The 101,255-nt window shown below is 30.0% G+C and overlaps 8 protein-coding genes, 2 long non-coding RNA genes and 5 pseudogenes across 24 annotated transcripts; 7 read left to right on the forward strand and 8 right to left on the reverse strand.

The window, feature by feature from the left end:
* Nucleotides 1-5,450: 5,450 nt before the first annotated feature.
* LOC149890887 (uncharacterized) lies at nt 5,451-7,967 on the forward strand. 3 transcript variants are annotated; one of them, XR_016450428.1, is made up of 6 exons: nt 5,451-5,809; nt 7,149-7,172; nt 7,293-7,363; nt 7,438-7,479; nt 7,551-7,636; nt 7,730-7,967. It is a non-coding gene; the product is annotated as an uncharacterized LOC149890887 (long non-coding RNA). The 3 variants fall into 3 exon arrangements; XR_016450427.1 differs by having other exon boundaries at nt 7,293-7,479; XR_016450429.1 differs by lacking the exon at nt 7,551-7,636.
* A 1,720-nt stretch (nt 7,968-9,687) lies between these two features.
* Nucleotides 9,688-18,906, reverse strand: LOC145200571 (ceramide synthase 1-like). The gene is made up of 6 exons (XM_090080824.1): nt 18,750-18,906; nt 13,965-14,184; nt 11,289-11,448; nt 10,990-11,170; nt 10,719-10,874; nt 9,688-10,637 (listed from the first exon to the last, which is right to left on the reverse strand). Exons 2-6 carry the CDS (start codon nt 14,172-14,174, stop codon nt 10,391-10,393), a joined length of 954 nt encoding a protein of 317 aa, XP_089936950.1. The 5' UTR covers nt 14,175-14,184; nt 18,750-18,906; the 3' UTR covers nt 9,688-10,390.
* A 1,623-nt stretch (nt 18,907-20,529) lies between these two features.
* Nucleotides 20,530-22,707, reverse strand: LOC149890888 (uncharacterized; annotated as a pseudogene). The gene is made up of 4 exons (XR_016450769.1): nt 22,326-22,707; nt 21,868-22,031; nt 21,474-21,644; nt 20,530-21,310 (listed from the first exon to the last, which is right to left on the reverse strand). The product of XR_016450769.1 is annotated as an uncharacterized LOC149890888 (transcript).
* A 1,099-nt stretch (nt 22,708-23,806) lies between these two features.
* LOC149890889 (uncharacterized) lies at nt 23,807-26,148 on the reverse strand (annotated as a pseudogene).
* Nucleotides 26,149-32,606: 6,458 nt separating this feature from the next.
* On the reverse strand, nt 32,607-33,863 carry LOC149890890 (zinc finger MYM-type protein 1-like). Its single transcript, XM_090081987.1, has one exon. It carries the CDS (start codon nt 33,861-33,863, stop codon nt 32,607-32,609), a length of 1,257 nt encoding a protein of 418 aa, XP_089938113.1.
* Nucleotides 33,864-35,676: 1,813 nt separating this feature from the next.
* On the reverse strand, nt 35,677-37,753 carry LOC149890891 (zinc finger BED domain-containing protein 4-like). Its single transcript, XM_090081988.1, has 2 exons — nt 37,657-37,753; nt 35,677-37,138 (listed from the first exon to the last, which is right to left on the reverse strand). The coding sequence occupies exons 1-2, from the start codon at nt 37,674-37,676 to the stop codon at nt 35,677-35,679; spliced, it is 1,482 nt and encodes a 493-aa protein (XP_089938114.1). The 5' UTR covers nt 37,677-37,753.
* A 5,683-nt stretch (nt 37,754-43,436) lies between these two features.
* LOC145183440 (uncharacterized) lies at nt 43,437-47,526 on the forward strand (annotated as a pseudogene). Its single transcript, XR_016450419.1, has 6 exons — nt 43,437-43,528; nt 43,947-44,151; nt 44,411-44,504; nt 45,105-45,769; nt 46,344-46,519; nt 47,149-47,526. The product of XR_016450419.1 is annotated as an uncharacterized LOC145183440 (transcript).
* Nucleotides 47,527-48,691: 1,165 nt separating this feature from the next.
* Nucleotides 48,692-52,793, reverse strand: LOC145183355 (uncharacterized; annotated as a pseudogene). Its single transcript, XR_016450418.1, has 6 exons — nt 52,690-52,793; nt 52,067-52,271; nt 51,714-51,807; nt 50,446-51,113; nt 49,696-49,871; nt 48,692-49,066 (listed from the first exon to the last, which is right to left on the reverse strand). The product of XR_016450418.1 is annotated as an uncharacterized LOC145183355 (transcript).
* Nucleotides 52,794-56,697: 3,904 nt separating this feature from the next.
* Nucleotides 56,698-58,074, forward strand: LOC149890892 (uncharacterized). Its single transcript, XM_090080819.1, has one exon. The coding sequence runs from the start codon at nt 56,698-56,700 to the stop codon at nt 58,072-58,074; it is 1,377 nt and encodes a 458-aa protein (XP_089936945.1).
* A 1,012-nt stretch (nt 58,075-59,086) lies between these two features.
* On the forward strand, nt 59,087-61,385 carry LOC145192495 (uncharacterized). Of its 2 annotated transcripts, none has more exons than XM_090080821.1 (8): nt 59,087-59,331; nt 59,420-59,584; nt 59,714-59,887; nt 60,002-60,076; nt 60,196-60,246; nt 60,503-60,738; nt 60,905-61,082; nt 61,166-61,385. In XM_090080821.1, the coding sequence occupies exons 1-8, from the start codon at nt 59,088-59,090 to the stop codon at nt 61,342-61,344; spliced, it is 1,302 nt and encodes a 433-aa protein (XP_089936947.1). In that variant the 5' UTR covers nt 59,087; the 3' UTR covers nt 61,345-61,385. The 2 variants fall into 2 exon arrangements, with proteins under 2 accessions (XP_089936947.1, XP_089936948.1); XM_090080822.1 differs by having other exon boundaries at nt 61,184-61,385.
* Nucleotides 61,386-67,787: 6,402 nt separating this feature from the next.
* On the reverse strand, nt 67,788-80,822 carry LOC145180210 (palmitoyltransferase ZDHHC14-like). 3 transcript variants are annotated; one of them, XR_016450749.1, is made up of 11 exons: nt 80,323-80,822; nt 79,469-79,629; nt 78,076-78,231; nt 77,781-77,806; nt 72,155-72,266; nt 70,038-70,086; nt 69,501-69,603; nt 69,316-69,425; nt 68,941-69,210; nt 68,744-68,810; nt 67,788-68,429 (listed from the first exon to the last, which is right to left on the reverse strand). XR_016450749.1 is itself a non-coding variant. In XM_090081879.1 (11 exons), the coding sequence occupies exons 1-10, from the start codon at nt 80,490-80,492 to the stop codon at nt 68,748-68,750; spliced, it is 1,035 nt and encodes a 344-aa protein (XP_089938005.1). In that variant the 5' UTR covers nt 80,493-80,822; the 3' UTR covers nt 67,788-68,429; nt 68,744-68,747. The 3 variants fall into 3 exon arrangements, 2 of the variants coding, with proteins under 2 accessions (XP_089938005.1, XP_089938004.1); XM_090081879.1 differs by having other exon boundaries at nt 69,126-69,210; XM_090081878.1 differs by lacking the exon at nt 68,744-68,810 and having other exon boundaries at nt 69,126-69,210.
* LOC149890893 (uncharacterized) lies at nt 74,574-76,254 on the forward strand (annotated as a pseudogene).
* A 3,208-nt stretch (nt 80,823-84,030) lies between the features above and the next one.
* Nucleotides 84,031-85,377, forward strand: LOC149890894 (uncharacterized). Its single transcript, XM_090081989.1, has one exon. It carries the CDS (start codon nt 84,031-84,033, stop codon nt 85,375-85,377), a length of 1,347 nt encoding a protein of 448 aa, XP_089938115.1.
* Nucleotides 85,378-88,514: 3,137 nt separating this feature from the next.
* On the reverse strand, nt 88,515-92,427 carry LOC149890895 (uncharacterized). The gene is made up of 3 exons (XR_016451265.1): nt 91,948-92,427; nt 88,775-88,842; nt 88,515-88,692 (listed from the first exon to the last, which is right to left on the reverse strand). It is a non-coding gene; the product is annotated as an uncharacterized LOC149890895 (long non-coding RNA).
* LOC149890896 (uncharacterized) lies at nt 90,620-93,074 on the forward strand. Of its 7 annotated transcripts, none has more exons than XR_016451263.1 (4): nt 90,620-90,849; nt 91,069-91,179; nt 91,285-91,353; nt 92,621-93,074. XR_016451263.1 is itself a non-coding variant. In XM_090083421.1 (3 exons), the coding sequence occupies exons 1-3, from the start codon at nt 90,788-90,790 to the stop codon at nt 92,956-92,958; spliced, it is 459 nt and encodes a 152-aa protein (XP_089939547.1). In that variant the 5' UTR covers nt 90,620-90,787; the 3' UTR covers nt 92,959-93,074. The 7 variants fall into 7 exon arrangements, 2 of the variants coding, with proteins under 2 accessions (XP_089939547.1, XP_089939548.1); XR_016451262.1 differs by lacking the exon at nt 92,621-93,074 and adding an exon at nt 91,444-92,174; XR_016451261.1 differs by having other exon boundaries at nt 90,621-90,849; nt 91,069-91,127.
* Nucleotides 93,075-101,255: the final 8,181 nt, after the last annotated feature.

The following is a 101,255-nucleotide window of genomic DNA, read 5'->3' on the forward strand; positions in this document are numbered from 1 at the left end:
CTAAACGTTAAACCAACATCTCCGTGCCCACTGGGAGTGGGCATCTGTGACTACGTCTGTGCGATGTCTTATTCAAATTAAAAATCAACGTTAGATAAAACCACTAGTTTTACGTCGTTTTGACGTTGATTTAACATCTCAACTCGATGTTGATTTTCGACGTCATTCTCACGTTGTTGCGACGTTGACTTTACGTTGGCGACGTCGCTAACCTAAAACTAACATCGAACCGACGTGAGAATGACGTCAGTGCCCACTGGGAATTATTTCTTGCGTTCAAGAAGCGGCTCTGGCAGATGCTAAAGTGTGAGTTTTTCTTGTGGAAATTTCTTTAGACCATCGGTTTTTAAATGCATAAAATCAGTCTTTGCCAGGCCTGCCGTTTTTAAATAGGCCTGATTGATTTGTACGAAGAAGGTAACCGCATACGATGTCCATGACATAATTTCGTGTTAAACCATAATTCCAATCACATAGGAACTTAAATGTATGTTCCATAATTGACTCTGTTTGCTGTGAGAGTGCGGTTGTTAATCTTGATCCCTTGAAGCTAGCATTGTTGTTTTTCTTGCGACCTATTAGAGTTGAGAATGGAATGCCATATTTGAATGCAGCTTTTCTGATTGAAGTATTTTTTTCTTTTATATCAATTAACGCAGCTTTTATATCTTCTTCATTGTATGACTTTTTACTTGTTGTGATCTTGAAAGTGAATAATTGATAAATATCATTGAGTCATTTTTGTAAAATAACTTTATATAGGAAGAACCCGGAATTAACCCTTTGTGGTCCGACGGGACATAAATGTCCCAGTTTACTTAAGGCTCTATGGCGATTCACTTGAAGTTAAGAAAGTCAAATATTTTGATTATGTCATTTCTATAATTGTTTGGCTATATCTCAAACCAACTTTTTGCGGCATATATAGTACTTTTATGGCATAAATACTAGTTTTTAAAAAGGTAAACTGATATGCGCATGTTTTTGATTTTAGTACGAAGAAAAAACTTTATTATTCATTATCAAATTATTACAGAATTCCCAAACTTTTTTGTTGTGTTCTTTAATAGTAATATGATCAATATATATTAAATTTTATAGGTGAAAGTTTGTTCTAGGTTGTTTATTTTCACTACTTTGTTGTGGGACATATATGTCCCTTCAGGTTTTATGGAACTCTGTTTTGGATGTATTTTATTTAATTTGGTATTATTAATTTGATTTTATTTACTTCAAGAGATAATAATAATGAAACATAAAAAGTATTATACTGCTGCCGAAGCTACAAAAATAATCTTAGAAGATATTCCCCTAGGAGACAGCAGTGATTTATCTGACTATTCAGATGATGATGAGAATTTTGAACTAGATAAACTGCAAGCTGAACAACAGTGTAATGATGACTTATCCAATCAAGTTGAAGTAGATGTTTCTGAATATGAGTCATCTGAGTATTCATATGATGGCAATATCTGTGATACTTATAATAGTTTTTCAGGTAAAAATGACTATAATGTAGAGCAAGATAGAAAGTGGAGCAAGATTGAAAAGAATGAATTTGTTTCAAGCTTCAATCAACCGGAAGGTACCTTTCTATTTATTAATTCAAAATGCTTTTTTGTTTTGCTTATTTTTCATCCAGAAAAAGCTCATTGAGAATATATACATATATTCTCTATGAGTTTTTTCTGAATGTGAATGTACACATACATTCACTAATCAAATAACATTTATAATTTGTTTCTTATTATTCTTTGTAATAGTTAAGCACATGATTTCACTTTATTTTACATTAATATTTTAGGACCTGTCAAAGTGCATTTTGCTGACTGCCAAAAACCAGTTGATTACTTTTTAAAATATTTTGATAATGAAATAATGGATTCCATCTTGTTCCAAAGTAATTTGTATATCAATCAGACACAAAAAAGAGTTTCTGCATTGTCAAAAGCTGAATTATTCGCATTTATGGGGATTAACATGGTGATGGGGTATCACGAGTTACCATCATGGAAACATTATTGGAATGGCGAGCAAGATTTGTCTGTACCGTTTATTTCAAATGCATTATCTAGAAATAGATTTTTGCAGATACTATCTAATATCCATGTCAATGACAATAACGCAGTTCCAGATACCAATACTGATAAACTTTATAAAATGCGACCACTAATTGACAGCTTGAATAAAAAGTTTACTGAACTGTACAGTGTATTACGTTCCGTTAGTATTGATGAAAGCATGATTCTTTTCAAAGGGCGCAGCTCATTAAAGCAATACAATCCTGTGAAACCAACAAAAAGAGGTTATAAACTTTGGTCCTTAGCAGATATGGATGGCTACCTTTACAAATTTGAGGTTTATCAAGGAAAAGATAATTGTAGAATTGATCCTGCTATGCCTAAATATTTTGGTTTAGGAGAAAAAGTCATTTATGAAATGACAAAATCATTGCAAGGAAAGTTTCATGAAGTTTTTATTGACAATTACTTCACATCTGTTCCGCTCATGGAATACTTACTCTCTAATCAGGTTCTAAGTTGTGGAACTTTGCGTACAAAAAGAAAGTACCTGCCACAAGACTTTATAAAAGATAGGTGCCTAAAGCGAGGCGACTTTGATTATCGAATATCCAAAGATGGAATTGTAGTTTTTAAATGGAAGGATAACAAACCTGTTCATGTCATTTCAAACTATCATGGAACGGATACATCAGAAATAAAGAGAAAGAACAAGGATGGAACCATATCAATGATTTGCGGTCCAAAAGCAGTAAAAGATTATAACGCCTTTATGGGAGGGGTTGATAAAGCTGACATGCTTTGTTCGCTATATGGCACTTCTAGAAAATCCAAAAAGTGGTGGCATCGCATTTTTTTTGGTCTTGTTGAGCGAACAATCTGCAATGCTTATGTTGTTTATAAAAAAATGTCCAATGAAAATATAAATCTTCTTGACTTTCGAAGATCAGTTGCACAATCCATGGTTATGAAAGGGAAGCCACCAAATCTTGGCAGACCAATAACATCATCTCCTTCCAACAGACTTACTACTAACAAAAGAAGAAAGTCAAATTATTCAGTAGTGCCATCAATTCGTAAAGAACATCTTGGAATTCATTGGCCACATCATGATGGAAAACGAGGACGGTGCGAAGTTTGTTCAAAAAAGAAGATTGAAGCAAGGCCATTTTTCAAGTGTAGCACTTGTAAAATTTTCTTATGTATAAATGATAAAAGAAACTGCTTTAAAGAGTTTCATGAATGAACAACTTTATCTGTACATTGTAAATAATATACACTTTTTGTTGGTTTAGATAATGCCTGTCGGGACTTATTTGTCCCATAGTAATTTTTAAGACAGCTAAAATAAAAAAATTAAATCTTTTTTTTTTTTTGTATGTAGATTTATCACAAATTAAAAAAAAAATAAAACAATTTAAAAAAAAAAATCATTGTCACACCTTGGACCACAAAGGGTTAACACATGAGAAAATTCAATAATCTAATTCACCTAAGTGCCTAATTTAAAAATTCACATTCTACTTAATAAAGGAATTTAAAGTAAATATCGTGAGGTTAGAATTATTTTGTTCTATCTCCAAGTTTAAACGTTGGGAGAAAGTTTTTGATTTTTTCTAAAAGTAAAAATTGTTTAGAGCTTTAGCTTTTATTTTTAAAGAAATAATAACTTATTATTTAAATAAGTTTATATTTAAAGAAACTATTTAGAAAAAAATTTATAAAATAATGCGTATTTCAAAAGTTATTATTACTAACTAAAATTAATAACTCATTTTCTCCCAACTTTCAAAATTGGAGATAATTCTAACCTCGCGATATGTGAATGATCGGTTTTACCAGAAAAAATTTAATATTAATTTTTCTTACTTTTTTGTCTAGTTTTTAATTATAAAACGAAAAAAAATTATGTAATCGGTATTAAAATTAAATTTTCTACAAGATAGAGGTAAAATTATTTTTAAACGAATTATGGTTCCCGAATTATTATGATAGCAAATAAAAGAAAAAAGCAAATTTTTACGACTCTCTTTTAAACTTTTATAAAAATAAAATGACTGAAAAATTACTTGGATTTTGTTTTGACACATTTGAATAGAGGAGATGATTCTCTTTCTTCTGGTGTTTTTATTTTTTAAATATTCCTATCAGTTTCGGTTTTATTTAAATTTTTCGATCAGTGATCGAAAAAATAGTATGATCGGTTTGACCCGATTTTACTCTAAATTGTTAATTAAAACTTTTATTAATAAATTCTTATATTATGAAAAAAGCAGATAGAACTCTTTAATTCTGCGACGATTTGGAATAAAAATGAAGCCGAAAATTCGAAATTAAATTAAATCATTACAAAGAGAATACAGCTATGAAACAAATATTTTACCAAAGATTATATTTACTAGACACTTTATAACGTACAAATAAGTTAATAACTTAATCCCTATTTATCTTTATTTTTCTTTTAATACTTTCCCGAAATCCCGGGAAATTTTTGTGAAAAATCCCGGGATTACGGGATCAAAAATTTGCACGGGAGCCCAGGATTTCGTGATCACAAGATTCCGTGCAAATTTCCCGTAATCCCGGATTTTTCTAGATTTATTTTCACTAGATTTATCTAAAATTGTAAAAGATTAATAGTTCTGCAATCGGTTTCTAAAAATTTACAATTTTGATTGTTATTTGGCACATAATTTTATAAAAATTGTTTTTATTAGTGTTGCACATATATCATGTTTTTATTAATATTTTGCAAATCTTGTTTAAAGAAATAAAAAATCTTAAAAAGCGAATGCAAGAACATCCAAAAATGCGAATTCCAAAACGAATAAAAATGTTTCATGTCAATCCAAGACTAAAAAGATTTTTAAACAAATTTAAAAATGTCTTGATATTTTTTGACAAAAGAATGTTGACACAGTTAAAATAATTTACTTGTTACCAACTGAACAAGTGAAAGTACTCAATCTTTTATTTAAAATTTTTTGATTTGAGAAGTCCTATTTAACATAATATTTAAATCTATATTTATTTACTGCGATAAATAATGAGGCGGATAAGAAATTGCTTTCTTATGCCAGATTATATTGGATCTTGAAGACGTATGCTGCTTATCACAACACCCTTTAAAGAATTAAGTTCTTAATCAAAGAATCTCAGTGCTGTAACCTTAAGAAATAAGAATCATAACCACTCAGCAAGATTCTGTGACATAACTTTTGATGACATAACTTTTTTCTTTAGGAATTTTTGAACTGTATGTGTAAGTCACAATACAATACAATAATTCTCAAACAAGGTCATCTTTTAAAGAATTTAAAACATAAAGGAAAAATTGAAAGAGAAACCTCAACTTAATTGGGAATGCATAAGGATGGACAATTACACTCTAAAAACAATCCGTTAGAAAAAGTAACGGATTGCGTGTCTCCGTTAAATTAACGAAGTAATTCGTTTCCAAAAACAACAAAATTAACGAAATAAAGTTAACAAATTACGTAGTCTTCGAAATTCCATTAATTCAACGAATTAAATAATAAAATCCGTTGAAAAAAAAAAATTTTTTAAAATGGTTTCCGAAAAAAGTTATGAAGTGCTTCCTCTGTAGATTATATTTTTCATCATTACATATCCTTTTTTCTCATTTTCGAAATTTACATGAAGTCAAATGCACTTTTTATAAATGCAATAGAGTTTTCATTAGTTTCATAAAGTTAAGAAAACATTATGAAAGCCAGCAGTCAACAATAATTCCTGATGAGATCAAGCTGCAAGTTCAACTACCACTAGTTAGTTTCATTTTATTTTGTTCAAGTGTATGTATGTATATATATTTTTGTGTGTGTGTGTCTATATATATATATATGTGTGAGTGTGTGTGTGTGTGTGTGTGTGTGTGTGTGTGTGTGTGTGTGTGTGTATATATATATATGTATGTGTGTATATATATATATATATATGTATATATATATATATATATATATATATATATATATATAAAACAGACAACTAAACATGGAATAAATTCCATTACATATCAGGGTATCCTTTCTTGGAACACCCTTTCGTACACCCTAAAAACAGATTTTATCCTTAGATCCAAGAATCTGTTCTTAACGTCACTCCATCATTTTTACCAAAAAAGTTACGCTTAACTTCATTCTTTACCTCTACAACTTTTTTCTTTATGTTTATGTACATATTATAATTTCTTATTTGTGTATATGTGTATATATGTATGTATATGTGAATACATTATAATAGCTATTTGACCTATATTTTAACTCTTTTAAAAGTCTGTTTTATAAGTGTTACTTATAAATTTTTGCTATGTGACTAGTTTCTTTCTTTTGTTTTTCTCTTCTCTTTTCTTTATATTATTTAGGTCATTGCGTTTTATTAGTGAATTACTATTTGCAATGACCTGTGCTTTTTGTAATATCCTTAACACAAAATATATTGATATATATATATATATATATATATATATATATACATATGTATATATATATATATATATATATATATATATATATATATATATATATATATATATATATATATATATATATATAAATTTTTAAAAATAAAAAGTAAAAAGATATTCTTTTGATAAATTATTTTTTAAATCTTGTTTGTTAGAGTTTTATTTGTCAGCATATTGAAGTACTTTACATAAAAAATAATAAAGTTTTGAATTGTTTTTTTTATAATCATTTAACTATAAAAAAATATATAGATGTGTTATAATTTTTAATATTTGTATTATTATCTTATATGTTTTTAGCTTTAATATTTAGTTTAAGCAAGTTAAGGACTTACATGGACATCAGCTTACAATGGCTTAATCATGTTCAAGTATTACAGTTATCTGTTCCTTGTTATTGTATTTTTTTAAAAATAAATTTGTCAGTTACATCAGACAAATATTGTAAAAAATGAGTTGTTAACAATATTTTTTGTTTACAGGATCTTTAAATCACATTTACATTGTAGATAAAAGGTTTGTTGCAATAAGTTTAATTTGCCAGCTTTTTTGTAGTTACACAGTTTTAGTGTAAACTAAATGGTGAGTTACACAATTATCTTTATATGGCTTGTTTATATCCTTACAATTTGCTATTTTAGACACATGGTATGCAATATCACGCTGTAAGTTTAAATTAGTTGTAAAATTAAAAATTAGATTTTGATTTGCATTTCTTTTGATGGGGATATTTATTTCGGTTAGGTACAACTAAGTTTATGTATGCCTTGTTTATATTCGTTTAGAATTTACTACTTAGACACGAGGGATGTGGTATCAAATTGAAATTCTGATATTGTTATTTGCATCTCTTTTGGTGAGGTTATTTATTTTTGTTTTAATTTATCGTTATTTAAGTTGAAGACCTTTTTTTTACTTTTTTCCTGACAGGTTTTGAAGTATGTGGAAATTATAGAACATTTCAGTTATCAGGTAAGATTATCTTTTTTTACACATTTTTATTAAAGATATTATTTAGTTGTTGCATCGAACTTTTTCTTTAGAAAATGGTATCGGAAATAAAAAAAATAAAAAAATTTCTATTATCAGTTTATAAATCAGGAATTAGCAATAGCAATATTTGTTAAAGGTACTTTGTAAAATTTTATTTTCATTTCATACTATTTATATAATTTAGGTTCCATATTTTCTTTATTGTATTTTATGTTATATTTACCTTTAGGAATTGACAACACGTTGCTGTAATTGAAGCGTGAAACATGTACTAAGAACAGCAGCGTTAAAACCTAAAACCTAGTTTGTTAACAATTGGTTTAGTTTAAACATCTATTGTGTATATGGGTGTGTGTGTTTTATACAGATGTTTTATAACCTCAAATATAATGACTATTAAAAATATATTTAAAAACTATTTTGATTGTAATTAAAAGTTTGTGTACTGAATTACATTATTACAAATATTTGATTAGTTTTCAATGTCCAGTTAAAGAGTTTTTGAAGCTTGCTAACAAATTGAGCACTATATTTCTCCCAACCATGGTAGTTTGTATAGTTAGTACTGCTTGTATCAGATGGGTGGTAATTATTACATTTATAATGGTAAGAACCAATATGTATTAAGAATATCATAATGAAATAATCCATATTTTAAAAAATGTAAGGATTACTTTGTTATCAAGTTACAATACTATGTGGCTTAATTCTTCTTTAATTATAATGGAGTGATTTTAACTGATTATTCCCTACAATAACGTTATTTTAACTAAATAAAAACAGCGGATAATTTGATGCACTAAAGTAATAACTCCTTTATTTAAAAGGATTGTTTAATCGGAAAAATATCAACGGACTTCAATCCGTTAAAACTTTAATCCGTTAACTTAACGGAAAAGCCGTTGGTGCAATAGCGACGGATTGATCTGTTACCCAATTCGTTGTATACAACGGATTTTTTTTTAGAGTGTACTGAAGGACAAATTAAGGTGAAAAGTATGCAAACCTTCCGTTCATATAGAACATTTGAATACTTTTTACTTCCACATCCGCTTTCGCGGAATTGAAATGAAGCTAGAGCAGAAGTGATTGATTATTCCGCTAATAATAAACTTTTGTAAATGTTTAAAATGTGTTTTGTTTGGGAAGATATGTTTTTAACTTTGCTTTAAATAAAAACCGAAAATAGGCGATCAAACGGTGTGGCCAGAGTGGCTCTCTTAGCCACTCTGGCCACACCGTTTGATCAGCAGCATTTATAAAAGCTCTAGAAGTTGCCACGAGTACAAAGAAAAAACTGCATGCAGAAATGTAACAATTTGTATACAGGGCATTCTTAGTAAATTATTCATATATTTTATCATGCTGTTCTAAAATCTTTGTTCATTTTAAGATATCATAAATAAGAAATAAAAAAAAATCAGCATAAGGACTGACTTGTCAGATGTCAAAAGAGGACAATAGTTAATGCTCAAACGGCAGGCGCTGATGTTGCAGAAACGGCAGAATGTTTTGGAGTTTCAAGAAAGAGTGTCTCGAGAGCAATGTCATCTGAACAGGAGAACAGGAGCAACATCATCTGAACAGGAGAACAAACATGTTTTTCTTAGCAAAACCCTGGAAGAAAGAAAATGCTTTCAGAAAAGGACCGTCGAACACGCATTGTGAAACGAAATTATCGAACTACAGCTCCTAAAAATGCAGCAGAACTCAATGACCATCTAAACTGCGTGCTGTGAATTATTTAAGGCCGGTTTTCACCAAAAAGCTACAAATAGAAAACCTTTGCTTTCAAAAACAAACGTTACAAAGCGAGTGGAGTGGTGCAAAAAGTTTCAAAATACGTAATTAATGCAATAAGTGTCATTTTCTCTGATGAAACAACTAAGAAGTCGATTTTCACTACCATCGTCACCAAAGGAACTAAGAGCAGTTTTACTGGAAGAATGGACAAAAATCCCCTTGAAAACAATTCAAAAAACTTGTATCAAAGCATACCAAGAAGAATTAAAGCTGTAATTATTACCAATGGCGAAACAACGCCCTATTAAAATTAATTTATTGAAAATTTTCAGTTCCAATCATTTTGTCCAAACCCTGTATATCTTCCTCAATAAGTTAAATTAAATTAGCAATCATTTAAATCTTGTTTGGCATTAAAATTAAAAAGCAAAAAGTAAACCACAATAAGTGTAAAAGAAACCATCAAATTCTTGCATGTTATACTTTAACAGCATCATCTTCAGCTCTTTTTGAATTAATATATTAGTACAAATATTACACAAGGTCGTAAATCAAATGTTTTGTGAATCCCTGCTATAATATATATCTGCTAAAAAGCAAAATAATGCGTCCCTAATAAAAATTGCACAAAAATAGACTCACGACAAAATGCTTTATCTGCAAAAACTTGTTGTAAAAAGACAAAATTGAGAAGCGAATTTAAAAAACACCATTTCATTGAGCTTTTCGTGCATAACTCATATAACATAAAAATAAGTAAAAATAAGACAACAGTAAGCTATAAAAAGCAAAAATGGTCAACAAAAAATCTTCATTTTTCAATCAACAAACTTTAACTACTTAAAAAGTACTCGAGGTTTAAAAACTTCAGCAAAAAATAAATGGCAAATAACAAAAAACAGTTGGTTAACCAAAATTTACCCATAAGACCTTCACAGCACCCACCTTTACATGCCAGCTGGCTGCTTTTCTCCATTTTCTTATTAAAAGGAAACTTTTGAAGGAAAAAAGCAGCACAAAATGCTTTGCAATCTTATGGGTGTTACTTTGAATAAACCAACCAATAAAGTTAAAATTTTCTCAGTTGTATAATTGTTGTTAAGCATATCTTCCTATAAAATAAACAATATGAAAACTTAATAGAATATTAATTTTTCTTCTTTAAAGATCCATCTTCTTCATACTCACGAACATCGTCAACGCTGTCACTTTTACCCAGTGCAATTCGAATGATCAATGCAATAATAAAGTGAAACCAATACACATTTAACAAGAAAAGCATTAAAAGCATGACGTTAAATGGAAAATAAAAAGGTCGAGCTGTGCCAACAAAACCAGTGTAAAAACTCGAAAAGAGCACTAGTTGTGGAAACACCCACAAACGAAAGTAGAACCTGCGATAAAGATAAAAAGTAATCATAAATTTGCATTAGAAAAAGAAAAGTAAATAAAAATAAAAACAAGTTTTTTTTTACCAAGTCCATGTAAAAATGAGAAACCCAATGCTTGAAATGATTTCTAATATTGTTGATGGCTTTCTGCTTTTGAAACAAATAACAAGTTTGGATCCTTCAAGTGCAATGTCTGCAGGATCATGCAAGTACATCACAACTAAACCTATGCAATGGTATCTAAAGAAAACCAATATAAATAAAAAACTCTACAAAAATACAACGCAGAAAATATTAAACGTTTTTGTTTAATTCAGTTTAATTCGTTCAGTTATGTCCAAAATCAAATAACTACCTTGCAGACATGGAAAAAATAATCAATGTATTTGCAAGAATGTGATGAATAATCATAGCAATTGAGTCTTTCTTCCACACATCCATAAAGATGGTGGCAAAGATCGAATGAAAATAAAAACCAGCTTCAAAAAAATACAAATATTTTATTGTTTCAGGAATATCCATGTCTTTATGCCAACCTAAAAAGTTTAAATTAAAAAGCACTTTAGTTTTTTTTAAAAAAGTTCTTTAGTTTTAGTTCAAATTTTACCTAATATTAATGACGATAACAAAAACCTGCATCTTTTAGAATATTACCTTCCCAATGGGCTTTTGTACTGTAACGAAGATCAGGATATAAAACATTCACCACATAATACTCCCATGTAAAAAAGCAAGTATAATAGAATAGCTTGCAACAACTCTCACAGAACTTCAGTTCATTTTTAGCATTAAAACCAAAAAATCTAGATAAAGGCTGAAAAAAAAAAAAAATTGCAAAACAGAAGAAATAAAATAAATATTCTAGAAATGTAAGAAATATTTGATAAATAAATGTAACAAATATTAGGGTTTCAAAACCACTCAAACTTTTTCCATTCTAGTGTTAGGGTAAAATATGATACTTTTTACAGCATTTTAGTAACATTCTTAGAAACCCCACCGAGCCCCTCAAATCAGGCCCCAATTTACTGTTTAAAACAAATAAAATCTGTGAAATAAAAATTAAAAATCTGTCAGCCTACATACAACAAGATTTATCTGCTTTGAGACTAAGAAAGTAGTGTTTTTTTGTTTTTTAATTTGGTTTTATTATTTTAGTTTATTGCAATAGTAAACTCATAAGAAATGAAGCTCTAAATTATCTTGTAGAACACAGAAAGATAGGCAGTAGCTACAACTAGTCTATTTTAAAAGCTTACACTAACATTGTAATTCAAGCTGGATCTCTATTAGGTACACAGAGAAAAGAGGTAGTTATAGGGGTGATCAGAAACATTGGAAACGACTAGTGCGCTTTAAGAAATTTTAGGAACCATACACTAGTGCTATCAACTAAAGGAAAAAAAATAAAAGTAACCAATAATCTATCAGATTCTCTACCCAAGTGATAACACATGACAATCTTAACATTTTACAAGCAAATATAAATGCTTTTAATTCACCAACTCAGATATTAACTTCCTGGATAATGCGTGGAAGGTAGAAGTTCTATTGAACCCTTTTACACAACTCATGTAGTTAAAAGGGAACATAGTTATAGTACCCTTTATATAATAGAATGTCAGTTTAGTGCAGATAAACAAAGTAAACAAAAAAAATTATTTAAGATAGGATGTTGCTTTTGCCAGTGCTAGTGCTATTTCAGATTCAGTTATAGAATCTAGAGGAACAAAATGTGGAGAATACTTGGTTAAGGTTTATCCTGATTGAGGGCAAGAATTCTTTTAAGATTTCATTTAAGACCATGAAGAAATAAAAGTACTAGGCAATACAAAAAGTTTTGATATTGCCTACATCAAGGGTTGTACCTGGAGACATTAGCCTATTAACTGTTTCACCATTCATTAGGATGATCAAAGCAAGGAGCAAATATGTCTAAATCTCCTTTTCCATGAGTACAATGAAATCTTGAGGACTTACAAAAGGATTTGGAGTTTTCATTAACATGATTCCAGCCCTCAAATTAATACAAGACAAAGGGCTGTGATATTTATCTAAACAGCTAGAAGAGTCTGTTCAGGGGTTTTTTTGAAAAAAAACTTTTGGTCTGGAAATAGTCAAGAGTATTTAAAGGCAAATCAACTATAGTGCCATCCTTTCATATTTATTAGACTTTATTTTCTTTACTTTTTAATTTTCTCCTAGAGAGGAGATTAAAAATAATGTACTTATATATTAAAATATTCTAAAATTCTTATTTATAGAGAGATTTTGGAAATTCAATTATCTATTTAACTTTTAATTATTCTTTATAAATTTTAGAACCATTTTTAGATGATCTGAGATCAGAAAAAAAAAAGTTGTTATTAACTGCACAAATTAATATAAAATAAATAAAAAATACTTAATTTTTAGAAATTTAGTTGAGGTGGGAAGGACCTTTTAAGACTTAACTAAACACTGATTTAGAACATATATATAATTTAATAGTACAGCACCATATTTTGCTATCCTCTTTGAAACCTCATTTATGTTCAATTGAGGTGGGAATGTTCAGTATACTATTCTATTTTATTTTAGCATGGTTTTCTATGGAAATTTTTTCTGATTATATTCAACAACTTGCAATCTTTATTTTTTTAACTAACTGATTTGTGCGGTGGGTTGTTGTACAACAACAAAATTAAAACTTTCTTCTTCTGATGAAATGTTTTATATTAGCTGATTTTGAATATCTTTATAGAAAGAAGAACAAACGATTGGTGTGTAAGATCCATTGGATTTCTTATTTTAATGATTCTGGTTTGTTAAAACAAATAATCAAGTAAATTTTTACACACCCGCCATGTGAATTTAATGTCATTAAATTGGTGTATGAAAGGTTTAACACATTAAACAAAGTATATTAAAAAATTTATCTAGATATTTTATCTATATAGCTAAATAAATAAAATATGCTAGTAATTGAATGAATCATTGTAACTTAATGTAGCATGTTGAAACAACAGGTTGGTAATAAATATTAATGCAAGTTTGTTTTAATTTAATTACTATATATGCTGGTGTACGGTGTACATACAGTGTTTAAATTAAGTTTTAAAGTCATTTAAAAGTGATTTAAAAAAAAAAAAAACTGACCTTGATTTATAGACCAAGTCAACTTTTATACTGAGTTAAGATTCCTTTTTTTTAACTAAACTTTTTAAAACTAAAACTAAATAAGGATATGATTTAGTTTCATTTTATGCCAGGTTGGCATTAAGGTGACCTGGGTTATAAATAATTTCTATTTAGTAAAATTCTACTGTAACAAAAATAAATTAAAAATACCTTCAAGAAAAGAATAGTTAAAAAATATCTGTGAAATGTAAATGCAAACGTAATAGCAGCAACAATCACAACTTCCCCATATACAATATGATTCCATTCTACTACTTCTGCAAGGAAAGTGGAAAACAGCTCATGGAATGGACCAATCTCTACCCATCGCTTGTGGAACTCTTGCATAGAGAGCGCAAACATTTCACTGGAATCAGCCATATTTATGATTCTAATGTACAATTAGAAATAGAAATGTTACTTTTATAAAATGGTAAACTTCTAAAGATTTTCTAAAAAAAACTTTTACTAAATTATGAAAAATCTGTAAATACTGTGTACAAAAACCATTATATACAGTTGCATTTAAAAGTATTTTTGCTACTAGTTTTTGTTTAAAAAATGATTATTTACAACACATGGAGATCATTTACTTTATATTAAGTGTACATTAGTGTTTTTCTAGTAAAGTATAAAATTTTTATTAGACTTTCCATTATTACATTTTAATATTTTTTTGATTTTGTTTTGGTCAAGAGTATTTTTACTTTCAATTTGAAAAAAAAGTGAAGATGTCAAAGTTCATGAAATTTATGATCATGTCAATCACTTATATAGTGATATTGCCATTTGAAACAATCAAAGAACAACTTAACGGAATTGAGTCAACAAGTTTACTTTGTCAATAAGGATATTTTTCCACTTTAGGTGTAAAGCTGCAAAAAAATCCTGAATAAAAGCTGCAAAACTTTCTTTTCCATTTTGATGTTCAAGCTCTTTCTATAAGTGTTCACTTAGATTTAGATCAGGACTTCGGCAAGGCCAGTCAAAAACACATGCTATATTAGATGTGAACCAGTTTTTGGCAGCCCATAAAGTGTGTTTAGGCTCATTATCCTGTTGGAAACACATTCCTAATGAATTTTTTGATTTGATATGTAACATGATTTTTCATCAAATCAGTAAGTATTTGGAATCATTGATGCCATCGATTTAAACAAATGTTCCTACACAATCATGAGAAAAACATTACCATAACATGACACTAGCACCTCTGTGTTTTACAGTTGATATGGAGTCTTGTTTAATAAACTTAATAAGATCAGATAAAGATAAACTACATTTACTTTTATCATTCCACAATACTTTACTCTAGTTTTGCTTAGTTCAGTGTAAATGCTCTTTGCCAAATTTCACTAAAGCTATCTGGGTTTTTTTTTCATCAATTATTTTTGACTAGGATGTCTTCCAAATAAATTGTTGTAACATAATCTTTTCACAATTGAATCAAAAATATTTTTACTTCAGAAAACTTATTGCAATCAGAAGTAATCTGTGGTGAAATCACAAAAGTGAAAGGGATGTAAAAGGTGAATACCACCTTTTAAAAAGTGAATATCACCTTTTACATCCCTTTCAGTAGTTTTTCTCAGTCAATCAGATCTGGGATAAGTTTCTAAAGTTCTTCTATGGCTTTTATCTTGTTCCATGCCCATACAAGCCATTGGGTAAACTGATGAGCAGCTTTCTCTTGTGATTCCATGATTATTAACTGCATTTACTACTTAATTACAAATATCTTTACTATATGCTTTCCTATTTTTTAACATAATTTTACTGATTTTTAATGAAACATGCTGAAAAACGTTTATGTATACATAAGAATTAAAAAACAACAACTTAAAAGTAAAAACTTAAGAAACACTCTTTTTAACTCATCTTTTCTAAAAAACATTAGAAATATTTTAAACATTAGAAATATTTATTAAAACAAAAGAACTTCTACCAATTAGAACGTCTCCAAATTATATTTGTATGAATGTACATTTTACAGACAAAGAATGTTTTAAACATTATCTATTAAAAAGTTATTGCTATTATATTCATAAAAACATATTAGAAATCTTATAAAAGTTAAACATGCATACAACCCTTCAGCTAGAGAAAATTTGCTGATCTGTATAACAATTTTATCAAAAATGTTATTAAATATACCATAAAACTACAACTACATATACTAGGGTGGGTCAAATCTTTATATCAAGAAGCAACATAGTGTAGGATTCCTACATACTTCAAGCAGTTGCATACCACTTTTAAGGTCTGTTGGTTTTTTGAGCTTTTTAGAACAAAAAAAAAAAGGCATATCAACCATAATTAGTTATAATATATTTTGAATATTACTGCTTAATTAATGTGCTACCTACAACAGCAGATATGACTTAAGAAATATTTTTCAACATATCATTGATATTTGGCAATAAAAGTTGTGATTCCCAAAAAGTTGACCACAAAAAACAAGAACATTTATATTCTTAGGCAAACAAAAAACTATTTAAAAAATTAATTAACAGAAATATTGGTTACATCTAGACTAAAAAAAAAAAGAATTGTTTCAATTCCAACTTTTCACTTTCATGTTTTTTCATGAATTTCAATAAGTTTATCATAAGTTTGTGATGTTTTTTATATTCATACCTTTCCTCCAATGCTTTTGTGAATGTTCCAACAACACTTTCAGTATTGACTGTGTCAAGTATAAATTGGCATGCTCAAAAGATTGTTATCAGCCCTCAAAAGATTATTATCAGCCCTCAAAAGATAAATACCTGAATAGTCATTTAGTAAAGGAGTTGAACAAACTTTCAATGCCAGAGATTAGTCAATTTATAGTTCTTTGGTTCCAAAATTGAGTGCTATAGAGATATATAACATTTCTGCCTTACTTGTTATTATCACTTAATTTTACAATCCCTTAGATCGTTTTTATTCCTCACATGCTTTCTTTCATCAATCATAATCTCTATTAGAATATCTAAAACTTTAAAACTTGTTCCATGATCTCTATGTTTTACAACAATTGTATTCTATTTATTTGATCAAGATACAAAGAATTTTGGCACTGTTTACTCTATAAGAATAAGATTTTATGTAGAACCATCAAGGAGCATATAATTTGACAGTTTTTGTGATCAAGTTAATTATTGTAAACAAATTAAAAAAAGACTTATATAAGACTACTTTTATCTTGTTTGTCTTTTAAATGTAGGACCAGAGGTTTTTCCATCAATGATAAAATGTAAGAGAGGTTCTTTATATAGAGCTAACAAATTAGCCACTTCATTAGTCTTCAAGTTCTTTGATAATAGTTCCCTCACATAGAAGAAATTTGAAAAATTTATTGCTACTAGCTTTGAAAATCAAGTAGAGAAATTTACTAAATATGCATCAAGAAGCCCCATTATCCAGTGTTAGATGATTTTTACAGTTACTTCCAGGTCTGTAACTTGGAATTTGTTCTTTTTTAGTTATCCCCATTTTGTTGTTCTATTGTCTTTTCATCCATTTAAATCAGTACATTGTAATTTTTTTTTCTGATTATATTTTATTGCCCTATATGCCCTATATGTTGCTCATTTTACTTTCTTTCTGTCAAATGTTTAATTTAATATTACTATATCTTTTAAAGCTGCATTGACAACAGCTCCTCCACAACTGATCTTCCAAAAGTTTCCTCTGACACCTTATAAAATTCATATAATTTGACATCTTCACCCTCACTAATGCATTATATGTCTTCCTCAAAGTTTTTAAGTTCAGACTCAATTTAAATTTGAGTATGAATAATACCTAAAATATAGAAAAAAAGATGCTTTAAATAAAAAGGTGAGATGTATTACAAGTTATGAAAACAAAAAGTATAAACCACCACTTTATTCAAAAAAACTGTCTAACTAAAACTTAACTATCAAACCCTTTTTTTAGTTAACAATCCCCATAATTCTTTATAAAGAATCACTTCAAAAAGTGATTCTTATTTAGTGATATTAGAATTTGGGACTAGATTAGTTTAATTTTTAGAGAACTTACTGTTCATCATATCAATTCATAAACCTCAGTGTCACTTCTCAAAAAAAAAAAAAAAAAAAAAATATCATGTCCTGCCCTAATATATGTAGATGTATATGTATGTATGTATGTATGTATGTATGTATGTATGTATGTATGTATGTATGTATGTATGTATGTATGTATGTATGTATGTATGTATGTATGTATGTGTATATGAATATATATATGTAAACAGATAGCTAACAGACATCTTTTATATAATAACTATCATTGTCAATCCTTAAATACATTTCATTAACTTATTAGGAGGAACCTCAAGTGACTGAAATTAGAATTGAGCTTCACTTTAAATTTTATGTAATAATTGCTTAAATCATCTTTTATTATGTGTCGGTAATCTTGTAGTTTAATATCATTAACTCAATTAACACCTCATATTTATTTTACATATTACATAAAAATTTTGGTTTGAATTAGACAAAGCAATTAAATGTTAGTACACTTTAGCGTAAAATATTTTCTTCATTAGGTTAAATGAAGCTAATCTTGTATACAATATTGCCTTCAGTTACTATGTAAAACGACTAATGAAGTACTATGTAAATATCATATCTTTTTAAATTAATGTCGACAGTAGAATAGTAAGCTAGTAAATTTTAACATTATTTGCTTATTTTCGCATTTAATTTTTTCTTTTTAAATAAAAACACAATCAGTACTATGAGTTCAAAGAACCACTGAAAAAATAAAAGAAAGTTTAATTTTGAAAATAGAAGCCTAAAACAGCAAGGCATTTTAACCTGGTATTTTAACTTAAAAGAAGGCTGGAGAAAACCACTATTAAAATCACTAGTTGTTCGTTTTGCCATTGTTACTTGCTGTAACATTAATTGCGATGACACTTTGCTGAAAGAAATGGCAGTTTCAAACTTGTTAGAAAATTACCAGTTGTTGATGAAGCCGCTGAACTCCTTTAGCTTGACCCAAACCTTGGCGTATGGCGTGATTAAAGTTTCTTTCAGATGACTTTGTTCAAGAGAAAAGATTTTTTTTTTTTTTTTTTTTTTTTTCAGAAAAAATGGCGCTTTAAATTAATTTCCGATGTGTGAGTTAGAAGCAATGATATATTATATATACTAGATGTCTAACTTGCGGGATTTTATTGAACAAAAAGTGAAGCCGCTTTTTTTGTTTACAAATTGAATCCGCCATTTGTAATAAGGGCAAAAACTATATCCGACGTGCGAAATAAAAGTTAAAAATGCACGTTTTTGCCCGAATTAGAAATGGCTCCCACGGCTTCACATTTCGGATCGAAGTTAGACATCTAGTATATATATAATATATCATTGTTATCGTAACGACTTGTCGCTAGCGATCCGCTAGCTTTTAAAGCTTAAAAAGCTAGCGATCCTCGTGGCCAAATCGCTATCTTAATCATTACGAATATCGCTAGCCATTCGCTAGCCGATTTCCCACCTGGATTTTTATAATTTTGCATTTTTGTGATTACTATAACGATAACTGTACTTTAAATGAGCAAAGTTATAGTCTATATTTGCCTTTGGAATTTTTTTCTTCTAGATTGTTAAAATCTAAGATTGTAAGGCGCGGGGAACTTTTTCGTTATTCATAAGTTTAAAGCTAATTTGTAATTCTCACTCTCAGTTTTCATCATGGTGTGATCAAAGTTCTATGCTTAAGAAAGTCCTAATGTAACAAGTGATAAATTTTGCATATTATAAAATAAATTTACTCATACTTTATAATTTTTAAATATTAACTAGATATTTAGTTAACATAACAAAATTATTTTCCCCAAATATTTATTTTACAATATAAAATTTATCATCTGTTACATTAGGACTTTCTTACTGCATATGACTTTGTTATGTCACACCAAAGTACTGTTTTGTGATAAATCGTGAAATTAGGAATTGTGACACTTCTAACCAATGATATATTATATATACTAGATGTCTAACTTCGATCCGAAATGTGAAGCCGTGGGAGCCATTTCTAATTCGGGCAAAAACGTGCATTTTTAACTTTTATTTTGCACGTCGGATATAGTTTTTGCCCTTATTACAAATGACGGATTCAATTTGTAAACAAAAAAAGCGGCTTCACTTTTTGTCCAATAAAATCCCGCAAGTTAGACATCTAGTATATATAATATATCATTGTACGATAAAGACAGCGATTAGGCCACGAGGATCGCTTGCTACAAAAACTTGCGACTAGCTAGCGACAAGTCGTTACGATAAAGACAGCGATTTGGCCACGAGAATCGGTAGCTAAATAAGCTAACGATCCGTTAGCTAATTAAGGTAGAGAATAGCTAGTGAAAACTCGTAACAATAACTACACTTGGCTTGAAAATATCGGCTAGGCTAGAAGATATTCCTGAAAAAATCGCATGCTATATTTTTCAGGGGAATGAATTATAACCATTGAAATAAGATTGCATTTATAACATTTATAACAATTAAATAAAAAATGTTAAAACTGGTTTAATAAAAAATTATAAATGTTAAAGTCATTATAAAATGTTAAAAGAAAATGTATGTATTATTTTTGAAAAATAAAAAGTCATTAACAACTAAATGATTTTGCTAAAATAAAATTAATGATATTAAAAGTTATTTAAAAACATATTAGAAAAATAAAATAACTAAAAAAAGAAAGGTGAATAAATAATAATAAAACAAATTAAAAAAAAAATTTAACTGGAATCACTACACGAGTCAGTGTTTTATTTTCGAATTTTTCTAACAGGACTGTTTAAATCATTTGTTAAAGAAGAATTTCTCTTTCTTGTTGCAAAATATCGATCTTTAGATTTTTCAAGTGTTTCGCAATTAAGGTAGTCATACTGGATTCAGTGGCAGTTGGAAATAAACAGTAAGCTGCATCAAAAATCAAACTTTCGACTTGTCCGATAAACCTACGCTTTTTATCTGCACCAGTTTGATTGATGCTGCAACATAGCTTGTCTGTTATGCAAGTTTTTAAAGCATTTTTTAAAAAGTCACTTACATTTTCCCACTAATTTGCTTCATCTTTCTGCAAATAATATCTTTATCATTAGAGTTAATTTTTTTTTTCTAGTGAGTCAAACTCTTCAACTGAATTTGCTGGTAAATAATCTATATTTATATTTTCGTTATTACCATGGTTAGTGTCTAAAAGTGAACGTATGGTACCCATTTCTGTTTCCAACCCACAAACCTTTCTGTACATGGCATTCACTATAAATTGAATGTCTTCAACAGTATTGGGTTCAACATTTGCTTTCAGAATAAAGGTATTTATTTGGTCTATCCCATTTTTTTGAGTAAAGAAAAGAAAGAAGATGAATGCAATAGTGGTTGAATTTGTGAAACAGACTGTAACTCTGATGGAAACACTGTCTGTGTAACTGGCGAGTCATCTACTTGATCCATTGAGGCAGAGACAGACAGACAGAAAGTTCTAAAACAAGATTAACAATGATTATAAATACTCTTAAATGATATAAAAACTCTATCACAATATTCAAATTATTTTATTCTGATTCTTTCATTTAAAAATGGTAAATAAAAAAAAACAAAAACAAACCATTCAAATGAAACCAAATAAAAATTCTTATTTTCACAAATGGGATAAAAAATTGTTAAAAATGTATACTGAATTGGAATTGGGGAGCTTTGGTGGCTCCCACAATAGCCATGATGGTGAAGACAGTTCTTCAAAAAGGCTTTTTCTTTTCTCTTTTTGTTTTGTAGCTTTATAGGAGTTCTCTGGTTTTTTTGATGTATTAAAATCAATTTCTACTTCTGATTCTGCAGTGAGAATATGCTGCAAAACAAATAACTTTTTCAGTATACGTACAATCATAGTTTTATATGTACAATAAATGTATACAAAAATCTATATTAATAAGAAAGCACACCAGAAATCAAAATAAATTAAGATCATAAAAAATAAAATACCTAAATTAAATACTCAACACATTTTCTGCAACACTTAGTCTATTGATTACATTATAAATAGTTTATTAAGTTGGTTTAAAAACACTCACATTCAAAGGTGGAATGCTCTGCCTTTTGTTTTGACCCACACTATCAATAACTCTAAGGAGTCCGTTTTTAGGAGTAAAATTTTTCTTTACTACAAGTTTTTGAATTTTTTGAATAAGCAATTTCGTATCAATTCCAACTGAGACGTTTAAAATAAATAAAAAATACAATTTTGTAAGATTAATTTACCTTTAAAAAATGTTACTACTGAAACACTTTTTCTTTATAACTCCAACAGGGTACAAAATACTTATCTGTAATATGCATGCCGCATTTACACCATCCTTATGCATTGCCTTTATTTTAAATCAACACAAGAATTTTTAAAAAATTTAAAAAAACTAATCAAGTCCTGTGAATAAATTAAAATTATAACCCATAGCAACTTTAAAACTTTAGTTTAATTTACAGACCAATAGGATAATTAGAAAGTAGTTTTCCCTACAAATAATCATGATACATTTTTGAATGTGTCTAACATTATAAGCACCAGTGCGACTTTTCTGATAATATCCAATTCTAAGGACTTTTGATGAGTACGGAAATGTATAAAGTGACTTCACATAAGACAAAAGAATTTCAGATATATGTAAACAGTCAAGACTTGTACTAGTGCATAAAACAATGGAAGCATCGGCAGTAACAAAAGCACAATCTGGTAGATCAGTAGAAATCTTTACAGTGTTCAAGTGATTAGTCTTTTCAATAAACCCAACATGTTTTTGAATTGAAATGCAGAAAATGAGTCCTAAGGTCCATATTTTGCTACAAAAGAAGCTAGATAAATTAACATTATAGACCATAGATCTTTTGCTAAATAAAATAAACATAGGCATGCACATTATAGACCATAGATCTTTTGCTAAATAATATAAGCACTCAGTAATAACACACTCAGATGCAATAGGGTAATTCCATGCCAATTGAGCCAGGCCATGTCACCATGCATCTCAGATTTTGCTGATTTTTATACAGTTGAGAGTACTTAGTAAAACAAGAAATTCTTGAAAATTTTAGCTTCTAGCTCCAAGAGGATCCTGAAATATGATCATTTTACTTTCAACTGATCTTGGCCTCTTGTCCTCTCAGAATTATGACCTTTGTTTAAAGGTTTCAAGTCACATAGCTTTAAAAATATTTGATATTTTGACTTAAAAATTTGTACCTGGCTATTTTCAGGGTTGAAAAATCCAATGAAATAATCAAAAATATAAAAAAATATTTTTAAGTACCTGTAATGATCAATTTAAATAAATTTAGGCAATTTTTTATATACCTGATTTTGATGCTTAAGAAACCCGCGTGGCCTTGATGATATCAAAAAAAATATTTTACACATTATTCTAAATTTTAGGATCTTTCAGAAAACATAAGAATTTTGATCTGCAAGTATATGGATTTCCATATATGGATAACGGGACGCAGGCCCCACCTTTTTGTAGCGGAATCTTGCAATACATTTTCCACTACCTTTCAGACTAGCTAGAGCTATGAAAATTTCTGTATTTATATAGTGTCAATAAACGAGCATTTTAAAATTAAAAAAGGGCCTAAGACACTAGGGGAGGGGGCTGGGGGCATGTGCCCCATTTTTTTGAGCAGAATCTTGAGATGGATTTTTCACTATCTTCCAGACAAGCTGCAGCTCGGAAACTTTAAGCATTTGCGTAGTCCTCATGAACATGCGTTTAAGTTGTTTCAGGTCAGATGACCAGATGGTCCATGAGGCTGTGGCACCTGGGACCATGCCCCACTTTTTTTCTCAAAAAAAATTTTTTTTTTTTTTAAACACATAAATGTGTCTTAAATTTAAGATAAATTTGAAAATATTGTATTCAAAAATTTTTATTGCTTTATACTTGCTCTGTTTTACTTCCCCATTTACAAAATAAAATACAAAAAAAAGAAAGTCAAGATAATGTTAAGATTAGCTTAGATGCATCAATGGTCAAAGTATAAAAACGTCCATTTGTTGTTACAGGCATCAATCTTAATTTGCTGATCATTTCGAGAAATTTGAATACCAGAAATAGAAAAAATGCCTGTTAAATGAACATCTTCACTTGTTCGTTTAAAGCTAATAGTATCTACAAATTCTGGTTTAAATTGATGATAGCTCCTAGTTCCAGGAATTGTTCTACTTAGCTCAAAACCTGTTTTCAAAGTGGTGCGCAATTCTCTCAGTCTTTTTTTTTTCAATCTTGAAAAAAATAATCCCTTTAATATTGTTAGTACAGCAGTCAAACATTTTGTTACAATTCAATATCTGGCCATTTATGGGCCTTTGTAGACTTGCATTTGTAGTTAATCGTTTTACAGTGCCACCAATACCATCACATGGTGACTTACCATGACAGAAAAATAAAGAATCTTTGAAATTTTAGGATGATGTTCTTTTAAATAGTTAACTATTTGTGTTTGAACTTCATACACAAAACCAGTGTCATGCTCATTATCTTCTGACATGAAGCAAAACGATTTTTCTTCAAGTTGGTCATTTTCGTTTAATAAATAGAGGGCAACGGGGTGCAATGTGCATTGACTTTTGCACCAATGGTAACTTTGGATTTCATTTTGAATCACAAAAGTGAAGTTTTCTGAAAAGTCACCTAAGACAATACAGCAGTCTTTTGCTAAATTTTCCTTTTGTTGCTTTAGGTATCTTGCTTGACATTTTGCAATGTAGGAATGAGCTGTTAACTTGTTTATTGCCTCTGATAACATCAATTTGTATTCTTCCATTGTTGTTGTCTGATAGATCTGTTTGTTTTCTGCCACTGATTGATTGACACCTCCTCGTCATTGTCAATTAGTTGTGCATCCAGAAACTTCTTTAAAGAAACTACACCTAGACAGTTCGGACATAGATGAACCATGCACTCGTTACTTGTCGCATCACAAACATCTTTTGTCATCAGATCTTTGTAAGTACATTTTATTTGTACTTACAAAGATCTGATGACAAAAAAGTATTGCATTTTGATGGAGGGTACATACACAAACAGAATGAGTGCCTGATGCTCCAGCAGTTATACACCATTTTGGTCTTAAACTGCAAAACTTAGAAAATCCAATAACTTCTTGAGGATATTTAGTTTTAAAAGAAACGTAAAGTTCTTTAAGATTACATAAAATAAGGCGCTTTTGCATGTGTTGTTTTCTACCAATACTTACGTAATCTTTTTTACCAGGCATTTGTCTAGTAAATTCGTCATCATGGTATACATTGTTGACTCTATTTAATGTTATTTCTGAAAATATTTTTCCTTTCTTAGTACCTGGAACTGAAAAAATCCCACTTATTTTCTTTAGTTTGCGCGCTTCTTTAATTTGGTATATAGTGACGTTGAAATATCTTGCAGCAAAATTTCTTAATAAAGACTCGGGTGTAAATGTTAACAACTGAATTTTAGTTTTTTGGTCAGAAACAATTAACTTTTCTTTTATTTCTGCTGTTAGTTTGTCTAGATCATCGCATTTACTTTTGTCAATAATTTTCGTATGAGGAATTTTATGTTTCAGTTCTTCTTCCCTAACATTATATACTTTTAAAATATGCTCTTCATACTTCGACAATGTTTTTATAATTTTTCTTTTAGCGACAGATAACCGTTGATGCTTTCGAATGCCATGAAGTTTTATGGGGATGCACCTATTGCTTCCAAACTAACATTTAACGCCTCTCGTGACTTTTCAGAAGTACCACATGAAATAGATTCTTCAAGTTCACAATTATCTTGTTCATGAAATTTACTGATTATAGCTTCAAAGCAGCTCCGACAAAGTTGATATCCAGGCACAACATTTGGAAAATTAGTTCTCAATTGTTTTGCCATGTCTAATGTTATTACATGACTCCCTGAAATGAAAAGAACAATTTGATTTTAGTAATTACCTATCAATATGAAAATTATTTGCACTTATTTCAATATATAATGCATAACCAGAATTTAATTTCATTTTTTAATTTTATTATTCAAAAAAGATTTTACAATAATTTTTTATCAAAAATATTTACCTTGATTGCTTTTCTTTTTGATTTATGCTTGTCCAATAAATTACAATATTTTGTGTGCTTCTTTAAAAGTGTGTACCAAAAATCTTTGCATGATGAAGGCAGATTGTTAAAATTTTATCATCTGTTATTCCAGATCTCCAAATAAATTCTTCGTTGGCATCTTCTCTATAGCAATCAAATTTCTTTAAATCAATCTTTCTACAATAACTTAGTTTATGAGAAGTATCATCTAACTTTTTTCCAAAATCACATGAATCCATTCTTACTGTAACACTAAAAACAATTTGACATTAGTTTAAAATGAGAAACCAATAGTAATTAATTTAATGAAAGCAACTTAACCAATCACCATGGTAATACAAATCTAAACAGTGATTGATTTCTTTTATCTTACTTTGACAAAAAGAAAGTTTCCTTTTCACAAAGTTTAATTATACTCAATTCTTTAATGTTAAAAATGTTAATGATGACTTTAATAGGTAACAAATTTCTTCTATACTAGTGTAATGACAGGATGTTTTTTGTTTCTGTTAACAAATTGCTGTTACCATTTTAGAATTAGCAAAATATAATAATCTTTTTTAATTCAAATTTTAAATTATACAAAATTAAATTCTGTTAAAACCATTACTTTAGACTGTTTTTAATGTTATACATGCAAATCAAAATTCTTATAAACATTAAGTTTCTTAAAACATTTTAAGAAAGATTATTGAACATAGAATGATCAAAACCAAATGGAGCAAATGTAAATCACAAAAACTTGAGAAGCAATGTTATCAAAGAAATGTTTAACGTTGTTAAAAATGAAAATCTAAAAAAAAAAATTTGAAGACAATAGTTTTAAAGTTATCTTAAATAAGTTTAAAAAAAAAAAATTTTTTTTTGAGAAAAAAAGTGGGGCATGGTCCCAGGTGCCCCAGTCCCATGGACCATCTGGTCATCTGACCTGAAACAACTTAAACGCATGTTCATGAGGACTACACAAATGCTTAAAGTTTCCGAGCTGCAGCTTGTCTGGAAGATAGTGAAAAATCCATCTCAAGATTCTGCTCAAAAAAATGGGGCACATGCCCCCAGCCCCCTCCCCTAGTGTCTTAGGCCCTTTTTTAATTTTAAAATGCTCGTTTATTGACACTATATAAATACAGAAATTTTCATAGCTCTAGCTAGTCTGAAAGGTAGTGGAAAATGTATTGCAAGATTCCGCTACAAAAAGGTGGGGCCTGCGTCCCGTTATCCATATATGGAAATCCATATACTTGCAGATCAAAATTCTTATGTTTTCTGAAAGATCCTAAAATTTAGAATAATGTGTAAAATATTTTTTTTGATATCATCAAGGCCACGCGGGTTTCTTAAGCATCAAAATCAGGTATATAAAAAATTGCCTAAATTTATTTAAATTGATCATTACAGGTACTTAAAAATATTTTTTTATATTTTTGATTATTTCATTGGATTTTTCAACCCTGAAAATAGCCAGGTACAAATTTTTAAGTCAAAATATCAAATATTTTTAAAGCTATGTGACTTGAAACCTTTAAACAAAGGTCATAATTCTGAGAGGACAAGAGGCCAAGATCAGTTGAAAGTAAAATGATCATATTTCAGGATCCTCTTGGAGCTAGAAGCTAAAATTTTCAAGAATTTCTTGTTTTACTAAGTACTCTCAACTGTATAAAAATCAGCAAAATCTGAGATGTATGGTGACATTTTTGACATTTTCTGGCTCAATTGACATGGAATTACCCAATAACATGATAAGCAACATATTCATTAGAAGCCAAAACGTACATGCTGAAGTGCAACATAATAAAATGTTGCACTTCAGCATGTATGTTTTGCTTTACATATATGTAACGCATTAAAAAAAGAATAGACTAAATTTTTATATTAAATTTTACATATATATAAAATATATAGGCGCTAGTGCACTTTCGCACCCCCCTCCCTTTTTTTTTTTTTATTGCAGATTATGATAGAGAATTTTATGCTGATTCAGAAAAATATAAAAACATAGACTTAAAAATCAACTGAAAGTGCTCTAATTCGAAGTCAAAGTTGTAAAAAATCCCACTAAAAATCCTAATATTCGCCATTTTTTAAAAATCTTTTTCAAAAACGCTTTCGGTTTTAACGAAAATTAATTACCGTTACATTGCGCGTTAAGCAGACCTGGTTTCGATTAGCCTTTGCATTATTATTTTTAAGGATTATAACGAAAGTGTTTTAACGAAATGAAATCAATGGAAGATTTTAAATAAAGGTTGAACGTAGAATGTGAGAATCTAGACAAATTTATGAATCATCATTATTGTATTGCCCTATCCCTATCCCTATCCCTATCCCTATCCCTAACCTTATCCTAAACCCTTACCCTTACCCTGACCCTAACCGCCTATCCAACCAGCTTTATTGTGTAATATAAATCGTACTGTTATAATAAAATAATTGCGCATGCGTGTACAATTCTGCGCTCTGAGTAGCTTATGGCCACGTCGAGCGCATTACGCTCTACGAAGACACTTCGTAAAAACATCCTTTAACAACTTTTTTAACGTAAAAACCATGCCATTAATGTATTGCTTTTTTAAGCTAAAAGATCATTTATTAACTTATCATTAACTTAACTTATCATTTATTAACTTATCCTTCTCAAAATGGCGAATATTAGGGTTTTTAGTGGGATTTTTTACAACTTTGACTTCGAATTAGAGCACTTTCCGTTGATTTTCAAGTCTATGTTTTTATATTTTTCTGAATCAGCATAAAATTCTCTATCATAATCTGCAATAAAAAAAAGGGGGGGGGGGGTGCGAAAGTGCACTAGCGCCGTATGTGTGTATGTGTGTATGTTTGTATGTATGTATGTATGTATGTATGTATGTATGTATGTATGTATGTATGTATGTATGTATGTATGTATGTATGTATGTATGTATGTATGTATGTATGTATGTATGTATGTCTGTCTGTCTGTCTGTCTGTCTGTCTGTCTGTCTGTCTGTCTGTCTGTCTGTCTGTCTGTCTGTCTGTCTGTCTGTCTGTATGTATGTATGTATGTATGTATGTATGTATGTATGTGTGTGTGTGTATGTATGTATGTATGTATGTGTATATACATTTACCTCTAAATTTAATTGATGAACTACTGGAGGTCAGGTGCATTGACACTTCATCCAAATCTTTGATAACTGAACCTGTAAAATACAGTTACTGTTTTATAGTATAAATTATGATAACTCAGGTATTTTTATTTTCAGGTATAAAAACTTGAAATTTACTTGGAAAATAATCAGGAAATTCTCTTTGTTTATATTTTCTTTTTCGAAGAAAATCAACATCCTCATTGTCACTTGGTTGTGAACTCAAAATTTTCACAATCCTGTTTGCTTTTTGTGCAAATGAAAAAGTTATAATAGCTCTTCTTTTTAGCCCATTATTTAAAAAATAATAACTTTAAGAAATAGATGTAATACCTGAAGAGAATTTAACTTTTATTAATGGAAACTTTTCTGATTCCGTGTCATACTAAAAGATTATTTCACTTACTTTTTGGCCTTTACTTATTTTACTTTAAACACCAACTAACGCATAGTTATTTTAAAACGTTGAAATAATTTTGAGTTTTTTTGTCAACGTTGAAATAACGTTTACTGAACAACGTTTAAATAGTAACGTTATTTTAACGTTGCGATTTGGTTAACCAACGTTGAAACAACGCTTCAACCAAATATCAACGTTGAAACAACGTAAAGATGCCGGCTGGGTATTAGTTAAAGTTCATGTTATAAAAAATATTACAAGAATTAAGCTTTACTTTTTCGTCAATTTAAAGCATGACGAAGTGTTATTATTTTGTGTTAGTAACTAAAAACGTATTGTTTTGAACTTAGCAATGTCGAGGAAAATGGTTCTGCCTTACACTGATATGACCCATGTCAGTTGTAAATTACTCAATGTTAAATAATTTGAAATTATTTTACCTCCTCATACTTTGTATTTTAATTTTACAGATGGTTTAATTTTTTCAATTTGAAGGCGTTTTTCTAAAAGGGTATTAGCTAAGGTTTTGCAACTTTAAATTATGGAAAACAGCCACTATAAATTAAGTAACAGACCGACCATAACCCGTATTACGGGTTGCTTTTTGCTAGTCAATATAAAGCGTATTGCAAAAACGGTGGACTTAATTTTCTATATTCCATTTTATAATATTTTGAAATATCTCATCAATTATATGTTTTCGCGTATACCTTTTTTGAGTTAAGTTAACATTGAGTTATTTTCATATTTTTCCTCCGGCAATTTATTAAGTCTTTGAACAAAGGAAGAACGAGGAATTCCTCTTAATTTAAATTTTCTTATGTGCTAAGTATTAGTTTTAAAAAAAAGTAACAAAATAATAATAATAAAGCAAAAATAACATAAAAATGAGCAATGACAAAGCAACGTATAAACGTCGGTTTAAAGTAATTTAAAAAAAAACGAACTAAAAATAACAAAAATAAGCATTGGTGAAGCAACGGCTAAGCACTGGTCGAAAAACGGCTGCCATGCATGGACCATGCATTAAACGGTGACCAACATTTGGCTTGGGCCATGCTTGTCGGCCGATGGTGGGCTAGTCATGGCACCGATGGTGGGCCATGCATGGAGCAAGCATGGCGAATTTGCTGGGTATGGGCTTGCATAGGATTTTTTAGTATTTGCCAGTGGTGGCCCGTTGAAACGCAAGAGCCTCCATGGCTAGCCAGCCCTGGGCCATAGTTAAGCCAATGTGCATGGCGGCACTGCGCCAGGTCTGGCAAGCCAGGCCCGGCCCTGTTCCACAGCCAGAACCGGACCGTTGTCGGGCCATGTATACGTTGCTACTCGGGCCCAATAAGCAGGACCTTATTGGGCCAGGGCTGGCGAGCCAGCTCCGGATAAATACGTGTGATCCAGTTAAGTGCCGCAGCTGGCGCACCAGAACTGGCGAGCCATTATCGGGTCATAAGCGTATCTTAAGTGGCACGCCAGCTAAGTACGCCAATTGGCGTACCGCTAATGCATTATAGTGTTAACACCATGAGTTAGACAAAATTACTTTTTATTGATGCGAATAAGATAAAGAGCGAAATATATAAATATTTCTATCTCTTATAAAGCTTTTGTAAGTTCATAATTTTTATTTAAGCACACGACGTAAGTTTATAAAACCAACTATATATATATAACCAACTATAGTTGGTTATAGCAATGAGCTACTCAGGGCCGGCCTTACGAATTGCGGGGCCCAATTTAACGAATGCTTGCGGGGCCCACCTGATTTTTTTTTTTTACAATAACTACTAATTATAAAATTATTGAAACACATTTATTATACAAAAAACATAACTCCACAAACGAATCAATAAACAATAATAAAAATATTACAATGAATTTAAACAAAACAGTTCTTGTTATTGTCATAATAAACAAATAATCTATAAGTCAAAGTGGATCTTTCTTGCTTTTTTGCTTGCGAAATCTTTTAGAATTTTTTTATAATTAATTTCTCTACTTATAGGAGATTCAATTGATATTATTGCCAAATTGTTTAATCGTTCTTGGTTAATTACTGACCTAAGGTAGGTTTTAGTTAATTTTAGTTTTGAAAAACTTCTTTCACCGGAAGCGACTGTAACTGGAATTGTCATCAGTATTTTTAGGGCTATGAACAAATTTGGAAATGCAGTCGACCTATCATTACAAGCCAAATATTTAAAGAGTTCTTTGGGTTTTTGTTGTTGAACGGGCAGTATTGGCTTAATTGCCTCCATTTCTTAGGAAAGCATGAACCCTTCTATATCTTTTGTAATGTCTGTCAAAGCAATTTCTAGGTCGGCTGAATGTTTTCTGAGATCTTCTTTAGACATATTTTGAAAATTATATAGAAATCCAAAAAGTTTATGGTCTTCTTTCAGCTGCATAAACCGTGGTTGAAGAGATTGCAATGCTTTGTCTACAACTTGATTGAAAAAAGTTACCCGGAATTCTGTCTTGGGGTCTAAAATTGGTTCGTCAGAAGATTCATAAAGAAACATTTTCTTTTTCTTGTAACAGCGCTTCTGTTGAAATATGGGTTCAACTTCTAACTCATTTGCAAGCTCTTTGGCATCAATCAATGCTGCTTCAAAGCCTGTCTCTCGGTATGTCTTCAACCAATCAAACAATTTTTCAAAAGATGTCAGCCCCGCGGCAATGTCTATGGTATTGCTTTGAAGTTCCTTGCTAGTAAAATTTACTTGAAACAATAAAGAGTGCCAAAAACATAGTGCAACCAGAAACCTATAATTTGTCATTTGGCTTACTAATGATTCAGCCTCACTTTTCCCTTGAGCATCATTTGTGCTTTTTGCTAGTTCTTCTAAAGCATCACACACTTCTGCGGCTTGAAATCGTACAGCTTTAACACTTTCCATTCTACATTCCCATCTTGTTTCTGATAATGGTTTAACAGACAGGCATTTCACATGCTTTTTAAAAACAGTCCATCTTTTTGTAGATGAAGCAAAAAGGGTGTAAATACGCTGCAGGGTTCCAAAAAATGTCATGGCATCTGAACACGTTTTAGCCATATCTCCTAGAACAGGATTATAATTATGGCACACACAAGGAGTATAGAAAGCTCGTGAATTTCTTTCCAAAAGTCGTGCTTGCACTCCAGAATTGTGCCCTTTCATATTAGCTCCATTGTCATACCCTTGTCCTCTGATGTATTTCAATTTCTTTCACAAGAGTGTTAAATAAATTTTCACCAGTGCTGCTCTCAACTATAATAAACTTTATAAAATGTTCATAAATTCCTGCTGGGACATCTGAGTGTGTGCCATCAGCGACATATCTTAGCACCATTGACATCTGTTCCTGATGGCTGATATCAGGAGGGCAGTCAAGAATCACTGCAAAATACTTTGCCGACTTAATTCTAGCAATAATTTCCTGTAGAACAGCTTGGCCTATAGTATCAATAATTTCATCTTGTATGGTCTTGCCTAAATAATGATCATGAATGTCTTTGTTAATAATTTTCTGTATATGATCTTGCATAACTGGATCAAATTTTCCTAGCAATTCAATGACGCCTAGAAAATTGCCATTATGTGAATTTCCAATTTGTTCTTCAGACCCACGAAATGCCAAGTTCCTTTCTGCCAAAAACTGTACAGAAGCAACAAGTCGCTCAAAGACTTGATTCCAGCGTTTTGTTTCCTGTCTTATTAATTTTTCATTTAATGTATCAACAGTTAATCCAGTAGATAACCTTTGCTGCAGTTCATAGCAATTAAGTGTACATTGCAAATGTTTTTTTGATTTTTCATGATCCTCTAATCTTGTATGAATATTTGACCAGCTGTCAAATCCAGAAGTAGCAAGTGCAGAATCAGAATTTGTATCAAAAAGTTTGCAATAGTAACAGTAAACTTTATCAAATGATTCAGAATATATTAGCCATGGTCGTTCTATAACTTCCCCATTTTTTAATTTTCTTTTACAATGAAATTTCGAAAAATGTAACCCTTTTTCATTTTGCGGAAAATTTTCTACAGTGATCTTAGGGGGTCCTTCGTTCACTAAATAATCTCTGACATTTTGATTTATTTTATTTGGCCATGTAGCAGGGTCATCTTTTATCTTTAAAATATCACATAGTGCTGGGTTTGAATTTTCTTCTCTTGATTCTGAAATATCCTCATTATCCTTGTGTGTGTTAACAGATATATTTATACATAATTCAGATGTATTTTGTTGAGCATTACATCCAGAATGAAAAATACTACTATCTTCTGATGTAATTTCTTTAGAAATATTTGTTTCAATGTCGTCTGACTCGACTTGTTTGCCTGATTTTTCAGTTTCAAACAGATCTACTGATTTACTCAAATATTTATCTAACGCACCTTTTTCTTTTTCTGCTTCAGTTTTCTTTACCTTAGCTAAGGTTCTCTTCATGTTACCACTTAGATATTTTCTACCGACGTCCCTTTGTCTTTTACTCATATTTTGGCTTGTGTTCTTCAAAACTAAAAACTTATCTCTTTTTTTACTACTAAATTGCACAATAAAATAAAATAGTTTAATTAAACAGTTTAATTAAACTATTTTATTTTATAAGATTATTTTTTTTTTTTAAGAGTCTTAAAATTATCCAATAAAATTTATATTGTCTTAAATATAAAATATTTACTGAAAAGCGAGAAAAGTTTGCGTTAAACAAAAGTAAATAAAACTAATAGTAAACAAAATGAAAAATAATTATAGCATAAACAAACAAAAAATATATTACATACATTTCAAAAGTAAATACAGCTTAATCTTTAACAATATAAAAGCTGCCGCCATGTTCATTGCTTGCCTCGTGAATTTTCGGAAATAAGTACTTCTGGAACTATCGAAAGTAGATTGGAAACTAATATATTTTATACCATATACCGCAATAACTAAGATAAACTAAAAATAACAATAGACGTTACCATGCGCATTAAACGTTCAACGTTAGCTGTACGAATTAAGCATCGGCGTTACCGCACCGTCGGTAAAAATGCGTAAAAATGCGTAAATTTGCGTAAAATGCGTAAAAATGCGTAAATTTGCGTAAAATGCGTAAATTTGCGTAAATCTGCGTAAATCTGCGTAAAAAGCGTAAAAATGCGTAAAAATGCATAATTACCGCGGTAATTTTGCGTAAAAATGCGTAATACGCAATTTTACCGCATTTATCACTTTTTACCGCATTTATCACTTTTTACCGTTTTTATCACTTTTTACCGCTTTTTATCACGATTTACCGCATTTTATCACAAATTACCTCTTTTTTTGCTGATTACCGAAAAACTAAAAAAAGATACTTTAAATTGCTTTTTGTATTTCTATTAGTAAATATTACATTTACAGTTTTAAACAAACAAGTTACTGATAAAAAATTAATCATCAGATATATCATCATCTGTCTCTAATAAAATGTTTGCAAGCTCTTATGCTCTGTACTTTTTTTTCTCATTCCCCTTCCAATTCGACTTCATTATATTACCTAATTTTGCTTTTTTGATTCTACTTTGATTGTGCTGGAGTGTCATTGGAATAAACAAAGAGACACTTTGAGTTTGGTCTTTACCTTGAGTCACTTCATACCCTTCTTGTTGAGCTAGAGTCCTTTGACTCTCTTGAGTATCTAACTGTAGCTGTTGTTGCTTATTAGGTTCAGGACCAGTTTGAGTATCTGATAAAGTTGGAGAAGCCTTTTCAAGTGCACCTCTTTTTTTAGTTTCAGTTTGACTATGTGATTTTCCCTGTTGGTGAGTCTTCTTAGTTGGTGGTGTGACATGTGGTAATTCATACGGCTCTTCTTCGCAAGTTTTTTCCCAATCGTTGAGGTTAGAAGGAACCCTTGCGTAATTTTGACTCACAAAAACTAACATGCTAGTGTTTTCTGGTTTTACATTATGTCTAAAATCAGTAACTGTCCTACCTCCTACTGAAAACATTCTTTCTGATGAAGCAGAAGTCACAGGTATAGCCAAGTAACTTCTAGCCAGACCAGCTAGCAAAGGTAACTCATTTTTATTTTGCTTCCACCATTCTAAAGCATCCACATCCCTTTCAGGTAAGGCCATAGTCTGATACTTTTCAAATTCAAGCATCAAGGGTGGCTTGAGCTTTGATTGGCTAGGCTGTGAAGTCCCAGGGCGATGCGCTGAAACCTGCCTCCTGTCTTTCAAAAACTCAAGGTCCACTGGATCCATAGTTTCGTCAAGATCTGATGTTTCTAGCGAAGTATGATCATCAACCAATGACTCGCAGAACTGGATTGTGGTTGGGTGATTGTCAACCAATTCCTTGATGGCGGCTTCCCTCCCTTCCTCACTGTTTGCAATATTTTTGAGTGTATATCCTCTATAATATGGGTGCCCACATTATAGTATTTGACTCCAACGCCATAATTAGGTAAACCCTTCTCAAATTCTTTCATGAAGTTGTGTAGGCACTCTGCAACTTGAGGGTCACGCTCTTCAATGTCATTTATGGTTCTTTTGCAAAGCAAGTGGAGATTTAATATGTCTTTTTGAACTTTATGCATAGTCACTAGATTTTCAGAAGACCAGGAATCAGAGCATCGCTTACATTCTGCCAGAAATGGTAAAATGTTGTAAATACTAATAAACTCTAACTCATCCGGAATCAAACTTTGAAGATCTGGTTTGTTTAGAGTTTCTAGAGCAACCAGTAAACCAGCCTTCAATCTGAGGATTGACTTAAGCATCATAAAGTTAGAATTCCATCTTGTTACAATTGGCTGAATGATCTTGACTGGTTCTATATTTGCTTCCACGCACGCTTTCTTGATGTCCTGCCAGTCTAATGAACTTTGGTGGGTCCTTTGAGCAAGTCCTTTACATTTCTTAATTATACCATTGATTCCTTCTGATTTTTCTACAGCCTTTGTTAAACAAGTGTTGAGCAGATGATCGGCACAGGTTAGATGATCACTGATCTCTTTGCTTTCCGTGATTGCTTTCTTCGTGTTGGCTGCAGCATCAGTAACACCCACTTTGTAAAGGTCTTCCCTCTGAAGACCAGGAAATTGAGAAATCATGTGGTCTATTCCTTGTGCAAGCAAAACCCCTGTATGTCTCCCAATAAAGTTTTGGCAATCCAAAGATAAGTTTTTGAGTTCAAAGTCTTTGGTAACATAATGCAATGTAAGGGAGACGAAGGGATCACCATTTCTTGCAGTCCATCCATCTGTAGTGAAAGCTGCCATTTCGCAATGCGGGATGTCTCTCTCAATTTGCATTTTTACATCACGTCTTAGATTGCGATAAATCATTGGTAGCTTGAATTTGGATAAGGTAGTTGGACTTTTTAGGTTGGCTAGTGGACAAAGATAATTCAGCAGCATTTTGAAGCCAGCAGTTTCAATAACGTGAAACGGGAGGTTAGAGAGAACTAGTGAAAGGGTTAGGATGGTATCAAATTCCAACTGTTGAGCACTTTGTGAAGGCCACTTTATTGTTTCAGTAAAGTCGTCCATTTTTGTTTGGTGACTTGATGATGCATCATGTGGGAGGTTATCAAGCCTTTTGTTTTTATTAATAGGACCAAAATATCTTCTTACGGTACTGGACTTATCAGCCTCTGCCTGAGCATTCCTCTTTTCTTGAAATTTCTTCTCTTTATTTTCGTTATCGACTTTTTGCATCTGGTAAAAAGATAGCGGATTGCAGGATCTGAAATAAAATAGTGGAATTATATATGTTTAAAAGGATGCGAATTACAATGTTTCAGTAGTAGATAGTTCATAAAAAATAAATACATGAACCACAAGACACATTAGTGTTTTTTTAAAAATTCTAAATAATTTTTTTTTTATCATGTTGCATTTTACCATGGACATATAAGAAATGGACGTGCAACCTATTGTTTTTTTTTTGCGAACCATGCTCGTTGCGCATAGTTAGAAATCTTTTGTTTTAAGCAATAGAAATTAAATTATATTAAAGTCTGTCGGATTTAACGAAAATTTTTGGACTCGTCTAACCAGTCATTTCAACTTCCTCTTATTTATTAAAGATAACAGCAAAAGAACCAAGTTTTAAGCTTAATTTTATATAGATAGACATTCTTAATACCTTAAGAAATAACGCGGACAATGAAAAGAAATTGAGATCATTTGCTTGACTACCTTAGTACATGTATAACTTGAGATAAAATAAATAATACAAAAATCAAATTGTTTTGTAGCTACCTAGAGCACAATGGTTTCATGTCTAGGGAATTACTCCATCTATTATATTGCTGTAGACATCCAGTTTATGAATATTATAGAATTTTCTATTTTTATGTTTAACAACAGAAATATATACAGTAAAGGATAAATAACTTAAACATAAAATGAATGTAAATACAATAAAGAAAAAAATAAATTGTCACAGTTTTAAAGAATTTAGCAAAGTCAATTTATGGCAAACCGCAAGAATAACTAAGTATTTAATATTAACATAAAATGATTTACCAGCTATATATAAACTAATTTTTATTTGACAAAAACAAATGGGTTATTATGAGCTTATTATGACAATTGAAATAATATATGAAATATGAAAAGCGAAAACATGAAATATCTGACCGCATTTTGCAAGATAATTATAAATTTGAATAACTTTTTAAAAGGTTATGCTTTATCAAATGAATTATAAAAAAGTCTATAAGAAAATACACCTACTAAAAAAATAATGCATTAAGGAATATAAATTATGGAGCTTATAAAGTAGCCGAGGCAAAAAATGGCGACATGTCGGAAAAAATACTAAAAAAATACACAAAATTAAGGCTGGTGAATGAAGGACCAAGGAGTTGAATGAAACCAGATCTTAATAAAAAATTTAATTTAAGCTTTTTTATACTTCGCTATACTTTTTTTAGTCATTTTAAAATTATCCATACAGATCTATTTTATCATTGACAGACTTTGTTTACACGAAAAAAGTTCCCAAATTTACAAATATTTATCTTGAAAAAATGATGAAAATCTGTTCGTGTCGACAACTAATTTCCTTTACCTTGGTGTAATTTGTTTAGTAATTTGTCAACGCGTGAAGTAGTTACTTTATCCTGAAGTACAGTCTTATTAAACAAATGCTATAAAAGTTTAAACTAATACCACGTGATCAGAGGTTCTGTTTTTAAACTGTGGGCAGCCATTTTAATAGATTTTTTTGTTGACTGGTGAAAATTTAGAGTTAGGGCCTCTTTATATGGAAAGCGGGCTGGCTCGGCAAACGAGCCAGCCCGTTTACCGAGATCTCGACGTTGTCCTTATTTCAACTTAATTTTATTTTGCGTTTATATGAATAAACAAACTAGCCCGGATCGCTATCCGGGCCAGCTCGTTTATTCATATAAACGCAAAATTTTTCGAAGCCAGTTTTGGCCTCTCAAGAAGGCGGCGGATACAACGAACGGCTATATGAAAATTAAGAAACTAATGATAATCAAATTTTATATCTTAAGCTCAAATATTGATAAGTTTCAAATAAAAATCTATTTTTTTGTTTAGCATAAGACTTTTTCATAAAAATAACGGAATATTACATAATTACATAAACTTCAAGTATAAATATTTTTTTATTTAACAAAACATATTCTTACAATAGCTTGTTGTATGTTAACTTTCTGCTTTTCGTTTTTTAGAATAAATATGAGCCCATAATTATGAAAGTGGTCTAAGTCATATTTCTTATTTCGAGATATTTAATGATTCGCATTTGAATAAATTAAAAATTCCGTATAACGTTGTAATTACAACTACTTTTTAAAGGTTCATTTTTGACGATATCGTAAAAATTACATTGAATATATTTAGTTTAAAATCATGTCGTGTGAAATAAGTGATAAATTCATTTTTTTTTAATTTTGACTTAGACCACTTTCATAATTATGGGCACATATGATAAAATACAGATTCTCAGTAAAACTAAGTAGGAGTTTTAATTTTAGTTTGTTTCAATTTAGTTTGTTCAATAGTAGTGAAGAAAAAGTATTTGTTTACTTGTGCAGAAATCTCAAATTTAAAATAATTAGCATTTGCAATATAACTTACGTACCTTTTAGTTCTTAACTACCCAATGCTTGTGCTAGAAGCAGGGGCCTGTACAGGAATTTTTTTGGATAAGTCGCAATTTTAACCCCTTCCCAAAAATGTTAAATTTTAGCATCCCCCCCTTCCTCATTGAGAAACGCATATATGAGGTAAGACGGCTTAGTGTATGTACAAACGTAAGTCCGAATTTAATTTTTAGTGTTTAAAACCCTTACTTTCTTTTTATATTGTTCAAAATGCAAGTAATTAAAAAGATACACAGCTTTGTATAAAACAATTGGGGATGTCCATTGATATATTTTAATATATGCTTGTTGTTAACTGTAGTCTTCTCCTCCTGATGATAAATATCAAAAGAATTTGACTAAAACTTTACTAAGGGTGTAATTGAAATGGAAGTCCGGAATTTGTTCTCTAAGAAATAATAACTTTTATTTTTTTTAAATTAACAAAAGAAAATATTTAAAAAATGAAGTACTTTATAACTTAATAAAAAAGGTATGTCCATTCAGGTTTTTTATTAATTTGTTTAAGTCAAAAATTAAAACAACCTCCGTTTAATATATAAATCGTTTTTTAATAAACTTTAGACCGTTCTCGATTTGAAAAGCGCTATAATAAAATACCAAATCGTAAATCTAACTGTTATCCCGGATTAATAACTTCTTACAATCCGTTCGAACAATTAACCTTGTATAGTTTGCTTAATTATTGCTTTAGTTTGCTATAATTATTCGCTCTGTTTGCTTTTATCTACCGACGCATCATATTTATTCAAAATATTGAAGTTGTGAAAAAATATATAAAGATACATATTTTGGGTATGTCCAGCGACGTAGCAGACATCCCCTAGACACGCCCTGAGAAGGTTAGTAGCACAACTGCATGTTGCGTTATTGAAAATATAAAATTTGTCAAAATTGTAGGTAGACACCACTGCCGCTTACCATTCAGTTGTGTTATCAACCTTCTAGCACACTGTATTGGGTAACTAAGAACTAAAAGGTACATAAGTTATACATAAATATTAATTTAATCGTAAATTGCACATAAAAAAATTATATCGAATATTTTGAACTTTAACATTTAAATTAACAATTTCTTTAATTGTCTAATTTTTTTAAAATCATTTCATTTCTATAAACTTTTTAAAAATTTGTTTCATTGTCTTGTTTTTCTTTCAAAACTGTTTGATTATTTTCTTTCATATTACAATAGTCTTATTAGATGTACATCGGTTCACCGCTAAGAGCTCTGATCGCCACCATCTTGGAAGGCCAATTTTTGCTTCAATATTTTTTCGAAAACAACAATAGAATACGCTATCTAGTTATATTTTGAGATCAGTGGTTTAAAATATACTAAATTATAGTAAGAGTAAAACACTTACTTTAAATGAGCTTTAACTCCACTGGTGCTACCTTGAGACAGCTTAATCACTTTTTTGCACTTATTGCACTCAGCAAATCCTGATTTTCTGCCAGAGCCAGAGATGTTATCCTCTTCTCTGTCTAGCTTGGTAAAATAATTCCAAAGAGACATTGTTTCTTGAAGATGGTTTGATTCGGTAGTGATTTTGGTATACTAATCAGATCACTGAAGAACTTTGAGGTTGTTAGTCTTTCTTGACTTTTGTCAAGCTTATATAGGAGACTAATTTAATTTTAAAGGGAAATTAATTATTTAACAACTATCTGACTTGATAAAAACAAAGTAATTTTTTACCATAATAATTACCGCTTATACAAACTTTTATCACAATTTACCGAAATTACCGATTTCTACCGCTTTTACGCAGTTTTACCGTATTTACGCAATTTTACCGTTTTTACGCATTTTTACGCATTTTTACCGATTTTACGCATTTTTACGCAATTTTACCGTCTTCTGTTACAAGACAGCGTAAAAATGCGTAATACGCATTTTTACCGCATACGGTAAAAGTGCGTAATACGCATTTTTACCGCATACGGTAAAAGTGCGTAATACGCATTTTTACCGCATACGGTAAAAGTGCGTAATACGCATTTTTACCGCACTGCGGTAAAAATGCGTATTACGCGTTTTACCGCATTTTACCGCATTTTACCGAAATTTTTTTACCGCCGGTGCGGTAATGCCGATGCTTAGTACGAATTATATTAAGATTGATAGAAATTTATAAAAAAAAATTACTGCCATTCATAATGATATGCTATAAATTGCGGGGCCCCTACCAAGCACGGGGCCCTATTTGGAGCAATAGGTCAAATCGGCCTAAGACCAGCCCTGGAGCTACTGGACTAAAAGAAGAAAGATTCGGAAAGAAGTAAAAAATATTTTGACTGAAATAAAACAAGGTGAAATCGTTGTCGATGGAGCCTGTAATTATGATTACATACGCGAAACCGGGTTTTATTTTCCACTTTGCCCGAGACAGTCATTCAAACAAATTGCAAAGAATATGCTATTAACAACTCAGATAATGAAGCTTCCAACTCTACTGCTCTGGATGATAACCCCAATATTTCTTATCTAATCGATAATGAAAATAGCGAGTTTGAAGTTTTATCCGATAGTGATTCAGATATAAGCAACAAGCATAATGCAATAGATGAACTGGAGGGTGATTTAGCTTTTTGGTCTTTTCAACATAACATTACACAACGAGCATTTAGTGATTTAATTTGCATTGTGAGCAAGTTTGTTCCTGGTTTGTCAAAAAGTCCGAAAACAATAATGAGAACAGAAATTGCTAAGCGTGAAGTGAATGAAGGTTTTTGTTATTTTGGTATAAAGCAGGAGATACTCAATAAATTTCCAACTTTGTGTAGTGATAATGAAATAGAAGTTTCAACAATATCTTTTCAAGTCAATATAGATGGCCTTCCATTATTTAAGAGTTCTAACACACAACTTTGGCCCATTCTTGGACTAATAGAACAGTTTGAAAATAAACTTCAACAATATAGGGAACCATTTGTAATTGGACGATTTGTTAACGGTTTCAAACTAATAAAACCGTTTATAACGGTTTTATTAGTTTGATAATGGCTCTCACCATATGAGCTGAAATATTACATAAAAAAGAAAAAGAAATAATAGTATGATACTGTATATGATGTTTTAATAATTATAATACTTTTACACATACTATTAAAGATGTCACTTAAATCTTATATATATATATATATATATATATATATATATATATATATATATATATATATATATATATATATATATATATATAATTTTTATTTTAGCAATAGTAATAAAAGAGTATTAATAAGTAAAATGTTTTTTGTTATTTCTAATTATTTGTTTTATTGCATTAATAACTCTGTCTGATTCTTCTGTCTGACTTTTGTAATTTTAGGCATTATAATGATTTTAATGATATTAATGATTTGTCTTGGAAAAAAAGTAAAAACATAACAATTTGTCAATTTGTCTGACTTCCTTATTTTTGACTGATATAAAAAGATCAATTTTTATTATCCATTCATTATTAAATCCATTGAAAAAGTTTAAGGTTTGTTGAATTTGTAACTAAATGTTTTATTTTGATATTATTTTTTAATGTTATTATTTTGTAATTTATATAATCTTTCAATTCCTCTATAACACTTTTCTTTAATAGTTTTTACATATATCTTTTATAGTTTTTAATAAAAGAATTAAGACTAATATGTATATATATACATATATACATATATACATATATACATATATATATATATATATATATATATATATATATATATATATATATATATATATATATATATATATATATATATATATATATATATATATATATATATATATATATATATATATATATATATATATATATATATATATATATATATATATATATATATATATATATATATATATATATATATATATATATATACAAAGACAAGCTATTTTAATAAAAAATCTATTCACAATTTATTAATAAATAAAATATGAGGATCAAATAATACAAGCACACAAATAAATGTGTTACAAAATTTTTATAGGTTTCAAAGTAAGTTATTTTACTTTTCCTTATAAATAATATAACCATTGTTATTACTTTTTCACTATTGATAATAATATTATTAGTAACAATATTTATTTTCACTATAAATGATATTGTTATTTAATAACATTATTTGTTAAGTAATAATAATTGTACTATAATAGTATTTATAAGAAAAAAGTAAATAATTTAATTTGAAATCTATAAAGAAAGAAGTTTTTTTATATATGTTATTTATGTATCCTACACGATGTTATAATTGATTTATAATGTGGTTATTGTTTTTAAGATTAATAAGAATTGAAATTTAAACTTTAAATAAATTTAACACACTTAAAATAAGATAAGTTTAAATTATTTAACTGAGTTGATTACAAAAGGCTTGAAGTTTATTTTGTGTTGGATTTATTGTTCTGTATTTTAGATGGATAAAAATTGTTTTGCAATTGTTGCATTTGTTGATGAAAATGATGATGTTGCAATTGTACCAGGTGCATGGCTAATCGGTAAGGATATGTGTTATTGGCCTCCTTATACAAGCCAGCAAAGAAACAATAAAGCTGCCAAGGAGGAAGAAACGCCAACTGATAATTGGAGAAAGCATTCAGTCAGAATTTTAGGGACAAAAGGTAATCCACTCATATTTTAATTTAAAAAACAATTAAATACTTTCTTTTTTATCATAGGATGTAAAGTTATTGTTTTAGGTTTTCTCTAAAAATGGATAATAAAATAGTATTCTACTTCTTAAATGATGTCTAGATATGTTTATAGTTTATCATTTATCTAATTAATTGTACTTCCATTAAACTTGTGCCACAAATTTAAATCCAGTTACTTTAATACAATGGTTTTAAGCTGTGTTATTAATTTTTCTACAATTTTCAGAATCTTACGGGAAGGCTCAATTTTGCCTTTCTAAAGCTACTGTCGCATCAGATCTGCAGAGTGACTCCAAAAGTCAAAGATTGCACCCCAAACGGTAAGCTACTATAATTTATATGTAAATTTGGTACACATCATATTTATAAAGTGAAATGAATTGCTTTACTTGTTGCATAATATAGTGGCGATTGCTTGGTGTTATAGCAGTAAATTAGTTACATGATATTGTGCAGGTTGGTTCATAATCCAATAAATGTAAAAATTTTATCTATACATTAATTTGCTAGTTAAATAAATTTACTTGTTTGTAGCAAGCTATCAGGTTGATAAAACTTAACCAGGGCCAGTTTTATGATCGGGGCTGCATAAATATTGATGCATCCTTGAAATATCTTCTTCTTCTTCTTTTTATTAAAATTCACATTATATATTTATTCCACCTTTATTTTATGTATATACATTTTTTTATTTGGCCTTAAGTAAAACAAATGTTTTACTAAGTTTATATTATTATTTGTTGGCTATGTATAAACTTATTTACTCAGTCAATGTTTAACCTTGAAATTGTTTTCACTGCAGTGTTATAATATCTTAAGGTATTATATGGCATTTCATAATGTATACTTTAGGGTATTTATTAGATACCATAAGATGGATTTCTTTTAATCATGTTTTAACATATGACTTTTATGTTTAGAATACAAAAGTATCCTGCTGAAAATTATGATAGTGACTCTCAAGATTATTATGAACAACCACAATTTAAAAAATCTTATCTGCTACCGCCTACTCCTATAGTCAATAAAGAATGGAACATGGTTGAAAAAAGTGATCGAACAGCAAAAAAAAAAATTATCTCCTCGTGCACCAATACCTCCTCCATTTCCTGATGCCAATCAAACATTAATAAAAGCAGTTGTTTCAAAAGAAGAATTGTTAACTAGCCAGATTCAAAATAATTCCTTAAATGACAGTAATAATAATGTTAATAGAGAACAGCTTGAGTCTGAGCTTGTTCACAATGCTGAAACTGTTTCATTAGTTTCATCAACTACTGCCTTTTCATCAATGAATGCCACTTTGAACAAGATTATTCTTCTTCAGGTGGAACTTAAAGCTGCTGTGAATAATCTGCAGAAGCAAGTGAACAACAACACTGCCATGTTACAGACTCTTACACAAGGTGGTAAAGATGATGATGATGATGATGATGATGATGATGATGATGATGATGATGATGATGATGATGATGATGATGATGATGATATATTTGATTCTCTTGATTTACCGGTTTGTGACATCGAACAATTGCAGCAACTTGAGGATGCACTAAAGCAGGATAAAATTGTTTTTATTAAGCTTGTAAGCTTTAGAATTGTTTCAAACATGATTTTAATAATTATTTTTCCAAATTTAATAGTTTAAGTTTTTTTAATTTATATATAGTTAAAATTAAAGATTAATTTTCAAGCGGACCATTGACTTATGTCTTAACCTAACAACATAATTCAAATAATCATTTTAAAGCAATGATTTTTGTAAGAGGCTATTGATTTGTGTATATATTAGTGATTCTGAAACAGTAAAAATGCTATTTACAATTTTTTCAAAGTAAAACCTAAGGACATAATCTTTGTCAATAAAGAGCCATACTGATTAAGTTGTCTAAAAAATGCTTATGAAAGTTTGAGAACTAATTGTAATGGTTATTAATATATGTAATTGCATGAAAATTATCTTTTTACCAACTGGTAATTGGTTAGGTATAGAACTTTACTTTTTTTTAAAGGATTTATTGAAAGAGCTAATCAAATATTTCTAAAGTCAAAACAATCTTAATCACATCTGTAATTAATTTGTAGTATATTGCAAATGATTTTATAAGTTAATAAAAAAAAAACAGAATTGTTTTATTAAGAGTAACAGTTTTTTTTAGGTAAAGGGAGCAGCAGCAAAAGGCGGGCAAAATCTCAAGGAAGCCACAAAGCGAATGATATCATCCGTAATAAATAATGAAGTGGCAAAAAAATTGAATTGGACGGGAAAAGGTGAACTTAATAAAAAGTCTTTCCGAGCTCTTAAATTTTGCCAAGTTATTGAAAGTAAGTTATTGTAAGTTATTAAATATAAATATTTAAAAGTAATTGTATGCAATTGTTTTCTTTAATTAATTGTCATTTATTTAATTCTAATCGTTGTCATATACTAAAATCTTTAAATATGTTTGACGTTATTCAGAATATTTTGTGAATATCTTAAAGATTATTTAGCTTCCTTGACTATTTATGGATGTGTTATGTATATTTAAAAAATGAAAAATTGTCTTGTTATATATAATATATATAACATTTATCAATTGAAATGGTAAATTTATATTAGGAAATCGTACATCCCTTCATTACTGCATGATTAGTTTTACTTGCATGAATTTGTTTAGAGTTTTCATTAAATCAGAATGAATATATAATATTAGCCTTTTTCTGTTGTATTTATACTACATTATTACTACTTATCTGTTGTTTTTTTAAGTTGTAATTCGACCAAATAGTTGCTATTTGTTCGAAGTTTACTTACAAAAATTATGAAATAAAAATTTAAGCATGCAGAGTGTAAAATGCAGCGCGTATAATACATTTTACGTATAGTGTAACAAAACTATTAGTACGTACGTAAACAAAGGCTATATTATTTGTAAAATTTTTTGTAAAAACACTTTGCATATGACTGTTTCATGTTTGTAGAAGCAATACGAAGAAATTTGCCAACAAAAGATGCCACAGACAGCGAAATTCAAAAGGCAATTGTGGCTTTCTTGTCTGGAGCTCTCGACAGAAATGGAGGCAGAAAAGAAAGAGCCGAAAGAAAGTCCATTCTGAAAGCCAGTTCAACAGAAAGTCGTGGTAATTTGAACCATACCGTCCAATCATTAACATTGAGAACTTTACCGAGATTATCATTACCACGATTTGAACACTCTAATTCTAACGAATCTGACAAAGATTAATGTGCTTAGGGTGTCTTATATTATCTGTTTTATATGTTTTGTATGTTAATTGTGTATTTGGCATTATTTTAAGCTTTACAAGTTTTTCTATTATTAATGATATATGAGCATGTAATTTTTGTTTCTTTTTTTTTTGGACATTCTTTAACTTTTAAAATAATATACCCAAAAAGTACATAATTAGGAAAACATTCATACATTGTTGAATTATTTATTAACCACTTTTAATTATTTTTTATTGTTAACTTACCACCTAACTAAAAAAATTTAAAAATAGATATTGTAAATATAAATATGATAATTAGGTAATATTTTTATATAATTTATTTATAATTATATATTTAGTTATATATAATTTAAATAATTAAGTATATGTATAATTACGATAAATTAAAAAATTAGGTAAACGCATAATGTAGGCCTTTAATGGACCCACGTTGCAACATGCGCTGGTTGCCAGACTTGGCCATGAATTGAACCAGCACTGGCTTACGGATACCGGGCCATTGCAAAACCAATGGGCAACCCGGCGCTGGCACAGCACTGGCGTGCCAGGCCTGGTACAGCGTGGCAGCCAAGCCTGGTTAGCTATTGGACCAAATAGTGTCTGCTTATTGGGTTAAAAGTCAACGCGTTAACGAGCTACTAAAATATGATTTGTGGAAATGGTTGACTGATCTAAATTCTTTTAGTAAGTTAAAAAAAAGTTGATGGGTGGTTTTGTGAAAATGCAGATATCCTTTATTCAAATTGGTTCTTGATGCACATAACTTCCCAATAAGCAGACACTATTTGGTCCAATAGCTAACCAGGCTTGGCTGCCACGCTGTACCAGGCCTGGCACGCCAGTGCTGTGCCAGCGCCGGGTTGCCCATTGGTTTTGCAATGGCCCGGTATCCGTAAGCCAGTGCTGGTTCAATTCATGGCCAAGTCTGGCAACCAGCGCATGTTGCAACGTGGGTCCATTAAAGGCCTACATTATGCGTTTACCTAATTTTTTAATTTATCGTAATTATACATATACTTAATTATTTAAATTATATATAACTAAATATATAATTATAAATAAATTATATAAAAATATTACCTAATTATCATATTTATATTTACAATATCTATTTTTAAATTTTTTTAGTTAGGTGGTAAGTTAACAATAAAAAATAATTAAAAGTGGTTAATAAATAATTCAACAATGTATGAATGTTTTCCTAATTATGTACTTTTTGGGTATATTATTTTAAAAGTTAAAGAATGTCCAAAAAAAAAAGAAACAAAAATTACATGCTCATATATCATTAATAATAGAAAAACTTGTAAAGCTTAAAATAATGCCAAATACACAATTAACATACAAAACATATAAAACAGATAATATAAGACACCCTAAGCACATTAATCTTTGTCAGATTCGTTAGAATTAGAGTGTTCAAATCGTGGTAATGATAATCTCGGTAAAGTTCTCAATGTTAATGATTGGACGGTATGGTTCAAATTACCACGACTTTCTGTTGAACTGGCTTTCAGAATGGACTTTCTTTCGGCTCTTTCTTTTCTGCCTCCATTTCTGTCGAGAGCTCCAGACAAGAAAGCCACAATTGCCTTTTGAATTTCGCTGTCTGTGGCATCTTTTGTTGGCAAATTTCTTCGTATTGCTTCTACAAACATGAAACAGTCATATGCAAAGTGTTTTTACAAAAAATTTTACAAATAATATAGCCTTTGTTTACGTACGTACTAATAGTTTTGTTACACTATACGTAAAATGTATTATACGCGCTGCATTTTACACTCTGCATGCTTAAATTTTTATTTCATAATTTTTGTAAGTAAACTTCGAACAAATAGCAACTATTTGGTCGAATTACAACTTAAAAAAACAACAGATAAGTAGTAATAATGTAGTATAAATACAACAGAAAAAGGCTAATATTATATATTCATTCTGATTTAATGAAAACTCTAAACAAATTCATGCAAGTAAAACTAATCATGCAGTAATGAAGGGATGTACGATTTCCTAATATAAATTTACCATTTCAATTGATAAATGTTATATATATTATATATAACAAGACAATTTTTCATTTTTTAAATATACATAACACATCCATAAATAGTCAAGGAAGCTAAATAATCTTTAAGATATTCACAAAATATTCTGAATAACGTCAAACATATTTAAAGATTTTAGTATATGACAACGATTAGAATTAAATAAATGACAATTAATTAAAGAAAACAATTGCATACAATTACTTTTAAATATTTATATTTAATAACTTACAATAACTTACTTTCAATAACTTGGCAAAATTTAAGAGCTCGGAAAGACTTTTTATTAAGTTCACCTTTTCCCGTCCAATTCAATTTTTTTGCCACTTCATTATTTATTACGGATGATATCATTCGCTTTGTGGCTTCCTTGAGATTTTGCCCGCCTTTTGCTGCTGCTCCCTTTACCTAAAAAAAACTGTTACTCTTAATAAAACAATTCTGTTTTTTTTTTATTAACTTATAAAATCATTTGCAATATACTACAAATTAATTACAGATGTGATTAAGATTGTTTTGACTTTAGAAATATTTGATTAGCTCTTTCAATAAATCCTTTAAAAAAAAGTAAAGTTCTATACCTAACCAATTACCAGTTGGTAAAAAGATAATTTTCATGCAATTACATATATTAATAACCATTACAATTAGTTCTCAAACTTTCATAAGCATTTTTTAGACAACTTAATCAGTATGGCTCTTTATTGACAAAGATTATGTCCTTAGGTTTTACTTTGAAAAAATTGTAAATAGCATTTTTACTGTTTCAGAATCACTAATATATACACAAATCAATAGCCTCTTACAAAAATCATTGCTTTAAAATGATTATTTGAATTATGTTGTTAGGTTAAGACATAAGTCAATGGTCCGCTTGAAAATTAATCTTTAATTTTAACTATATATAAATTAAAAAAACTTAAACTATTAAATTTGGAAAAATAATTATTAAAATCATGTTTGAAACAATTCTAAAGCTTACAAGCTTAATAAAAACAATTTTATCCTGCTTTAGTGCATCCTCAAGTTGCTGCAATTGTTCGATGTCACAAACCGGTAAATCAAGAGAATCAAATATATCATCATCATCATCATCATCATCATCATCATCATCATCATCATCATCATCATCATCATCATCATCATCATCATCATCTTTACCACCTTGTGTAAGAGTCTGTAACATGGCAGTGTTGTTGTTCACTTGCTTCTGCAGATTATTCACAGCAGCTTTAAGTTCCACCTGAAGAAGAATAATCTTGTTCAAAGTGGCATTCATTGATGAAAAGGCAGTAGTTGATGAAACTAATGAAACAGTTTCAGCATTGTGAACAAGCTCAGACTCAAGCTGTTCTCTATTAACATTATTATTACTGTCATTTAAGGAATTATTTTGAATCTGGCTAGTTAACAATTCTTCTTTTGAAACAACTGCTTTTATTAATGTTTGATTGGCATCAGGAAATGGAGGAGGTATTGGTGCACGAGGAGATAATTTTTTTTTTTGCTGTTCGATCACTTTTTTCAACCATGTTCCATTCTTTATTGACTATAGGAGTAGGCGGTAGCAGATAAGATTTTTTAAATTGTGGTTGTTCATAATAATCTTGAGAGTCACTATCATAATTTTCAGCAGGATACTTTTGTATTCTAAACATAAAAGTCATATGTTAAAACATGATTAAAAGAAATCCATCTTATGGTATCTAATAAATACCCTAAAGTATACATTATGAAATGCCATATAATACCTTAAGATATTATAACACTGCAGTGAAAACAATTTCAAGGTTAAACATTGACTGAGTAAATAAGTTTATACATAGCCAACAAATAATAATATAAACTTAGTAAAACATTTGTTTTACTTAAGGCCAAATAAAAAAATGTATATACATAAAATAAAGGTGGAATAAATATATAATGTGAATTTTAATAAAAAGAAGAAGAAGAAGATATTTCAAGGATGCATCAATATTTATGCAGCCCCGATCATAAAACTGGCCCTGGTTAAGTTTTATCAACCTGATAGCTTGCTACAAACAAGTAAATTTATTTAACTAGCAAATTAATGTATAGATAAAATTTTTACATTTATTGGATTATGAACCAACCTGCACAATATCATGTAACTAATTTACTGCTATAACACCAAGCAATCGCCACTATATTATGCAACAAGTAAAGCAATTCATTTCACTTTATAAATATGATGTGTACCAAATTTACATATAAATTATAGTAGCTTACCGTTTGGGGTGCAATCTTTGACTTTTGGAGTCACTCTGCAGATCTGATGCGACAGTAGCTTTAGAAAGGCAAAATTGAGCCTTCCCGTAAGATTCTGAAAATTGTAGAAAAATTAATAACACAGCTTAAAACCATTGTATTAAAGTAACTGGATTTAAATTTGTGGCACAAGTTTAATGGAAGTACAATTAATTAGATAAATGATAAACTATAAACATATCTAGACATCATTTAAGAAGTAGAATACTATTTTATTATCCATTTTTAGAGAAAACCTAAAACAATAACTTTACATCCTATGATAAAAAAGAAAGTATTTAATTGTTTTTTAAATTAAAATATGAGTGGATTACCTTTTGTCCCTAAAATTCTGACTGAATGCTTTCTCCAATTATCAGTTGGCGTTTCTTCCTCCTTGGCAGCTTTATTGTTTCTTTGCTGGCTTGTATAAGGAGGCCAATAACACATATCCTTACCGATTAGCCATGCACCTGGTACAATTGCAACATCATCATTTTCATCAACAAATGCAACAATTGCAAAACAATTTTTATCCATCTAAAATACAGAACAATAAATCCAACACAAAATAAACTTCAAGCCTTTTGTAATCAACTCAGTTAAATAATTTAAACTTATCTTATTTTAAGTGTGTTAAATTTATTTAAAGTTTAAATTTCAATTCTTATTAATCTTAAAAACAATAACCACATTATAAATCAATTATAACATCGTGTAGGATACATAAATAACATATATAAAAAAACTTCTTTCTTTATAGATTTCAAATTAAATTATTTACTTTTTTCTTATAAATACTATTATAGTACAATTATTATTACTTAACAAATAATGTTATTAAATAACAATATCATTTATAGTGAAAATAAATATTGTTACTAATAATATTATTATCAATAGTGAAAAAGTAATAACAATGGTTATATTATTTATAAGGAAAAGTAAAATAACTTACTTTGAAACCTATAAAAATTTTGTAACACATTTATTTGTGTGCTTGTATTATTTGATCCTCATATTTTATTTATTAATAAATTGTGAATAGATTTTTTATTAAAATAGCTTGTCTTTGATTATATATATATATATATATATATATATATATATATATATATATATATATATATATATATATATATATATATATATATATATATATATATATATATATATATATATATATATATATATATATATAGATATATATATATATATATATATATATATATATATATATATATATATATATATATATATATATATATATATATATATATATATATGTATATATGTATATATGTATATATGTATATATATACATATTAGTCTTAATTCTTTTATTAAAAACTATAAAAGATATATGTAAAAACTATTAAAGAAAAGTGTTATAGAGGAATTGAAAGATTATATAAATTACAAAATAATAACATTAAAAAATAATATCAAAATAAAACATTTAGTTACAAATTCAACAAACCTTAAACTTTTTCAATGGATTTAATAATGAATGGATAATAAAAATTGATCTTTTTATATCAGTCAAAAATAAGGAAGTCAGACAAATTGACAAATTGTTATGTTTTTACTTTTTTTCCAAGACAAATCATTAATATCATTAAAATCATTATAATGCCTAAAATTACAAAAGTCAGACAGAAGAATCAGACAGAGTTATTAATGCAATAAAACAAATAATTAGAAATAACAAAAAACATTTTACTTATTAATACTCTTTTATTACTATTGCTAAAATAAATATATATATATATATATATATATATATATATATATATATATATATATATATATATATATATATATATATATATATAAGATTTAAGTGACATCTTTAATAGTATGTGTAAAAGTATTATAATTATTAAAACATCATATACAGTATCATACTATTATTTCTTTTTCTTTTTTATGTAATATTTCAGCTCATATGGTGAGAGCCATTATCAAACTAATAAAACCGTTATAAACGGTTTTATTAGTTTGAAACCGTTAACAAATCGTCCAATTACAAATGGTTCCCTATATTGTTGAAGTTTATTTTCAAACTGTTCTATTAGTCCAAGAATGGGCCAAAGTTGTGTGTTAGAACTCTTAAATAATGGAAGGCCATCTATATTGACTTGAAAAGATATTGTTGAAACTTCTATTTCATTATCACTACACAAAGTTGGAAATTTATTGAGTATCTCCTGCTTTATACCAAAATAACAAAAACCTTCATTCACTTCACGCTTAGCAATTTCTGTTCTCATTATTGTTTTCGGACTTTTTGACAAACCAGGAACAAACTTGCTCACAATGCAAATTAAATCACTAAATGCTCGTTGTGTAATGTTATGTTGAAAAGACCAAAAAGCTAAATCACCCTCCAGTTCATCTATTGCATTATGCTTGTTGCTTATATCTGAATCACTATCGGATAAAACTTCAAACTCGCTATTTTCATTATCGATTAGATAAGAAATATTGGGGTTATCATCCAGAGCAGTAGAGTTGGAAGCTTCATTATCTGAGTTGTTAATAGCATATTCTTTGCAATTTGTTTGAATGACTGTCTCGGGCAAAGTGGAAAATAAAACCCGGTTTCGCGTATGTAATCATAATTACAGGCTCCATCGACAACGATTTCACCTTGTTTTATTTCAGTCAAAATATTTTTTACTTCTTTCCGAATCTTTCTTCTTTTAGTCCAGTAGCTCATTGCTATGACCAACTATAGTTGGTTATATATATATATGTAGTTGGTTTTATAAACTTACGTCGTGTGCTTAAATAAAAATTATGAACTTACAAAAGCTTTATAAGAGATAGAAATATTTATATATTTCGCTCTCTATTTTATTCGCATCAATTAAAAGTAATTTTGTCAAATTCATTATAGTGTTAACACAATAATGAATTGGCGGTACGCCAATTGGCGTACTTAGCTGGCGTGCCACTTAAGATACGCTTATGACCCGATAATGGCTAGCCAGTTCTGGTGCGCCAGCTACTGCACTTAACTGGATCACACGTATTTATCCGGAGCTGGCTCGCCAGCTCTGGCTCAATAAGGTCCTGCTCATCCCAATCGGAAATTTTTGTGTTGCGCCTTTACTTACAACAGGCGAAGTACTGCGCCTGTATTGGCTAACCAATCGTTGGCCGGCCAGTGCAGGCAAAGCACCGATTAAAATGTTAGACAAGGCTGCGCGTGTATACGTAAAATGATCCCTTATTCCAGTGTTGGCACATGACGGATTTTTGGGCCTCGAAAAAAGAATTCGAATTCTTTTTTGCAAAAAAAAATCTTTTTTGGCACATGTGCATTAATGTGCCAGATTAATCTGTCACAATAATTATTGGCACACGATAATTAATTATGGTAATTATAAACCAGATTCACTTTTATTTAATAAAATCTGGCGTATGTTACTTGATTTTTCATCTTTGTCTTGGTAAACTGTCAGTTAAAAATAGTTTTGATTAATAAGTACTTGTTAAGAATTTTATAAAATATAAAACAAATTTTGCTATTATCATTTTTCGTTAATATACTGTTTTAAGTTGAGTTATTATTAAATATATATATATATATATACATATATATATATATATATATATATATATATATATATATATATATATATATATATATATATATATATATATATATATATATATATATATATATATATATATATAACAACAATTATAAATGTATCCCATAAAATTGAGTGCTCAATGTTCTTAAAAGAACAGAGCAATAAATTATTAGAAATCACTTTTTAATTTCAACATTGTGTAAAATCCCAATTTCATTTGTTTGGTGAGACTGTCAAAAAGTTAGAAGGAAATGATAAAAGTGCAGTAGAAGTATCAATGGAGTTTTACAAGCACTTGCATGCAAATTTATACCATTTATGGCAGATAATCTTTCAAAAAAACTTGAAGCAGAAGCATTATTAGATAGAGAGCATGTAGTTTCTGTTGTAGTGAGATTTTATAGTACCATAATTAGTTATTTAAAAAAGTGGGCTGATAGATTTTGTAATGAAGCAAGGAATGTAAAATATCTTATGTTAAAGGAAAAATTTCTATATGAGGATTTTAAGGAAGTGTACACATATTTTCTTAATAAAACTAAATCATTACCTATTTTTGTCATAAGTGATAATGACATTTTTGACTCTTATTGTTTTATCAAAACTTGTTTAGATATAAATCTAGAAAACTGGGAAGCTGAATCTGTTCCTATACTATTAGGATGGAAAACTGTTTTAGAAGTTATAAATAATGTCAATACTGTAGTAAAGCCTCAACTGCTGGAAATTCTTGGTGCATTTGTATTTACTGTTCCAGAAACTAATGCAGAATGAGAGAGAGAGAGAGAGAGATAGGCATATATATATATATATATATATATATATATATATATATATATATATATATATATATATATATATATATATATGCTTCCTGATGATCCTACTGATAGAGAAACAAACTGTCAAAGAAAAAGAAAAATTAGGTAAGTGTTTTTACTAATTTATATATATATATATATATATATATATATATATATATATATATATATATATATATATACATTTATGTGTATATATATATATATATATATATATATATATATGTATATATTATATATATATATATATATATATGTATGTATATATATATAAATATATATGTATATATATACATATATGTATATATATATGTATATATATATATATATATATACTGTCATAATAATAATAATAATAATATATGTTATCAAATAATATATGTATTTGCTATAAAATATTTTAAAGATGGGTGTTTTTCATTTTAAAAATATAAGCTAATAGATAACCTTAAATCAATTTTACTTTTGAAAACTATTGATAAAATGTATATTTTAACATTCAGTTGTATTTAGTTATACTATTTATGGTTATTTCAAGGCATGGCTGCATATTATAGACAAAAGAAACACCGTCATTTTAAACAACAAAACCAAAATGAATTTAAAGCTTTCTATTCAGAAGAAAATTTATCTGAATATTTGGACACTGCAATTGATTCATCTATTGAAATTGATTCTTCTAGTAATTTAATAATCTATCAATCTGAAGATACTCATATTACTGTTTCTGAACACGATAACAATTTTATTTTCCAATTTGATTCATCTTTTGATTCAGAATACTTTACTCGTACATTTCCTGAGGACAGTTTTTCAGGTAATGAATCTTTTTATCAGCAATCACCTGATTTAACAGAAACCAATTGTTGTGAAAAGTTACAAAAATGGGCTGTAAACCATCGAAGCCATTTGACTGTTGAAACAATTGAAGATTTAACAAAAATACTGAGGGCAGAAAGCATTCCTAATTTACCAAAGTCTGCAGTTACATTGTTGCAAACAAAATCAAATAAAAATATAAAGTTAATGAATAGCGTAAAAAACACAATGGGATATTTTATGTTTCTTGGTATAGAAGAAGGTTTAAATGATGTCATTACTGAGGATTATACTGATAGTGTTATTCGTTTATTATTTAATATCGATGGTTTACCATTATTCGATGGTTCTAATCAACAATTTTGGGCTATCTTGGGACTTATTTTGCACAACGAATATAATTCACAACCATTTATTATAGCTGTTTATAGTGGGGATTCTAAACCACAAAGTGTAGATGTTTTTTTAGAAGATTTTGTCTCTGAAGCAAAATATTTAGTTTTAAATGGAGTAAATATTGGTCAAGTGACCTTTAAAATAGAGGTTGTAGGTTTTTCCTGTGACACACCTGCCAGATCATTTGTTAAAAAATGTAAAGGACATGGTGGTTATTATGCATGTGAACGTTGCGAGACCAGAGGGACGACAATTAAAAAAAAAAGAGTTTATCCTAATATGAGATCTAAGCTACGAACAAAAAGTAGTTTTGAAATGAAAAGTCAAATTGAACACCATTTAGGTTCAGGTAAATCCCCATTGTTAGATATACCAGGTTTTGACCCAATTAAATCAATGTTCTTGGATTCTATGCATTTAATTTACCTTGGGGTCATGAAATGGATTATGCAGCAGTTAATTGGCACTAAAAAAGTAAACCATAAATGCAAGCTATCTGTGGAAGATATTAAATGTTTAAATTTAAAATTGAAAATCTTAGTGAATTTTATACCCAAAGAGTTTCAAAGAAAAAAGTTTGATATACATAATTTTGCACATTGGAAAGCCACACAATTTCGTTTTTTTTTTTACATTACTGTGGATCATTGGTACTACACAATATTCTGCCTAGTCAAATGTATAAACATTTTCTGCTTTTAGTTGTGGCTTGTCGAATACTTTGTGATCCTCAACTTTGCCTTCATAATGTAAACTATGCCAAAGAGTTATTGAGGAAATTCTTTGAGCTAACTCTGTCATTTTATGGCACTGGTTCACAGGTAATGAATATACACAATTTAATCCACTTAGCTGATGATGTTGAGTACACTAAGATGTCTTTATCTACAATATCTGCATTTCCTTTTGAAAACCATCTTGGTAAAATTAAATGACTAATTGGAGGAAGAAATAATACTTTGGGTCAGTTGGCTAGAAGAATATCTGAACAAAAAGCCTGTCCAAAATTAAAAAATAAAAATGCAATTAAGAAGAAAGTTCTTATAATGAACTTTAATACTATGCTTGAAGATGATGTTAATTTTGAAGATATAATATTTCAAGGAGTTACACTTAGCATTAAAAAGCCAGATGACATTGTAAAAATGTGTTCTGGCCATATTTTTAAAATAACAAGAATCCGAAAAGTGCAACATAATTTCTTTTTGCAAGGTTATATATTTATGGATGTCAATGATGTTTTTCAGTATCCATGTGCCTCTTCAAAAGTTGGAATAATGAAACTTGGAAGAATATCCACAAATGAAGAAACAGTTTCTTTAGAAAATATTGTTAAAAAATGTGTTTTGTTTGAAAGCAACGATAATACATTTGCCATAACTTATCTTCATGATTCATAAAAAAATCTAAAATACATTTGTTAACTTTATATTACATTTATCAATTATTATTGTATTATACTAGACTGTTTAATGCAACATACAATACAAGTCTGTTATTTGAATTTGTCAATAGATTTATCTTATTTGAATAGTGTTATGAATATTTGAAGGCTTTAAACTATTTTATCTTTAGAATATTTTTTGTTCAGATTTACTGAACAATAACTGTTTATTTTAGTTTGAAATAATCAGTATTCAAAGTAACTGAATTACAGTATTTTGTAAAAGTAATTTTAAATTTAATTTGCTATTTTTATAAGGTATTTAATTAATATGAATCTTCAGACAAGTACAACTCATGTTGTAGTCAAGTTTCTTGAAAAAACATGGAAAAAAAAGCATGGAAAGGAATGTATTGATGTTATTCCAATTTTATGGATGTATTCTAAAAAAGACAAATTATTCTGTAAATATCCATCTGAAAACGAGTATCATGCGCTTGATTCAATGAGTAAAATGTCATTAATACCAGGAGTTTTGTGGAAGAGTTTTGAAATTGTTTTAATTAAAGAAGCAAGTATGTAATTCAAATCTTTATGTAATCAATTTTAAATGCGTTTTAACTTAAATGTTGTCATATTAAAAGATATTTATTTACATGATAGAAAGCTATGAACAAGGATTGCGACGGATGATTAGGGCATGCTCTGAATTTGTAGTACAGAGCAGTAATTTTGAAGATCCTGATAGTTCAGAAGGAGAATCTGTTCCTGTTAAATTAAGCAGCTCTGAACTTAAAGCATCTTTAAAAGATATCTCTTCGTTTAAAGGTATGGTATTTTTTTATTATTGCAAACAAACATTACTTGAAATATTTTTAAAAATCGAAAGATTTATTTAACCATATAACTGTTTTTTTGTTTTTTTTTTAAATAATATCTATATCTTATCTGTTTTAGAGCGTAGTATTGAAAGCTCTGGAGATAGTGATATTTCAGAAGAGTCCTTTGTTTCCTTTAAAGTAAAGAAAAAACGATCATCATCTCGTGATGAACAATCTAATGATTCATCGTTCTCGTCCCCCAAAATAAAGAAAATAGTGTCTTCTAAATGTAACAGAGAGAAACAAAACCGTATGTTTTCTTTAATAAAAAAAATCCTTATAATTACAAATAACTGTTATTGTTGCTCACACAAAAAAATGCATCAAAGCAATTTTTATTATTCAAAAAGTTTATTATTTTCAGAAATGATAAAGTATTCCAGTATATCACATGAAGACACCAGGAAACATTTAAGCGACGATAAAACAAATAAAAAAGGTAATGCAATATAATTCTTAGTTTACATTTAAATATTATTTTAATTTTTTTTCAATGAAATCTTTTTTAGAATGTTGATCATTACTTACAAATGTAATATTTTGAAAATATTTTTTTAGATGTGATACTTAATCCAAATTATAAGTATTGTCCTACATGTGGCTCTGCAGGTTAGGATATTGTCAAAAAATTTTTACTTACAATTCTTCATTCATTGTAAAGAATTAATTTAACTTTTCACTTGAATGAGGAAATGACACTATGGAAACCTTGTTTAAACCACACAAGTGTGGAAACGGACGTTAAACATTGAGAAAAAAATTACATAATGATAATGATAATTTAATAATTAATTACTGATTTAGTTATTTAAAATGGTTGTTTTTCTTTACTAATGCAAATATAAAATATATGTTTTCATGACAGCTAAAGATGCTCCTGCGTCGAAAGCTAATCTGGAGTCTGCCAGGAGAAGCATTGAATATCGTATTAGAGAGGAAGCAAAAATCACAAGAACGTTATTTAGTCTTAACAATAACACTGTTGATATCCAAAAAATAATAACCGAACAGACGATTAACGAATTACCATTCAACCGTATAGAGAGTTTCCATGATTTTGATAACCAATTGAAGAGTGATGTAGTAATGATTCAAAAACTGGTAAACAATTTAGTATTGATTCAAAAAATGCTAGAAATATTTGTTTTAAGTCTGCTACGAAGTATTGTTTTATTAAATATTATTTTTTATTTATAATTAATGTTATATTTAATTATTTGATATTTAGTATATGAATTTTATCTATAGATTAATTATTTTTTTTTAGAAATGCTTCATGATGTTAAATGTGAAAAGTACATTAAAACTTTCGCAAAATTTATCTTTTGTAATTCCAAAGATTATTTTACCGAATATTCAAGTGCTTTACAGTGCCTTTGGACGAGAGTCAAATGGTGTAAAAAAATTGAATTTTTCTGGCACAGAAACTTACAAATATTTGCTAGGTATATTGTCTTATTTCTAACTTTAACAAACATGAATAAAGTATTATTTTATTCATTTCTTACTTAACCCTTAAAATACACAGTTTTGATGTTTATTTTAGAAGTAATAACAATCAGATTTCCTGAGATAAACGAAAAACAAATTTCTAGTCAAATAAGTCGCTGGTTTTCAGGTGCGAAGGATAGAGCTGGTGGAAAGAAAAATAGATTGCTAAATAAAAAGAGTGGTGCTGGTGTTGAAATTGAAGACGAAATTCTATAAATTTTTTTTTTTTTAATTATACAAAAAAAAACATTGAAAAATAATACTTTTGTCTTAAAAGATTACCTTATAAAATTGATGCTATAGTGTCATGCCAGTCTTGCGCCAGTGTTAAACAGTACTGGCGCAATACTATGCCTGTTGCGAATTTTTAATTAAGGCAGTACTATACCATTACCAGATGCCAGCTATGGTTAAGTACTGGACATTCAGTACTGGCAAAGCGTTATCATCCCATGGAAATGCCAATACAGAACCAGTACTGACTGCCAGTATTGCACCAGTATTAGACAGTACTGGCGCTGTACTGCGCCTGTTGTGAATTTTTGCTTGGGATTGGGTTACTGGCGAATATTCGGACCTCACTACGCATAGGAGCTTCTACTGGCTACGCATGGGATGTCTGAGCCTAGCTCTGAATGGGTGAAAACTGTATGCACCTTCAATGATAAGCTGCCTCGACTGACGGTTAAGAAGCCTTAAAAGAAAATTAAGCTTAGGTGGTCTTCCGTCCCACAGTGAGTCAGAAAGGTGAAAAATCGGCAAAAATTATATAACCATCAAATATAAGCATGTGATACATCAATATTAGTGTTTTTAAGTCAGAAAATTTAAACTTGTAAATTAACGTGTATCTAAGGTGCGTACTACACACGCGTATGCTTGTTAGCTCTTTTTTTTTCGAAATAGAAAAGCATGCAAATAAAGTAAAACTTCATTAACGTATATAATCTGTTTTTACTTGAGCCTTTTTCGTGCTCAAAAAGATTAATTTAAATAAAAAAAATTTGGGTTCCTCAAAACAAAATGCGCATATATACGAATTAAAATAAAAACTATTCTATGGGCAAACCAAAAAAGAAAAAACTATTATTAGCAAAAACAGTTTTATTTAAGATCCAGGGCAAGAGGTTTTCCATTTTCAGATTTGTGGTTTTTGAAACTAATGCGGTTAATGAAACTAATATTTCCTTCTGCTACTTTTAACATTACCTCAAACTTGAACAGTCAATTCATTTCAGCTTTAAGATGTTCATCTTCATTTCTGATCAACTCTTTCGTTTCTTTTTGATATTGGAGATGTAGGGATCTACAATAATGTGTACTATAGAGTTTCTTATTCAACCATTTTATTTACTTCATAATGGTTAAGTTAAGTGGAAAAATAGCTGTTTGAAGAGACTTTGCTCGTTTACTTGGGACTCGCTATTATTTGTATAAGTATATTTTTGTTTATACACACTTTGGAGACACCCTCAAAACTCCCTTTAAAGTGAAGTAAACCTTTAGAACTACATCCTCAGGATAACATTTCTGTCTTTCATTCTTAATTTCATGAAGTAAAGGATAAATATCAGCATTCTGTATTAAGGATGAATTTTTTGATAATTTGATGCTGTTCGTCAGAAAGATGACACTGAATTTGTAAGCTCAAGGTATCTTCAATTTTCATTTTTATTGGAAAATTAACCTAACTGAGCATTTAACTTTGCTAGAATTTGTAGCACTTTTTATAACAAAAACAAAATCTTTCTTGGTAAAATCTCCAGAGGCTTTTCTTATTGAAGCTAATGCCAATGCTTCGAGTTGGATGCTCAGCCAACTTGGTAACCTTAAACAAGATAATATTTAATGTTTAAGTGAGTAAACTACTATTTGAATTGGTATAAATTCAATTGATTTATCACAACCTTAGATCTTTTGCTTCTCTCACTTAGATCTTCCAAGTCCTTATTCTTTCTACCTGGACCTGCAGCAAAGTCTTTTCTGTTAACTGTTATTTCTTTATCAAACCAGATTTGTTCATGTTCTTTAAGTCTCATTAACATTTTGACCGGTTGCCTTATGCTCATTGAGGATCTCTAACTTTTCATCTACTACAATTTCTCGCTGCTCCGTTCTTTTTTTTTTCCTTCAATTACTGACATCTTTCGTTTAACAATGATGTCCTACAGTTCAAAACTGTGCGCTCTCGTAAACTTTCTTCTAGCATAGACTTGAAAAACCACTGGATACTGCACCTTTCCCTTCAAGCGGGTAGTCTGCCTAGCCGTGATAAACGTGATGCTACTTAGACAAACTGGAGCTTCCATGTAAACATCACATGTTTTTTGCTGAAGTATGTACTCATCATGTGCCCCGGCTCTGTGGCGTTTGGCATACTAGTTAAATCCTTCCAGATTTGAAATTACTTTAGAAAGTGCAAAAATCTATTTACAGGGTATGTTTCCAAGACACTTCTTCGAAGAGGCCTATCGAGTGCTATTCGATAGTAACAAAGACGCCTACGCTAAGACATATGAAATACTCAGTGAGGCTAGTAGTTCTCTCGTCTTTTCCACCAACTATTGATACGCTTATAATTGAAAACACCTAGTTATGGACTGTCGAGCTCATTCCGATGGACATATTTACAGTGGAGCTCAGAAATTCTGGTGATGGGCTTCAAATTTCAGTCATTCGTACTGCTTCAACTGAGATGATAGATTTGAATTTTTTATTGCGATGAATGCATTTGTAAAGTTTGACGGTGGACGCTTGAAAGATGTATCATTTTAAAGAAGAAAAGATTTTCTTGCTGGCGCGGGCGTTTCCTTCGCATTTGGTTTGGTTGCTCGCTAGTCCGTCGTGACGAGATGCCGCTATTTTTTACAAACCAGCTCAACTCTTATTCACTACTACAACTGTACTCTTACCATGGTGCCATGATTTGTACAAATTGTGTAGTGCATCATGTAGTGCAGAACTACTCACCTCTACGCAACCCTTTTTCAACCATTTTTCCACCTCCGCGCTTGCACATGATCCTAACCACCATTTCAATACAACTTAATATTTACAAAAAATACATCCAAGTTCAATTTTTAAGAGGTTTTTGCTAATTTTTAGTTCATTCTGTTCTAAGAGGCCTAATTTAGTTTTATGTTGTTGTTTGCGCCAGTCCTCTATAAAGTTAATCAGGCACTTTGCGTGCATGATCCTTTTTTAATAGTATCAAAAATATTCAATGTAGAAACCTAAGAACGTCTAAATTACTTGTTTTCAATCAGGTTCTACATTTAAGTAATTTTTTGATGTTTTTGTTGGTTTTATCGTAGTGGTGGGCGGTTGTTACAGAAAGGAAAGCGTCATTTGCTACACGTAAAAATCGGCATTTAATATAATTTTCAATTTACAATTTATTAAAACCCATTCACTCTAACCTTGTAGATTCACGACATATGATATATCACTCGTAATATATGTGCTATATCGTGATTTATGTGTAACATCACTTTAGCTCCTTATGTAAAAAAGTTTAACGAAGGAGAAAACTTCAATACTGGTAATTAATCACCTAGTAACCTTTTACAAGGGAAAATGAGATTTAGCTAATTTGTTACTATCGTAGCTCATAAAAGTCTTTATGTAATGGAATTCTGCAGAAAACTGTTTCCTTATATTAGGTTCACCTACTACTTGATGGAAATGTAATTGGAACTTTCTAATTGTTGCAGCAGATGGTTAGATGCAGAAGCCCTCAGGTCAACTAAAACCATATATGATTTGTTTAAAACTATATTTTTTATGAACTATAAAATCATTCGATATATGGGCAGTATTGGCGGGCACAGGATTATGGTTTTGTAATTATGGGTGAAGTTGATTTTGTTCTAGCATCTCTCACTGACATATTATATTAAAGTTACATCTATTAAAATCCTATGATTGTGATGAATTAACTTCTTCCTAGAAGCCCTCTGCTAGTATTGGTTACCAGAAACCACATTAACCACCATTTAAAATAAAATTTAAGACATGTTAGAGCAAAAGGACACTGAAAACTTGCTTTAAAAAGAAGAGTGAAAAAGGAAGCGAACAAAAAAAAATGTTCCTAAAAATGCTTAATTTCAACTCTAAATAGAAGCGGAAGAAAAATGTAGGGAGTGAAAATGCGTACCTATTTTAAAATGCTTACCTGCAGGGTGTGTAGAAAGTTGTAAGAAAAAAGTTTGACTTTTTATAAAATCAAGCCTACTGCTCTAAAATGTAATAAAAATGGAAAACTGTATAAATAAAATATCTTTTTATAACTTATCCTTTAGCAAGATAACTATTTAATATCTCCTCCTTTGGCAGAATTATTGCCTCTAGGCGAGTTCTGAACCTTGAGCAAACGTTCTTGATGTAGAGCTCTTTCATTTTTGACCACTGATTTTTTATAGCAACTTCCAGAGATTTCAAGCTCAGATGAGAGAAGGCAAAAAATTTGAACTTAATTTCATCTCATATGGCATACTCTAAGGGATGTCAGGGTACAATTATAAGCAGGGTACTATTATGTATCTATCATGTAAGAGTACTATTATGGTCAGAATAAAAGTTGAAAAGCTTTTCATCAGAAAACATGATCTTTGACTATTTTATGTCTTTAAGAATAATGAGTAACCTTTAAGATCTTTGCTGTCATGTAGCTTTTATTGACTCTGTGATCAGGTGACGTCTTATTCTTGCTCTTAACTTTACTTCAAGGTCATCCTTGATTTTTCTAATGGTTCCCTCACTTACTCCAGCTTTCCTAGCCATTTTTCTCATTGAGCTTATGGGATTATTTTTTTATTTTTGACTTGACACTTTTAATCAAAGCAGGAGTTCTTGTAGTTCGTGGGCGTTCTCCAGGATGCTTCTGAGGTCTATATTTGTTATCTGATTTATTTTTTAGTTTGTGAACAGACGCCAAACTGCAGCTGAAAGCACCTGCAACATATGTTAACTTCATTCCCGCCGAAGTCAGCTGTTTGATAGCTTTTTTGTCGATCATTTTTCATTCATTCAGAGAGATTTTACGATAGCGGTGATCAAACCCACTGCTCTCTAATTTTCGTAAGCTTAGCTCTAAGATTCATCATGATAGAACATTTTAATGGGTGACAACTGAAAAACGAGACTGGATTTTAAGACACAAATCTCTTTTAAGGTATAAGTTAAAGAAAAAGGAAAAATGTTTTAGAAAGTATTTTTATTTAGCTTTTATTCATATAATCTGTTATTTTCAATCAAACCATTCCTTCTGATTTTATCAACTAGGCCTGGTATCGACTGAGCTAAACTTCTTATGAGCTCAGTATCAACTTAATTAAGGCAATACTTTGATTTAGAGCGTTCTGATTCTAGAGCGTCATTTTTTAAGATTTTCCGCATGCCAATTATTCTTGTATACGAGGCCTTTCAAAATACTTCAAAAATTTTCGATAGGACGACATTCTGGCAAGTCTACAGGGTTATCCGCTTTCTTAACAAAAAGCACTTTTTTTTTGTTTAGGTACGTGATTACTATTTTTGCATTATGATACCAAATCGGGCCAGAATACATATGCACCATCAGCCAGTTCACTAGTCATAAAAATAGGGCTGAGAAACGCCATTTTCAAAAAAAGCAATCCATCGAAGTAATTTTTTTGAAATTTTTGTTTTGTTTGGTTTTTAACTGTAGATTTTACATCGCCAGTATAAAATATACTGGAGTGATTTAACGCGAAATAAGACTCATCATCAATTATTGGTGTACGTTTTTTGAATTTCTGACACAACCAGTTGCACTTAGTTCTAGCAACTGCTTTTTGCTGGTCAGAACGTTTTGGAATTTCCATTTTTTTCTTGGTTTCATTTTTGTCTTTTTTAATGTTTTATCGTGTTGCTGAGTACGGTTGAACTTCTTAGCTGCCTGTCGTTGAGAAACTCCGTCTTTATGGTCAAACGTAAGTTGCCTCCACTTCCGTCTTTATGGTCAAACGTAAGTTGCCTCCACTTCCTACATGATAATTAAACGTGCTGAAAGTGAATTTGGTAACCAAATTCACTTTCAGCACGTTTAATTATCATGTAGATAGTAATTTTAAGTATATTCTCAGTTTTAAAGTGGTCATAAGTCAACTTCTTACCAACATTTTTGTAATTTAAATAAAATTCATACACACGTTTTCTAATCTCTTCTTGTTTTGTACTTATTTTTTTATTCATTTTTCTATAAAAAATAAAAAAACATAAAATATTTAAAAACTAGAATAAAAATACTTTCTAAAACATTTTTACTTTTTATTTTACCTCATACCTTAAAAGAGATACGTGTCTTTAAATTCAGTCTCGTTTTTCAATGTCAACCGTTAAATAAAATTTCTTATGAGTTTCTACGCACCCCGCATATTTTGTAATGCGTACCTATATTTTTTAGTCGTACTTATTTCGTAATGGGTACCTGTCTATTGTAATATAGGTACGCATTACGAAAATAGGACGAATAATCAGTACACAGCATTTTGTTTATGTGTAAGAGAAAAGCCTGTATGAGTCTCGTATTGACGAATTACCTAAATATCGCCCATTTCTTTGTTTGACATAGCTCGAAATCTACATTATACAAGCTTTCACATTCAATACCTGGTTCTACGATAGAAACAACTTAATTCTAGTTTTGCTATTTGTTTTAAATTCTTTTCATAAGACTTGCATGACACTTGCAAAAAACATTTTTTTAAAAGCACACCATATATAAATTAAAAGGATAATTTAAAAGACAAAACAAACCTTCTTAAAAACAATTGCGAGACAACAGTTGAATTTACATAATGGTTTAATACATTTGCAAAAAACATATTCAATCTATAAAAACAACGTGTTGAGAGACTTTACATAACGGTTTAATACAATTACATAAAACACAATGTATAAAAAGAGATTTAAACTTTGACATGGCAGTAGAACAAAGGGGTAGTTGAAGGAACGAGATAAGTAAAGATACAAAATAATAATAATAAAAATAAGTTAACGTCTATAAAACAGCAAAAATCGTTTTTAATGTAGCATGCTACATATTTTTTTTGCAGGTAATACCTTTTTCAAAAAGTTGCACTTTTATGTAAGTCATTTTTATTTAAGGGTTCAAACTATACGCTGCTCAGCTTTAAGAGACCTCGATCACTGTCGTCTTTAAGATTGTCTGAAAATTTGTTTATGATTGAATGAGCTTTTCCTGTTATAGGAAAACTTTGTGATTGAAACGAACGGTTATCAATCTCCTCACGATATAAAGTCGGCGGCTTTGAAATCTGAAACAGGAATATAAATAATAAAGCACAACGTAAAAAGCACAAAAAAAAAACAAACATTTGGAAAAAGTTTCTCTTTCTAAAACGAAATGATAAAACATTCCACATCAAGTGTATAACAAACATTTTACATGAGGAGTTTTACAAACATTTTAAGAGTATTATTCGTGTTAAAATTGAGAAATTTTTAATACATTAAATTTAAATTTTTATACATTATTTAAAAAAGTTTAATCTTATTTTTCATTTTATAAAATTTTAACATGCAAAATAAAGTCTAACTTTATCCTTTATTTTAAAAAGTTATTATATACTCGTCTATTTAACTTCTTTTAACGTTACGCAAACATCTTCAGCTGAATGAATGGCGGACTCCACTTCCTAAGAAGACGAATTTAAATTTTAAACTTCAAACAATTGATTTGTGTATAAGGATGACATGTTTAAACAGTTTATAATGTAATTATACGAAAATTTAGTGACTACGCAGAAAATATATTTGGAGCCCAACCTAAAAAAAATCTTAATCCAAAAAATTTCTTCTTAGTGCATGACCTCATCGTCAGTAAGACAATGTAAACTAAAAAACTTACAAAAAATAAAATTACAAGGTAATAAAAGCAATAATTGGGTAAAAATTTCTTTAAATACCAAGATAAAGTAGCTTTTAATGTGTAAAACAAAAAGAGATCTTACATCAACCGTTGTGGATTGCAGAGCACCATATAAAGGACTATATTCTGGTGGATCAGGAACTACAACTTCACGCCGTCGTATTAAACTTATACAAAAAAGTGTAAATAAAGCATACTATCATTCTTGAGAAATTCTTTTCGCATTTTTTCATACAAAATGCTGTATTAGAGTAATCAACTTAATTATTTACCTTGGGTATGCAGGACCACATATTACTTGAAAACAGTTGCCTAATGCAGAGCCTGCACTATATGGATTTTCACATTTTTCTCCACGACGTGCAGCCCAAGTACCTTTTATCTGATCAACCAAAAATTCTTAAAATACATAAAGAGCTAAAATTTACTTTTTTTAGAAAGAGAAACAGCAACTTACATCTTCATTTGTTGTGAGATTTGAAGAGACCAAGTACGTATGAAAACCAGCGAGTCCAACAACTGACCACACTGAGAAGAAACAAATAACTGCAACAATCGCAGTATATAGAAATATTAAGGAAAATAGGGAAAAAAGTAAGACCTAGATTCTTAGACTTGATAAAAATACAGTAAATTAGATATGACATACCTTTATATCAGATAAAAAAAAAAAACAGATTTATAACTGCAGGGCTATTTAAAACATATCAGATATAATAACAATGCCAGATATAATAACAATGTCAGATATAATTAAAATGTCAGGTATAAGCTTGTTTTTCATGGAAAATAACAACTACTGGTAAAGGGAAAAGAAGAAAAATAAATCTTAACTAAAAAAAAAAGAACTTAGGACTTAAAAGCAGAAAAGTAAAATGCAAAAAATTCTAACTAGAAAACGAGACGAACTCCAATTTTTAATTGTACTACTTTCAAAAAATACTACTGTCATGTAGTTGGATAAATTACCTCTAATGTTCCTATGAAAAGATATCTTGTTGGATTTTCTTTTAAAGCACTTGAAAATGTCTTCTCATTACTCACTGTAACAACAATTTATTTTTTTAAAAGAAATAAAGAAACAAAAATAAAAAAAAACATTATTTAAAAAGTTCAACTTTATATATATATATATATATATATATATATATATATATATATATATATATATATATATATATATATATATATATATATATATATATATATATTAGGGTGACAAAAAAAATCAAAGTGCTCAAAATTGGACTCTCAACCCTATATTATGTTCATTTTAACTAAAAAATAAACTGTGCAAAATATTATTCAGATAATTTCATATCTAGGGGTTGCTCAAGGAGCATGATATCAGATTTAAGGGTCAGCGTGAAATAAAAATGAATGTTTTTTTTTTTTTTTTATTACAAAGTTTTAATTATTTTATTCAAGTTTAGTGTTATATGATTTTAATCAATATTTGAATCAGGTTGTTTGCTTGTTTTCACTTGTTTTTATTGTGTTCACAATTGTTGACTTTTGCATAATTGGAATTTGATGTCGATATTCTTCCACAGTTAGTAAAATATATTGCAATTGAGTTTTATCTTTTGTCAAGATACTTGTGCAATATGAAACGAGTTTCACCGCTCAATCAGCTTTGTCATTCACAACTTTCATAGAATTAACATGCATCCTGGTATTCGGTTATTGTACTCCACTTGTCTGGGCAATGCTTTTTCATAAATGTCCAATTTATTCCAACCAATTCAAGCACATATTTTGATCGCTTTGTTACAAAGTCATCTAAGTTCATGCGTACAATTTTTTCCATTAATCCTTTACCTTTATACCTTTTTAGCAGCGTTTTTGTAGCTCGCTTTTTATGTGCAATCAACATTTTTTCTTTAGTTTGGTTATCAACGTCATTGCTGAAAAAAGAGAGGATCACAAGGTCTTCAGTTAAATACCATAAATGTCCTGCAATGGCTTTTATGGCAGATTCAGCCACTTCTTTGTCAAGTATTTTGAAATGATTCAATTTCCTAATCAGTGTCAGGTCATTATGAGGAGCAGATGAAGAGATGGGAGCACAAAACCAATGTTCCATTTAAATCAATATTGATAAATTCGAAAGTCGTAAAAGGTTCTTCTTTTCATTTTTTGTTAAATAAAACTGAAATTGAAACAAGTAGATTTTAACAGAGTACAGTGCTTTCACCATCCATCATGCTTGGTGCATAGCACCAGGAGAATGAAAAGTTATTCTTCTTAGACCTGGTGGAGTTTTTCCTAAACAAATTATCAAGAGTTGCTAAAATTCTTTGTAAGTGTTGCAAGGTTGTGTTGATCCTTGCATCATATTTACAGCAAATTCTACTGCTGGTCGTACAAGTAAATCATATTCTTTGAGATCTGCATAAGTTAAGAGCCATGATTCAGAATAAAATTTACTCCACTGATCACGAAATCATTGAAACAACTTAACCTCTGGACCAGAAGATGCTCCAAAACAAGTTTTGTAAACATGGGATAAAATCACTCATGAACATGGTGTTAACAGGCTGTGTATAATATAGACTTTCCAATTAATTTTTCCAGCAAGGTACAAGCACCTGAATGTATACCTGTGTTGATTGAAGTAGTATCAAAACTGAGAACCACAATTCTGTCATATTACATATAAAATATTGATAACATATAAGATATATACATGTAAAATATTGATAACATTCTCAACTCAATTAGTAAAATAGAAAAGATATATGATAAAATATGAAAAATGTGGGTTCAAGCAGCCTTGTTAAATTAAAAAAATGGATTGAGCAACCCCTAAACATCAACAATATGTATCCAAAATTTCCCGAATATCATTTTTTCATTAAATGGAAACAAATAAAAGGTTGAGTGCATAAGAAAAAAAAAAAGAATTTTTTGATGCATTTATTTGTCACTCTAACATATATATAATATATATAATAATAATAATAATAATAATAATAATAATAATAATAATAATAATAATAATAATAATAATAATAATAATATATATATATATATATATATATATATATATATATATATATATATATATATATATATATATATATATATATGTAACTGCTCTTAACATACCTAAAACCAAATGTGCAACAACACCTGCAAAAATATATATACATAAAAAAGAGAGGGACACTAAGAACAAATAAAAATAACGATAGTTTCTTTTGCCAACACAATTTCCAACCTACAAAAAAGAAAATCAGATTTATTTATAAAAATCAGATTTAAAAAAAAAAAAAAAAAAAGTGTGGATTGTTTAAGTAGTTTAAGAACAAATACTTTACACAATAATTGGATAATCATAGCTAATTTCCAGCTTATATTACATTCTCTTAAGAATATAAGCTGGAAATTAGCTATGATTGTGTATTAAATACACAATCATAGCTAATTTCCAGCTTATATTCTTAAGAGAAGTCTCTTAAACATTTCTAAAAAAAACTTTTTTATTGATGTTTTTTTTTTTTTTTTAAAAAAGTTTTTTTGTTTTATTATTATCACAAAAAGTTCATTTTTAAAACTAAATGACAATTATAAAAATATATCTGAGATCTGAACATAAGGAATTTAAATGACAATTATAAAAATATATCTGAGATCTGAACATAAGGAATTTAAATGACAATTAAAAAAATATATCTGAGATCTGAACATAAGGAATTTAAATGACAATTATAAAAATATATCTGAGATCTGAACCATAGGAATTTAAATGACAATTATAAAAATATATGAGATCTGAACATAAGGAATTTAAATGACAATTATAAAAATATATCTGAGATCTGAACATAAGGAATTTAAATGACAATTATAAAAATATATCTGAGATCTGAACATAAGGAATTTAAATGACAATTATAAAAATATATCTGAGATCTGAACATAAGGAATTTAAATGACAATTATAAAAATATATCTGAGATCTGAACATAAGGAATTTAAATGCATTAATTAGAAACCAGGAAGTGAATTTCTTTAAACCTTAAAAACTATATATTAAGGAGGCTACCAAAAATCTGTATATTAAACCAATTTCTTTAGTACATTTAGATTTAGAGATTGAATTAGACAATTCTATTTGCTGAAATGTTCTACATATCAGTAAACCCTTTTCATTTCCTTGTCCCAGTTAAGTTATTTGTTAACCCTGCTCTTCCCTCACCATCTTTATTAGAGCATAGCATGGTGTTATTGATTCAAAAAAAGAAATTCATGTTGATTCACGGCTATCTAAAACACAGGCCTATTAATCGTGCAAACCGTAAAAATAACTGGAGGCCGAAAGTGGCTATCTGCTATTCCAAGAAGCAACATTCCTGATAGCAAATACACTGTTGTATGTTCTGAACATTGGCCTATAAATTTCAAAAAAATAAATGTTTATGGTAAAGAAAGACCCTCTTCTCCACCTTCTATTTTTAATTGTGTTAAGTCCAGCCTTGTACCAACTGCACCTCCAAAGTCAAGAATTACAACTTCATCAACTTCTGGTGCAAGAAGTGTACAAGCTGATCAACTTGAAACTTTTAAAGCGATGGACTCTTTGAATTTCAATGATGAGATTATTCATTACCAAAAAAAAATCCCAAAAGATTTATTAAAATGTATAGTTGTCTACAAATGTGATGAAAAAACTTGTTTTCAATCAACTGAATTTTACTGTGGTTTACCAAAGTAAGATAAGCTTTCTTTAAATTATTATAAATTTATAAAAAAAAATTTAATTAATTGTTACTGATTTTCTTATTTGATTTTTTATAGGTTCATACTAAATCTTTCTTCTAAATTAAAATATGAGACGTATCATTGTGGATGCTTATGCTATGTAACAAGTTTGTCAAAAAATCATGTAACTATTTTAGACAAATGGTCGAATTTGGCTGAAGCTATAAGATATTTGACTAATATTGAGTTATCGATAAAAAAACAAGTTATTGTAGAAAGTTTATCTTCTATGAAAGTCTTAAGTATTGGAGATACACTGTATTCTACAAACACTATTGTTCGAGCTTTTGAATACTTTTCTGTTTCAAGAGCACTTTATAAGCGAATTCGAAATAATTATCAGCTTCCCAGTGTTTCTACTCTACAAAAATTGACATCAAAAGCTTCAAAATTAAACAATGATGAATTTATTTTGCATGTTTTTTGCAAACTTACTAACCGACAACGACAGTGCATTTTAATAGTTGATGAAGTATATGTTAAAGCTTCATTAACTTATGGTGGAGAACTTTTTGGGAAATCTGTTAATCAACCAGACAAATTAGCAAAAACAATATTAGCTGTTATGATTAAATGTCTTTTTGGTGGACCCACTTTTATAGTATGCATGATTCCAGTAGGTTGTCTTGATTCAGATTTTCAGTATGAAGTAGTTGATTCTATACTTGGATCAATTTCAAATGCAAATGGAAGTTGTGTTGCGATTATATGTGACAATAATAAAGTCAATGTAAAGTTTTTCTCTCTCTCTTTGAAACTTTAGAAGAGAAACCATGGCTGACTAAAAATAACATTTTTTTACTTTACGATTATGTTCATATATGGAAAAACATAAGAAATAATTGGATTTCTGAAAAAACACAAGAAATTCAATTTAAGGATGATGATGATAATTTAATTGCAAGGTGGAGTGATCTTAAGAACCTTTACAACTTAGAAAGTAAGACACTTGTGACTCTTTCACGTTTAAATACAGCTTCTATCTTTCCAAAACCTGTTGAGCGACAAAATGTTTCTTTGTGTTTGAGAGTTTTTTGTGATGAAACTCTTTCTGCCTTATCAACACATCCTAAAATAGACCAAACCAATGTTAAAGGAACTGTTGTATTTCTAAAAATGTTTATAGACGCATGGAAAATTATTAATGTTCACAAACTGGGCAATGATAAAAGGTTAAGAGACCCATTGCGCTCTGTCATAAATTCGACTGATGATCTTCGTCTGCAACAGATACTTTCATTATCACAAATCTGTGAAGATATGGATTGCCATAATGGAAAAAATAGAATTAAAACATTGACTGTTGAAACATCTAAAGCGATAGTCCATACCTTAAAAGGACTAGTTGAGTTAGCAAAATATTTGTTAAGTACATCACACGAATTTGTAAAACTTGGTGACTTTACATCTGACCCTATTGAAAAGGCATTTAGTAAGTTACGTCAAGGTGCTGGTGGTGCTTATTTTATTTCGGTTCAACAAGTTTTAGAAAAAACTAAAATTGAGCACTCAATACTACTTTTAAAATATGATTCAGACTTTCGTGAGCTTCATGTTGGTCATACTTGCATGAACTGTCAGAGGCAACTAACACAAAAGGAAAGTGAAATATTTGATTCTTTGAAAATATTAGAGTCTAGTTTAACTGACTATGTTAAAATAGTTTTAGTATAGATTGCTGGTTACCTTCAATTTAAGATTGGTTATGAAGATCTTGACACTGATACATATTCATATTGTAATGAGTATGGTGCTTATCTCTTAGACTTAGATAGAGGTGGTTTAACAAAGCCAACTGACATTTTAAGTCAATTTACTTTCTTTTGTTATATACTTTTTATTGCACTGGATATGACTTTGCCAGTTTGTTTGCATTCCTTATCATACTACTTTCAATCAATCAACAATTTTTTTTTAGTTATTTTAAGAATAATAAGTGTATGAAAAGTTGTAAAATTTTGTCAAATATTTTTTTAAATAATTATTCAAAGCTAAACACTCCACGCTCTTACAAGGAGCCAGCTCAAAAAACTTTAAAACTGAGTGATTAAATTAAAACTTGTGTTGTTTTTGTTTTGACTTATATAAAACTCTTTTGAATAAATTATGTTTCATTGAAATTTGGTAATATTTTTTCTTCAATAAATATAAGATAAGTATGCCTTTAGTTGACAAATTAGATAACAATTGTAATTTGTTAAAATAATTTTATAAATCAAAATAAAGCCTAAATTAAATTTTTAATAATCGGCCTCCAGTTATTTTTACGGTTTGCACAATTAATAGGCCTGTGTTTTAGATAGCCGTGTGTTGATTGCTAAATATTTGGGTTAATACATCATAAACTCTGTGGTTATTGGTATATTCTGTTGTATTGGTATACCCTGTTGTATTGAAATATACCTTTGTTATTGGTATATTTATTAGGTCTGTGCAGAAACTGAAAAAAACCAACTGAAGTTATCTAAAAACACTTAAAATTTTAGAAAAGAAACTTTAACCAGGAAATCAAAAAAAACCAATTTTTTAACCTGAGATTTAAAAGTGAAAATTTTTCAAAATTGTTACTTTTTCTGAACTTGTTATATTTAACATTCACAAAAAAAAGAAAAGGCATTTATATGTTTTTTAACCTGAGTTTATTTTTATTATATAACTAAGTTTTTCTAAAATTTAAACTAAAATTAGAACTGGATTAAAATTGAATTACCAAAACTAAACAAAAAATAAACCAAAAGCCATCAAACTGCAAAATTCTATTTTTTGGTTTGTTTGTTTGTTTATTTATATAAGTTACTTTTTAGATTTTAGTATAAAAAAAAAAAAAAAAGTATTGTTATGTGTTTGAATTGGTTTGAATATAAAATGACCAAAAAAATACATAAAAATATAAAATTTCTTAAGTTATAATTGTATACAGATTAGTACAATTAAAATACATTATTATTTAATTAAAAACATTTGTGAATTTTATGTATATTGTTTTGTACAAAGGTTGTGCACATATTTTCAGCACAGCAAATTAATTAGCACCTAATTCTAAAAGTTGAACTTTATTTTAACTTATAAAAAAATTTATTTAACTGCCATCTAAAAACATAACTTAAAAGTAACAAATACACATGGTAAATGACAATAAGTTAACAATAGCCAAGTAAATTGTCAAACTAAGAATGGGCTTCCTAATAGTTTAGCTTATAAAACATTTCAATGAAATTTATTGGCTCTACTATTAGGAATTATAACTTATTTATATAATGGCTGGGGAGGTTATGCAGCTTCCTGTTTGTCAACTTATGTTACTTTAATAAATGAAATGATATAAAAAAGTTAATAGCAACCTAATGACAACCTAATGAATTTTTTATATGCATTATTAACTAAATTTTATATGTACCTTTTCATATGCATTATTAAATTAGTTTTATGTGTACCTTTTAACATGCATTATCAAATAAATTTTATGTACTTATATACAGGGTGGTCACTGAAATTCTTTTGACAGCATTTTTCATAGACTTATTTTAGGTTTCAGATCCTAAATGTCAGATTTTGTCTTGAATGTTTGAACTTAATTTACATAAAGCCATTCTTTCAAGGAAACTCAGAAAAAGAAGCCACCTCACCAAACAGTGCATTTTTAGAAATCTAACTAACATAAAGCCATTCTTTCAAGAAAACCCATAAAAAGAAGTCACTTTACATATTACAAATATACCTAAATTGTTAAATAAAAAAAAAAACTGCATCAAAAATTGTCATTTACAAACTCTTACAAGTTTCTAGCAAATGATAGTGAGACAAAGTAGTCAGCTTATTAGATGAAAAAAGATTTTTTAAAGTTAAAAAGGAGTTTTTATCATGCTAGTTTTTTGTTAGTGAAAGTAACAAATACAATTTGTTTGAATAGAATATTATAACTTATACACAAACAGCATAAAACATTTTAAAATTCCATAGGAAAACTTACCCAAGGGCAATGGTGATCAAAGCGCTCTAAAAAGATAACAACAAAAGAATCAGTCGTTACTAAATTTTTTCAGGAAAAATTTCAAACTTTAAAGCAAAAAAATAATTACCATTATTTTATCAACAAAACACAAAATTTATTTTTGAAGGTATTTTTTTTATTCATACTCTCAAATGTCCACTTTGATGTTGGAACATTTTCAACTTTGATATTTAGGAAATTATGTTTAAAAAACTATAAAAAAAAAAAAAAGAATGAATACAAAAAAAAATTGTCATAATCAAATTATTCTCACCAACACAATTATCACACATACTGCAATGTGATGCCCTTGGTGGGCGAAATATTTTACAAGTGAAGCAGTATTTAAGTTTAAACTGTTGCCCTTTAATTTCTATGTCCAGTTGTCTTGCTGGAGGCCGATAAACTCCTGGTTCACTAGTGGGTGAAACTACAAATAAATATATATATATATATATATATATATATATATATATATATATATATATAAAATGAAGAAACAACAACTATGTATAGTACTTAAAGTTTCATGCCCAACAGCAATCATCACCCATGAAATACAAATCAAAAATATAAAAACCGTTACAATAATACAAAATTACTGTGTTGCATGCTCTGACGTCATAAAAGAAAGAAAGAAAGAAAGAAAGAAATAAAGGAAATAAAGAAATAAAAAAAGATAGAAAAGAAGAAAAGAAAAGAAAGAAAGAAAGAAAGAAAGAAAGAAAAAAGAAAGACAGAAAGAAAGAAAGAAAAAAAGAAAGACAGAAAGAATGAAAAAAAGAAAGAAACAGTTTAGGCCTAGTCGCCAGTGTCAAATTTCAAAAGAAGAAAATTGTTTCTATGCCTGGATTTAGAAACCATTTCATTCTTTTTATTCAATAAGATCTTTTCTTGAAACATTATAATCATGTACTTCTCATGTAGGCATATGCAAACCACCTAAAATCCTTTAGTACTGAAAAGTAAAAGAACAACACAGAATTATCAAAAGAAATATGGAAAATAAAAGAATAAAATTTCATACTTATTATTAAGTGGAAAATTATCAAATACTACAAACTGTACAACCTGACCACAAAATATTAAAATATTAAAGAATTTTAGGTGGTTTGCATTCCTTAATTTGTTTTTTCTTTCATTTCTGTGTTGCTGGTGGAAACAATGGCTTGGTAGAATATGTTTCTTGTAAGGCAATTTTGGTGTAAAGGACACTTTGTTTTATCCATGCAATTACAAGTTTTTTTCTCTAATATTGGGGTTTTTTTGCAGATTTTTTTACAGAATGTTTTGGTTGTGTGAATTTATGATGGCTTTTATGCTTGGCATGCAGCTGTAACTCACTTAAATGGAATTTCTATTGAATGTTTTATGGAGTTTGTTGACCAAATTTAAAAACTGCTTTCCTATATTTGTGCAAGCATTTTTTCTTTAAGGACGATTGAAATAGATAATTTTTTGCTAATGGCTTTTGTTGTTAACAGGTTGTAAATTGAAAATGTATTTAAGCTTTTGGTTGAAATCTAATTTTTTTAATGCACACACACACACACACACACACACATATATATATATAACTTTAATTAAAATAACACATGTATAATTTGCTAAAACAAATATAAAGTACCCAATGCTACACACATGATATGTAAGTGTATCATACCTACCTAATGATTTTTCTATGTATGATGCCTCATCTATACCAGCACGTGGAATTATACCTGGATCACTAAATGCTGTTCTAAATAGCATTACCATAACAAATATAAACAACCAGCCTCCAACTATGGGAACAGCTATTGATAACTCTTTACAAAGATAGGGACAGCTGAAATAAATATAAACAAAACAAATCAATGTTGAAATTTAAAAAGTTTGAAACATGAAAAATTAAGATTGCTTATATTTAGGAAAACAGGTTATACAAGTCCTTAGTTAACTATTACTTTTAGTTCAACCAGAGTATTTACAAAATGTCATTCATTTTCTTAAGATAACTTGTCAAACTTCAGCAGCAGTTCAACTTTGTAAAAAAGTATACTATTAATTGCTAGACATGGCTATTTTTTTTTTATCTCTGTCATAGCTAACTTACATGTCTTTTAGAGAGAATCAAAAAGATAGACTATAATCTATTTAAATTGGATGATTAAAAAAAAAAAAATTAAGAAAAAATTAAAATTAAGAAAAAAACTTGTATCTCTTGAGAATTTAATTTCTTTTTTTCTAAAAGCTATAGACTTAAAGTGATTTTATATCAAAAGTTACAAAAAGTTACTTTACTAATGTCTAAAATAATTAGCAACTCTAAAGTAATGTGACCATGATATCTTAAATTGCTTCTACAAGTATGAAGCTAAAAAATATTCTATTAAAAAAATATAAATATCTTCACAGCTCTATACTTCAAGCCTTTAGAAATTTTAAAACATGGTGATTACACAAAGTGAAATAAGGTAGGAGATTGAAGGCTTTAGAGAGAACAAAGAAAAAAATAACTTTTCAATAAGAAATAACTTACTCAAACACAAAGAATAGAGTAGAAGTTCCTAAAATTAGCATAACCGTTATCAAAAATACACAGTTACTGCTAGACATAATGATGCGACCATTGCAGTAAAATTTGTTTCTTCCTGGAAAAATTTCCCAATTTCTTTTAGACATTATAGTTTTGTACTTCTTTTCGAACATTCGTGCCACAACTAACTATAGATAAATACTATTACACCATAGTTTCAAGTTTGAAATGTCTTAAATGAACTATAGAACCACAGAAGGGTTATGTACGCTCGAATTTAAAGAAGCCAGTTTGTTTTGTTTACTCCTCTCTTCCTCATCTGGTAACCATTTTGATAAAGTTTCCGGCGAACCATTGCTGAGATAGATCTTCACCGTACTTAAAGATCTAAATGCTTCGAGTCAAACATAAAATTTCAAGTCTTACTCTGAAGTTTGGTTTCAAGATTAGAAATCTGATGTTCGCTTTCAAGATAGGTCATTACCAGTCTTGAAACTGAATTTGAAATTTGAAATACAAATAAAAAAATTCAAGTTCAGTTCTTGTATTCGGCCCTTATTATTGTCTGGTAATTATTTTAACTTATGAGCAGTATAAATGACTCTTTTTTTCAAATGCAAATTTCAACATAAATTTAATTTGATCTATCTTGGTAGCATTTATTTATTGATTAGTTTGGATATTCTAAGTAGCTGTTTGAAGTTTGAAATAAAAATCACTTCAGTTCAAAAAATTTTTTTCATTTTGCTTAACAATATCATTTTGTTTAACAATATCATTTGTGAAATGCGTTCTTTTAAATTAGTTGGTATATGAAACCTTCAATCAATTCTGCAAACGCTAAAAATTTTGGTTTTTTCAAATCGCAACCTGGTTTCATGGGTTACAGTTTCTTTAACCTGGTTTCATGGGCAGGGTTGGACTGGCTTGAAAAACCGGCCCGGGAAAATTGGTCAAGACAGCCCACTTCATTGTATGTTGCATAAATTTTATATATAATATATATATATATATATATATATATATATATATATATATATATATATATATATATATATATATATATATATATATATATATATATATATACACATATGGCTATTTCCACGATGGAAATTTTGTGTTTAAAAATTTCTTTTTTCAAAAGATTTTTTTTCTTTAATTGTAGTTTAAACACCTTAAAATTATTGTTAAAATATATTTTGAGTAGAAAATATTTGAACCGAGTAGATAAATTTGATGAATGTTAGCAACTGTTTTTTCTTTTTATTATTCGAAAAAGTGAGTAAAATTTGAGGGTAAGTTATTGCAATATTTTAAACAAAACATATCCATATTTTTGTTTAGAAAGAATCTTTGACATTATATATGTCTTGAGTGAAAACACCTTTAGTCTTTAAAAATAATTCAAGTGTTTTTTTATCACATACACATCTGTAAAAATTAGGTTGCGTCACTGAACTAAAAGCTAAAAAAGTTTAATTATCACAATAAAAATAGGCTTTAAGGCGAGTTTTTTTTAGAAATTATATATTTTAATGTAAACTTTTCATCATTACTAAAAAAAAGTGGGTCAAAAAACATTATATTAACTTATAGTAGTAGTTTAAATGCTGTTGCGTCACTGAGCCCATCAACGTGATAATTAGCGTTTTATAAAATTATTGTTTATTATTATTTAAAGTATAAAAAAAAAAATTTAATCTTCTCTGCCTAAATATTGATAAAAATAAATATTTCTAAAACACTGCTGTTAGTTGGAGTCTAGAAATAGTAGACACCATCGCTATTCAATATTAACTAGTATAGCAACTTTTTCATCGTTTGACTAGTCGATGCCAAGACATCAATTATTGCATCGTTATTAATTCTCGGAAGAACGTCTTTTTCACAAGACATCAGCATGATTGACTGTAAACTTGACTGGCTCATCAAATTTCTTAATCTGTTCAAAATATGTTTCAATTTCGAAAATGACCTTTCGCAAGCAACTTGTGATGAGGATTATGTCAGCACAACTTTTTAAGCCAGAAACAAATTTGAATACGCAAGACTATGCAAGTTAAACTTCTGGAGGACAAAATAACAACAAAAAATACATTTTTTGCAAGATTTGCATTTATTTCTGTGGCTGTCACTGTTTTCCACTTCTGGGATTGTAAAGACAGTTTCAGATTCTTCGGATTTACATTGTTACATGTTGTCCGAGACACAGTGAGATACTTCCGTGTCAAATATCAAGTTATATTCATCTTCAAGAATTATTTCGAAACTTTCCCATTTCCTTGCAAAGTCCGATAATTCCGTTTAAAGCTGATCTTTTGTTACACTAGCATCAAACTTTCTGAGCAACCCACTCAGATGCTGCAATCTGCTACTAGGCATTTTTTTCAAAATTTTTGCAAAATTTCTTGGATCTAAACAAGATAAATCAGCATATAGACTACCATGCTCTGAGAATCTCTATTTTAAACTTCTGATTACTTGATTCATTACCATGTTGTGAACATTGATACGAAATTTATCTTTTACACTTTCAAGTAGTTGATTTGCTCTGATTCTTTTCTCTTTCAAACCAGTCTGAACTTTAATTTACATTTTATTTGGATAATATAATGTAGCCTAACTAAAAATATAATACAATTTTTATGCCAACCGGCCCACCGGGAATCTCCCGGTATCCCGGCGGCCCAGTCCAAGCCTGTTCATGGGTTACAGAAACTGTAACCCATGAAACCAGGTTGTGGTTTGAAAAAAAATTTTTTTCTTCCCCTCTTTTATCCTTAGCACCTTAAGGTATTTACGTTAGTTTTTGAAAAGAATCTGTAAAAGGATGCAATTGAAACTGAGAAAAGGAATATATTAAGATAATCAAAGAAGTCCCTGAAAAAACTAAAGAGGGCAGGAAGATTGGATTGGGTCTAAAAAAAGAAATGCTTGTTTTTTCTTCTTTAGTATCTAGATTTTCAGAGGATCAGTAAGTATTTGGGTACAAAGACTTAATTATTACATAAAAAATTAACAAATTATGACGAAAACCAGATTATGGTCATACGTGGTAAGTAAGTTAATATCTCAATGTCTTAAAAGGTTATATTACTTAAACACAATTCAAATTTTCTTTTTTTCTTTTTTCCTCAAGGTTTAAAAGTGACAGCTAAAGAAAACCCATGTGACAACTAAGCCAGATTTGGGGTAGGGAGCAAAAAGCCGACCCGAGTACCCACACAGCAAACTCTCCGTGCTTGGGGCATGCATGGCCCACCATCGGCACCACGATTGGCCCACCATCGGCAAACGAGCATGCACCAAAGCTAGATCTTGCTCACTGTATGATGCATGGTCCATGCATGACAGCCGTTTTTGGAACGGTGTTTATCCAGTGTTAAGCCGTTGATCATTCAATGGGTTGACTACGTTGTGTTTTTCTCATTGTTATGGTCCATTCTAGAACTTTCTAGATACAACAGAACATGCGAGAATCTTCCATAGAACCCTCTAGATATATAATAACGTTCCAGAATGTTCTGTATCTTTCTAGGAACTTTCTATTTTACTATAAATATTAAGTTTGTGATATTATTTGTATTGTAATTGGTATTACTGAATCAAAAATAAAAGCTTTACTGAAATCGAACTTTTCTTTGGATCTGTCAAGAAATATAACAGATTTTTGGCGACAAATATCTCTCTATTTTCTAAAAACTACTCATGGAAGAAAAATACGGTGCTACTCTGGTAGCGATATTGGCAGAAATACAGAAGCTGCAAGAAGCTAGTCAACGACAACTAGCCGAACAACAGCGACAAATCAAAGAGCAACAAGACGCCATTGTCAAACTGCTTGAAGCCAATAAATCAAAGGTCACTCAAGATTTTGCTGCTTTTGATTCAACAGCTGAATTATGGGTCGACTATCAGGAAAGATTCGAAACATTCGCTAAAGCTCGGGGTATAACAAGAAATAACAAAGCTGCTAATTTTCTCAGTTGTCAAACTCCAGTCATCTACAAACAGTTGTGCAATCTTGCAAGCCAACAAGAGACTCCTTTGACAGTCAACCATCTTTCGTATGATCAAATTGCTCAATTCATGAAAGAACAATACAATCCAACCAAATTTCTTGTTCGTGAAAGATTCAAATTTTGGTCAAGGATTGGTCGAAATCAAGGTGAATCTATTCCACAACTGGTTGCTCGAATTCGACAATTGGCTGCAACATGCGACTTTGCTAACATCACAAATCCACTGGATAAAGCTCTTCGAACACATTTTATCTGCTCTATTAAAAATGAAGCAGTGCTCAAAGCTCTTTTCAAGTGCAAAAACGAAGATCTAACTTTCGCCAAGGCCGTAGAAATAGCAACCGAAACCGAGGAGGCCGCCAAGGTAGCCAAGGAAACTGCCGTTGGTCCCTCAAAGTCTCCGATGTCTCTCCCAATCAATAAGTTGGGGCAACATAAATCGGAATCCAAATCCTCAGCTCCTCGACAAAACAAATCTCAGACTGAGTCAACCGCTTGTAGAAGTTGTGGGAAATCGACCCATGAACGCAAAAATTGCCGTTTCAAGGACGCTGAATGTAATTTTTGTGTTAAAAATGGTCACATTGAAGCAGTTTGTTTCAAGAAAAAGGCCGAATCCCGAAAGACGGTCAAGCCTATATTCATTTATGGACAGACTAAAGCACTTCGCCAAGTCAACCAAATCAACGTTGATGATGAAATTACAAAAAATCTCCAAATCAATAGACATTCGATAAGATTCGAGCTCGATACTGGAGCTCCGGCCAATTTCATCACCCATACTTTATGGCAAAGTTTGGGTAAACCACATCTTCAATCGTCGGATTTACAATTCGAGTCAGCAAGCAAGCATCAACTTCCGATACTAGGGAAAGTTGAATTACCAGTTAAAGCTCCAACAACCTGTTGCAAGATCTGGTTCCACGTAACTTCTGTTCCTGGACTAAATCTTATTGGCCGATCGGGTATTCGGCTACTTGATCTTTCAGTTGATGAAAAGATTAAGAAATCATCCAAAAGTACTGTTGCTTAGGTCTTTGAGCATCTCAAACTTTACACAGATCTCCAATAAAGGTGCAGAGTTCTATGTTCTGAGTTTCCAGACCTGTTTAAACCAGAATTGGGTTGTTTGAAAGACTTTGAATTTGAAATAAAATTCAAGCCTGACTACAAGCCTATCTTCTGCCGTCCAAGACCTGTACCTTTCGCTATTCAAGAAGATCTGGTTGACGCTTACGAAGCTGGTATCAAGCATGGTGTTTGGAAACGTACTCAATTCAACGACGAAGGTACACCTAAGGTTCCTATTCAAAAGACCGCGCTTCCGGAACAAACAAAACGAAAGATTCGAATTTGTGGCGACTATTCAGTCTCCATTAATACTCAGCTAGAACCTCATCGCTACCCAATGCCGTTGCCAGAAGACCTGTTGTGTAAACTGCGTGGCGGTTATGGATACACAAAAATTGACCTGGCTGACGCTTATAATCAAATTCGTTTTGGGTCCAATTTCTCAGAGACGACTGGCTCTCAGTACACATACTGGTGTACTTCTTCAGCTACGTCTTCCATTTGGTATCATTTCAGCACCGGGGTACTTTCAAGAGACAATGGATAAATTAACAAATGATCTACCTGGTGTGGCTGTCTATCTCGATGATATTCTAGTCAGTGGCAACAACGCAGCCGATCACATTTCCAACTTGCGTGGTCTTCTACAACGACTAAGCAAAAACGGACTACGCTGTCGTCTAGAAAAATGTATTTTCGCTAGTTCTTCGATCGAATATCTTGGTCATATAATATCTTCGGAAGATATTGCTAAAGGTAACAAAGTTGATGCTGTTTTGGCTATGCCAGTTCCTAAGGACGTTAATACGCTGCGATCTTTTCTTGGCCAAGTACAGTTTTACGGCAAATTTCTTCCTCCAAATTTGTCTATGACATTAGACCCGCTCTATCGTCTAATAAAGAAAGATGTGTCATGGCAGTGGACATCCGAACAACAGTCAGCTTTTGAAGCTGTGAAACAGTTGTTATTATCTGATTCAGTTCTTACTCACTTCGATCCTTCGAAACCGTTAGGAATGGCAACAGACGCTTCAGAAGTTGGTATTGGTGCCATATTGTTTTATCGATTGGTAGATGGCTCTAAACGTCCAATTGCAAATGTATCGAAGATTTTGACTGATTGTCAACGTCACTACAGTCAAATTCACAAAGAAGCATTGGCAAAAAAGTTTCATCAATTTCTTTTTGGTCGTCGTTTTACCATCGTCACTGATCATAAACCACTACTGGCTCTGTTTGGTCCAACAAAGGCTACTCCAGCTATGGCAGCAAATAGACTGGCTCGATGGGCTTTAATTCTTAGCCAATACAATTACGAAATCGAGTTTCGTAAGACAGCTGAACACGGCAACGCTGACGCGCTCAGTCGATTACCGGTTGACCATGATCGCATTTTCGATGGGGAGGAAAGTTGTGAAGAAAATTTAATGATTTGTGCGGTGAAAACCGTTAGTCGTCAATTCAATATGCATGATCCGAATATCCTGGTCCGCGAGTCGAGCAAAGATCCTGTCATCGCTGCAGTTATTCGCAATGTTCGAGATAGTTGGGTCGAATCCGACAATAATGACGAGATACGGGAATTCCAAAAACTTTCCGAAGCTCTCTCAGTTTCAGGCAAATACTTGTTCTATGTTCCACGTGTTGTTGTCCCCAAAACTCTTCAAGATCAAGTCTTGAAGATACTGCACCTAGGTCATTTCGGCATTCAACGAATGAAACAACTCGCACGATCTGCCATATATTGGCCAGGCATTTATTCAGCTTTCACTAATCTAGCACACCAGTGTACTACCTGTGCGGAAAATCAGAACCTTCAATCGAAACCGGCAGTCCATCCATGGATGCTACCAGAACGCCCTTGGAGTCGTCTACATTTTAATCATGCAATCAATTTCATGGGTACTAATTGGCTTATCATGATCGATGCTCTATCTAAATATTCATCCTACGTCTTCTGTCAGTGCCAAATCTACCATTGATTTACTGGAAGAAGATTTTGCACACTTCGGTTATCCATATGCTCTGGTTACCGATAATTATTCCTCTTTCACTTGTCAGGAATTTCTAGAATGGTGTAATAGTCGAGGTATTGTCCTGCTCAAAGGTGCTCCATATCACCCCGCCAAAAATGGTGCTGCCGAACGACTAGTTCAAACTTTCAAAAAAGCTATGAAGAAATTAAACCTACCTCCTAAGAATGCTCTTTAAGAATTTCTCATGGTCTACCGCCGAACTCCTTTAGCAAATGGATCGTCCCCTAGCGAATTACTCAATGGTAGACAAATTCGGGCACAAATCGATCTGCTTTTGCCATCCCCTGTTCACTTACAACAATCAAAGCAATCTATGGACTCTTCCAAAGTTGTAAAATGTTCAGTGGGAGACTTGGTTTATGCCAGATACTTTAGCTCAAATAATGATTACAACTCAAAATGGATTACGGCTATTGTCACTGAAGTATGCGGTCCTCGATCTGTCATAGTGAAGACAGAGCCTGATGGTCTAGTCTGGCATCATCGTATTGAACAACTCAGGCATCGCTACAACTCCGGGGAGGTGGAGGAGTCGATAATAGTGCAGCCCACTTTGTTGTCGTGTGAGCCTACTGGTCAAGATAAAAAAAAAGTCAAAGCAAGACGATCTAGTAGATGCAAATCAAAGAATAATCAAAACGCTTGCTCTCCGTAAAAACAAGCTGGCGAGGAGATGTTATGGTCCATTCTAGAACTTTCTAGATACAACAGAACATTCGAGAATCTTCCATAGAACCCTCTAGATATATAATAACGTTCCAGAATGTTCTGTATCTTTCTAGGAACTTTCTATTTTACTATGAATATTAAGTTTGTGATATTATTTGTATTGTATTGGTATTACTGAATCAAAAATAAAAGCTTTATTGAAATCGAACTTTTCTTTGGATCTGTCAAGAAATATAACACTCATTATTATTTTTGTTAATGACAAACTAAGCGAACGTAACATTTCAAACTTATATGAAGTTATAAATTAGACGGGATTATCTTAAAATAGTTTAACACTGTATTTAGACTAATTCCAACACTCTAAATATATTGTGGATTTAGCAACATGTTGTAAGTTAGCAAATATTTTGTATTTCATTCATAGTTCATTAGAATATATAAATAAAAATTTAAGATTCGAGAAGGGTTAAAACTCGACCATCATTTCCATTCGGTGCTTGAACGAACTAACGATTGATACTTCTCTATATCAAATTTTACTGTAATCCTTTTCGTCTTTTAAACGGCATCTGATAAATTTTAAATAAAATATTTAATCCATTCATCACATAATTACAACCAAATAAATGCATATTGAAGTACTACGCTTACTTTTTAAAAACTAATTCACTCATAGTATTGTACGATCGACTTTACATCGTTTCCACCAAATAAACGAACTAAACAAATTTACAGACCTTAAAGAGAAATAAAGATAAGAGGAGATAAGCTTTCCATAAAGGAAATATTTCTAGGTATTAATTAAGCATGTTGTAAACAATGCATAACATAATATTATATAAAAGCATATGGAAAACCATAATAAACTAATGGCAGTGTGTAGTCATATCCCAGCTAGCACACATACGTTGGGCCGACGTTGGACCAACGTCGGAAGCGTTGGCCAATTTTATAAAATTTAATATTTAAGACGCAGTATACTAACTTTTCTAAAAAAACTAACAAGAATCTTCCAAAATACTTGAACTTTAGAATAAGTGGCCAAAAGCTGCCTTTGTCTAGTTACATAACTTATCTTGGTGTTGTGGTAGATGAGAAACTTTCATTTAAAACACATATAAATAACCTTACTCTCAAATTAAAAAATTTTTGCTAACATGCCGTTGGCACGGCATGTTAGCAAAAATTCGACACTACGTTAATTTTGAAACATTACTATCTATATATCACTCAATTTTTGGTTCACATTTACAATATGCATGCCAAGTTTGGGGACAATCTAAAACCGTCCGTCTGTCTAAAATCGTTTCGCTTCAAAATAGAGCAATACGAATAATTCATTTCTGTCCAAGAGACTTTCCTACTGACATCCTGTATCTTACATCCAAAGTTCTTCGTTTCTATGATTTAATCCAGTTTCTAAATTGTTCATTTGTCTGAGATCAACAACACGGTCTCCTTCCTTCCATATTTCGTAACTACTTTAACAGTAGGACAACGTGTGGGCATAACCTAAGATCAGTCACTTTTAACAACTTAACCATCCCACACAAACAGACAACTAAACATGGAATAAATTCCATTACATATCAGTGTATCCTTTCTTGGAACACCCTTCCGTACACCCTAAAAACAGATTTTATCCTTAGATCCAAGAATCTGTTCTTAAAGTCACTCCATCATTTTTATCTAAAAAGTTACGCTTAACTTTATTCTTAACCTCTATAACTTTTTTCTTTATGTTTATGTACATTTTACAATTTCTTATTTGTGTATATGCGTATATATGTATGTATATGTGAATACATTATAATAACTATTTGACCTATATTTTAATTCTTTTAAAAATCTGTTTTATAAGTGTTACTTATAAATTTTTGTAAAGTTCTATTTTTACTATGTGACTAGTTTATTTCTTAAGTTTTTCTCTTATCTTTTCTTTATATTATTTAGGTCATTGCGTTTTATTAGTGAATTACTATTTGCAATGACCTGTGTTTTTTGTAACATCCTTAACACGAAATATATATTGATTGATTGATTGATTTATTAATTTAGCGCTGACGTTGAACCAACGTCGGGCCAACGTCGAAATACGACCATTTTTAAATGCGTACAGTGTGAACCGGGTTTAGCGTTAAAAACGTTTTCGTCCATTTTTTAAAAGCTGTTGTGGCGCAACTTTTTATTAGAGTATTTTATTGCTTTGAGTTTCATGATTTTATAATAATTTTGTAGTAATGGAGTATTGAGTAATTTCGAATTTAATATCAAATCATTAAAAAAAATAAATAGAAACATGCTAATTTTTATATCTATTAAGATGCAGTTTATTTTTTCTTTAAAACAAGAGTTTATTTAATTGAATTATGTTTATGTCATTATGTATAATTATGTTTATAATGTTTATAATGTCATTATATATAAATTGTAATGTTTATAATGTTTTTAGTTTATAATGACATTATAAACTAAAGTTAAATAAACTCTTGTTTTACTCTTGTATGTACTACATACATTAATAATGTATGTACTGTACAAACACATAAATTAATCGTATATACGATTAATACGATAAAAGATGCTTCTTTGATCAGCATTAATGTTAAATATTTATTTATTAGTAAATCCATGTGTTTAACAAAGATAATATATTTTTAGTAGATGGTTTTGTTTTACAAAGATGTTAGTAAATGCATGTGTTTTACGAAGATAAGATATTGGTGGTAAATATATGTGTACCTCTTTCCTGTATTATAATTCTTATCTGCTTTATAATTGTATGTTGTTAAAATGTCCTAAAGTTATAATATGTTATATAACTTCTTGTTTCTGTATAGTTTTTGTATTGTATGTTTTTATTATTTATAGTTTCATTATTATTTATTGAGATTTATAATTATTTACTGAATGAAGCTTTTGTTTAAATTGTTCTTTTTTTTCAGTTATGTTCAAAGGGGCGTTTATTTTTTAATTCATTTGGCAGCTGTTAAAGAGGGAGAAGGTAACAATTATTTGGGAGTGTATTAATTATATATATTTGTGGCATTTTCATGGTAATTGGAATTCTTTTAGTATTTTTAAAGTAGAGTTTTGAAATTTGTTGTCTCTAATTATTGCAGTGAAATACTGATACTATTATTCAAAAATTTTCTGTATAGACCATGACTTGAAAAAATGAATGCAATATCAACAAATGAACCTTTTATTTTTTCACCATTTTTGTGCAGGTAATACATAAAAAAAATTATTATGTTTTGATTTATGTGCATTTTACACTCACACAAATATATATAACATAATACTTATAATTTTAACAGTAGTTATGGCAATGCCTAAAGCTCATCAAATGAAAGATACAAAATCAAAGATTATCAAATTAAAGATTATTAAAGACTATCAAATTGTATAACGAGGAGCATTTGAGCATTCTCGTGATACCCCATCACCATGTTAATCCCCATAAATGTGAATAATTCAGCTTTTGACAATGCAGAAACTCTACATACAAATTACTTTGTAACAAGATGGAATCCATTATTTCATTATCAAAATATTTTAAAAAGTAATCAACTGGTTTTTGGCAGTCAGCAAAATGCACTTTGACAAGTTCTAAAATATTAATGTAAAATAAAGTGAAATCATGTGCTTAACTATTACAAAGAATAATAAGAAACAAATTATAAATGTTATTTGACAGTGAATGTATATGTACATTCAGAAAAAACTCATAGAGAATATATGCATATGTTCTCCATGAGCTTTTTCTGGATGAAAAATAAGCAAAACAAAAAATGATTTTGAATTAATAAATAGAAAGGTACCTTCAGGTTGATTGAAGCTTGAAACAAATTCATTCTTTTTAATCTTGCTCCACTTTCTATCTTGCTCTACGTTATAGTCATTTTTACCTGAAAAACTATTATAAGTATCACAGATATTGCCATCATATGAATACTCAGATGACTCATATTAAGAAACATCTACTTCAACTTGATTGGATAAGTCATCATTACACTGTTGTTCAGCTTGCAGTTTATCTAGTTCAAAATTCTCATCATCATCTGAATAGTCAGATAAATCACTGCTGTCTCCTAGGGGAGTATCTTCTAAAATTATTTTTGCAGCTTCGGCAGCAGTATAATACTTTTTATGTTTCATTATTTTTATCTCTTGAGGTAAATAAAATCAAATTAATTTTACCAAATTAAATAAAATACATCCAAAACAGAGTTCCATAAAACCTGAAGGGACATATATGTCCCACAACAAAGTAGTGAAAAAAAACAACCAGAACACAAAAGTTTTAATCACAAAAAATATATATTTGCCTTATTGACTAAAAAAATTAAAAAAATCTTAGGGAGCGTACATGTGCAACTTTTTTTTTTTAAAATGGTAAATAGAATACTATTTACCATTTTAAAAAAAAAAAAATAGATATATATTTTTTGTGATTAAAACTTTTATTTAATTTACTTCATATTTTTATTGTAGAATCTCAAGCTATCACAATAAAGATGACTAGACAATCACTTTATGAAGTCTTGGAGCAAAGTTCCGAGGAAAAAATTGACGACAAATTCGTGTTTTTATTAGAACACCTTAAAAACATAACTAAATGCCCTGCAAATGAAGAAAGTGCACTAAAAACCATTTTTTCACCTTTTAAGTTCCAATTTAAACAAAAATGTGAAAACGCTAGCCGTATAAGAGAGCGTTTTTTAAAAAATAACAAACAATGGCTCAATACCACCATAGCTCTACTAACTTGGACGGTAGCAAAACCCGGCCGAATATCTAAGGTTTACGTGAAGCACAAGCTCGTAGCTTAATAAGGCTTAATTGATATTCAAAAACACTTTTTAATATCGTGTATATAAAAAAAAACGTTAAATTTTTTACATCAAATATAATTGATGAGGAATGTGACAGTAACATATAAAATAGAGAAAATAAATATACCAAAAAATTGAGCTTACCTTCTTTTTCAATACCCATTATGATTTTTAAAATTTGTCACTAACCACTAACTCAAAAAACGATTTGTAATAATGATCGTCAACAGGAACGTTGAAAAACAATTGAATTCATTACCACAATTACTCGACTTTTAAAGCTGCCCCAATAAGGTGGGAGGGAGATGGGTAACCGAAATGACCATTTAGGAATGTAACCTTTATTAAGCTTTACCAATGCACCAATAAAAACAGATTTTGACAAAGTTTTGAAAATTGACTTTTGATCAACTTTTTCGTATAAATACTCCACTGTGCATCGTTTTAATTAAGTTTTAACTTTTAAAGGTTTTCAAAGTCAATTAAATTTAAAGTTACGGCTTTCAACATCGTTTTAATTTAGTTTTAACGACTTTTAAAGGTTTTCAAAATCGGTTTAAAATTAAAGCTACAACTTTTTACGGCTTTCGTAACCGTTTAATTAACTTTTTTTCGAAGTTTAACGGATTTCGACATCGTTTAATGAACTTTTTTTCGAAGTTGAACGGATTTCAACTCCGTTTAATTTAAGAAACTTCGCCTAACTAACGGCTTTCAAAGTCGAACAAAAAATATACGATTTCGAAAACCGTATCTCGATTGTTTTATCTCTGCTAAAAACCCTAATACTCGCATTTTTTTTTCAAAACACTTCCATTTTTAACGAAAATTAATTGCCGTTACATTGCGCAATAAACAGACCTGGTTTCCATCAACCTTGGCATTATTATTTTAAAGTATTCTAACGAAAGTATTAAAACGAAATGAAATTAATGGAAGATTTCAAATAAAGGTTGAACGTAGAATGTGAGGATGTAGACAAATTGATGAATAATTATTATTGTATTGTAAGCTGGTTTTTTTTTAATTAAAAAAAACGGTTTGAAGGTTACTATTTCTAAATTTTGCATGTGATAAAACAACAATGAACTAAGTTTCAAAAGTTCTTCTTTTAGGAAAAAAAAAACTGTTGAATTCTTTTTTAAAATTTATTACAAAAGTATATTAATTGCAACATAGTTTATTCTCTAATAAATCAAAAAACGACTATTTTCATTGCCACAAAAAGTTGCGCTAGATAAACATACTTTTACGACTTTTTTAACGTAAAAACCATGCTATTAATGTATTACTTTTGTCAGCAAAAAGATCATTAACTTATTATTTTCAAAATGGCGAATATTAGGGTTTTTAGTGGGCTTTTTTACAACTTTGACTTCGATTTAGAGCTTTTTCCGTTGATTTTCAGGTCTATGTTTTTTTATTTTTCTGAATCAGCATAAAATTCTCTATCAGAACAATCATAAAAAAAAAAAAAAAGGCGGGGGGAGGGGGAAACTGCGGTAGCTCCATAAATTACAATGTTGGCAGCTTCCAACAGTTATAAGTTGGTTAGCAATTATCATTTTAGACCTATATAATAACTAGGTTTCTTTGGCCTAAATTTAAAACTTTGACTTTTTCTTCGCTGCTATTTAGCAAAATAAATCTAAACAAACTAAAAATAAATATTATACTAAGTCTTACTGAGAACTTGTACCTTATTTTATCATATTTATTATAAAAAACTAAAAAACAAAAGGTAACATGCAACAAATTATTGTAAGAATATGTTTTGTTAACCAAAAAATATAGATTTATATATGTAAATTGATATATTTTTGCGAAAAAAAAGTTATGTTAAACAAAAAAAAAAACAGTTTCTTTATTTGAAACTTATATATTTATCAATATTTGAACTCAAGATGTAAAACTTCATTATAATCAGTTTTATAATTTTCATATAAGCGTTCGTTGATTCCGTCGCCATCTTGAGAGTCCAACACTTGCTTCAAAAAAATTCCCGAAAACGCTATTCAGTTATGTTTAAGAGCAGTGGTCCAGTTGTGGCTAGCCAGCTCTGACGTGCCATCTGTGTAAATATATCGGCCCGTTACTGGCTAACCAGGACTGGCATGCCGCAAACGGACCACATGGCATATGCTGTCTGGCAAACCAGCTCTGGTGAATCTTTTACGGTAAAACAATGGCTCATATTGGCTCCGGCATGCTATTCATAGAACTTTAATGGCCCTTAAATGGATCGCCAGAACTGGCGTAGCCGGCACTGGCCCATACGAGCCCTGCTACTTGGGAATATGCCAATAAGCCTTGTAAATCATCAATCATTTATTGATTTTTTTAAAAGTTTAAATCAACTGAAATAGAATATAACGGGGCCTAACGCAGCTAAAATTTGAAAGTTTTAGCTGCGTTAGGCCCCTTTATATTCTGTTTCAGCACCCCCACCCCGTCCTAACTTTCATAATCTTTCTAGGTCACTGTATGTATATATATTAGGGATATGACTTTTTAATTTATTTTCAAATAAAATGTTTCCTGTATCATAAATCGATGAACTTTTACTTAAAATCATGAAAAAAGGCCCAAATAGCTTTCTGCAACAAAAAAAGGTCACCCCCAAAATAAAAGTTTGATTTACCATTTTTATACATTCATTTTTGACCGATGTTTTAATCTTAAGCTTAATTCTCAGCTTAATTCTCAGTGTTGCTAATGTGAGCTCAGTGTTGATAATGTGAATAGTTCTATGAAGTACTCTGCGTGTAACTGAGCTAATAAGGAACTACTGTAGCGAACTAAAGACGCTGTAAGTGTACGAAGTATAAGTAGTTGTAGCATTATCGTTAGGATACGGACTGGATTATCGAACTGTTATCAACATTGACTGGATTATCGAACTATAATTGGATTACTATACAGTTAAAGTATTTTATTAATTAAACGACTTTATTAAACGGATATTTACGCTCAGCTATCCGTAAAGTCGTAACAATATTATATGATGTCTCACAAGAAAAGTCATACCACAGTAACAAAGAACAAGAAGACTTGGACTAAAAATTTGGTGAGATTTCAAGAGTCACACAGAAGAAGAGGAAGCGTGGCTGTAGAAGAACATTCACTCGATGAAAAATCCAGAATACCACTTCAATTGCAGATCGTAGGAAGATACCAGTTTCTCGGAGCATATGTTAAAGGAAGAAAAGAACGAATAGACCAAATTTCTAAGGAAATTACAAAATTGTGGGACAATAAACTGAATTTTCCACATGTGTCTGATCAAGTGATAAGAGCAAAGCTTATGAAGGTGCTGAAGGTCTATGATGAATGTGTCAAGCGTGGAAAATATGATGTTCTCAATGCATTATTTGACATCACGAAAGTGAATGGCCAGTGGTTATCCTCGGAAGATAAACGTCTATACCACCTACAAAAAGAAAGTAAAGGACAGGTGGGGTACTCAACAGGACAAGTGGCAAGTAAAGAAACCATTCACCCTTCCAAGAGAAGGAAAGTCCAGTCTGGAACAGCAATACCTTCCACATCACAAGTCCTGTCTACCACAGACAGTGGTACTGAATCTGAAAACTGCAAAAGTAAGAGTGAAGATGATGAAGACGACGACGGTGATAAAGACGATGATGAGGACACTCAGAAAAAAACTAGAAAGCACTACAAAAGTAAATTTGCTGTAAGTATGGTTACATCAAGTGGAGTTTCCACAAAGAAAGCTGCTAAAATATGCAATGTATTATCACAACAAGGTATTGATATTCCAACTCCAAGTCAATCAGCAATTTACAAGTCCACATTCAAAGAGGCAGGTAAATTAAAAAAAGAAATGATACAACAACTTAAAATGGAACAGTGGTCCTTACACTTTGACGGCAAACGAATAGATGATAAGGAATATCAGGTAGTTGTACTTCAGAATGAAAGAACTGACGTGAAACTTGATGCACTGCGTTTAAAAGATGGCAAAGCTGAAATTGTTGCTGAAAAAATTGCCAAACTTATTGATGAATACAATTTGTGGAATTCAATTAAGATGATCATTACTGATACAACAAACGTCAATACTGGGAAGAGAAATGGAGTTGTTGTGAAGTTGCAACGTATGTTTAAATTAAAGGGTGTCACAATACCACAATTTATCGGTTGTCAGCATCACGTACTAGACAGGATTCTCCGTCTGGTGATGGACGAAGAACTTGGGGGTGATACCAAATCTCCAAACATTGAATACCCATTTGTGTCTGAACTGTTGAATAAGTATGATGAACTGAAGGATAAGTTTGTGAATGGAACTGTAGAAATTCTTGATAAATCAGGGTGGAGAGACGATATGAAGTTTTTGTACCATTTAACAAGAGTGTTTAGGTTCTATGAAGAACAAAGAAACTTCCCTCTGATTCACTTTCAGAACATTCCTAATATGAGCAATGCCAGATGGAACTCAAGAGCCATTCTCGCCATTCTGGCGTTCATTCTTATGCCTGAAGCGAGAAAGAATTTGGAGAAGGTTTGCAGGTTCATTTCATATGAGTGGGCAGAACATTGGTTTAGTAGTCAAAAGTACAATGACAATGACTTCAAGAATTTATCTGATGTATTGAAGCCTTACAAAAAGGCATTGCAGTCATTCAAAAATCACTGGAAGAAAGAGCCATCCGTCATCGACATACCACGAAGTAATCAGATAGCTGAACGTGCAATCAAGGTGATGCAAGACCTGTATGCTTCCTGCAGAAAGAAAGACAAACTGCAACTTCGATTCATTCTAAGTAATAAGCGCTAGACTCTTTATGAGACGTGAGCATCATGTGACCCCTGTACTAAACACAGTAGGCCTATAGACTAGACGCTTTGATACTGTTAATTTTGTAATACATGTATAATTATATATCACATAATGTTTTTTGTTATATCACAGTACATGTTGCATAAATAAATAAAATAACAACAGGAGTATGACTCTTACAACATCTTCAGCCTTTAATATTCATTTACTGTACAAAAGTGTACCTATTGAAAATTCGATTTTTTGGTTTTGGGGTGACCTTTTTTCAAAATATGTCAAAATGAAACATCTATTCGTTCTTTTTACATAAAAGTTCATTGAATTACGATACAGGCCTAGTAGGTTGCAAAAAAGTCATATCCCTAATATATATATACATATATATATACACACATACAAATATATATGTAAAAACTATTGAAGAATCATTTAACAACATTATTTAAAAAATAATTAATAATATTTTTTTGTATAACAGTTTAATGAATGCTTTTGAGTCTATTCCGTAAGCGCACATTCCGAAACGCTCTTTCCGTAAGAAACCGTTTCGCAAGTATTCTTTCGAAATGATTTGTTTCGCAAGTTTCTTTTCGTAAAGAGTTATTACGGAATAATATTTTTTTTTTTTTTCGAATAACGCATTACGGAAGGTGAATTTGCGCAAGAACAACTTTCGCAATAGCAACTTGAAATACGGAAGATAAAAATGCGAAATATTCGTAAGTTTGTGTTTACGGCGAACAACCCAAGTTGAGAGCATCTAAATTTCTCAATAAAATAAAGATACTTCGAAAACTCGTTTTAATAATGACTTAAGTTAAAAATAATTGCTGCAAAGAACCGAGTACTTTAATGAAGTAAACTTCTCACATTTTAATGCGATTGTACACATTTTGCAAAATTCTTAGTTAAGAACTGGAAGCCCGTGAAAAATGTCAACTCCTTTCATTTATCTATTAGAACAACCATACGCAGCTCATGAATTCACTATTTTAATGTTAACTTTTAAAATGTCATAAAGGTAGATAAGCCTTTTGCCCGAATTAGAAATGGCTTCCACGGCTTCACTTTTCAGATCGAAGTTAGACATATAGTGTATATGAGCCCCTGAGATGCATAGTGGTATAAGTCACTTATATCTAGTTTTGAGATACAGAGGCATTTCGTAGACATCATATCATAAATCATCAAACTGTTTTAGAGGAAGTTTCTCTGGCTAACTGAACTGCTAATAAGTTCCCCAACTATTTATTGGACTTTTATGTATTTTCTGTTATTAACTTGAATGTCATAAGGGCCTAAAAATACCATAAATGACTTACACCACTCTGCCTTGATAATTGTTGTAGTACTTGTATACGATGTAAAGAACTTTATTTTTTATTTATAAGTAAGCGTGCTTGAGCGGTCTTTATTTCTTGTAAGAGAGAGGAAAGTAACAAAAGCTTGAATGACTGCGCGATTGCGCGCAACATTCCCCGCCCAACATTAATTTTTGACTAAAAGTTCAATGTCATCTTCATCGCAAAATTTCACTTGAATAACCTTTTCGTCCATTGTTTTATATGAGGCTTCCAATAAATATAGCTTGTTTAAAGGTCGTTCGATGACAATTGGTTTTCCATTATTCACGTATCTAACTTCTGATGCTCGAATTTGCTTGTCATGTGATTTGATTAATTTCTGTACTACTCCACAAACCGCGTTTGTAGAAGGAAAATGAGAGTTCTGGGACATTGGCACTTTTTCTATACTTAAGCGTGCTAAGTTTTTGATTCGTGCTAATTTTTGAAATTTGCTCTCACCTTTAAGAGAGATGAGAGTTCTAGGACATTGATGTACATTTCCGTCTTATTTTAAGGCAACGACTAAATTTTTCAATAATAAGAAAAATTGATTTTAAATAAAATAATTTTTCAGATAAAAAAAATGTTTCTAGCGAGAACAAAGCATGCAAGTGAGTTAAAAGCTTTATTTGACCTTTTGTTTTATAATATGAAGATGGTGAGCTTGAATATCAGCAAAAAAGGGATTCATTTAAAAGCATAGACGACTATTAATCTAATGTTTGAAGTTGATCTTTTAGCTGATCAGTTTGAAGAGTACGTGTTTAATTTTGAGGAGCCATTGTATATCGGCATTGAGAGTTATATTAGCAAGGCTTTTAAAACGATGAAAGGTGAGAGCATGGTGACTTTTAGTTTAGGAAGTTTGACAATTGATGTAAAATCTTCTGAAAATTTTGAGTAGTTTTAAATTTGGAGTAGAGAATATTTCAGATGAGATGAAAGTTCACAGCGTGTATTGTTCAGAGCAGTTGTATCGAATTTCAAAGATTGTTTTATTTTCGAGCGTGTTGGATGTTTTTGTGGAGAAGGATAATCCTCTTATGTTTTGTCTACTGGTAAAATTGGAGTATTAAAAGTGTATTTTCTTTAAAAACATTAAAAACGTTTTAAAAGAAGTTTATGAAATTGCTCCTAAGAATGGAATGCTTGAGAAGGGTGAATTAGGTCCAAGCAGCAAACCAGAGCCAATAGGTTCATACCCTTTTCCTTTTTTAATAAAGAGCCCATCTCCGTAAATGGGTTTGTTTTTAGTCCAAGGTCTTAAGTAACCAGAACCAGCAGCAGAAGATATTCGTTCTCTGACATGAAATCGAATAATGATGTCTTCTCCTCTAAAGTCGATTAAATCTCCATGCTGATCAATAAGTTGCGTTTCCATTCTTGATATTTTGTTTACGACAATGGGCAAGTAGATGAGATGAAAAGGTTTTTCACTGATTTTGTATCCAGGAGGAGCGTCAGGGTAAAAAGAGTAAATATCGTTTGTCGTTTTTCCATCTAAATAGGAAGAGCCGATAATGTCGTTGGTTACTCTAATGACTGCAAGTTCTTCAATTCTTACAATGCTTTCAGATTCGTAGTAGTCAATAACGCTAGTGACTTTATCAGGGTCAATAGGATCTTCTTTTTTCTCAACGTAAGTGTATTCTTTTTTATCAAATCCAAGAAGTGAGGCTATGCTGTTATTAACGTTAAAGTCGACCCAATATTGAGTGTTTGTTCCAGGTTTTCCAAAAGTAAGAGTGGACCTTGAAGTAGTATCACTTGTTCCATGAATGACTCCGTCTGCTCTGTATAAAGTTCCAACTTGTTTTTTCATTTCTTTTTGCAAGTAATCGTTGATTTCATTGATTTCGTAAGCTCCTTCTTCGATGTAAATGGTGTAACTGGTTGATCCTAAATTAGGGTTATATCTGAAAACGTTATTTTTTGAGGTGATGTTGGGGTAGCTGCGATAAGTCTCAAAACCGACTAAGGCATTTTCGTATTTTTTGTCAATGCAAAGATCGATAGGTATGTCAAAGTAGGTTCTGATGACGCTGTTATCCACCGTTGAAGTTTCTTTTTTCGATTTAACGATAAAATAAAGTCCGGACATGTTTTTTATACGTTTGGAAAATAAAAATCGTTAAACCGGCTTC

Source organism: Hydra viridissima, unplaced genomic scaffold (assembly GCF_058129835.1).
Source record: "Hydra viridissima isolate aposymbiotic clone 2 unplaced genomic scaffold, HvirCarnegie_v1 scaffold_3, whole genome shotgun sequence".
Taxonomy (NCBI): domain Eukaryota; kingdom Metazoa; phylum Cnidaria; class Hydrozoa; order Anthoathecata; family Hydridae; genus Hydra; species Hydra viridissima.

Bases quoted from the DNA above. Each gene is read 5' to 3' on its own strand.
- LOC145200571 (XM_090080824.1), bottom strand. From the start codon at position 14,174: ATGGCTGATTCCAGTGAAATGTTTGCGCTCTCTATGCAAGAGTTCCAC. The intron at 11,171-11,288 runs GTAATATTCTAA...TAAACTTTTTAG, and splicing joins TACAAAAGCCCATTGGGAAG to GTTGGCATAAAGACATGGAT. The intron at 10,875-10,989 runs GTAGTTATTTGA...GGTTTTCTTTAG, and splicing joins ATTTTTTCCATGTCTGCAAG to ATACCATTGCATAGGTTTAG.
- LOC149890890 (XM_090081987.1), bottom strand. From the start codon at position 33,863: ATGAAGAGAACCTTAGCTAAGGTAAAGAAAACTGAAGCAGAAAAAGAA.
- LOC149890891 (XM_090081988.1), bottom strand. From the start codon at position 37,676: ATGAAACCATTGTGCTCTAG. The intron at 37,139-37,656 runs GTAGCTACAAAA...ATTTTATTTCAG, and splicing joins ATGAAACCATTGTGCTCTAG to ATCCTGCAATCCGCTATCTT.
- LOC149890892 (XM_090080819.1), top strand. From the start codon at position 56,698: ATGGCTGCATATTATAGACAAAAGAAACACCGTCATTTTAAACAACAA.
- LOC145192495 (XM_090080821.1), top strand. From the start codon at position 59,088: ATGAATCTTCAGACAAGTACAACTCATGTTGTAGTCAAGTTTCTTGAA. The intron at 59,888-60,001 runs GTATGTTTTCTT...TATTATTTTCAG, and splicing joins TAACAGAGAGAAACAAAACC to AAATGATAAAGTATTCCAGT. The intron at 60,247-60,502 runs GTTAGGATATTG...TTTTCATGACAG, and splicing joins TCCTACATGTGGCTCTGCAG to CTAAAGATGCTCCTGCGTCG.
- LOC145180210 (XM_090081878.1), bottom strand. From the start codon at position 80,492: ATGTTCGAAAAGAAGTACAAAACTATAATGTCTAAAAGAAATTGGGAA. The intron at 79,630-80,322 runs GTAAGTTATTTC...TATTTATTTCAG, and splicing joins ACTCTATTCTTTGTGTTTGA to CTGTCCCTATCTTTGTAAAG. The intron at 69,426-69,500 runs GTAAGTTGCTGT...TTGGTTGATCAG, and splicing joins ATCTCACAACAAATGAAGAT to ATAAAAGGTACTTGGGCTGC.
- LOC149890894 (XM_090081989.1), top strand. From the start codon at position 84,031: ATGGAAGAAAAATACGGTGCTACTCTGGTAGCGATATTGGCAGAAATA.
- LOC149890896 (XM_090083421.1), top strand. From the start codon at position 90,788: ATGGTTTTGTTTTACAAAGATGTTAGTAAATGCATGTGTTTTACGAAG. The intron at 90,850-91,068 runs GTAAATATATGT...CTTTTTTTTCAG, and splicing joins ACGAAGATAAGATATTGGTG to TTATGTTCAAAGGGGCGTTT. The intron at 91,128-92,620 runs GTAACAATTATT...TTTTTATTGTAG, and splicing joins AGCTGTTAAAGAGGGAGAAG to AATCTCAAGCTATCACAATA.